This window comes from Trifolium pratense, linkage group LG2 (genome assembly GCF_020283565.1).
Source record: "Trifolium pratense cultivar HEN17-A07 linkage group LG2, ARS_RC_1.1, whole genome shotgun sequence".
Taxonomy (NCBI): domain Eukaryota; kingdom Viridiplantae; phylum Streptophyta; class Magnoliopsida; order Fabales; family Fabaceae; genus Trifolium; species Trifolium pratense.
This window is the reverse complement of record NC_060060.1, coordinates 29,474,507-29,605,005: the sequence shown is the minus strand read 5'-3', so window position 1 is coordinate 29,605,005 and position 130,499 is coordinate 29,474,507. Positions and strand designations below refer to the sequence as shown.

The window sequence follows — 130,499 nt, the reverse complement described above, 5'->3', positions numbered from 1 at the left end:
ATTCTCGTATTTAAACGCTGCTTGTATGCTCGCACGACGGAGGCTTAAGCGTTGTTTGTGTTACGGAGAAAGGACAAAAACGTCACCCGTTTTGTGAAAAGGGTTTTACTTTTACTGCGCGCGTGGGCAGAGAAAAGGTTTGAGTGTGTTGTGTTGATTTTAGGAGTTTTAATGAAAACGTCCGAGAATGAGGATAATCCGAGTCACGAGCCATACGTCAGGGCCTCGAATTATCCGGGGAAGAAAGGCATACGTCAGACTAACCCCTTTTCACTCTAATTATGATTAAGTTCTTTTATTTGATTTAAGAAAATCAAAAGGAAAGATAAAGCGGATGATGAAGTGTTTTAATGTTTTTTAGCGTTGGGGAATGAGAATGATTCAAGTCACGAGCCATACGTCAGGGTCTCGAATCATTCGGGGAGAGAAAGCCATACGTCAGACTAACCCTTTTTCATTCCATTTATTTTAATTGTGGGGTTTTTCAAGAGATAAGCAGTTATTTAAATAGGCACTTATTTAAATAAGCACTTAAAAATGGACAAAAACGTCACTGGGGGTGCAAGAATAAGTTCTGGGGGTGAAGCAATAGCAATCTGCAACACCAGGCCCAGCCCAATCTCTAATTAGTCCAAACAAAAAATAAGCAGAAAAAATAATCCAGTGTGGCATGAGAACAGAGGCGCACAGTAGGCGTCATGGATCTGAGCCTTTTGATTAAATCAGGCGGCCAGGAGTTAAAAATCCTATAACATATCTCGGCCCTTGGATTATTTAAATGAAATCTGACGGACACGTTTTAAACTTGGGAGGGAGCCAATGACGCGTCGCCACGTCATCGTCTTCAACCTCCCTTCATCTTCTTCACGCATGGTGAAGAAAAAGAAGCCATGGATGAGCTTTGGGAGCTCACGGCCTCTAACAACAACAACCACAAATCTCGCTCAAAAATTAAAAATGAATATATGATTTTACTCGAAATCTTGCGTAGATAATGAATATGAACTTAGATTTTTCAAAAGGTGTTTGTATCTCAAAAAAAGTTCGAAACTTGAAAACCCAAAAAAACTTTAAAATTCACATTTGTACGAATTAAACAAAATCAAGGGTTGGAAAAGCTTCAGATGATGTTCAGGATTAAAAAGTGTTTAGAATCTTACTGGTTTCGAGCTTTGTTTCGGTGGGTTAACACCTACTCTTTTCTTTGCTATTTTGGAACCTTGTGTAAGCTTTTGTTGATGGTTTTTCTTCGTTTTTCTTGTGTGTTTCGCTACTGGCATGTGTTAGAAGGGATTAGCGAAAGAAAATTGAAGTTTGAGGGTGGTTTGAATGGATTTCGAAAAATGGAAGAAAGTGATGAAAATGTGAGATTTTTTATCGTTTTTTCTTCTCTCTCCCTCTGATTTTTCACCTCTTATCCGTCCTCCCCTCCTGCATGTGTCTTGGCTCTATTTATAGAGCTCTCAAGATCAAAGTTGACCTTTGATCTAGAGTGTGTGAGTGAACAAAGTTTATGGAAAATTACAAAAGCAAAATGTTTTGGTAATCTACTGTTTGAACTTGTTGATTAAAGTGGGATTTTTGCAGGAAAGGGATGGGTTGTTGCTTGTTGTGGTTAAAGTTGCAGCAAAAGGTGAAGAGAAAGAAGAGGCAAGGAGGCGCAGCAGTGTGTTGCTTGCTGTTGCTGCTTTTCTCTTTTCTTTTTTTCTTTTTTTTTTTATTTGTTAATTAATAATAATAATAATAATAATAATAATAATAATAATAATAATAATAAAATAAGTGAAAAATAGAAAATAAGTGAGAAATAAAAAAAATTATTGTAAAAAGAGGGTAGGACAAAATTAGGGTATGACAATATGATGGTATTCATTCCATCATTTTCTCTCGTTTTTCTTCCCCTCGAATTTGGGGTGTATGGAATGGAATACAATCACTTTATAAAATTGTCCAAACAATGGAATGAAGTTTATGTTCCATTCTGTCCCGCTCCATTCCATTCCATTTTATTCCATTCTATTCCGTTTCATTATGTACCATCAATCCAAACATATAGTAAATTAAAGGAGAAAACTTAGGTAAAATATCATACATCATTTTGGTCCTGTTCTCCACTTAAAATTTGACACATCAACAATTTTTTTACCACGCATCCTATGTTTCCATTTTTAGTGTTAATTTATTAAAAACTAACATGGAAACAATTGTTGATGTGTCAATTTTAAGTGGAAAACAAACAAAAAGAATGTATGGTATTTTACCTAAATTTTCTCCTAAACATGTTTAATATGTTTCTAATCTTTGGTCATTTTATTTTTTGTTTGTTTTTTCCTAAAACTTTAATGCACAATTGAGGTATTTAAGGAAGTTTTATAGACTAATGATTCATATCTTTTTTTTTTTTCATTGGAGCAACCACGACATGACAGAGTGAGTATCAAAAACCGAATAAAGTGCAATATTTAAGATATTGTATCATCAATTTAATATTTGACTTTTTTTTAGGTACATGTTGCCTTATTTAATATGATGGATCAATTTAAATAATTTTTATAAAAAAATAGAAGTATGAGTTGCTTATTTTTGTACCATTGTGAGTTGCATAAGCATTGTAGAGACCATTTGTTAGTAATGTATGAAACTCAAAGTGGTATTACTATTGAAGATGTTCTAAAAGCAAACTCAAAACATAGCCGGAAAATTTCATCACTATTCTCTCTTAGGCTCTGTTTGGCAAAATTAACGGATGACTGATAAGCTAGCTAATAGCTTATAGCTTATGGTTGATGGCTCTTTTTAAAAAGACCGTTACCAAACATGTTTTTAACTATAAGACATAAGCTATAAGCTTACTTTTTTGTCTTGTGAAATAGACTCTTAGCCTTCCGTGTTCCTTCAACTGTCTCGCATTCTATTGTTAAACTTATGCAATAAGTGGGAAAAAAAATAAGAAAAGGAGTACTCCGAACATTGAAGAACTCAATAAATTGATTAAAACATGCCTAGAAATATGATAGCTTTATTAGGAGAAAAAAGTAAGTGCATATTCTTAACTTAAAAAAATAAATATAGATGTCGATCCATGAATGTTGTTGTGGATTTAGATGGATATGCATGCACATAAATTAGCATAATTATAATAAAAACACAAACAGTTGTGGGAGACTCGTATGAGCTTATCAAGATAGAAGCAGTTGATCAATATCTACTGGTTCACCTCTCTTGTTGTTGCTGTTGAAAAAAGGTATAAATAAGTACTATACTTATTGGTTAAAGAAAATGTCATATGACAAAAGGAAAATTTTGTTGTGAAACAAAAACAGGAGTGCTACTGCAACGCAATTCCCACCCCAAGAGACTTATAGTGAAAGAAACTAATACTTTTTTTTTTTTACTTAAAAAGAAACTAATACTATGCATTGGAACAATCCAATTAAGAGGCTTGTGAATGAAATTAAATTGCATTGGAACCTAAGAGAAGCTTGGATTCAATCTGAACATTATAAATATATATATAAATCATCAAAATATGAAATCATTGATGGCCTATTTTGTCATGCAAGATTTTCCGCTAGCTACTCCAAATCTTTCTAGCATAAATAACTCACTTGCTCATGCAAATAGGCTTATTTTACTAAAGATTTCTGGCTAAGTCAGAGGAAGCAGCAAACTTTCATTTCCAATGTAAGCAAATCTCAGCACCATGTCCATCCAAATTAAACATAAGCACTTCCCGTGTCAACAATGATGGAAATTCCATTTTAAATTTTGGTCATGCAAATAGATTAATTACTTCAGAAAGTGACACATAAATCAGTTTTGATAATTAAAATCATCACAATTAGAATAGATCATACCTATTAAACCTCAAGTCCAAAACAATATGTATATATATGTTGTTCCATACATATATAGACCCAACCAGCTGCAACAAAAAGAATAAAGAACGTGAATATCAAACAAAACAGTTAGGAAATAAAAGGAAGAATAAGGAATATCAACACTTGTAAAGAATAAGATGACATAATCATTTACACATGAAGATGATGTTGAGCAAAATTGAGGAAGCTTTCAAAGCGAGGGATTTGCAAAGAAAAGGCAATACTTAAGTGAAAAAGAAAAATTGAAACTTATCTTTGCTGAGACGTTGCGGCAGCAAATGCAGAGTTTGGGAAAATTTTCTGATTAGGAGAAGGTGAGATGAGTGAAAGATTGCTGGAATTTGAAAAAAGGAAGGTGAAGGTTCTTTATTTTTTTTGTTTTATTTGTTAGAAGAAAAAACTGGAAACTGAAGAGTTAGATGGTTTAAACGGATAATAGACAATTATTAGGCTCTTAAATCTGTATCTAAATTAATACTACATACTATAATAATAATAATAATAATAATAATAATAATAATAATAATAATAATAATAATAATAATAATATAAAAAAAAAAAAAAAAAAGGAATATCAAAGGGTTAGAAAGTTTAAGCAGCAGCTGTAGTTAGGCGGGATAATTATCAAGTTTAGGTGCTTAAACTTGTTGGCACAGTATCTTGTTTTAATATATTAAAGATATGAGCTTATTAGCTTATAACTTTTTACATTTTATTTCATTTTTACCCTTATTATTTTTATTTGTTATTTTTTAAATATAATAACTACTCACTAACCATGTACTTTTTATGTCATTTTGTACTTACAACAGTTAAATTTGCTAAACACTTTAATTTTATTATACTAGTTTTTCAACTATAAGCTATCAACCATCAGCTATAAGCTAATTTTTCAACTATCAGCTAACTTATGACTTATTTTTACCGAAGAGAGCCTAAATGTATCACTAGTGAAAAGAATATTTACTGAATATAACTGACTATTGATCAAGCAAAATGCAAGCAAACTATAACTGTTAATTTGAATACCCGGTAGAACCATAGACATAAAATTAGACCCTGCCATAACAGTTTGAGCTAAAGACCTGTCAATCATGTTAGATGCATCGCTATATTGAACAGTGAGAATACTTTTCCATTAGTGAATTAAGACACTCAGTTAAACATGAATCCATAACAAATGAAAGGTGGTGAAATATATCTTTCACGGTGACCTCCTCACTCCAACACCCATTATACTTTGGCAATTATCATGCACAGATTGATGAGCAAAAACAGTATGTAAGTTGACATTAAAAAAGAAAAATAAGTACATATGAAAACAAAAACATCTTACATTTCAGAGTTCAATTTTCAGTAAACAAAATGCATCCTTGAAGCAAGAAGAGATTCTTCTCGCTTTCACTGATACAAAAATCAGGAGGAGCTGTTATCTTTCTTAATGATGGCCTTAAAGATAGCATTGAGGCAACGACATTGGTATGCACATTACTACAACGACTCAAATCGATTTCTTTCAGTTGTGTACAGTTTTCTAGTACATATTTCACTCCCATCTCTGTGCATTTGTAACAATCACTTAGTAACAATTGCAAAAGCCCACGACAACTCTTTGAAATCGCAAAGAGTGCTTCATCCTCAACGTCTGTGAATGACAAGTTCAACATCTTCAGCTTGGGAACTTCAAAGTTCAGTCCAGGTATATTCTCAATTGAACAACCCCATACATTCAAATGACTAATCGTACTGCATCTCCTTAATACTTGAAGAATACCTTCGTCAGATAACTTTTCGCAAGAACTCAAATCAAGCAGCTGCAAATTGGGGAAAACAGAAGCAAACAATATGATGCCTTTGTCCCTTAACCATAGATTGAGAGACAAATCGAGAGACTTTAATTGAGGGTATACGCCGAAATCCGTCAAAAGATCATAATTCTTTACCCTCTTATGCTTGATATGTTGCATTTTGATCTCACTAAGGGAAGGACATTTCTTAACGAGTGCAAACAAGGTTGAATATGTGACCTTTGTACAATAACTAAGGTTTATTGACACCAAGCCAAGAAGAAATGAAGACAACTTGACAACACGGCGATCATTCAACACTGTTGAGTGTTCAAAATCCAAATGTTGGATAGATTGATACTTGGATAACAAACTAAATAATCCGGCATAACTATAGCCGGTGCAACGAGAGAGGTCAATCCTCCTCAAAGGAAGACCAGCATTTCCAATATAGGAGAGCTGATCATCCGAGATACGCCTAAACCGGCTAAACGACAAATCAATGCAAGTTAAACGCTTCAAACTCACCAAGGAGTCAATGACTTGGGGAGTAATAATGTAACCCGGAAGACATAAAGTCTTCAACATTGTTTGTTTTTTCTCGATGAGAGCGGAAGCAACGCCGGCTGCGGTAAGTTGAAAACATTCAGTTATAATGACCTCTTCAAGAAACTTGCAATTCTTGAACAAGTGAAAAATAGATTTGTCGGTAACATAGGAGTGACTAGAGAGATTAAGCTTGCGGAGTTGGGAAAGTGACAAGGAAAGAGCCTCAATCCCATCGAGGAAGTTAGTGTCGTTTTTGTCATCGGTGAATATAACATGACCGAGGTTAAGTTCTTGTAGTAAAGGGAAACAATCCGCGATGAGGAACAAGTGAGTGCTGGTGAAAGAGAATAAGTTGGAACAAGTGAGAGAGGTCAAAGTTGTAATCTTTTTGGAGAAATATCGCAACCCATCTGAAGGAATGGTTTTTTTGTGGGAGAGATTGAGTGATGTGAGGTTGTTCAATGGTGGGATTTGGCAGAGAAGTGCGTCGAGGTCACCGTGGAAGTGAGTGAAATCGAGGGAAGTAAGGTTTGTGAACCTATGCAAGATGCGGGAGAGGAAAGGGGCTGTTGGATCATGTATGGTGAGAGATGATCGGAGACGGTTGGTGATGGAGAAGAACTCCTTAGAGACGGCGGAGATAGACTTCAGGTAATCGTTGTCTCCGTCGTTGAGAAATTTGAAGATATGTTTCCAACAATCATCCGGTAGATACAAATATTTTGCAGATTCTGACATTGTTTTACTTCTCTTTCTTGCCGACGCTGCTCGCTTGTCCATAGATCTGATGGGTTAGGTTAAGATTTGGTTTGGTTTGGTTTTATCATAGGATAGGATGTGTGGGCGGATGTGTGAGGTTAGGGATATTGGTTTTTTATTTTTATTTTTTTTAAGAAAAGATTGGTTTTTTATTTGTTTTTTTAAAATAAAAAAATTGGTTTTTTATTTGTTAAAAAAACAATAATGATTTTGTAAAAAAAAAATAATGATTTTTAAAATTTTAAATACTGTAAAAAATAAAATTATAAACTGTTTTTTTAGACATAGATAGAATCCTCTTCTAAATTAGTTTATTTTTTATTATTTTTTTATGAGAAAAAAAAAACCTTTATTTTTAGTCAAAGAGAAAAAAATTTAATAAAAAATATTAATACATTTTTTAAAATTTTAAAACAAATTTATTTTTTATTGTCAAAAAAAGAAAAACTAATCTAAATTTTTTCATTTGATAATGACATATAAACAATTTTTAGTCAACAAAATTAATTGGACTAGTAAAATGCAAAACGGGTAAACTTGTCAAGAGGTTGAAATCTCATCAATTTTCAATTTGTCATTTAAATTTTCAATCTCATCAACATTCTCTCTAACTCCACCTTCAATTTTATCTGTTTTTTTTTTTAAAAAAAATTCTGGTATTTTCAGCACCAATCTGTTTTGCGTGATGTAGAGAGACATTTCTCCAACCTTGAGTATATTGTATGCTTGTTATTGTAGAATTCTTGTTTCTTAAAGATAATTTTGAGATATTGAAAAATTTAGAAGAGGAGTTTTTTGTTATACTTGTTTTAGTGTGGCAAGCTCTCTGGTAGTTGCAGAGGAATTGGTGATTGTGTTAGAAGAGAAATAAAGGGGAATGGTGATTTGATTGTGTATATATATATCGCTCTGTTTTACAACTTTGTTGGCCAGAGTTGATGTGCTCTTTGGTCTTGAAGGATATGCTCTTTTTACTCTCTTTTTTTTTTTTTTGAATAAACACTTATTTTTTGTTTGAACTTTGAATAACAGAGAATTTGATTCCACCCGTGAATGCCTTAATTCTATTGTCGGGTACCAATAATATAAGCTCCCTAGTCCCTACAGTGAGCTGAACAATAGTCAAAAGAATAAAATATAAGCTCCCTACAATAAATTCATGGCCAAAATAAGCTGAACAACAACAAAGAGTCACGAGATCAATTTCTTTTACATCAATCAAAACCATATTCCCCCATTTTTATACTTAGGGGTGGACAGAAAAACCTTGGTCCGGTCCAATCCGAAAAAATCGAAAAAAAAAATTTAAAAAATGGGTGGTTTGGATTGGGATATGATCATATGAGTCAGCAGGTTTGAGAATTTGGTTTATACATAGTTGACATGGGTGGGTCCAGGTTAAGGGAACTAGACAGTTGGGACCCAAAACCCACCCGCATAGAGGAGAAATTAAACGCAGCGTCTTCAACTATCGGAGTAATCAGTTAATTTAGTCCCTAAACTATCACTCTCTCATCAACTTAGTCCCTAAAATATTAAAAACAACTAAAAAGTCCCTAATCTATTTTCCATCCGTCAATTTAGTCCCTAAATTATCACTTTCTCACCAACTTAGTCCCTAAACTATTAAAAACAACTAAAGGTCCCTAAACTATATTCACATCCTTCAATTTAGTCCCTCATAAACATCATTTTATGATTCCTAACAAACCTGTTATAATATCTCAAGGCACTTCTTAACACACTAGCATGGATGAAAAAAGCTAGCTCCTTACTAATATTACCAATAACACAACCAGCCTGCAAAGATAATTCACCATACAAATACTTGGAATTTAATAAGACTTTGTTAGCATACTACATATAATGACACTTTTGTACCCTTTATGTCAACATTATACACACTAACACACCCCAAAACATTCCATACAATAACAGAAGAAAATGAATAGAAGGATAAAAAACTCTCAGACCCGCAATAAACAAGAGATCACAGCATAAACTTCAAAGGGATAAAACAAAATCACAAACTCTTACAAATTTACAAAAGTGAGAACAAAAAACAGACTTGATTTTAGCGTAGTCTCTAACAAAAAAAATAAATGCTTGAGCTTGAGAAGCTTCCGGTCCAGTGGGACTATAAAACTCACTAGGATAAGCAGTATTATTAAACCAGACAAAACAACAAGCTATAAAACCAAAAACGGTTGAATCATATCATTTTTTTTTTAATCTTTCAGTCAAAAAGTTGAATAAAAAAAATATTCTGTGTTAAAAAAAAACGACAATTGCCACTTTTTTCATACTAAAGATCTCTTTCGTTCTAAATGATTATTCTGAAAGAATGAATTGAGTCCGACGACTAGAGGTTATATTTGCGTTGCGAGCAAAACGGTTGTTGCCGGAGAGTGGAGTGGTTGGCGGCGAGCAGGGTGGTTGTTTTCGTCGAAGCACGTGGAAAAAAAAAGGGTGATAATATTTTAGGGTTTTATAGACAAGTTAACCGAGGACTAAATTGACGGATGGAAAATAGATTAGGGACCTTTTAGTTATTTTTAATAGTTTAAGGACTAAGTTGGTGAGAGAGTGATTTTAGGGACTAAATTAACGGATGAAAAATAGATTAGGGACCTTTTAGTTGTTTTTAATAGTTTAGGGACTAAGTTGGTGAGAGATTGATAGTTTAGGGACTAAATTGACGGATGAAAAATAGATTAGGGGTCTTCTAGTTATTTTTAATAGTTTAGGGATTAAGTTGGTGAGAGAGTGATAGTTTAGGGACTAAATTGACTGATTACTCGAACTATTGGGTTTGGCATACACACTAACACACATATATAAGAAATAAATAAAATGATACAAATGTTACTGGACAAAAGCAAATTATATTTAATGATTTTAACGTGACTTTTATTTTTTGGTGGATGAGTGTATGTATTAACTTCTAATCTTTACAATGGTTGGTTATGCAACTTTTGTCCAACATATTATGTTACTTAATATTTATTTTAGTACAATTTTATTTTAAAAAATATGTTAAAAATTATCGACTGTTAGTTGATGAGTGGTGAATGGCGCCAAACTTGGTAGGGAGGACCATGGTTCGATCCCCCACAACTGCGATCGGGAGGGGGTTGGAACCACTTGATGTCAGAACTGACCCCCGACCAGATTAAAATGGTGGCGAAAACAAAAAAAAAATTGTTAAAAATTGCAATTGGGTTGTCAGTTAAATTGGGCCAGGAATTGTCTAAATTGTACCAGTTTTTTTTTTCTACCCCAACAATTATACCTTTACCCCAACATTTTGATTGAACTACCCATTTTACCCTTATATATAAACTAAAACATAATTTTTTAAATTTTTTTATAAAAAGTAGGTTTAATTAGTTAAATGGTCTCTTAAAGACATTTTAGGTTTCACAATGGTCCCTTAAAGAAAAAAAAGTTTGTTTTGGTCCCTTAAAGACATCTCTGTTAGTCACTTTAGTCATTTCCGTTAATTTTTAACCCAAAATTATAAGGTGGACCAACATTATAAGTGGTCTACCAAAAGCCTCTTTCATTTTTTAATCTTAACCATCTATTTATTTTTGTTAAAAAGAGAACCATTAGATCTCGTAGGACTATTGTATCTTATGATAAACCATCAACACTTAATGTTGTTTTATTTTTCTTCATCTTCTTTATTCGAATCTCTTCATGTTCATCAGCATAACCTAGAAAAACCTAAATTTCAAACTAACTCTCAAAAAAAGCATAATTAAATTAGAAAAAAATCATAATCTCTTCATGTATCTCTTCATGTGTTCACACTTATTGTCTCCGTCTACAATATTTCCCCATCTTTAGTCTGTGATTGTGGCATTCTCGGCCGTCAACAACGCTTCCTCCGAATCTCATCTTCAAATTCTTCTCTACTCCTTTCGTGTTCGATCTTCCTCCTCGTCACTAGTCTTATGCTCTACCCTGTCATTCAGATCCAGCATCGAGAATTCGAGATCATGTTATGCTCCTCCACCGTCAACACTGTAACCGTTCAGAATTTATTGGAATTCAATTGTTAGATAATAAAGTATTGGGCTTAAGCTATTGGGTCTTTATACTAGTAAGTTAGAGTCCATTAAGTTATGTTATAAATATTCTCTTATCACTTTTGTAATGTTAAGCCATTGTAATGTAATCCTAATGAAACCCTAGTAGCCCTTTTGTCTTTTTCTACTTTGTATCTTTGATTCTAACATGGTATACAGAGCAAGGTTCGATCCGCCTTGAATTGTGTCGTCGTTCCGCTGTCGAGTTCCCAAAAGAGGGAATTTTTAGTCTCCAGTTTGGTTTGTTAAAGATTTGTGTGTTGTGGCTTCTATGTTGGCGGTAACATCGTTGGGTTCCAATTATTTCTGCCGCTGCGGTTTTAATTATGGGTTTGTTGAAAGCATTATTGTGTTTGAAGAGCTTGGTTGGGAATTAATAAACTTGATTTCTATTGAGATTGATGAGTAGCAGCTTTTGTCGTATGTTCGTTTTCCGTCACCATTTTGCAAAGGTCTCTTGTGTTTGTTATGTTGCACCAGGTTTCATTTTGTTTGATTTGGCTAAATTTTGGTTCTATTTGGTTTTGGTTTGATTGGTTCAGTTCCATTTGGGTTGATGACTTGATGATATTTTTTGGATTTGTTTGTTTAGAGGAATAGACACCGTTTGGTGTTTTGAGTTGGTAAAATAAATAAATAAATAAATATCAGTTTGGTTTGTTTGTCTTGATTTGAGTTTGTTCGGTTTGATCTAGTTTTGTTGGTTTGGTTCCACTAATTTGGAGATTTGTTTGAATGAATCAGTTTGGTGAGGTAATACTCACAATTTGATGGTTTAGTTTTGTTTGGTGAGTCGAGTGCTCACAATTTGGTTTCTTATGGTCTCTCTGGTTTGATTGTCTCTCCCCTTTTGATTTCTTCTTTGTTTGATTGGTATTCTCCCTCATTGGCTTCTTTTGTTTAATTGGTTCTCTATTTGGTTCTTCTCTTTGATTGTCTCTCTATTGATTTCTTATGTTTGATTGACCTTCTCTCTGTCAATTCTTCTGATTGATTGTCTCTCTATTGATTTCTTCTATTTGATTGCACTTCAATCTATTGTTTTCTTCTGATCAATTGGACTTCTCCCTCTATTTGTTCTGATCTCCCCCATTTGGTTTCTTCTGTTTGATTGCCTCTGTTATGTCTGATTGCTTCTCTATGTTGATTGTCTTATTGCATCTCCCTCCCTATTGATTCTTCTTCTGTTTGAATGCTTCTCTTTCTCTCTACTTTGGATTGGTTTGATTTGGTTCAATTTGGATTGGAACAATTTGGTTTGGTTTGCTGTTCGGTTTGGTTTCGTTGCTGCTCCTTTGTACGATGGTTCGTCTCATTGGTTGTTGGGTTGCTCTCTAATTGGATATGAATTGTGATATTAGTTTGATTAGATTGATAAGTTATTGGGATAATTTTGTAACAAGCTTAAAGCTTAGTAAGCTTTAGCTTGAGGGGTAGTATTAAGATAAAATGTTTTGAGTTTATATTATTATGTTTTTCGTTTTGTTTGACAAACTCTCAATGCTTATTGTTGCATCGTGAGTTTGAGGGCATGTGTTAGATAATAAAGTATTGGGCTTAAGCTATTGGGTCTTTATACTAGTAAGTTAGAGTCCATTACGTTATGTTATAAATATTCTCTTATCACTTTTGTAATGTTAAGCCATTGTAATGTAATCCTAATGAAACCCTAGTAGCCCTTTTGTCTTTTTCTACTTTGTATCTTTGATTCTAACATCAATGTCATTCTCTTCATTTGATTTATGGGGGAAATCAAAATTGGATTAATGTGGTTGCTTAAAAATCAAAGCTTGCTTTTTGGGCTTTGATTTCATTGTTCTTTTAATGTGTTTTATAGTGTTTTGTATTTTAATTTTAGGGTTTGAGAGAGGATTTGTGAAACTTTTAAGTTGAAATGTTTTAATTTCTGGGTTTTTGAAATTACTATTCTCTTGGTTGTGATTTGGAGATTTTAGTTTTCAATTTGGAGATATGAATTTTTGTTGGGTTTGTTTGATGAAGATTGGTGAAGTTGGTGTGAAGATTAAGAATAAAAGGGATAAGAAGATGAAGAACAAGAGACATATTTATTCAATGATGATGGTTCCCCATTATATTCAGTAGACATGCAAATTCTACCATTACAATTTTAATAAAAAGATCAAGCGGTTCAGAATAAAACAAGTTAACGGAAAAGACCATTGTGACTAACGGTTAAATAGTTAAGGGATCAAAATGAAACTTTTTTTCTTTAAGGGATCAATATAAAACCAAAAATATCTTTAAGGGACAAAAATACTAATTAAGCCTAAAAAGTATTCTGGTATTCCTTAAAATAATGGTATAATAAAATTTAAGAAAACAAACCAGAAACATTAATTAAGTTTTCCGGTGTACACTTGCTGGAGCCTGATGTCAGTGTTGTTCGGGATGGAAGGCGACTGTGTTGGTGTCTATTAATCTCATACCTCTTTAATGAAGTTTTTTTCCTTTTGCCTCTGCAAAAAAAAACACTTGTGTGAAAATTTTCATGTTTGGTTGCATTCTCCATATCCATCTTTTATTGCTTAATTAATTCTCTTCCGTTAAGCCAATTTCTCCAATAACCCCAATTTATTCTTCCATTATGATGTTAGGTGACAAACATTGGAAGGTTAGCTTAAGCAAATTGAAGGCTAATCAAAAGCAAATAACAACACCAGACCTCCCAAACCATGAAAAAACAAAAGCCAAAAAACGGAGAACAAGCAAAAAAACTAAAAAACCAAGACTACAACACACACAGGAAGCATGAAAATCCATTGTTTAAAAAAGGTTTCAAATTCATTGAGTTCTCAACCTTTTTATCCTGGTGAACAAAAACAAGCAAAGCTTGAACTTGATGCAGCGGAAAAAAAAATCCAGAAGACTATTTTTTTGGGAAAGAAATTAACAAACCGGAACACTTTTGGAAAAGTGTTCTGATAACAAAAAAAATAAAATTAAGTGTTCCGGTAAAACAAAGTTATACATCGGAACACTTTTTTCAAGTGTCCCTTAAATCAACATCCACAACAACCTCCGACGACATTATTTCCTGCATTGCCGCATCGGAGACTTGCTTTGACCTAGCAGCAGAAGGAGAGATCCACTTAGCAAGCATGGAATCACGCTTCCTCCATGGCGGAACATGCATCCATATCTTCTTCAAACTCTGTTTCGCCGCTGCTGCCATAAACTCTAGTGATTGAAGATTTTCAGAAACGAACTTAATCAAATCTTCTTTCCTTTTGTAAACCTTGCTATTCTTTTCAACAATCTTCGCCGCATCTGCTAATAAATTCCTCTCTTCAACACTTTCACAAGGAATCAAACTCTACAAAAATCCACAAAATCAAAATAGAGTTCAAATTGAAACTTAAAACTAAAATTGAAATTCTGAAACTGAATTTTAATTTTACTAGCGAGTCAGTACAATCTGTGGCTGATTCATGTGTGTTACAGTTGAGATTGAAATCGTCCTCATCGGAGATATTAGCATTAAAGCTGTTACCGCGGTTACGACCGCATCTAAGAGGTTGTTGAGGCGCTCTAGTGTTAACCAGAACACTTTAATACAAACCGGTAAAAACGAGAACGATTCCAAATATTTTTTGCATATCAGAACACTTTGAAAAAATGTACAGGTAAAATTAACATACCGGAAAAGAAAAAACTTACCGGAACAGTGTTCGAAGAGGCATAGTAAAAAAAAATATACTTAGGATATAATGAGAATATTTTAAAATATATTGAGGTAAAAGAACAAATGTTGGGGTAGAAAAAAAAATTCATTGTATCAAACCTCTCAATAACCTATTTAAACCGCAAACCGAACCCTCGCTCTCTATTTTTTGGGCTGACTAGGCTTTATTCTTTGACACTACAGTTTGACCGAATTCAGCCAGACCCGCTCACTGTCCACCCCCACTTCTCTATAATCCTATTCCTATCACAAAAAGAATCTCAATTTACTTAAAGTTAAAAAGAAAATGGTGTAATACTAATAGAGACGTTCACATTTCAATCTCAATAGTTAATTGACACATACAAATTTTTATTTGTATCCTTTTTAAAAAAAAAACATGTGAGTCATATAATCTCTATCCTTCAAATGCCACACGACATTATTATTTTCAAAGTTTTAAATTGTGGTTATGGTCACGCTACACTAACCAACTTTTATATTATGGTAAAATGTAAAATAAATATCAATAATCAATAATTAGTTGATCCAGTAGTAATTGGCGTTAGATTTAGTATGAAGGATTATGGTTCGATCCCACAACTGCAATTAGGAGGAAGCTGAAATTACTTGATATCAAAACTGATCCCAAAACATATTAGACGGTCCAGTGAGTCAGATATTGATGTTATAACATATATCCACATGGCATTAAACAATTTAATACATATTTTAAATATGATATAATTATAATTGCTTTGAATAATAATGATAATAATAATAATAATAATAATAATAATAATAAGATATGATAATTCCAATAATGTAAGGTATATGAAAAAAGTTGAGAAACATTAAATATTTTTTCAAAATTAATGTTGAACTATCGTCGATAGTTCAACAATAATTTTGGAAAAATATTCATACAAAGAAAATTATGTTATATTACGGAAGACTTCCTTATAGACCACATTCGAAGTCTTAGTCGTATCTTCACTGTCGTCATGGATGATCAATAATTTTAATTCTTTTCTAGAAGTAACTCTTGAAATTGCAACATACAACTGACTGTGTGAAAACACTGGCGACGGAAGATATATCTCAACATGCTTTAAAGATTGTCCCTGACTCTTATTAATAGTCATCGCAAAAGAAATCATTATAGGAAATTGTCTCCGTTAAAATTTAAAAGGAATTCTCACGTCAGATGGTGTCAGAGAAAATCTAGGTATGAAAACCTGATCACCAATATTACTTCCTGAAATAATTTTTCCTTCGAGAGCACGTTTTCTCAATCTCGTAATAATAAGTCTTGTTCCATTGCATAATCCTAATTTTTTATTCAAATTCCTTAATAGCATAACTGAAACTCCAACTTTGAGTCTCAACTTGTGATTTGGAAGTCCCGACGTAGAAATCGTGTTCAAAAATTCGGGAGTATGAACATCATCCACTGGTTGACCGTCTACATTTTGTGTGAGTGGAGTATCATAACTCAAATATGTTTTTTCTTCACCGGGAATTAAATCAAACATATAATCATTTATTGTGTCGGATATTGAATTTTTAGGAGGTAGCATAGCTCTATTTTGGAAATACGTTATATCGTTCATGTTTTGAAAAAGTTAGGGATAAGTGCTTTCAACGATAGAAGCAAGAAGATCACCTGAATTTGGAATCAATAAATCTGATGGAATGTCAAGTTCTAAATCATCGTCGTTGTCATCTCCAATTTCTCCATCGCCAACACCCAAAACTCATTCAGAAAACAATCTTCTTTGTTCAACGTCTGAACTTGAAGCACCACTGAGAAGCCTCATGTTTTTACTCAATGTTAAAACTTCACAAAAATTCCAAAGAACCGAAGAATTAATAGTAGTATGAACAACTTATGGCCTTGTACCTTTGTGTATTACTGGTAGAATTTGTCTAAAATCTCCGGCAAAAACAACAACTTTTCCACCGAAGGGAATGTGTTTATTTTTTTCATCAATAGACTTTAGAATATCTTTTTGTTCTGGGCCGAGCATAGATGCTCGAGCGTTAGAAGGTGTCGAACAAACATGATCCGAACGAGCCTGCCATGAAGAGCCCGCAAGACGTGCTCGACCCTCCAACGGTCTGATACTCTTACGTATCATAACGGCCGTAAACCGGAATGATGGGCATTTACTGCACATCAAGGCCTCCAAGCCGTTTTCCGGCAGCCACTTGATGGCCATTAATGCCATCAAGGGCCTTGGCCCTGCGCTGGGGGTTATATATATGTGACTCCACTTCATTCACAAGGTACGCATATTTTTAGCACAGAAAACCTACTTACACACAAACTGACTTGAGCGTCGGAGTGCCTGCAGGTACACAACCCCCCTCCGCTCCAACAGGGGTTTCAACCGTCTTCAACGCTCTCAACCACCTTCAACGCCGGTGCAGTCGCATTCTCCTGGTCTACACGATCACTTTTAAAGTTCGATCAACGGCTTCGAAACAGAGTTTGTGCATCATTGGTGCTTCATCCCATATAATGAGCTTTGCTTTTTGTATTAATAGCGCCAAAAGGCTTTTAGGAACTATGGTACATGTTGAAAACTCGTCAACATTTAGAGGAATACAAAACCTTGAATGTGTTGTTTTACCGCCAGGTATAAGCAATGCAGCGATCCCACTTGAGACAACTGTTAAAACTATCTCACATTTTGAGCGTAATGCGGCTGACATGACCCTTCAGATAAATGTCTTCCTTGTACCGCCATAACCATAAAGAAAAAACACACCAGGTTTGTTTTCGTTAACTCTTGTCATGATTGTGTCATATACTTTACGTTGCTCTGAAGTCATGGTTGACATCAATCTAACATGTTCCTCATCTAATGATTGTCTGTTATAATTCAATTCGTCGTGTATTAAACTATTTTGTATATCAGGAACTAATGATGTGTCTGCTCTAGGTATTGGAGGATAATCTTTTAAACTCTTCCCACAACTACGTAACATTATCTCAATATTTGCTAGTGCATATTGTATCAATTGATCATCGGTTAATATTAAATCCTAATATCAAAATTGTCACTAAATGCAAAATTGTGTCGTGTGTGAAAATCCTAATATCAATACTCGATATAATAATTTTAATAGAAATAGCATATAAAATAAAATAAAATATAAATAATAGAGAATTTTGGTGTAAAAAACAATCTATTAAAAAATTTGCAACTATACTAACTTCGGTTACGCAAAACTCAACGCAGTAGGTCTGATATCTAATTTGCAATGCATTAACCAACTTCTCCCGATCAGATAAAGGATTGGGATTCAAATGATCTGTTTATATATATATATATATATATATATATATAAAGAGTGATGCGGTGTGTATTTGTTAAGTGAAGCCCATTTAATCAAGACAGTTAGTTTTGATCGGATGGTTTATATTTGTTCCTCTCATCTCTCACAATAAATCACTCATCTCACTTGAAGTGCTCCCTATATATATATATATATATATATATATATATATATAAAGTTTTAAAACAATATCGATTTCAGGAATAAAGATAATAAATCACAAAACAGAATGAAAGTTTATACACACCTCTGAGTAAATTAAGTCGAATTGTGGTGAAGTTGTTAACACGAGACATTGAAATGTGAAAAACGTTTTTTTTAATAGATTTCAATATTGTTGAATGTGTTATAGTATGAGAATATATATATATATATATATATATATATATATATATATATATATATATATATATATATATATATATATATATATATATAACTTTCCAAATCACACGTGATAATAACTTTACAAATCTCACACGATAATTATTCTCTAAATTTATGATCCGGTAGAAAAAAAATCATTGATCAGAAAAGACATAAAAATATTTGGTGATGAATAATATAGTCAACAATAATTTTGATATGATATACTTTTAAACTTGATGGTGCTTATCAATTATTGCACATAATTTTAATCACAATTGGTATACTTGTCACAGTGGTTGAAAATATTGCCTTGCATTGAAGGGTTGCGGGTTTGAAACATAGTCAAGACAAAATTGTATTATTTTTTTAATAAAAATTGCAAGATAAAATGGAGGAAAAATAGGGAAAACAAATTAGGGTTTAGGGTTTGCTTGTATACAAGTTTATAATATAAAAGATATGATATCAAACTTTATTATGTTTATTAAAAAAAAAAAACACTTGTGAAGTAAAGAGGCAAGGGTAGTATGAAAAATTCCATAGTATCAAACTTTATTGTGTTTACTCGTGCATTGCACGGGTCTTATGCGTTGTTTTATACTATAACATCATAAATTTATTTGTATAGGTAGTCACTTTAAATCGAAACAATAGGTATTATCAAAATAATAATAACAATAGAAGTTATCTAAATGCGATATAGATATCAAATGTGTGTTTATATATTTGAAAAAACTTATTTATTCATCACATTTGAAGTTACCTTGGTTTGGTATATTCTTCATTAACATCTGTTAGCAATATCTTTAATTCATTCCTTAATATAACTCTTTAATATAACTTTTGACAACATATAATTGACCATGAGAAAAAATTGATGTTGAAACATAATAAGTTTTTTTGTATTATAAATCTTATTAGAGCATTATGAGTTGAATAAACTATTTCATTATCAAATTTGTCATTTATATTAATTTGAAACATATTGGGACAATTGACCAACTCCCCGTGTAAAGAAATATAAGACAAAAGATTGTTGGGAAAAACATTAATTATTTTGAACCAAAAATAATAAAATATACAAAATAATAAAATGAACAAAAATGATAATAATAATAATAATAATAATAATAATAATAATAGGTTTTCATTAAAAGAATATAAGTGGATGATGTGGCTAAATGAAAGGTTTTCATTGGTTTAAGTGGGTGATGTAGATTAGGTTTTAGATAGTCAATTGGACAACTATCTAGAATTTAAATATATAGATAAAAAAAAAACACTTGTCAAGTAAAGAGGCAAGGGGTAGTATGAAAAATTCCATAGTATCAAACTTTATTATGTTTATTTATATGATGTATATTGTATAAGCTAGAAATAAAAACGTCTTTTCCTAAAATATTGTCTAACTTGAACAATAATTTATTTATTTATTTATTTATTTTTGTAATGTTCCTCATGATAAAAAAATATATCAAATGTAAAAAGATACAAAATTGTTTTAGTTGTGTGTCTCGCTCAACAACAAAAAAATGTGCGTGCTATAGTTGCCTGTGGAATAAAAGACTAGCAGCTTATTTCATAAAATAAAAGGACTTGTAGATTGAAATTGAATAGGTTGTGTGCTATAGTTGTTTACGTAATTTTTATATATTATTATAAGTTTGTCAAAGTAGTTTATGATAAAATAGCTTATAAAATTATAATTTTCACTAATAGCATAAAACCTAATTTATATTACATAAATTGTTTGCATAAGCTCTAAAAAAAAGCGGGATCAAACGAGCCCTTAGAAGTTTGGTGGTACTACAGGTACAAAAATAGTAGATACTATTGTACTAGTAGTGTATACGTTGAAGTGCATTTCACCAAAAAAACAAAAAATGTTGAAGTGCAAAGGGGGAAATGTGCTGAGCAAGGTTAATGTGAGAGATGAGTAAAAAAAAGGTTAATGTGAGAGAAGAAGTTGCTTTGAAACATAAATTCTCTTGTGTTTTTGGTAATAGGAGAACATTAATGTAAGGGGTTGAATTGCAATTGCATAAAATAAATTGCCAATAATAGAAAATTATACACTTTTTTAATGAGAATAGAAAGTAAGATTTACTAGACCAATATGCTTTTGACAACTAAGTTGGGTAAATTTAGCCACTCACTTTGAATGAGTAGTTAAGAATTCACCAAAAAATTCAAGGCAGATTTCACCAAAAAATTCAAGGCATAATGTGTAGTGTAGTGTAGTGTGTACCAAATCCAAGAGTTTTTCAACACACAAAGACACGTGTGTATTAACTATTCATCAGTCCAAATCTTCCTAGCCGTGTATTAACCTAATGAGCAATCCATTTGTCCTCAATCTTTTTAGCCATGTCACCAATCTCTGTGTTGTCATGTTTCTTCAGAGCTATCAACTTATCTATTACTCCTCCATAATCGAGTACTGACTCATCAACCATCTCGAAAAAAATCTCCGCCATAGCACTGTTAGCCAATAAGTTGTCTAATCCTTTTAGACATGACTCCAAAATTTTTTGATCTGTGCTACTCAACAGCTCACAAAGCACCTCAATAGACTCCTTACCCGGTAATGACCTATTAAAATAATGTCAATCATTTAATTTTTCATCACAACATTGTCATACATACCAATTTAAAAACAATATATCGAAAAACAAAATATGATGTTTAAACTTACATCATCTGCTCACTACTTCCACGAGTGACATTATATATAACGCATGCAGCCACTTCCTTAATGTCAGACTCACTCTTCGTGAGATCAAGCAGAGGAGAAATAAGCTTCATATCAATCACAGCCTACAATGATCAAATATATGTTTTTGTTACAAAAGTAAAAGAAGGAAAAATAAAATTGTCAATTTCAGTTGTTCCTATGAGATTACTCTATTTTATCACATTCACTATACCACAAACTTAAGTACAAACTTTACAATAAGCACAAGTCAACAAAAAAATTTGGTCTTAAATATAAGCAAAAGTAACCAAATTTAACCCTATTTAATGTTATTGTTCCAAAAATACCTCTCATTAATTGTTCTACCCATATATATCACATAAAGGAAAATGGCGGGAATGAGAATTATTTAGAAGGTCCAAACGAAAATCAAATTGCCATGACAGTAAGTCAACAAATTGAAAGAGCAAGGGGCGAGTTAAGTGAGGGAGGAAAAAAATCCTAGATGAAGAACAAGATGGGGACATCAACAAGGAAACATGCAGTTGTGAGGAAGTTCAAAGACAAGAAACAAATAAGTCTCAAATTGAAATGGTCTTCTCATGTGGAGCAATAGGAACGGATTTCACGGAGAGAAGAAGGAGAAGAAAAAACATCCTTGATGACAAAAGAAAAATGTGGAGAAAAGTAAAGAAAGCTGAGAAAAGGTTGCAGAACAGAAAAGGAGTTGATAAAAATCAGGTATTACATACTTCAATTCAGTCCAATTTTATTAATGATTTAGAAAGAGATGCATGGAAGTTAGTTCATGGTGAAGCCAGAGAAATTTTGTCAAGGAGTATGGGACTTTGGGAAAGAGATTTGAGTGGTTAAGAATGGAGAGGAAGGGGAAATCTTGCAACAACTAATTATCCAAGAAGAGAGGGGTAAGAAGGTAGCAGAGAAAAATAAGAAGGGAGGAGGAAAAGGGAGGTGAAGTTAGGGTTGAGTTGGGGGATAATTTCAACTATAATGAAGATAGTAAGCTATAATGTAAGAAAAGAAAGAAGTATCTCATTTGATTAGAAAAAATAACCTGGATATGATATGTATTCAAGAAACTAAAATGGAGAATGTGGAGAGGAATTTGTGGGGTTCAAGTGAAGTTGATTACTCTTTCAAGGCATCAGTAGGAAGATCAAGAGGGTTGTTATAGTTATGGAATCCAAAAATATGTAACAAGCAAAATGAAATTATTGGAGACCATTTCATCTGTATGGAAGGCCAGTGGGGACAAGAAGGGATAAATGTTCTCTTAGTGAATGTTTACGCGCCTTGTGACGCTAATGGGAAAAGAATGCTTTGGAGAATGACGCTAATGGGAAAAGAATGCTTTGGAGAAAATTGTCAGATTTGGTGGGATCAAAACCTAGAGCTAGATGGTGCGTGATGGGAGACTTTAATGCAATTAAGTCGGAATCAGAACGTAAAAGAGTGAGAGACTTAACAAGGGTCAAGATGGTTGAGTTTGAGAATTTCATGTCAGAAGCAGAACTGATTGACTTACCTTTAATTGGTAGGAGATTCACATGGTCAAATTTAGAAGGCTCGGCTATGAGTCATATCGACATGTTCTTATTTTCAGAGGGCTATCTCAATGGCCAGCATGTTCTCAATGGTGTTTGGACAAAGGGCTCTCAGATCATTGTCCAATCCTTGTCCGTGAGAAAGCGGCGAATTGGAGTGAATTGGAAGGGTATCATAATTTTGTGAAAGAAAAGTGGAAATCTCTTGAAGTTGCAGCACTGTCAGAACAGGAAATTAAGTCTAAAAGAGAAGCAGCAACACAACTATTTTCATTGTCAAAGTTGAACTGCAGTATATTGTGGCAAAAATCTCGGTTGAAATCGCGTGCATTTGGATTATTTGGAAAGGTCGGAACGAGAAGGTTTTTAGGAACAAGGATAATTTTACAGAAGATTGGTTAGAACATATTCAAATGATGTCTTGGAAATGTTAAAGTGTAAGGTGAAGGGATTTAATTATCCTCTAAATCAATGGATATCAAATCCTCTAACCTGTAATTGACCGCTTGTCCCAGCGGTAAAGTTTGCAATTGCTCTACAAACACCTTTGCGGATAAACTTGTCACCACCTCTTTTATTAAGGCCTTCAACTTCAATGAGATGTTTAAGGCCCAAGAGAACTTGATTGTCGATTAAAACCTGAAAAAACGGCGATACAATAAATCAAGAGAGATCAATATTTTTTTTTAATAAGGCAAAATTTATTAATCAAAGTAAGTACAAGAAGTACAAACAAGATACAAAGACAATAAACACATGGAGCAAGAGTTCCAAACCCCCTAAAACAAAGCCAAAATCTGATGCACACAAACAGGAACCTCACAGCAGCAAACACAGGCAACAGAACAGAAATAACAAAGTCCTAAAGGAAAAGGCACAAAACCGAGAAAAGCAGTGTCAAGAGGCAAAACAGTAAGATGCAAAACCGCAACACCCGCCTCTTGTGGAGACCGCAAAGTAACAGCCGCCGCAAAAAACACAGGGAGTAACATCGCACATTTATCTTCACAGTAAACATTTCTCGGGATCCCAACACCATTCATAGAACAAACAAATTGAAATCTTCCGCCTTCCGCCGTGCCAAACCCCATCGCCACGACAACATTTTGATGTCGTCCACTGCTTTCGCCGGATCTTTCACACCATTTGCAAACGTAATATCGTTCCTGGACCTCCAAATCACCCATAGCGTGGAGTGCCAAATTAACCAAAAACCTTTCCTAATTCTTTGATTACTCGCTGCCTCAGACAGACACTTGAATAGAGAAAAAAGATTTGGAGGAATAACAAAGATCACACCAAGCCAACGGAATATAGACCTCCACACACTATTGACGCAAAATCGCAGAAGAGAAACAGATGGAGGGAGGACTCCTCCGCCCCTAAGCAATGAACACAATTAGTTAACCCCCCATCTACCTGAATTCCTCGAGAAGCCAAACTCAACTTTGTCTGGATGCTAAATTATACTATTATTCATTACTGGGAAAAAGTAATTTCAATATTTATTTCTACCTGTTTGTTAGACTCATCCACATCCCTTATGATCAACAGTGCATAATTGGGAACTTCCTTCCATTTTGGATGATGCCTGTAATAAATAAAATCAGTCGGTTCAACATGCAAAAGAAACCATGAAAAAAGACAAAAAAGATAGCAATACTTACACAAGAAATTTTGGAATTTGGGCATACATGTTTGCTTTGTCCACGTCTTTTTTATAAAGACCGCTTGCCAAAAAACAAGCAAACATATGAAGAGCTATTAGTACAAGTTCTTCTCTTGTGTTTTCCATAGACAAAATATCCACAAGAGTAGGCGAAACTAAAACGCTGATAGGAGGTTGCAGTTGGAAGTAAAGCTTTGACGGAATCCTTTCACGAAAAAAGTTTAGCAAAGCAAACATAATAACCGAGGAGAGTGATTTGTCTGTAGTTGTATCCTTCAGCATACATACTAAAGGGTAGAGAGTGGTGGCACCCAATTCCAAAATTTGATGCTTTGTTTTTTGGGAATAAACTGCAATATTACCCAAGGCCCATATTGCCTGCATTTTAACAATGAGACTCTCTTTGCTGATGCAGAGCTTCAGAAGCTTTGGAATACCACCACTTGCAACTACAACTCTCGTATGCTGACACCATCCCGCGGCTATATTGTTGAGAGCCCATAGCGCCATCTCCTACATATATAATAATGTAAAATATGTTATACAATATAATAAATATTGTTCAGCAAAGAGTCTTCATGAACCAACATCATCAAGCTTTAGAACTACATATCCGTGAATCCACAGTAAGTTCATAACTAGTTTTCGGTACTGTGTAGTTGAAAGTGTGAAAACTGAAGATAAACTCCATAGCTATAAGCTTGGAACTGACTTATGCAGAGAAAAGAAGAAAAAATCATAAGCAGAGAAGAAAGTAAATTTTCCATATTCACAAATCTAATGAGTTTATGATAAATCATCTCTTATATACAAACTATGATTACGCATATGCTCTAACAACTAACTAACTATATCCTAACAAACTTAGTTAGTTACAAGCAGTTGTTGACAGTTAGAATCTAACAGACTTGTGATGCAAGCAACTGACTTTCCTTCTATGTCCTTATCATTAACAGAAAGCTCAAAGATGGAAAGTGAAGGCTCAAAGATTTGAATTTACTACACAGTACCTGAAATTGAAAACGAAAATTTGAAATGGTTCGGTTGTAATTAAGTATACCAGATGCAGCTTCTACCTTTCATTTCTATGTTGTGATTTGTTGGCAAAAGCATCAATAGCTATAAGCAGTGAAAAGTGAAACAGATAGTGGATCTTTCATATATTCCTATGCTTCCAAATATAAATTGAGGTACCTGATCTAAATTTATAGAACTGTTGTGAGTCTTATGACAGTTCGACTCCTATGCTTCCAAAAATAATGCGGATCTTTTCAATTTTCCACTATTTTCGGTTTCCCAGTTTTCCACAGTCAACATAACATTAGTTCAATTTTTCAGTTTTGGTTCGGTTCGGAAGTAGTTAACCGGCTAACTAAAATGTTATAACAGTTCTGTTTGGTTCATGACAACTTATTGACAGTTCAGTTCAGTTATATAGAACTGTCGCGACAGTTCAGTTCGGTTCAGTTTTCTCTGAAAACCGAACCATGAACAGTCATACCAAAAAGTATGCAATGCTGCCAATGAGGGTTGCAATAAGTAACGACACAGAATCTTATTTCTTTCGTTTCAGGGTAATTTCTTGAACAGAGCAGACATGAAGGAAAAATGTCATACCTTCAGTTCAGGGTAATCATTCTGTGCCGAGAACTTCCACAATTGTTCGACAATATTTGGTACTTTCAGGACTTCATCGATAAAATCATGCGATCCCATTGACAATACCGTAGCAAACTTGGTCACAGCGTCTAGCTGTGCAACAGGGTCATCATCAAAAAATAACGGTTTAGCCGATGAGTGGATGATTTTCACCTGTTAAAAAAATCACACACATTAATTCAATGAAGACTGCTTACTTCTTAATGTTTTTTATTTTGGGAAAATACTACTCCTTAAATTAAGAGACAACAAAATCAAAATCAGAGGGTATATAATTCAATTAAGATTACTTACTACCTTCAACAAAATCAAAACGAAGAGACATAGCAATTCAATGAAGATTACTTACCACTACCATATTATGTACCACACACTTCTTATTTTTTATTTTTTTTAATAATACACACTTATTATTTATTCTTTTATAATAATACACACTTCTTATTTAATTATAGTAGTATTTAGTAACAACTTCGGTAAAATCATTATAATATTTATTAACAACTTCATTTAACAATTTCATTTAAAAGCAAAATCGATCATATAGTGGAAACAACAACAAAAAAAAAATAATAAAATTCAATAATAATAATAATAATAATAATAATAAAAGAAAGAATGGATGAAGTTGGTTACTGCATCGAAATCAGGAGGAGGAGGTAGTGGTTGCGCATGAGGATTACGAAGATCGTAACAGAATTTCTGGTACGTTCTGGTTACGTAACCATCACCGGAATCCTCATCGGAATCATCAGTATCATCATCATCACTGGAATCCTCATCGGAATCATCAGTATCATCATCATCACCGGAATTAACGGCATCAAGCTCGGTGGAAGTAGCGGAAGTACAGACGGTGGTGAGAGTAGGGTCGGAAGTGGCAGCGGAAGTACTGACGGTGGTGAGAGTAGGGTCGGAAGTGGCAGCGGAAGTTCCGACTGTGGTGAGAGTAGAGTTGGAAAGAGGTTCAGACATGTTGATTTCGTTACAGAAAGAAACGGAGAATAGAAATGGAAAGAATATGAGTAAACTGAAGTTTTTTTTCTAAATTCTCTAATTTTTCAACATTTAACCATAGTTCTAACTAACAATTTCTATAGTTGTTTCCAAACTTTTAACTATGGTTACCCTTTTCTAACCCATTCTCTAACTCGGGTTCTAACAAACTTAATTTAAAGCAAAATAAAATGAGCCAAAATGATGGGGATTTGGGTAGTGGTGTGTGTAGTGTAGTGGAGTCATTGTTTGATTTGAGAGAGAAGAGTGGTGAGGGGTGAAATGGTTTGCATTTCATGTGTCTCAAAGTGAAAGAAAGAGAGATCACGTGTTGATTTCCATTTTTCTAATTTCTTAAACATTCAATTTTGATTTTTTTTTTTTTAACCAAACAAAATTAATTCATATCATTAGTTAATAAATATTCGATAACGGAATAAATTTCAAATATAAGGAAACTAACTCAAACATTGGTCGCTTTAGCAAGAGTATGAGCAACCAAATTTATTTGTCTTCTAACAAACTTAACATCAAAGTTTACATAAGAAAATGACATAAGAAAAATAATGTCGTTAACAATTAAACTAAATTTTGAATTGTTCTGTCTTCTCGAATGGATAGCGTCAACCAACAACTTTGAGTCTCTTTCAAATTGAACTCACTCAAATTAACAATGGATAGCCTCTTTCATAGCATGTAATTTTGATTACTTTTTATGAAATAATTAATAATGTTTAATTGATATGTAGTGACGGTGTAAAATAGTTTTACACGATCGTCCAATAAATAATCAACATTTTGCCATCATGTCAAGAAAGTGGGGAAGTGAGGTGATGTGGCGAAAAACATAGTTGATATTGATTGATAGTGTAACGTCGGTACATATCAATTAAATCCTAATTAAAATCTTATCTTTAATGTTGATAATTTTTTGGATAATTTTTTTTTTTAACTTTTGCAACAAAAACAATAAATTGGGAGGAGAGAGTGCAAATATAATTTTTTTTTTTTACTTTTGAAGCACGATAACTAACTGCCAAATCTGGAAACGTAAACACTCTGCCATCAGAAAAAAATTTAGAGTTTAACATTTGAGACATAAACACACTTCATTAAAATTCCAAATAACTCAAAAAAAAAGTTACGGTTTTGGCTTGACGACACTAGTAGAGAGCCCCAGGACTCAGCGGTCTCAAAAGATTATTTGTCATCATTAGTCTCAATAAAAAGATGCTTAGATTAGCGATTTTGAATCCTTAGCAGTCCATATATGTCTAAAACAGACCTACCGCTTTAATCACAGTCCTTGGATACTTTTTTTTTTGAATCAGCACAAATTATACACACACGCGTGAGCGCACAAAAAAAAAAATCCTCAATTTTAATAACTAAATTGGGTGAGAGTGTGAGACATTGTTCCTCCCTGTCTCAATAAAAAGCCATTTTTATTCCTTACAGTGCCTAACTATTTTGTACCCAATATCATTACCTTCCATATGACAAATTCAAATGTCTCACTAATTAATAGCAAAAGGCTTGCATGGTGTAGCTACTAATCCATGCCAAGAAAACGTGTGAAAGGCTTTTGAACAAACAAGAATAAAATTCCGTGTTTGATGTATGTATCATATAATGCATTGAGAATTTGAAGACACACTTTCTCATTCGGAAACATGGATTGCTTAGGAGCTCTCATTCTGGTTTAACTTGGGTTATCGTTGAAACTAGAATTAGAAAGGCAGAAGTTTTTGGTTACATTATGACTAACTTATAAGCTTGTTTTATAAAAATTGACGTGTTTGCTAACAAGTTTATCTAATTAGCATGTAACGCTTTATGAGATGCTATTTTAAGTAGCACTAGTTCTTTTACTCGTGCGATGCACGGGCGAATTTTGGAGGAGTTATATATTACAATAATTTTCTTAAAAAAATGACTGAAGAAGAATAAAATATTTTTTAAGTAAATAATTATGTAAATATTTAAATATATATTGTATAAGACTTAAAATTGAGTGGAATGGAGTGGTATATGATGGTATTCATTCCATCATTTTCTCTCGTTTTTCTTCCCCTCGAATTTGGGGTGTATGGAATGGAATACAATCATTTTATAAAATTGTCCAAACAATGGAATGAAGTTTATGTTCCATTCTGTCCCGCTCCATTCCATTCCATTTTATTCCATTCTATTCCGTTTCATTATGTACCATCAATCCAAACATATAGTAAATTAAAGGAGAAAACTTAGGTAAAATATCATACATCATTTTGGTCCTGTTCTCCACTTAAAATTTGACACATCAACAATTTTTTTACCACGCATCCTATGTTTCCATTTTTAGTGTTAATTTATTAAAAACTAACATGGAAACAATTGTTGATGTGTCAATTTTAAGTGGAAAACAAACAAAAAGAATGTATGGTATTTTACCTAAATTTTCTCCTAAACATGTTTAATATGTTTCTAATCTTTGGTCATTTTATTTTTTGTTTGTTTTTTCCTAAAACTTTAATGCACAATTGAGGTATTTAAGGAAGTTTTATAGACTAATGATTCATATCTTTTTTTTTTTTCATTGGAGCAACCACGACATGACAGAGTGAGTATCAAAAACCGAATAAAGTGCAATATTTAAGATATTGTATCATCAATTTAATATTTGACTTTTTTTTAGGTACATGTTGCCTTATTTAATATGATGGATCAATTTAAATAATTTTTATAAAAAAATAGAAGTATGAGTTGCTTATTTTTGTACCATTGTGAGTTGCATAAGCATTGTAGAGACCATTTGTTAGTAATGTATGAAACTCAAAGTGGTATTACTATTGAAGATGTTCTAAAAGCAAACTCAAAACATAGCCGGAAAATTTCATCACTATTCTCTCTTAGGCTCTGTTTGGCAAAATTAACGGATGACTGATAAGCTAGCTAATAGCTTATAGCTTATGGTTGATGGCTCTTTTTAAAAAGACCGTTACCAAACATGTTTTTAACTATAAGACATAAGCTATAAGCTTACTTTTTTGTCTTGTGAAATAGACTCTTAGCCTTCCGTGTTCCTTCAACTGTCTCGCATTCTATTGTTAAACTTATGCAATAAGTGGGAAAAAAAATAAGAAAAGGAGTACTCCGAACATTGAAGAACTCAATAAATTGATTAAAACATGCCTAGAAATATGATAGCTTTATTAGGAGAAAAAAGTAAGTGCAGATTCTTAACTTAAAAAAATAAATATAGATGTCGATCCATGAATGTTGTTGTGGATTTAGATGGATATGCATGCACATAAATTAGCATAATTATAATAAAAACACAAACAGTTGTGGGAGACTCGTATGAGCTTATCAAGATAGAAGCAGTTGATCAATATCTACTGGTTCACCTCTCTTGTTGTTGCTGTTGAAAAAAGGTATAAATAAGTACTATACTTATTGGTTAAAGAAAATGTCATATGACAAAAGGAAAATTTTGTTGTGAAACAAAAACAGGAGTGCTACTGCAACGCAATTCCCACCCCAAGAGACTTATAGTGAAAGAAACTAATACTTTTTTTTTTTTACTTAAAAAGAAACTAATACTATGCATTGGAACAATCCAATTAAGAGGCTTGTGAATGAAATTAAATTGCATTGGAACCTAAGAGAAGCTTGGATTCAATCTGAACATTATAAATATAGGCTTAAATGCAGTTTTGCCCCCCCTGTTTTGATTAAATCGGAATTTTACCCCCCCCCTGTTTTAAAACGCGGACTTTTACCCCCCCTGTTTTATAATTTGTTGGATTTTGCCCCCCCTAAAATTCTGCTTTCGAGTCACAACTTTAAAGCTTCGCACACAACTCAATTTTGATCAATAATTTACCAAAAGGATACCGAAATGACCGTAATCGAGTTATCTTTCCACATAATCAAACCCCACTGAATTTGGAGTTACAAAGAGACATTAATTATCGTTTTAGTGAAGGTATGTCCCCCAAAATTCTGCAAAAAATCTGCTTTCAAGTCACAACTTCAAAGCTTCGCATACAACTCAATTTGGATCCATAATTCACCAAACGGCTACCTAAATGACCGTAATCGAGTTATCTTTCCACATAATCAAACCCCACTGAATTTGGAGTTACAAAGAGAGATTAATTACCGTTTTAGTGAAGGTATGTCCCCAAAATTCTGCAAAAAATCTGCTTTCGAGTCACAACTTCAAAGCTTCGCATACAACTCAATTTGGATCCATAATTCACCAAATGGCTACCGAAATGACCGTAATCGAGTTAGCTTTCCACAGAATCAAACCCCACTAAATTTGGAGTTACAGAGAGAGATTAATTACCGTTTTAGTGAAGGTCTGTCCAATTACTAATTCTACAGAAATCTACTTGTGATCTTCAAATTCAACATCGTCTACCGAACACATCGTAACTCCAAATTCGACGAAATTGAAATGCCAACAAGGGTAATTTCGTTAGATTTACATACATGTAAATAGTATTAAAAAATGAGCTACAGGGTGAGAGGAATGACGAGAATACCAGTAGTAGTTTCATACGATAATTAATTTGAACAGACCTTCACTAAAACAATAATTAATCTCTCTCTGTAACTCCAAATTTAGTGGAGTTTGATTCTGTGGAAAACTAACTCGATTGCGGTCGTTTCGGTACCAGTTTGGTGAATTATTGATCCAAATTGAGTTCTGTGCGTAGCTTTGAACTTGAGGCTCAGAAGCAAATTTTGTGCAAAATTTTGGTGGGGGGGCAAAATCCAACAAATTATAAAATAGGGGGGGTAAAATTCCACATTTTAAAATAGGGGGGGTAAAATTCCGTATTTTTCAAAATAGGGGGGGTAAAACTGCATTTAAGCCATAAATATATATATAAATCATCAAAATATGAAATCATTGATGGCCTATTTTGTCATGCAAGATTTTCCGCTAGCTACTCCAAATCTTTCTAGCATAAATAACTCACTTGCTCATGCAAATAGGCTTATTTTACTAAAGATTTCTGGCTAAGTCAGAGGAAGCAGCAAACTTTCATTTCCAATGTAAGCAAATCTCAGCACCATGTCCATCCAAATTAAACATAAGCACTTCCCGTGTCAACAATGATGGAAATTCCATTTTAAATTTTGGTCATGCAAATAGATTAATTACTTCAGAAAGTGACACATAAATCAGTTTTGATAATTAAAATCATCACAATTAGAATAGATCATACCTATTAAACCTCAAGTCCAAAACAATATGTATATATATGTTGTTCCATACATATATAGACCCAACCAGCTGCAACAAAAAGAATAAAGAACGTGAATATCAAACAAAACAGTTAGGAAATAAAAGGAAGAATAAGGAATATCAACACTTGTAAAGAATAAGATGACATAATCATTTACACATGAAGATGATGTTGAGCAAAATTGAGGAAGCTTTCAAAGCGAGGGATTTGCAAAGAAAAGGCAATACTTAAGTGAAAAAGAAAAATTGAAACTTATCTTTGCTGAGACGTTGCGGCAGCAAATGCAGAGTTTGGGAAAATTTTCTGATTAGGAGAAGGTGAGATGAGTGAAAGATTGCTGGAATTTGAAAAAAGGAAGGTGAAGGTTCTTTATTTTTTTTGTTTTATTTGTTAGAAGAAAAAACTGGAAACTGAAGAGTTAGATGGTTTAAACGGATAATAGACAATTATTAGGCTCTTAAATCTGTATCTAAATTAATACTACATACTATAATAATAATAATAATAATAATAATAATAATAATAATAATAATAATAATAATAATAATAATAATAATATAAAAAAAAAAAAAAAAAAGGAATATCAAAGGGTTAGAAAGTTTAAGCAGCAGCTGTAGTTAGGCGGGATAATTATCAAGTTTAGGTGCTTAAACTTGTTGGCACAGTATCTTGTTTTAATATATTAAAGATATGAGCTTATTAGCTTATAACTTTTTACATTTTATTTCATTTTTACCCTTATTATTTTTATTTGTTATTTTTTAAATATAATAACTACTCACTAACCATGTACTTTTTATGTCATTTTGTACTTACAACAGTTAAATTTGCTAAACACTTTAATTTTATTATACTAGTTTTTCAACTATAAGCTATCAACCATCAGCTATAAGCTAATTTTTCAACTATCAGCTAACTTATGACTTATTTTTACCGAAGAGAGCCTAAATGTATCACTAGTGAAAAGAATATTTACTGAATATAACTGACTATTGATCAAGCAAAATGCAAGCAAACTATAACTGTTAATTTGAATACCCGGTAGAACCATAGACATAAAATTAGACCCTGCCATAACAGTTTGAGCTAAAGACCTGTCAATCATGTTAGATGCATCGCTATATTGAACAGTGAGAATACTTTTCCATTAGTGAATTAAGACACTCAGTTAAACATGAATCCATAACAAATGAAAGGTGGTGAAATATATCTTTCACGGTGACCTCCTCACTCCAACACCCATTATACTTTGGCAATTATCATGCACAGATTGATGAGCAAAAACAGTATGTAAGTTGACATTAAAAAAGAAAAATAAGTACATATGAAAACAAAAACATCTTACATTTCAGAGTTCAATTTTCAGTAAACAAAATGCATCCTTGAAGCAAGAAGAGATTCTTCTCGCTTTCACTGATACAAAAATCAGGAGGAGCTGTTATCTTTCTTAATGATGGCCTTAAAGATAGCATTGAGGCAACGACATTGGTATGCACATTACTACAACGACTCAAATCGATTTCTTTCAGTTGTGTACAGTTTTCTAGTACATATTTCACTCCCATCTCTGTGCATTTGTAACAATCACTTAGTAACAATTGCAAAAGCCCACGACAACTCTTTGAAATCGCAAAGAGTGCTTCATCCTCAACGTCTGTGAATGACAAGTTCAACATCTTCAGCTTGGGAACTTCAAAGTTCAGTCCAGGTATATTCTCAATTGAACAACCCCATACATTCAAATGACTAATCGTACTGCATCTCCTTAATACTTGAAGAATACCTTCGTCAGATAACTTTTCGCAAGAACTCAAATCAAGCAGCTGCAAATTGGGGAAAACAGAAGCAAACAATATGATGCCTTTGTCCCTTAACCATAGATTGAGAGACAAATCGAGAGACTTTAATTGAGGGTATACGCCGAAATCCGTCAAAAGATCATAATTCTTTACCCTCTTATGCTTGATATGTTGCATTTTGATCTCACTAAGGGAAGGACATTTCTTAACGAGTGCAAACAAGGTTGAATATGTGACCTTTGTACAATAACTAAGGTTTATTGACACCAAGCCAAGAAGAAATGAAGACAACTTGACAACACGGCGATCATTCAACACTGTTGAGTGTTCAAAATCCAAATGTTGGATAGATTGATACTTGGATAACAAACTAAATAATCCGGCATAACTATAGCCGGTGCAACGAGAGAGGTCAATCCTCCTCAAAGGAAGACCAGCATTTCCAATATAGGAGAGCTGATCATCCGAGATACGCCTAAACCGGCTAAACGACAAATCAATGCAAGTTAAACGCTTCAAACTCACCAAGGAGTCAATGACTTGGGGAGTAATAATGTAACCCGGAAGACATAAAGTCTTCAACATTGTTTGTTTTTTCTCGATGAGAGCGGAAGCAACGCCGGCTGCGGTAAGTTGAAAACATTCAGTTATAATGACCTCTTCAAGAAACTTGCAATTCTTGAACAAGTGAAAAATAGATTTGTCGGTAACATAGGAGTGACTAGAGAGATTAAGCTTGCGGAGTTGGGAAAGTGACAAGGAAAGAGCCTCAATCCCATCGAGGAAGTTAGTGTCGTTTTTGTCATCGGTGAATATAACATGACCGAGGTTAAGTTCTTGTAGTAAAGGGAAACAATCCGCGATGAGGAACAAGTGAGTGCTGGTGAAAGAGAATAAGTTGGAACAAGTGAGAGAGGTCAAAGTTGTAATCTTTTTGGAGAAATATCGCAACCCATCTGAAGGAATGGTTTTTTTGTGGGAGAGATTGAGTGATGTGAGGTTGTTCAATGGTGGGATTTGGCAGAGAAGTGCGTCGAGGTCACCGTGGAAGTGAGTGAAATCGAGGGAAGTAAGGTTTGTGAACCTATGCAAGATGCGGGAGAGGAAAGGGGCTGTTGGATCATGTATGGTGAGAGATGATCGGAGACGGTTGGTGATGGAGAAGAACTCCTTAGAGACGGCGGAGATAGACTTCAGGTAATCGTTGTCTCCGTCGTTGAGAAATTTGAAGATATGTTTCCAACAATCATCCGGTAGATACAAATATTTTGCAGATTCTGACATTGTTTTACTTCTCTTTCTTGCCGACGCTGCTCGCTTGTCCATAGATCTGATGGGTTAGGTTAAGATTTGGTTTGGTTTGGTTTTATCATAGGATAGGATGTGTGGGCGGATGTGTGAGGTTAGGGATATTGGTTTTTTATTTTTATTTTTTTTAAGAAAAGATTGGTTTTTTATTTGTTTTTTTAAAATAAAAAAATTGGTTTTTTATTTGTTAAAAAAACAATAATGATTTTGTAAAAAAAAAATAATGATTTTTAAAATTTTAAATACTGTAAAAAATAAAATTATAAACTGTTTTTTTAGACATAGATAGAATCCTCTTCTAAATTAGTTTATTTTTTATTATTTTTTTATGAGAAAAAAAAAACCTTTATTTTTAGTCAAAGAGAAAAAAATTTAATAAAAAATATTAATACATTTTTTAAAATTTTAAAACAAATTTATTTTTTATTGTCAAAAAAAGAAAAACTAATCTAAATTTTTTCATTTGATAATGACATATAAACAATTTTTAGTCAACAAAATTAATTGGACTAGTAAAATGCAAAACGGGTAAACTTGTCAAGAGGTTGAAATCTCATCAATTTTCAATTTGTCATTTAAATTTTCAATCTCATCAACATTCTCTCTAACTCCACCTTCAATTTTATCTGTTTTTTTTTTTAAAAAAAATTCTGGTATTTTCAGCACCAATCTGTTTTGCGTGATGTAGAGAGACATTTCTCCAACCTTGAGTATATTGTATGCTTGTTATTGTAGAATTCTTGTTTCTTAAAGATAATTTTGAGATATTGAAAAATTTAGAAGAGGAGTTTTTTGTTATACTTGTTTTAGTGTGGCAAGCTCTCTGGTAGTTGCAGAGGAATTGGTGATTGTGTTAGAAGAGAAATAAAGGGGAATGGTGATTTGATTGTGTATATATATATCGCTCTGTTTTACAACTTTGTTGGCCAGAGTTGATGTGCTCTTTGGTCTTGAAGGATATGCTCTTTTTACTCTCTTTTTTTTTTTTTTGAATAAACACTTATTTTTTGTTTGAACTTTGAATAACAGAGAATTTGATTCCACCCGTGAATGCCTTAATTCTATTGTCGGGTACCAATAATATAAGCTCCCTAGTCCCTACAGTGAGCTGAACAATAGTCAAAAGAATAAAATATAAGCTCCCTACAATAAATTCATGGCCAAAATAAGCTGAACAACAACAAAGAGTCACGAGATCAATTTCTTTTACATCAATCAAAACCATATTCCCCCATTTTTATACTTAGGGGTGGACAGAAAAACCTTGGTCCGGTCCAATCCGAAAAAATCGAAAAAAAAAATTTAAAAAATGGGTGGTTTGGATTGGGATATGATCATATGAGTCAGCAGGTTTGAGAATTTGGTTTATACATAGTTGACATGGGTGGGTCCAGGTTAAGGGAACTAGACAGTTGGGACCCAAAACCCACCCGCATAGAGGAGAAATTAAACGCAGCGTCTTCAACTATCGGAGTAATCAGTTAATTTAGTCCCTAAACTATCACTCTCTCATCAACTTAGTCCCTAAAATATTAAAAACAACTAAAAAGTCCCTAATCTATTTTCCATCCGTCAATTTAGTCCCTAAATTATCACTTTCTCACCAACTTAGTCCCTAAACTATTAAAAACAACTAAAGGTCCCTAAACTATATTCACATCCTTCAATTTAGTCCCTCATAAACATCATTTTATGATTCCTAACAAACCTGTTATAATATCTCAAGGCACTTCTTAACACACTAGCATGGATGAAAAAAGCTAGCTCCTTACTAATATTACCAATAACACAACCAGCCTGCAAAGATAATTCACCATACAAATACTTGGAATTTAATAAGACTTTGTTAGCATACTACATATAATGACACTTTTGTACCCTTTATGTCAACATTATACACACTAACACACCCCAAAACATTCCATACAATAACAGAAGAAAATGAATAGAAGGATAAAAAACTCTCAGACCCGCAATAAACAAGAGATCACAGCATAAACTTCAAAGGGATAAAACAAAATCACAAACTCTTACAAATTTACAAAAGTGAGAACAAAAAACAGACTTGATTTTAGCGTAGTCTCTAACAAAAAAAATAAATGCTTGAGCTTGAGAAGCTTCCGGTCCAGTGGGACTATAAAACTCACTAGGATAAGCAGTATTATTAAACCAGACAAAACAACAAGCTATAAAACCAAAAACGGTTGAATCATATCATTTTTTTTTAATCTTTCAGTCAAAAAGTTGAATAAAAAAAATATTCTGTGTTAAAAAAAACGACAATTGCCACTTTTTTCATACTAAAGATCTCTTTCGTTCTAAATGATTATTCTGAAAGAATGAATTGAGTCCGACGACTAGAGGTTATATTTGCGTTGCGAGCAAAACGGTTGTTGCCGGAGAGTGGAGTGGTTGGCGGCGAGCAGGGTGGTTGTTTTCGTCGAAGCACGTGGAAAAAAAAAGGGTGATAATATTTTAGGGTTTTATAGACAAGTTAACCGAGGACTAAATTGACGGATGGAAAATAGATTAGGGACCTTTTAGTTATTTTTAATAGTTTAAGGACTAAGTTGGTGAGAGAGTGATTTTAGGGACTAAATTGACGGATGAAAAATAGATTAGGGACCTTTTAGTTGTTTTTAATAGTTTAGGGACTAAGTTGGTGAGAGATTGATAGTTTAGGGACTAAATTGACGGATGAAAAATAGATTAGGGGTCTTTTAGTTATTTTTAATAGTTTAGGGACTAAGTTGGTGAGAGAGTGATAGTTTAGGGATTAAATTTACTGATTACTCGAACTATTGGGTTTGGCATACACACTAACACACATATATAAGAAATAAATAAAATGATACAAATGTTACTGGACAAAAGCAAATTATATTTAATGATTTTAACGTGACTTTTATTTTTTGGTGGATGAGTGTATGTATTAACTTCTAATCTTTACAATGGTTGGTTATGCAACTTTTGTCCAACATATTATGTTACTTAATATTTATTTTAGTACAATTTTATTTAAAAAATATGTTAAAAATTATCGACTGTTAGTTGATCAGTGGTGAATGGCGCCAAACTTGGTAGGGAGGACCATGGTTCGATTCCCCACAACTGCGATCGGGAGGGGGTTGGAACCACTTGATGTCAGAACTGACCCCCGACCAGATTAAAATGGTGGCGAAAACAAAAAAAAAATTGTTAAAAATTGCAATTGGGTTGTCAGTTAAATTGGGCCAGGAATTGTCTAAATTGTACCAGATTTTTTTTTCTACCCCAACAATTATACCTTTACCCCAACATTTTGATTGAACTACCCATTTTACCCTTATATATAAACTAAAACATAATTTTTTAAATTTTTTTTATAAAAAGTAGGTTTAATTAGTTAAATGGTCCCTTAAAGACATTTTAGGTTTCACAATGGTCCCTTAAAGAAAAAAAAGTTTGTTTTGGTCCCTTAAAGACATCTCTGTTAGTCACTTTAGTCATTTTCGTTAATTTTTAACCCAAAATTATAAGGTGGACCAACATTATAAGTGGTCTACCAAAAGCCTCTTTCATTTTTTAATCTTAACCATCTATTTATTTTTGTTAAAAAGAGAACCATTAGATCTTGTAGGACTATTGTATCTTATGATAAACCATCAACACTTAATGTTGTTTTATTTTTCTTCATCTTCTTTATTCGAATCTCTTCATGTTCATCAGCATAACCTAGAAAAACCTAAATTTCAAACTAACTCTCAAAAAAAGCATAATTAAATTGGAAAAAAATCATAATCTCTTCATGTATCTCTTCATGTGTTCACACTTATTGTCTCCGTCTACAATATTTCCCCATCTTTAGTCTGTGATTGTGGCATTCTCGGCCGTCAACAACGCTTCCTCCGAATCTCATCTTCAAATTCTTCTCTACTCCTTTCGTGTTCGATCTTCCTCCTCGTCACTAGTCTTATGCTCTACCCTGTCATTCAGATCCAGCATCGAGAATTCGAGATCATGTTATGCTCCTCCACCGTCAACACTGTAACCGTTCAGAATTTATTGGAATTCAATTGTTAGATAATAAAGTATTGGACTTAAGCTATTGGGTCTTTATACTAGTAAGTTAGAGTCCATTAAGTTATGTTATAAATATTCTCTTATCACTTTTGTAATGTTAAGCCATTGTAATGTAATCCTAATGAAACCCTAGTAGCCCTTTTGTCTTTTTCTACTTTGTATCTTTGATTCTAACATGGTATACAGAGCAAGGTTCGATCCGCCTTGAACTGTGTCGTCGTTCCGCTGTCGAGTTCCCAAAAGAGGGAATTATTAGTCTCCAGTTTGGTTTGTAAAGATTTGTGTGTTGTGGCTTCTATGTTGGCGGTGACATCATTGGGTTCCAATTATTTCTGCCGCTGCGGTTTTAATTATGGGTTTGTTGAAAGCATTATTGTGTTTGAAGAGCTTGGTTGGGAATTAATAAACTTGATTTCTATTGAGATTGATGAGTCGCAGCTTTTGCCGTATGTTCATTTTCCGTCACCATTTTGCAAAGGTCTCTTGTGTTTGTTATGTTGCACCAGGTTTCATTTTGTTTGATTTGGCTAAATTTTGGTTCTATTTGGTTTTGGTTTGATTGGTTCAGTTCCATTTGGGTTGATGACTTGATGATATTTTTTGGATTTGTTTGTTTAGAGGAATAGACACCGTTTGGTGTTTTGAGTTGGTAAAATAAATAAATAAATAAATATCAGTTTGGTTTGTTTGTCTTGATTTGGGTTTGTTCGGTTTGATCTAGTTTTGTTGGTTTGGTTCCACTAATTTGGAGATTTGTTTGAATGAATCAGTTTGGTGAGGTAATACTCACAATTTGATGGTTTAGTTTTGTTTGGTGAGTCGAGTGCTCACAATTTGGTTTCTTATGGTCTCTCTGGTTTGATTGTCTCTCCCCTTTTGATTTCTTCTTTGTTTGATTGGTATTCTCCCTCATTGGCTTCTTTTGTTTAATTGGTTCTCTATTTGGTTATTCTCTTTGATTGTCTCTCTATTGATTTCTTATGGTTGATTGACCTTCTCTCTGTCAATTCTTCTGATTGATTGTCTCTCTATTGATTTTTCTATTTGATTGCACTTCAATCTATTGTTTTCTTTTGATCAATTGGACTTCTCCCTCTATTTGTTCTGATCTCCCCCATTTGGTTTCTTCTGTTTGATTGCCTCTGTTATGTCTGATTTCTTCTCTATGTTGATTGTCTTATTGCATCTCCCTCCCTATTGATTCTTCTTCTGTTTGAATGCTTCTCTTTCTCTCTACTTTGGATTGGTTTGATTTGGTTCAATTTGGATTGGAACAATTTGGTTTGGTTTGCTGTTCGGTTTGGTTTCGTTGCTGCTCCTTTGTACGATGGTTCGTCTCATTGGTTGTTGGGTTGCTCTCTAATTGGATATGAATTGTGATATTAGTTTGATTAGATTGATAAGTTATTGGGATAATTTTGTAACAAGCTTAAAGCTTAGTAAGCTTTAGCTTGAGGGGTAGTATTAAGATAAAATGTTTTGAGTTTATATTATTATGTTTTTCGTTTTGTTTGACAAACTCTCAATGCTTATTGTTGCATCGTGAGTTTGAGGGCAGGTGTTAGATAATAAAGTATTGGGCTTAAGCTATTGGGTCTTTATACTAGTAAGTTAGAGTCCATTAAGTTATGTTATAAATATTCTCTTATCACTTTTGTAATGTTAAGCCATTGTAATGTAATCCTAATGAAACCCTAGTAGCCCTTTTGTCTTTTTCTACTTTGTATCTTTGATTCTAACATCAATGTCATTCTCTTCATTTGATTTATGGGGGAAATCAAAATTGGATTAATGTGGTTGCTTAAAAATCAAAGCTTGCTTTTTGGGCTTTGATTTCATTGTTCTTTTAATGTGTTTTATAGTGTTTTGTATTTTAATTTTAGGGTTTGCGAGAGGATTTGTGAAACTTTTAAGTTGAAATGTTTTAATTTCTGGGTTTTTGAAATTACTATTCTCTTGGTTGTGATTTGGAGATTTTAGTTTTCAATTTGGAGATATGAATTTTTGTTGGGTTTGTTTGATGAAGATTGGTGAAGTTGGTGTGAAGATTAAGAATAAAAGGGATAAGAAGATGAAGAACAAGAGACATATTTATTCAATGATGATGGTTCCCCATTATATTCAGTAGACATGCAAATTCTACCATTACAATTTTAATAAAAAGATCAAACAGTTCAGAATAAAACAAGTTAACGGAAAAGACCATTGTGACTAACGGTTAAATAGTTAAGGGATCAAAATGAAACTTTTTTTCTTTAAGGGATCAATATAAAACCAAAAATATCTTTAAGGCACAAAAATACTAATTAAGCCTAAAAAGTATTCTGGTATTCCTTAAAATAATGGTATAATAAAATTTAAGAAAACAAACCAGAAACATTAATTAAGTTTTCCGGTGTACACTTGCTGGAGCCTGATGTCAGTGTTGTTCGGGATGGAAGGCGACTGTGTTGGTGTCTATTAATCTCATACCTCTTTAATGAAGTTTTTTTCCTTTTGCCTCTGCAAAAAAAAACACTTGTGTGAAAATTTTCATGTTTGGTTGCATTCTCCATATCCATCTTTTATTGCTTAATTAATTCTCTTCCGTTAAGCCAATTTCTCCAATAACCCCAATTTATTCTTCCATTATGATGTTGGGTGACAAACATTGGAAGGTTAGCTTAAGCAAATTGAAAGCTAATCAAAAGCAAATAACAACACCAGACCTCCCAAACCATGAAAAAACAAAAGCCAAAAAACGGAGAACAAGCAAAAAAACTAAAAAACCAAGACTACAACACACACAGGAAGCATGAAAATCCATTGTTTAAAAAAGGTTTCAAATTCATTGAGTTCTCAACCTTTTTATCCTGGTGAACAAAAACAAGCAAAGCTTGAACTTGATGCAGCTGAAAAAAAAATCCAGAAGACTATTTTTTTGGGAAAGAAATTAACAAACCGGAACACTTTTGGAAAAGTGTTCTGATAACAAAAAAATAAAATTAAGTGTTCCGGTAAAACAAAGTTATACATCGGAACACTTTTTTCAAGTGTCCCTTAAATCAACATCCACAACAACCTCCGACGACATTATTTCCTGCATTGCCGCATCGGAGACTTGCTTTGACCTAGCAGCAGAAGGAGAGATCCACTTAGCAAGCATGGAATCACGCTTCCTCCATGGCGGAACATGCATCCATATCTTCTTCAAACTCTGTTTTGCCGCTGCTGCCATAAACTCTAGATCAAGTGGGTTTCATTTTTGGGCTGCCTTTTCTCAGTTTAGGTTTATTATTCTTAAAAACCTCTCCGTTTTTTTTAAAAGAAGTTGATTTTTAGATATTTTAAGGGTCTGTTTTTAGATATATTAATGGTCTGTTTGTTACCGATTAAAAAAAATAGTGATTTTAATGTAAAATAATTTAGAGATTAATTTTTAGAGATTTTTAGAAAAGTTGAATTTACTTTGTGTTTGTTTATTATAATAAAAATCACTTTTTTTAAAATAAAATAATTTTTAGTTTGTTTGGATACAACTTATAAAAGTGATTTTTTTTAATTACAAACAACTTTCTTCTTTTAACATTTCTTTTCTCTCTCCTCTAAAAAAAATCTATTATTTTATAAGCTACTCTTAGTATCTTCTCATTTTTAACTATTTTCTGATTATTTTTAACTTCTGATTATTTTAAAAATCTGTAACAAACAGATGCAAAACCATCAAAAGTGATTATTTTTATAACAAAAGTGATTTTTTTTCTAAAATAAACTTTACGTATAAAAAAAATAAATATTATTCTATATTAAAAATGAGAGTTAACTGATTCAAAAAAAAAAAAAAATTAACCAAGTCATTGGACTTCACCAAAAAGACGGATTTCGGAATAACCCGGATTCGATTCCTAGGTGGAACAATTTTTTGATCAGACTTTACTTACCTCGCGACCGTAAATTTTTTTTTTTTTTTTTGACAAATGCCGTAGAATATTTTATACTAATATATAAGAGTTAAGATCAATTGATACCAAATTTAAACCGTTGATCTTATTTAATCTAAAGGCTCTTGTTCATTGAAGATTTGCTGAATTAAATTGACACAATGACACATGAGCAATCCTTTCTCTTTTAATTTCTTCTTTCTTTCGGCATACTAGTTTCTCTCCCTCTCTGTCTCTTTAATACACTCGGTTTTCTTCATCCCCAAGCAATAATAGATCTCATTATAGACAATCATTTTTCTGGAGAGGTACATATATATACACAATAATTTACATATGAAGTACAATTAATAGAAATTTAGAAGTAATGTAATATAAAAGCTGAAATAAATAATCACGAAGAACAATTTTTATTTCATGGCACTCCAAAGAATTAAACACTCTAAATATCTTTTCAGTTGTTTTTTTACTCAATTTTCTTAATTGCAAATTTACGGTTCTTGAAACAATATTGCAAGAATTTTTATTTAGATTTATTTATTTTAATTTTAATTTAGATTTATTTATTTTATGTAAAGCTAAAATGAATGGTTTTGATCTATGATATATGAGTCAGGATCCATTAACACCATAACTGCAAACCCCTTCGAAATTAAACACCGTCTAATAGTTCTGCATCAAATTCTACATTAGTTAACGAGAATCGTCGTATTTTTCTCCGGTGGAGGAAAAATCATATGAAGTAAAATTGACACGAAATAGCTCGAAAAAAACGTCGATGGTGGCAGAATGAGTGTAAAGGAAGGTGGTGGAGAGGGACGTCAAAGGAGGGAGGAACGAACTAGGCGTCTTTGTGGTAGACGATTAAGTGTGGAGGAGGTACTGAGAGGAGGAAAAGAGTGGCAGATTTTTTTCTCGCCCTAGGAAGATGAAGGGATGAAGCATAGGGGAGGCTCGAAATCAAGAGAGGTGGAGCCGCCTGTGTAGAAACGGCCGGAGTGTCAAATTGTGTTGGTTGACAGCTGAATAGTATCAGAGAATGAGTAAAGTTTGTTTAACATTTGAAGTAGGTCCCAAGTGAAGTGTTATTTCCTCAATAAAGAAAAGAAATAGAGGGAATAGTTTGTTTAATACTCGATATGAATATAATCTAAGAGTTTAAAGATTAAGTGGGTGGATTTGGGGTGGGTATCAATGTCCTAATTAGGTACCCCAAACCCATTTTTTGAAATCGGGTAAAACTCAAACCCGAACACAACTCAGTTAACTCGAATTTTCCCCATCAAAACGGGTAGGGTTTAGACGAATACCCATGAGTATGAGTTTTATTGTGATGCCTAGAATGAACTAATGAGAAGAAGAGCTTATCAAAAAAAAAAAAAAAAAAAAAAAAACTAATGAGAAGAAGAGCGAGTAAGCTAATTTATTTGACGGAAGAGAGAGAATTAAATTTGGAAAATTTAAGAGCATTTATTAGTGAGAATCAAGAGCTTTATTATCATGTGATCATTTAAGATAGTAGAATAAGAGCCTTTAGATTAAATGAGATTAACGGTTTAAATTTAATGTCAAATTTCATTTGACACAAAAAAAATTGACATTTGGTGTCGATTGATCCTAACCTATATAAAAGGAAAATTAATTTATTTAATAGAAGAATCGTTGAGAATCATTCACACCTAATTTGGTAAAAATAAATATTGTGAAGATTTTTTTTAAAATAAAGATTCTTTTTTTTCTAAATAAATTGAGATCTTGGCCATGGGAGTGAATTATAAAGGTCATATTCGTGTGCTCTGCCAACTCTCATTTGCAAAGGAAACTCGTAAGCACTTATATCAAAATCTGCTTAGTTACAAGAAAAGAGAAACCGGTTAGTATTCTTTGACACATCAATAGTAACTTTGTTTTTTTATTGTCGCATAGTAAAAAAATGTTTTCTTCTATTTTGTCTGCTCCATGAAAAATGTTTTGTCTTCTCTTCTTATCATGACAATAAAACCCATATTTTCCAAACCATATTCGTTTTGACTGGAAAATCGAGTTGAGGCGGGTAATGAGGATATTGATACCCACTACAAATCCGTCCCCAAATTCACCCGCTTATACTAAAATTAGATTTTACATTTTTTTTTTAAATTAAAAACCCTTAAACAATCTCTTAAATTACATTCATATATTTTTTTTTATTTAATTTGAGTATTAAATAAATCATTTTCTCTATTTCTAAAAAAATAATTTTGGATATTTAATTATTTTTTTTATAAAAAAAAAAATATAATTCAAATTCATGTGAAAAGAGACGTAACGAGAATACTTCAACCCCGTCGAGATACTCGATCCTCGATATAAATATAGGTTTAGGGTTATACTTTTTAATTTTATTCCGAAGTTTTAAAAATCCAAACTTTATGGATTTGAGTTTGGAGGGCAAAATCCGTCCTTTGCATAGATATCTTATTTGAGGCTTCCTCATGGCTTTATAACAAATTGTTAATTGATCAATTCACCCAATTTTTATGTACTACTAGCATTTAGTAATAAATAATAAATTATATAATAAAAAAAAGAAAAATGATTGTGCCGCAAACGGCACTGGAAATTGAAGAGTACGTCACATGTTAATGATGATAACAAAGTTGTTGTTGATAAGGAAAATATTTTGACGGTGATGATTAATCCATAAACCAGATCTCTGCACATGTTACTAGTACTAGAATGGTGCAGAACCAATAAGCACATTAAGGGGGTGTATTGAATTGGGATTTCAAAGGACTATTTTAACCAAAAAAAAAATTGAAGATTTTGTGGGATTGTATTGACTTTGTGAGATTTTAAATGACATTTTCAACAATCACGATTTTCAAATCAAGACTTTAAAGAATTGATTACACAGATTTTCTAGATTTTAGAGTACTTTATGGATTTTTATGATTTCAAATGATTCAGTAATTTTTTTTTAAAAAAAGAAACAAAGTTATTGATTTCCTAAAATAACATCCAATATTAATAATAACAATTAATCAATATAACAAAATAAAAATCAATGAATCAAGAAAACAAAACAAATAAAAACATAACAGATGGGAAAAAAAATTACACATTAAATTGATACAAAAACAAAAAAAAAAGTTATGTTAAAGAATTTTGAGAGTGGTATATGTGTGATGATTATTGAACAATATAGCAAATCGTTTTTTGTGAGTGATATAAGTTGAATAAATTTTTGATCTAACGCAAGTTATAATTGATTGAAAAGTATATATAATTCATTCCACTTGTAAGAGAAGAAACTCGGTAATATTATGTTAGAGGTTTATAATTATTTGTAGGGTCATGCTAACTAGTGCCCCCGGGGCACTAGTTAAGGATACCAAAAGTAGTAATTTTTTCATTGAAAAAATCATTTTTTATACTTATAAAAAGTAGAATACACAAGTTCCAATGAATTTATACCTTATTTAGCTTCTTAACTAGTGCCCCAGGGGCACTAGTTAGCATTTTCCTTATTTGTATGGATAATATACCAAGTTGTAAGAGAAGAACATATTTTGAACTGATGAGTTCCGACGGCAATAGAGAGGTATGGAGAAAATATTAGCGATTATAAAAAACATGAGATAATCAGGAAACATGAAATAGAAACATGAGGAAAGGTGAAAGAAATAAAAAAAAATGAGAATCCATCAAAATCTCATGATATGAGGAAAGACTTTTTGTAGCTCAAAATTCACTAAAAAGTCCATCAAAATCCATTAAAATCCTATTTTTTAAACAATCCATCGAAATTAGAATACTTTTGAATACCACAAGACTTTTTGTAAGTTGTAAAGAGTCTTGATTGAATACCACTAGACTTTTTTAAAGTCTTTTAAAATCCTAATTGAATACCACAGGATTTTCTCATCATAAAAAAGTCTTTTAAAATCCATTGAAATCCTAATTGAATACACCCCCCTAAGATTTTCAAATGAAACAACATTAAATCTCCAAAGTCCAAACCAAACTTGTCTTGTCTTCATTCCCTATGACTCTCATAATCTAGCTTAGGTGAATGTCAAAACTTCCCTTCTAATCTTGTTCTATGCATAGTAGTACCATACCATGATATATTGTTTCTTACTATTTTATTTTGTATTATGTTTTTATTCATTTTAGTTTTGTTTTTTTCTTTTAAAAATATCTACTTATGATTAGTCATTGATGAGGTTTTTACTTTTAGTCAAAGAATTGGGTTTGTCCAAATCCTTTTGGACGTATTTTGCTGACTTAGTGGTCATGTCATGAAAATTAATTTGGAATTTGGTGGTTTGAATTTGAAGTGATCTAAACTCAGTAGTGAAATTTGGTTGTTGCATTTTCCAGCTTCTTGACTTTGGTCAAAAATTGAAGAAATTATTGTTGCTTAATTATTGATTATTTTTTTTGTGTGGTAGAGTGAGTGATAATGGACACTATAGCTACTAGCAATGGCAGTGAAGAACCAAGAAAGCCAGGGGTAAGTGTATGATGTAAATATTTCTGAACAAAAGATTTAGTTTATCTATCTTGAATTTATTTTGATTTCTATTTTTTGGATTAATTGATGCAATCAGGGAAAATACAAAGCAATGATAGTTTGTTTCATTCTCGGACTTGGTTCACTTGTTGCTTGGAACAGCATGTTAACTATTGGAGATTACTATTACAAGTTATTCCCGGTAAGAAATTATTATACTCACCTTGGTTTTACATGATTCTACAAAGTTTCTGATTAACTAAGGCTTCCTAAAATGATAACTAATTATATGCTTTGTTTGAATGAATTCCGAAGAATTATCACCCTTCAAGGGTGCTAACATTGGTTTACCAACCATTTGCAATTGGAACACTCATAATATTGGCATACCATGGATCAAAATCAAATATCAATACTCGACTGCGAAATTTGGCTGGATTCATACTTTTCTTTGTCGCCACTCTCTTGATTCTTATCGTAAGTAAATCATTTTCCAATTTCACAATTTAATATGCTGCAGCATCATATTTGTGTATATATGACCAATTTTCCATAATCTTATGTGATAGTTGGACCTAGCAACATCGGGGAGAGGTGGAATCGGACCTTATATTGGTATCTGCTTGCTAACAGCTTGTTTTGGAATTGCCGATGCTCATATCGAAGGCGGCATGGTTGGAGATTTGTATTTGATGTGTCCTGAGTTTGTGCAGGTTGATCTTCCACATAACTTATTCAAGTTTTTATGCTTATTTTGCTGTTTAAAGTACATTTTTTTTCTCTAATTAAACTTATACTTAACGTATATTCTTAACATTATGCAGTCTTACTTTGCTGGTTTAGCAGCATCTGGTGCTCTAACTTCATTACTTAGAGTGCTGACCAAGTTAGCTTTCGAGAAATCTAATAACGGACTTCGCAAAGGAGCGAGTATGTTATTTTTATTGTGCAATCCTCTCACGCTTTCTTCTTTTCTATGCTATAAAAAGATTTTGACATTCTGCCAATTATTAGTACAATTATAGTTCTTACTTAGTGTTCTAAAAGTTGTTTTCGTTGATATATAAAGGTAAACTTTTTTCTTATTTTCTTTGCAGTTCTATTCTTCGCGATCTCCACATTCATCGAATTCCTTTGTATTATCCTATATGCAATCTTTGCCAAATTGCCTATAGTGAAATACTATCGTTCAAAAGCCGCCTCTGAGGGATCAAAAACTGTTGCAGCTGATCTAGCTGCCGCAGGCATTCAAACAAAGAAAATTGATCAAGTAACATAATTATTATCATTTTGCTAAAATATTAATACATTAATCTTGCGTAATCAATTTTTCAATTATGTCGTGGTTGGTTTTGGAACTTTTTGTAGGCCGGATATGATGACAAACAAGTGGAGCGGCTAAGCAACCGACAGTTATTTATGGAGAACATTGATTATGCAGCAGACATAATTCTGATATATGTGTTAACATTATCAATCTTCCCTGGATTTTTGTATGAAAATACAGGAACACATCAATTAGGCATATGGTATGTACCTATTTATTCTTAGTTTTCTGCTAATCCAATTGACTCTTGACATAGATGACAATGAAATTGATTTTTGGGTCAAAGTCTAATATTGGCACTGTTAATCTTTGTAGGTATCCAATTGTTTTGGTTACAATGTATAATGTGTTCGATTTAATATCAAGATATATCCCACTTGTGCCATGGTTGAAGTTAGAATCAAGGAAGGGTTTACTAATAGCAATCCTTTCTAGATTCTTATTGGTACCAGCATTTTACTTTACAGCAAAGTATGGTGATCAAGGATGGATGATCTTTCTTACCTCATTCTTGGGACTCACCAATGGATATCTCACTGTCTGTGTTATGACAGTGGCACCAAGAGGTTACAAGGCAAGTTTATACAATTCACATCTCTTTCTATGAAGATCTAACACAAACACTCAACACGAACACCGATAATAATTTAAAAAATATATAATTTATCTGTGTCGGTGTTGTGTTGTGGTCGGACACCAACACGTGTCAGAGAAACATCAAATACTATTTTACATGTAATGAATTAGTTCTGAGTTCAATACTAATTTTGGAGTTTGTATTGTTGCAGGGTCCTGAGCAAAATGCATTGGGTAATTTGCTCGTACTTTGTCTTTTAGTAGGAATATTTGTTGGAGCTGTTCTTGACTGGTTGTGGATTATAGGCAAAGATTCATTCTAAATTTATCTATTCCCTACTATTTTTACTTGTATGATTACAATGTCCTAGATTTAATTAGTTTGGAATTTCCTTGTAATCATGGTAGATTAATTCATATTATTAATCGGGTTTTGAGTTGAATTTTGCAAAGAGTTGCTTAATCGGAGCTAATGTCGCTCCGGAGTTCATGAGGTTGGCATCAACCGTCATTAATTGTAAGGTATCTTGGTCTTCCGGTGAGTGTTAATTCGTGTAGCTTGTCTACATGGGAGACTGTGTTGGACTCTTTAAGGAAGAGGTTAGGGTCGTGGGGTCATAAATATGTGAGTATAGGAGGCCGTATTGTACTTCTTAATTCGGTCCTTAATGCAATACAAGTGTTTTATCACTCATTCCTTAAAATGCCATTTAAGTTTGGAAGAAGGTGCGTCGAATACACAAGAATAAGATAATTTGTTGAATATTGATTATCTTCCAAATGAGGCTCATTGCCTTTAAATACAATCTTCAGGGCTAAAAAAGTAAAATGACATAAATAAACTATTAACCTATTACTTATTTCATGTTACATGATCTGAACATACATGATCTGAACATGAATTAGTAAGGAAGAAACAATTTTCATCTTATGAATCAATTTTTTAGGATTTAGTTACATCAAACAGCTAATTTTAAAAGTAACTTTATAACAAGAGAAAGAAACATAAGAATCTCTAAAACTACATGGAAACAATTCTGTATAGAAGAAATTGTAGGTTTTAAAAATGAAAGTTTATTGACACAAAACATGGGGAGTGTCCCATATGGATGCTGAAGGAATGAATTTCAAGTTATCTCAATCTATGGAAACAATTTTGTATAAAAGAAATTGTATGTTTTAAAAGTGGAAGTTGTTTGTTTGTTGGTTTATGTTCTAACTATAACAACAATTATATTATTATGTTGATATGTATTTTTTATATGGTTGTGTTATATTAACAACCAGTTGTCTAAGTGATGTATTTAATCAGATAATACAATCATCCTCGCTACGGGTTCCTAATTTTTAATTTTTTATCTCTAAAAAATGCACGGGGATTATAATATTTTATGCAGGCTTTATTATACGCTCTATGTTTTGTGTATCTATTTTGTTTATCCATTAAATTTAATATTAATTTTCAAATTTTATATCCCTAAAAAACGCACGGGGACTGTAAGATTTTATGTAGCCTTTATTATACGCTCTATGTTTTGTGTATCCATTTTGTTTATCCATTAAATTTAATAGTAATTTTCAAATTTTATATCTCTAAAAAATGCATGGGGGCTGTAAGATTTTATGTAGCCTTTTATTATACGCTCTATGTTTTGTGTATCCATTTTTTTATCCATTAAATTTAATATTAATTTTTAAATTTTATATCTCTAAAACATGCACGGAAGTTGTATGATTTTATGTTACCTTTATTATATTTTCCTTATTATATGGTTCTATTATGTTAATAATTAAATTTTGTCTAATTGTTATATTTAAAAAATCTTATGTCATTATTTAATCATATAATCTTAAGTGCTGTGTTTAATCAGATAAAGATTATCCCTCTAATCTAATGACAATGTTGTATTATATTTAGTTTAATTTATAATGATATCGGGATATTATATGAAATTATTTATTGATTGTACTAACAAACGAAATATAAAATCATATCATATAAACAAATTCTTTTTCGTGCGTCGCACGGGTGGGAAATCTAGTAAACAACACAAGCATTAGAGTTAGACCGCACGATACAGCTAAATCCAACGTTTGTCAACGTATGGAGCCAAACGGATCTTGAAAGTCAAGTGAGAGCCCAACATGCTTTTCCCTTTCAGATAGCCCAATTTGTTTGTTAGCCCAATTATTGTCTACTTTACTTTAATCCATTTTATGAAAAATAATCACCTTAGTTGTATTTCTAAAAAAAAAAAATATCTCTTTTAAATTAGTTAAGTACAGAATTAACCATGCATCTTTAAATTTTAATAAGCTAAAAATTAATTTTGAAGTTATTTGTATGGTCGATGATGGTCGTGCATTTAAATATAGCCATTTTTTTATTCCCTTATTTGGTCAAGTATTTTAAGTTTTTACTATAAAATTTTCATGGGTTTGGTTCATATAAATATAGCCATATTTTGATACCCTTATTTGGTTAATTACATTTTTAAGTTTTAACTATACAATTTTCATTGGTTAACGTTATGAGAAACGATGAACATTCTTTTTTATGGTATAGTTCATACTAATTATGCACGTAAACTTAGGGAACGTTTAAAGAATATGCTTAAGTTGATAGTTTCTGAAGAAATCTCTCTGGCCATTTTCCATTATTCCAGCATATAAAAAATGTTGTGTAAAATTCTGAATCTCTTTTGCTTTTAATCCACTCCAACTTCATAAATTAAAATTGATAAAAATGAAAACTTCATAACTTAAATGTGAACTTCCGTGAAGCATGTTCCATTGCTTCCATAATAAGTACTATTAACACACCCTAATTTCTTCAACAACCCTTATCCATAACATTCCTTAATTTCAAGTTTTGAAGGTTTCTGTTTCTGCTTCAATACCAACCTTTTAAGTCTACATTGTTTTTGAATTTCAAAACTTATATTGTCAAAATTGGTATGTATCTAACCTTCTTTATAAATAATTATTTATTTTTGTCTTTATAATGGAAATAAAAAGACATGTTTTACCACAAAATGAGATGGTGCTATTGAAATTTTAGTTCCACAAAATATTTTCTTTATTTTGTTATGTAAAAACTAATTAAAATATTATTTTCTGACTTTTGATTGGTTTCTTGAAAAGATTTTTTTATTGGAAAAATTAACAATATATATTAATTAGGAGTCTCTATATACAAAATGTTAGAAGTTATAAATATTTTGAGGTGCCAAAAACTAGTACAAAGTCCATTTTGTAAGTTAGTTAGTAGATATTTTCATAAGGAGCCAATTCCAGTTTTGTGGAAAAAACCAAAAATTGGATGGACAAAATTAAATTTTGATGGGTCATGCAAGGGTATAAGTGGAAAAGCAAGTATTGGAGGAGTTGTTAGAAATCACAATGCAGATTTTTTACTTGGCTATGCTGAATCAATTGGTCAAGCTAATAGTACAATTGCTGAACTCACTGCCCTTAGAAGAGGCCTTGAATTAGTCCTTGAAAATGATTGGAAAGATATTTGGCTTGAAGGAGATACAAAATTAGTTGAAATTATTATGAAAAAGATATTTGGCTTGAATTAGTACAATTTCTCAGATATCCTTGCAACTTCATTACCAAATTCTCCTACCTACACAAAAAAAAATGCAATTAGCTAGAGTTAACTATACATATTAAACAAAATTAAGATCAATTAAGTTTAGAATTTTTTTCATTTTATGATTTAATTACCTGGCAATGTATTGAATGGAAAACAGAATCTTCATTGACTTTATAACTAGCATTAACAATATCAACTCCTTCTTCTTGAAGAACACGAATAGTTTCATTGAACAAAAAGTGAGAATCCAAACATGTTATTAGAACAACCTCTAAGACTAAATCAAATTGTTGGATCTCAATTTTTGGAGATTTGAATCCCAAGTTCTTGCTTCTATCCATATCCACATTTGTTGACCTTTGAATTCCTAGTAGAAAATTCTTCTTCTCCTTCATTTTCTCTAAGTTGATCTGTAATTTCTTTATGTATTTTGTTGCTTCCTCTACCTTATCCAGCGTTGAAATAGCTTCCTACCGCAAATAAATTAAATTATCGACAGAATACTAACAATATTAACATTTGTCGTTTTAAAGAAAAATAGTGACATAAAATTTAAGCGGAGAAAAGTATATCTAATTATTTTTCTTCGCTAAATTTTGTTTTCAATTTTTTTTTTCAGTTGCTAATTTTATTTTGTTTCTAGTATAATTCATATGATAAAAAAAACTTTGAGAGTCGTCTGTCTTAAAAAAAATAAAAATAAAAATGATTAAATAAAATAAAATTAAGCATCATAGATTAGGAAATAAACCTTTGAAGTTTGATGAGGCAGAAGTGAGTAGACCTTGTTGCAGAGATCTTTCATTTGAATTCTTCTAATCTTCTCAATGGTTTTTCTGTCAACTCTTGATGAACTAGGGTTGTCCTCCATCTTTTTCCAATCCAAAGACAATAACAGGAAAATGGAATGCTTCACTTATAATATTGGTTGTCGTTATTTGTCATCTTTTAGAAAAGGGATAGAGTGTGTATATCATTAGATGCTACTGACAAAAGTTGTGTGATTTGAATTGTGGGGTGGGGTACTATGTTAGACCATATTTGGATGTTCTCGCGTCGTACACGATGCAACAATTTCAAAATCGTTAGATTAACTGAGATTTTTTCTCTTTTGATCTAACGGTCTTGCTGTTACAACGTGTCAAGTGCAATTTTTTTTATAGATTTGATTAAAAATACTTTTTTAAGAAAATTATTTAGACATAAAAGTTATGCTAAATATTTACATTCCATCTAACATATATATTATTTGTTAAAGAAAAAAAATGTTAACCATACTCTTGACATAATTAGTTAAAGAAACACTTAAAAACATATATATATATATATATATATATATATCAAGTCAGCTCGCAAAAAGATTTTTTAATGCATCCCTTCTCACTCGCTTAGTACAACTATATTAGGCTTGAAGCATAGATATAAATGGTAGATGATCTTATTTGAAATCTGATAGCAGACGTCTCAACGGAATCGTGGAAAGATTATAATATTATCTTAGAATTAAAAGTTAGGCTTAATCCATCTTAAAATTGAGAGTTGGGCATAAACTAATTCCCTTAAAATGTCATCCTTGAGCCAGCTAACAGATATGCTAATTCCCTTAAAATGGCTGTCAGATATTTGTCGGTTCCAAAGAATGAGTCCAGAAACTTCAAATGTGTAGTACAATTGGGAAATTGGGAACATGATTTCCTGCTATAATATTTTCACACAGTTTCACGCTGTGTTAAATCAGGACCGTCCGATCTAATCTGAATGGTTCAGATTGATTTGGACTGATTTTGTATATATATACAATATGAACTGACCGATCTGAAATAGACATATGAGATCTAAAACAGCGTGTAACTTTGTGATTTACAACTACAGGGCATCTTGATCCGTACAATTGTATCATTCATTGTCGACAAGAAAAAGACTGGTCTTTATAAAGCTGCTTTGAGCCTTCAAAAAAACTTATTTATTCATCACATTTGAAGTTACCTTGGTTTGGTATATTCTTCATTAACATCTGTTAGCAATATCTTTAATTCATTCTTTAATATAACTCTTTAATATAACTTTTGACAACATATAATTGACCATGAGAAAAAATTGATGTTGAAACATAATAAGTTTTTTTGTATTATAAATCTTATTAGAGCATTATGAGTTGAATAAACTATTTCATTATCAAATTTGTCATTTATATTAATTTGAAACATATTGGGACAATTGACCAACTCCCCGTGTAAAGAAATATAAGACAAAAGATTGTTGGGAAAAACATTAATTATTTTGAACCAAAAATAATAAAATATACAAAATAATAAAATGAACAAAAATGATAATAATAATAATAATAATAATAATAATAATAATAATAGGTTTTCATTAAAAGAATATAAGTGGATGATGTGGCTAAATGAAAGGTTTTCATTGGTTTAAGTAGGTGATGTAGATTAGGTTTTAGATAGTCAATTGGACAACTATCTAGGATTTAAATATATAGATAAAAAAAAAAACACTTGTCAAGTAAAGAGGCAAGGGGTAGTATGAAAAATTCCATAGTATCAAACTTTATTATGTTTATTTATATGATGTATATTGTATAAGCTAGAAATAAAAACGTCTTTTCCTAAAATATTGTCTAACTTGAACAATAATTTATTTATTTATTTATTTATTTTTGTAATGTTCCTCATGATAAAAAAATATATCAAATGTAAAAAGATACAAAATTGTTTTAGTTGTGTGTCTCGCTCAACAACAAAAAAATGTGCGTGCTATAGTTGCCTGTGGAATAAAAGACTAGCAGCTTATTTCATAAAATAAAAGGACTTGTAGATTGAAATTGAATAGGTTGTGTGCTATAGTTGTTTACGTAATTTTTATATATTATTATAAGCTTGTCAAAGTAGTTTATGATAAAATAGCTTATAAAATTATAATTTTCACTAATAGCATAAAACCTAATTTATATTACATAAATTGTTTGCATAAGCTCTAAAAAAAAGCGGGATCAAACGAGCCCTTAGAAGTTTGGTGGTACTACAGGTACAAAAATAGTAGATACTATTGTACTAGTAGTGTATACGTTGAAGTGCATTTCACCAAAAAAACAAAAAATGTTGAAGTGCAAAGGGGGAAATGTGCTGAGCAAGGTTAATGTGAGAGATGAGTAAAAAAAAGGTTAATGTGAGAGAAGAAGTTGCTTTGAAACATAAATTCTCTTGTGTTTTTGGTAATAGGAGAACATTAATGTAAGGGGTTGAATTGCAATTGCATAAAATAAATTGCCAATAATAGAAAATTATACACTTTTTTAATGAGAATAGAAAGTAAGATTTACTAGACCAATATGCTTTTGACAACTAAGTTGGGTAAATTTAGCCACTCACTTTGAATGAGTAGTTAAGAATTCACCAAAAAATTCAAGGCAGATTTCACCAAAAAATTCAAGGCATAGTGTGTAGTGTAGTGTAGTGTAGTGTGTACCAAATCCAAGAGTTTTTCAACACACAAAGACACGTGTGTATTAACTATTCATCAGTCCAAATCTTCCTAGCCGTGTATTAACCTAATGAGCAATCCATTTGTCCTCAATCTTTTTAGCCATGTCACCAATCTCTGTGTTGTCATGTTTCTTCAGAGCTATCAACTTATCTATTACTCCTCCATAATCGAGTACTGACTCATCAACCATCTCGAAAAAAATCTCCGCCATAGCACTGTTAGCCAATAAGTTGTCTAATCCTTTTAGACATGACTCCAAAATTTTTTGATCTGTGCTACTCAACAGCTCACAAAGCACCTCAATAGACTCCTTACCCGGTAATGACCTATTAAAATAATGTCAATCATTTAATTTTTCATCACAACATTGTCATACATACCAATTTAAAAACAATATATCGAAAAACAAAATATGATGTTTAAACTTACATCATCTGCTCACTACTTCCACGAGTGACATTATATATAACGCATGCAGCCACTTCCTTAATGTCAGACTCACTCTTCGTGAGATCAAGCAGAGGAGAAATAAGCTTCATATCAATCACAGCCTACAATGATCAAATATATGTTTTTGTTACAAAAGTAAAAGAAGGAAAAATAAAATTGTCAATTTCAGTTGTTCCTATGAGATTACTCTATTTTATCACATTCACTATACCACAAACTTAAGTACAAACTTTACAATAAGCACAAGTCAACAAAAAAATTTGGTCTTAAATATAAGCAAAAGTAACCAAATTTAACCCTATTTAATGTTATTGTTCCAAAAATACCTCTCATTAATTGTTCTACCCATATATATCACATAAAGGAAAATGGCGGGAATGAGAATTATTTAGAAGGTCCAAACGAAAATCAAATTGCCATGACAGTAAGTCAACAAATTGAAAGAGCAAGGGGCGAGTTAAGTGAGGGAGGAAAAAAATCCTAGATGAAGAACAAGATGGGGACATCAACAAGGAAACATGCAGTTGTGAGGAAGTTCAAAGACAAGAAACAAATAAGTCTCAAATTGAAATGGTCTTCTCATGTGGAGCAATAGGAACGGATTTCACGGAGAGAAGAAGGAGAAGAAAAAACATCCTTGATGACAAAAGAAAAATGTGGAGAAAAGTAAAGAAAGCTGAGAAAAGGTTGCAGAACAGAAAAGGAGTTGATAAAAATCAGGTATTACATACTTCAATTCAGTCCAATTTTATTAATGATTTAGAAAGAGATGCATGGAAGTTAGTTCATGGTGAAGCCAGAGAAATTTTGTCAAGGAGTATGGGACTTTGGGAAAGAGATTTGAGTGGTTAAGAATGGAGAGGAAGGGGAAATCTTGCAACAACTAATTATCCAAGAAGAGAGGGGTAAGAAGGTAGCAGAGAAAAATAAGAAGGGAGGAGGAAAAGGGAGGTGAAGTTAGGGTTGAGTTGGGGGATAATTTCAACTATAATGAAGATAGTAAGCTATAATGTAAGAAAAGAAAGAAGTATCTCATTTGATTAGAAAAAATAACCTGGATATGATATGTATTCAAGAAACTAAAATGGAGAATGTGGAGAGGAATTTGTGGGGTTCAAGTGAAGTTGATTACTCTTTCAAGGCATCAGTAGGAAGATCAAGAGGGTTGTTATAGTTATGGAATCCAAAAATATGTAACAAGCAAAATGAAATTATTGGAGACCATTTCATCTGTATGGAAGGCCAGTGGGGACAAGAAGGGATAAATGTTCTCTTAGTGAATGTTTACGCGCCTTGTGACGCTAATGGGAAAAGAATGCTTTGGAGAATGACGCTAATGGGAAAAGAATGCTTTGGAGAAAATTGTCAGATTTGGTGGGATCAAAACCTAGAGCTAGATGGTGCGTGATGGGAGACTTTAATGCAATTAAGTTGGAATCAGAACGTAAAAGAGTGAGAGACTTAACAAGGGTCAAGATGGTTGAGTTTGAGAATTTCATGTCAGAAGCAGAACTGATTGACTTACCTTTAATTGGTAGGAGATTCACATGGTCAAATTTAGAAGGCTCGGCTATGAGTCATATCGACATGTTCTTATTTTCAGAGGGCTATCTCAATGGCCAGCATGTTCTCAATGGTGTTTGGACAAAGGGCTCTCAGATCATTGTCCAATCCTTGTCCGTGAGAAAGCGGCGAATTGGAGTGAATTGGAAGGGTATCATAATTTTGTGAAAGAAAAGTGGAAATCTCTTGAAGTTGCAGCACTGTCAGAACAGGAAATTAAGTCTAAAAGAGAAGCAGCAACACAACTATTTTCATTGTCAAAGTTGAACTGCAGTATATTGTGGCAAAAATCTCGGTTGAAATCGCGTGCATTTGGATTATTTGGAAAGGTCGGAACGAGAAGGTTTTTAGGAACAAGGATAATTTTACAGAAGATTGGTTAGAACATATTCAAATGATGTCTTGGAAATGTTAAAGTGTAAGGTGAAGGGATTTAATTATCCTCTAAATCAATGGATATCAAATCCTCTAACCTGTAATTGACCGCTTGTCCCAGCGGTAAAGTTTGCAATTGCTCTACAAACACCTTTGCGGATAAACTTGTCACCACCTCTTTTATTAAGGCCTTCAACTTCAATGAGATGTTTAAGGCCCAAGAGAACTTGATTGTCGATTAAAACCTGAAAAAACGGCGATACAATAAATCAAGAGAGATCAATATTTTTTTTTAATAAGGCAAAATTTATTAATCAAAGTAAGTACAAGAAGTACAAACAAGATACAAAGACAATAAACACATGGAGCAAGAGTTCCAAACCCCCTAAAACAAAGCCAAAATCTGATGCACACAAACAGGAACCTCACAGCAGCAAACACAGGCAACAGAACAGAAATAACAAAGTCCTAAAGGAAAAGGCACAAAACCGAGAAAAGCAGTGTCAAGAGGCAAAACAGTAAGATGCAAAACCGCAACACCCGCCTCTTGCGGAGACCGCAAAGTAACAGCCGCCGCAAAAAACACAGGGAGTAACATCGCACATTTATCTTCACAGTAAACATTTCTCGGGATCCCAACACCATTCATAGAACAAACAAATTGAAATCTTCCGCCTTCCGCCGTGCCAAACCCCATCGCCACGACAACATTTTGATGTCGTCCACTGCTTTCGCCGGATCTTTCACACCATTTGCAAACGTAATATCGTTCCTGGACCTCCAAATCACCCATAGCGTGGAGTGCCAAATTAACCAAAAACCTTTCCTAATTCTTTTATTACTCGCTGCCTCAGACAGACACTCGAATAGAGAAAAAAGATTTGGAGGAATAACAATGATCACACGAAGCCAACGGAATATAGACCTCCACACACTATTGACGCAAAATCGCAGAAGAGAAACAGATGGAGGGAGGACTCCTCCGCCCCTAAGCAATGAACACAATTAGTTAACCCCCCATCTACCTGAATTCCTCGAGAAGCCAAACTCAACTTTGTCTGGATGCTAAATTATACTATTATTCATTACTGGGAAAAAGTAATTTCAATATTTATTTCTACCTGTTTGTTAGACTCATCCACATCCCTTATGATCAACAGTGCATAATTGGGAACTTCCTTCCATTTTGGATGATGCCTGTAATAAATAAAATCAGTCGGTTCAACATGCAAAAGAAACCATGAAAAAAGACAAAAAAGATAGTAATACTTACACAAGAAATTTTGGAATTTGGGCATACATGTTTGCTTTGTCCACGTCTTTTTTATAAAGACCGCTTGCCAAAAAACAAGCAAACATATGAAGAGCTATTAGCACAAGTTCTTCTCTTGTGTTTTCCATAGACAAAATATCCACAAGAGTAGGCGAAACTAAAACGCTGATAGGAGGTTGCAGTTGGAAGTAAAGCTTTGACGGAATCCTTTCACGAAAAAAGTTTAGCAAAGCAAACATAATAACCGAGGAGAGTGATTTGTCTGTAGTTGTATCCTTCAGCATACATACTAAAGGGTAGAGAGTGGTGGCACCCAATTCCAAAATTTGATGCTTTGTTTTTTGGGAATAAACTGCAATATTACCCAAGGCCCATATTGCCTGCATTTTAACAATGAGACTCTCTTTGCTGATGCAGAGCTTCAGAAGCTTTGGAATACCACCACTTGCAACTACAACTCTCGTATGCTGACACCATCCCGCGGCTATATTGTTGAGAGCCCATAGCGCCATCTCCTACATATATAATAATGTAAAATATGTTATACAATATAATAAATATTGTTCAGCAAAGAGTCTTCATGAACCAACATCATCAAGCTTTAGAACTACATATCCGTGAATCCACAGTAAGTTCATAACTAGTTTTCGGTACTGTGTAGTTGAAAGTGTGAAAACTGAAGATAAACTCCATAGCTATAAGCTTGGAACTGACTTATGCAGAGAAAAGAAGAAAAAATCATAAGCAGAGAAGAAAGTAAATTTTCCATATTCACAAATCTAATGAGTTTATGATAAATCATCTCTTATATACAAACTATGATTACACATATGCTCTAACAACTAACTAACTATATCCTAACAAACTTAGTTAGTTACAAGCAGTTGTTGACAGTTAGAATCTAACAGACTTGTGATGCAAGCAACTGAATTTCCTTCTATGTCCTTATCATTAACAGAAAGCTCAAAGATGGAAAGTGAAGGCTCAAAGATTTGAATTTACTACACAGTACCTGAAATTGAAAACGAAAATTTGAAATGGTTCGGTTGTAATTAAGTATACCAGATGCAGCTTCTACCTTTCATTTCTATGTTGTGATTTGTTGGCAAAAGCATCAATAGCTATAAGCAGTGAAAAGTGAAACAGATAGTGGATCTTTCATATATTCCTATGCTTCCAAATATAAATTGAGGTACCTGATCTAAATTTATAGAACTGTTGTGAGTCTTATGACAGTTCGACTCCTATGCTTCCAAAAATAATGCGGATCTTTTCAATTTTCCACTATTTTCGGTTTCCCAGTTTTCCACAGTCAACATAACATTAGTTCAATTTTTCAGTTTTGGTTCGGTTCGGAAGTAGTTAACCGGCTAACTAAAATGTTATAACAGTTCTGTTTGGTTCATGACAACTTATTGACAGTTCAGTTCAGTTATATAGAACTGTCGCGACAGTTCAGTTCGGTTCAGTTTTCTCTGAAAACCGAACCATGAACAGTCATACCAAAAAGTATGCAATGCTGCCAATGAGGGTTGCAATAAGTAACGACACAGAATCTTATTTCTTTCGTTTCAGGGTAATTTCTTGAACAGAGCAGACATGAAGGAAAAATGTCATACCTTCAGTTCAGGGTAATCATTCTGTGCCGAGAACTTCCACAATTGTTCGACAATATTTGGTACTTTCAGGACTTCATCGATAAAATCATGCGATCCCATTGACAATACCGTAGCAAACTTGGTCACAGCGTCTAGCTGTGCAACAGGGTCATCATCAAAAAATAACGGTTTAGCCGATGAGTGGATGATTTTCACCTGTTAAAAAAATCACACACATTAATTCAATGAAGACTGCTTACTTCTTAATGTTTTTTATTTTGGGAAAATACTACTCCTTAAATTAAGAGACAACAAAATCAAAATCAGAGGGTATATAATTCAATTAAGATTACTTACTACCTTCAACAAAATCAAAACGAAGAGACATAGCAATTCAATGAAGATTACTTACCACTACCATATTATGTACCACACACTTCTTATTTTTTATTTTTTTTAATAATACACACTTATTATTTATTCTTTTATAATAATACACACTTCTTATTTAATTATAGTAGTATTTAGTAACAACTTCAGTAAAATCATTATAATATTTATTAACAACTTCATTTAACAATTTCATTTAAAAGCAAAATCGATCATATAGTGGAAACAACAACAAAAAAAAAATAATAAAATTCAATAATAATAATAATAATAATAATAATAAAAGAAAGAATGGATGAAGTTGGTTACTGCATCGAAATCAGGAGGAGGAGGTAGTGGTTGCGCATGAGGATTACGAAGATCGTAACAGAATTTCTGGTACGTTCTGGTTACGTAACCATCACCGGAATCCTCATCGGAATCATCAGTATCATCATCACTGGAATCCTCATCGGAATCATCAGTATCATCATCATCACCGGAATTAACGGCATCAAGCTCGGTGGAAGTAGCGGAAGTACAGACGGTGGTGAGAGTAGGGTCGGAAGTGGCAGCGGAAGTACCGACAGTGGTGAGAGTAGGGTCGGAAGTGGAAGCGGAAGTACTGACGGTGGTGAGAGTAGGGTCGGAAGTGGCAGCGGAAGTTCCGACTGTGGTGAGAGTAGAGTTGGAAAGAGGTTCAGACATGTTGATTTCGTTACAGAAAGAAACGGAGAATAGAAATGGAAAGAATATGAGTAAACTGAAGTTTTTTTCCTAAATTCTCTAATTTTTCAACATTTAACTAACTAACAATTTCTATAGTTGTTTCCAAACTTTTAACTATGGTTACCCTTTTCTAACCCATTCTCTAACTCGGGTTCTAACAAACTTAATTTAAAGCAAAATAAAATGAGCCAAAATGATGGGGATTTGGGTAGTGGTGTGTGTAGTGTAGTGGAGTCATTGTTTGATTTGAGAGAGAAGAGTGGTGAGGGGTGAAATGGTTTGCATTTCATGTGTCTCAAAGTGAAAGAAAGAGAGATCACGTGTTGATTTCCATTTTTCTAATTTCTTAAACATTCAATTTTGATTTTTTTTTTAACCAAACAAAATTAATTCATATCATTAGTTAATAAATATTCGATAACGGAATAAATTTTAAATATTAGGAAACTAACTTAAGCATTGGCCGCTTTAGCAAGAGTATGAGCAACCAAATTTATTTGTCTTCTAACAAACTTAACATCAAAGTTTACATAAGAAGATGACATAAGAAAAATAATGTCGTTAACAATTAAACTAAATTTTGAATTGTTCTGTCTTCTCGAATGGATAGCGTCAACCAACAACTTTGAGTCTCTTTCAAATTGAACTCACTCAAATTAACAATGGATAGCCTCTTTCATAGCATGTAATTTTGATTACTTTTTATGAAATAATTAATAATGTTTAATTGATATGTAGTGACGGTGTAAAATAGTTTTACACGATCGTCCAATAAATAATCAACATTTTGCCATCATGTCAAGAAAGTGGGGAAGTGAGGTGATGTGGCGAAAAACATAGTTGATATTGATTGATAGAGTAACGTCGGTACATATCAATTAAATCCTAATTAAAATCTTATCTTTAATGTTGATAATTTTTTGGATAATTTTTTTTTTTTACTTTTGCAACAAAAACAATAAATTGGGAGGAGAGAGTGCAAATATAATTTTTTTTTTTTACTTTTGAAGCACGATAACTAACTGACAAATCTGGAAACGTAAACACTCTGCCATCAGAAAAAAATTTAGAGTTTAACATTTGAGACATAAACACACTTCATTAAAATTTCAAATAACTCAAAAAAAAAAGTTACGGTTTTGGCTTGACGACACTAGTAGAGAGCCCCAGGACTCAGCGGTCTCAAAAGATTATTTGTCATCATTAGTCTCAATAAAAAGATGCTTAGACTAGCGATTTTGAATCCTTAGCAGCCCATATATGTCTAAAACAGACCTACCGCTTTAATCACAGTCCTTGGATACTTTTTTTTTTTGAATCAGCACAAATTATACACACACGCGTGAGCGCACACAAAAAAAAAATTCCTCAATTTTAATAACTAAATTGGGTGAGACATTGTTCCTCCCTGTCTCAATAAAAAGCCATTTTTATTCCTTACAGTGCCTAACTATTTTGTACCCAATATCATTACCTTCCATATGACAAATTCAAATGTCTCACTAATTAATAGCAAAAGGCTTGCATGGTGTAGCTACTAATCCATGCCAAGAAAACGTGTGAAAGGCTTTTGAACAAACAAGAATAAAATTCCGTGTTTGATGTATGTATCATATAATGCATTGAGAATTTGAAGACACACTTTCTCATTTGGAAACATGGATTGCTTAGGAGCCCTCATTCTGGTTTAACTTGGGTTATCGTTGAAACTAGAATTAGAAAGGCAGAAGTTTTTGGTTACATTATGACTAACTTATAAGCTTGTTTTATAAAAATTGACGTGTTTGCTAACAAGTTTATCTAATTAGCATGTAACGTTTTATGAGATGCTATTTCAAGTAGCACTAGTTCTTTTACTCGTGCGATGCACGGGCGAATTTTGGAGGAGTTATATATTACAATAATTTTCTTAAAAAAATGACTGAAGAAGAATAAAATATTTTTTAAGTAAATAATTATGTAAATATTTAAATATATATTGTATAAGACTTAAAATTGAGTGGAATGGAGTGGTATATGATGGTATTCATTCCATCATTTTCTCTCGTTTTTCTTCCCCTCGAATTTGGGGTGTATGGAATGGAATACAATCACTTTATAAAATTGTCCAAACAATGGAATGAAGTTTATGTTCCATTCTGTCCCGCTCCATTCCATTCCATTTTATTCCATTCTATTCCGTTTCATTATGTACCATCAATCCAAACATATAGTAAACTAAAGGAGAAAACTTAGGTAAAATATCATACATCATTTTGGTCCTGTTCTCCACTTAAAATTTGACACATCAACAATTTTTTTACCACGCATCCTATGTTTTCATTTTTAGTGTTAATTTATTAAAAACTAACATGGAAACAATTGTTGATGTGTCAATTTTAAGTGGAAAACAGACAAAAAGAATGTATAGTATTTTACCTAAATTTTCTCCTAAACATGTTTAATATGTTTCTAATCTTTGGTCATTTTATTTTTTGTTAGTTTTTTCCTAAAACTTTAATGCACAATTGAGGTATTTAAGGAAGTTTTATAGACTAATGATTCGTATCTTTTTTTCCTCGATACGGGATTCCCTGACCGCTTACAAATCTGTTGAGATTTGCAAGACTCGTTTTTTAGTCTCTGATGGTTTCCAAATCTGTTGAGATTTGCAGGTTTCTTTGTATTTGGTCGACCTTTTTCGCATTAGTGTTGACTGTATGGAGCGGACTGTGAGCTGGGGATTTAGCTGCTAGGTTTTCATTCTACCATTGCCCCATTAATTTTTGGCTCTCAAAGCTGCTTTTTGTATTGTGATGGGCCGATCACTTTTGATTCCAGATCGGAGTTAGAGTCTTAGGGCATCTGTTTGGGTCGGGTTAATGGTCTCCTTTGGTGGTCTGGTGATTGTGGTGTGTGCACTAGGTGGTATGGTGACTGTGAAGTGTGTACTAGGTGGTGTCCGTTCTTTAGCTTTGTCATTGGTGTTCCGCTTATATACGGCGTCTTTATTTTGTATTTCTGTTTATCTCGATCTCTGTTCATCTTGTGCAGAGACGGTTATTATTAATAATATTTTTTCGTTAAAAAAAATGAACACCATCAAAATTTTACTTTGGACTCACCCTGTTGTGGTTTTTTTTTTTTGGAAAGGCAAAAGCTAATATATTAATAAACCCAAGCATAAGGAATACTAAGGTAAAGAAATAACAGTACAAGAATTTATTGTCTAATACATGATATACACCTCCCATAACACTACAGGAAAATATGAAAATTCCCACGTTGATGCCCCAAAGCAGAGAATGAGGAACATCACCACTACATAGAATTAAGCTGAATCACCGATACTGAGATTAGAAAACAGAGATTTACTCATCCAGACATAGAATCAAATTAAGGATAGAACAGAGAATCTAAATATGGATCGAGAAATTTGGATCTCTTGGGATCTCGCTCCAAGTCACTAGTAAGCATCCAGACGGTTGAAGAACATGCGATGATGCAAGAACTTCAAATCTAGAGCCAAATCCGGACAAGGATTTTGAGATTCAACAAAAAGATACCGAAAACTCAATCACCTTTCCTTTACAAGATTCTACACAACATATTAAAAGTATGAGCACAATCCACATCCGGTACCAATTTGATTCTCTTAAAAATCGCAGCCGCAGCAGATTTAATAGTCCACAAAGCCAAGACATGCTTTAGGATTCAAATACCAAAGAGTGAAATTATAGTCTATGCTGCTTGATTTGACTTTTAACCAATTCCAAGACCACCTTTTCACATATTCAACCATATTGATCAAATTAATTTCCTTATTTTTGAACAGCTTCTCATTTCTAGACCTCCATATGCACCAGATGCAAGCGAACCATATCACCCTAACTCTCTCGGTGAAAGCTCTTCCACTTCCGATAAGACCTTCGAATTGCTCTAGATGATTCATCCCTTCTTTATGCAATGTTGTTGAGATACCCATCCATTTCAAAACATCGTACCAGATACCTGCAAAAATCGGACATTCAAAAAATAGATGGAAGACCGATTCCTCGGTCCCACACCCACTACAACACATCAAAGCATTATAAATTTGAAATGTCAAATGCAACATTTATTATTTTTTTACTACTATTATATTTTTATTTATTAATTTCCACTCCACTTAACTTAACTCTTCCGTTAACTACAATCAATCAAATAGTACAATATAAAAACTTGTAATACTTAGAAAAGAATAAAATATCCTTACTTAAAAAAAGTTGCCACTTGTCGTAAATAAGGATAAATGATGTCTAAAAATTATTTAACTGAACTAAATGAACACAACAAAACACATTTTCCCATCTCTTTACAAACTTCTACCTTTTCATTCAAAATTCACACCATAAACAAAAAGTGAATGATTTTTGTTTTCTCTCACCGTAGTGCAGTTTAATATTAAAACAAATTTAATTAGAGCATCTCCAATAGTAATACTACTTTGAGTATCATACATTATAAACAAGTGGTTTCTACAATGCCATGTAATATTTATACAACTCATACATATTTTACTTCAATGGTGATATCGCTTTTTGAGTATCATATATTAATGACAAACAGTAATGTTTTGACATATATAGAAGCTATTAAATTGGATTTATATACAAAAAATAAAAATAATAATAACATTAAATTGATGATATGGTACCTTATTTAAGGTATCGGTATCATCAATTTTGATATTCTCTGTGCCACATCATAGAACTCCGATGATAAAAAAGTTAAGGTACCGTATCATCAGTCTATAAAACTCTCTTAAATATCCTATTTGGAGATGCTCTTAATCATTTTCTTAAAATTTGCACATAACTCAACTACAACACTTCTATTATTTATATGTTTGAGAGTTTCTCTCTCATGATCAATTTATTAGGTGGCATCCTCTCAAGAAATTTAATCTCACGTGGCATTCTCTCAAAGCATTTTGTTGACGTGTCATCATTCTGTGCTTTCTTCTTTAGTCATTAATCCTCAATAATAAATATAGAAATTTTCTATGCTCAATTTTTTTTTTACGTAATTAAATCAATCTTAATTAATATTAGAAGATTTCATGAAAATTGAATAGCAAAGCAATTAGAAAAAAATTAAAAAGAAACAAATTCTTTTGTTCGTAATTAAAAGGAAATAATTTAATACAAGATTACAAGACTATTGTTCGAAAAATTACTGTTTCAGTATTAATTATTGATATTGATTCATGAAAAGAATCGGTTTATTTTACACATTATTAGCATTCAATATATTCCAATTTTACGAGATTCTTAGCTTATTTAAAAAAATTAATTATTTATTATTGTCTTACTATATAAGTTTTTGCATTAGCTAGATCAAAATGGTTAAAATAAAAAAAAAGTAATTATAGATTATAATATAAAATAAAAAAAAAATATCAATTTTTTATGAATTTCGAAAAATTACTAATTTCTATATTTTTTTTCTTTTCACCACCAATTTAATCTGGTTCGGGTCAAGTTCAACGTCAATCACCACTGACCAACTAACTATTAGTCTAATTTCTATATTAATTAGTTATGCAAATTTAATATTTTTTTTATTCATGTACGTCCAAATAATTCATTTGTGTGAAATTTTTATTTTTATTTTGTGTAAAACATTGATATATTCCAAAAAAGGAATCAATATATTTTTAATTAATTTTTAGTAATGGTTTTAACTACACATTTTGGGCAAATTACTTATATACCCATGTTTATTATTCTATATAAGAGGTCTTTTGATGAACATTACAATCACATTTCAGGTATGTCTCTTTGTTATTCTATAAGAGGTCTTTGGATGAACATTACACATGTTTATAATTTTCGTGACTCTTCATTGTTTTATTTGTAGTAGTGAAGTCGACGATCCAAATTGCAATGTGTTGGTATATATCTTTAATTTACATTTTTCTACTACATTTTTTTGTTGATATAAGTTTTGTACTTAAATGATGTTTATAAATAATTATAATCGTACTAATTTTGAGATATAATTTTTTATTTGCAGATCCATGTAGAAGAATGACAATATTCCTTATACAAATTAGAATTTAGCAGTATCAACTATTGTTATTGTTCTATTAATATAAGCAAAATAAATCTGTCTATTTTATTTTTATATGCAAAATAAACCTGTTTATTATTCACATAGAAAAAACTTGATAAAAAAGAACATCGAAAAATGGCATGCTATGAGTCATCTATGGTTCTGAATTATTGTTTATTTTGACTTTATGGTTCTGAAATTTTAAATTCAAAGTTAATGGAAAGAATGTTTTTTTGTTACAAGAATGAAAATTTTCAATTAATTAGAAAACATATTAATACCAATTTTGAAACACATACACTTAAATGAATTCAAATTAAATACCATAATGATTAAATATATTAATTATAAAACGTATCAATCTAATATTAACAGGGTCCATAATTTATTTCCTATTAGGTTTTTTCTTGGGTACAATGGCTATAAAAAATAAAATACGTTGAAGACATAACCAAAATGAATCATGATTATATGTGATGTGATAATAATAATATTCTATGATTTTGAAATTTAATTTTAAATTCAAAATAAATTGAGAGAATATTTTATTTTAATAAAAAATATATTAGAGAATATTTTATTTTAATAAAAAATATATTAATGGCAATTTTGAAATATTTCTACTTAAATGAATTCAATTCTTTAGAAAATATAACATAATTTTTATTATATAAAAAATACGATAAATATCAATTGAAAGTAAGGAAAGTAACAATGATTTTATATATAAAAAAAGAAAGAATTAAAAGTAATAATACCATGTATTACTTTGTTTTTATTTTCCAAATATTACTGTAAGATAAACAAATAGATAAATTTTTTAAAATTTGCACCATTAACAAATGAGATATGCATAAAAAAAATGATATAAATTTTTTTTGTGTCAAGCAAATGACAAATAATTCTACTGTTCATTACACTTACACAAATGTGAAATTTTTTCACACGGGGACATGGGCTAAAATACTCCAGAAGAAAACAAATGTCTAAAGGAGTGAGATGACGATTAAGAACTAATATATATTAACCGTTAGATTAGTTTTTGCTTAATGACCTTTTTTATGAAAATAAAAGAACAAATATACAAACACGTGGGTTGGGAACGGGGAGTGGAGTATCACTCTCCGTTATACCATTTCTCATTAAAATCTCCAAAATTTGGATCATTTATCATATTTAAATAAATTATTACATTAAATATAAAATTAATTTTACAAATAATTAAAAAAACCCACAAAATATTGAAAATTTAATAATTCATATTTTTCATATGTCAAAAAAATATTTATATTTTTCATTGAACATTAACCCGTGCATTTGCACGGGTAAGTTATACTAGTATTATTAGATGGAGAGAGTAATTATATCTATATATATAATTCCTAGATAGTTCTCCTACTATCCATCTTAACCCTAATTCACATCACTCATTTACATCCAATTAAATCACACAATAATGTCACATCACTTCCTTATATTATATCATTTTCATCTCTATTTTTTTTGTTTTCACATCACTTCCTTATATTATATCATTTTCATCTCTATTTTTTTTTGTTTTCACATCACTTCCTTATATTATATCATTCTCATCTCTATTTTTTTTTATATATTATATCAATCTCATAATAAATAATAAAGAATTATGCTTCTCCAATTATCCAAAAATTGATGTCACAAGATGTTACAATTTTCTACATTATTATTGAATTATACCTCTCCAATTATCCAAAAATTGATGTCACAAGATGTTACACTTTTCTACATTATTATAACATTTCTTAGTGACAATGAAGATGAACATAGTTAGATTCTCTTTCAACATTTATCTCATTTAAATGTCAACCGTTTTCATAGAAACAACAAAGAGTTTATAATTTAGTCACACAAAAAAATACGAAGATATACATTATTGACTTAATTACATTATAATTTTAGAGAAGAGTGAAGGTTATGCAAAAAGTTAGGTTATGGGATTGAAATATATAATAACCATTATCATTATCATATTTCATTCAATTTTAGTGTGTCGCTTATGCGTTGCACTATTGCATTGGCTGACACACCCCACCAAAAAAAAAAAAAATCATTCAATTTTTATGGTCCGTACTCATTCTCTATACATATATGTGTATATATTGGTTGGAGGAAGTGATAAGTACATCACTTTTATATTATTATTATTATTATTATTATTATTATTATTATTATTATTATTATAATTTTCATTTTATAATACTTATTGTTACAATTTATACGAATAATTTTTCAACATTATAATATAAAATACCACATAACACCTGTGCATCGCACGGGTGTGGGACTAGTGTAATGAATGATTATATCATCTGCATAAATAAAAAAATTACTAATGCACCCTCTAATCATTTTTGTATTTTTATATATACACCCTCTTATTATAATTAAAAAATTACTTCTTAAATTTATCGAATAACTAATATATCTGATATATTGTTATAAATCAGATATATCAGTAATTCAATAAATTTAAAAAAATAATTTTTGTTTTATAATAGTTACAAGTAAATGTACATATATATTTTATAATAAAAAGACAAAATTACACTACAAGTCATTTATCTTATTTTTTGGTAATATTTTGGTCCTTTATCTTATTTTTTGGTAATATTTTGGTCCTTTATCTTTTTTTTTTAACAATTTGGTCCTTTATTTTTTTTTTTTGTAACACTTTTGTCCTTATTTTATTTATTTATAAAAAATAAAGGATCAAAGTGTTACAAATAAAAAAAGATAAAGGATCAAACTGTTACAAAAAAAAAGGGACTAAAATGTTACAGATAAAAAAAAATAAAGGACTAAAGTGTTACAAATAAAAGATAAAGGACCAAAATGTTACAGAAAAAAAATAAAGGACCAAAGTGTTAAAAAAAATAAGATAAAAGACTTGTAGTATAATTTTGCCTAATAAAAAATACACATAATATCTACCAGTACCAACAAACACTTCATGCCAACAAAAAATCAACCAATTACAACTCACACGTGCATAACAAGTAGTAGAAATTTTCAATCTTCAAGTTCAATCTTGATGTTTCCAATTTTGACAAGTCCTTTCACATACCTTGGAACCAAAGTAACCACAACACTATCATCATCTTTGATGACGAATTGTCACACTCTCTAATCCAGGCCTATTTTAGCAACATTGGATGCATTTTAGTAGGTTTTTAGCAATAAATATAAGAGAAATCTAACCATAAGCTTGATTACTTGTTTTGCAAGAAAACAGGAAAAATTGCAGGAAATGGATGTTTTTCACTACGCTGGGGGCGTAGCCCATCACGCGCCGCGTGATGGAGCTCACAGGGAGCCAAGATTTTCACTCTGATCACGCGCGGCGGGATACCTGACCATGCGCGGCGTGAAGCCTTGTTCAAGAAGAAGATTGCTCTCTGACTTGATCACGCGCCGCGTGATACCGTTATCACGCGCGGCGTAGTTGATGGATCTGCAACCACGCGCGGCGTGATAGATCTGGCGCGCGGCGTGGTTGCGTTCAGTATATATGGTTTCTGCATAATTCTGTTACAGGGTTGGAAAATTCTGCAAATTTGATCTACATTCTGGGTTTGGAAACTTCAAGATTGGGATTCAAGACTCCAGAGGATAGCTCCAAGCACATCGATAGCATGGATTCACAAGCCATGACGTTGAAGCTAGGACGCGAACGAAGGGAGATGAGGAGCTAAGCTTCTTTGGAGGTAGGATCTAGGATAGTCTAGGATGTAGATGGATCAGTTGTAATCTGCTATATGTGTAAGAATCTACTCTGTTCATAGTGTTGATTTAATGCAATTCGATGCTTAATGCTTTATAATCCTTCATTAGTGTTGTAATGATTTCGAGTTAAGTCACGTGCGAGAGTATTGATTTAATTTCTGAACTGAATTGCATTGAGCGCTCGAGTGTTTCCGGTCGAGAGATTGAGACATAGAGTGTAGCGAACGATTGACGCGCGTTAATATCATTCGTTGTAGGTAGCTTCCGCCCGAGAGATCGGGGGAGTATCGACAACGAATAGAGTGGATTTTGACAAGAGATTGCGATTCACTAATTTGTCGATCTAGTTGTGAACACTTGAGTAGATTCCTATGATATAGTAGATTGCATGTGGTTTAGCTATAGACTAGGCGATTCCGATGATTCTACCTCGCTTTTCCATTATATCAAAGCACGTTTTCTAACAATTCATCACTCAACATACCCCCAATTTATGTGTATTTCTTGCATAATGTTTATGAGCACTATTCGACTAGTTTAATCACACAATCTCTGTGGATCGATATTTTTATTACTACGTGGTAATTCGTTCACTTGCGAAAATTATCCATCAAGTTTTTGGCGCCGTTGCCGGGGATTGTGATTGATTCGACAAGGCAATAGTGTTCATATTTTCTGTATTTTCTTTAATTTTCTGTTTGATATTTTTTCTACCGGAGCGTTCTACTTGTGTGTTTCCTTGTGCATGCGGAGGACAGGTCCCGTTGAGCTTTATTTCGATCCTGAAATTGAGAAAGCAGCACGAGCAAATCGTAAAGGGGAAGGAAGGCATGTTTGAATCATACAATCAAGAGGCACTTTTAACTAGTTGCAAGCTCAATAATGTGTTTCTACAAATCATTACCAAACAACTAGAAGCACAATGTATGGTGCAAGCAACCTTTCAAAATACTCCTCAATTCAACACCTTCAATCTTGGAGTGAAGAATCACATGAATTGTTCTTATGGAGCTAATCTGAATCAAGCAGTTCCTCAAGATCAACATTTTGAAGGTCACCTTGAATCTTTTGAAGACACTCTTATCTTAGCCATGAAGATGACTCAAGGCAATTTTGAGGTGATGAAGGCAAACCAAGAAGTGTCAAGCGAACGTCATGAAGCCTCCATCAAAAATCTCGAAAACCAAATGGGTCAACTAGCAAGGCAAGTATCTTCTCTACAAACTCAAAGTGGTTTTTGTGGAAACACCACGGATCCTCGTAATGAAAGTTGTAGTTCCATTAATTTGAGGAGTAGAGAAGTTTCATCACAAAAAGTAGTGGAAAATCCTAAGAAGGATGAGAGTAAAAATGGTGTAGTTGAAAAGATGAGGGATGGTGTAGTTGAAAATAGAAGAGAAAATAAGAAAGAAGAAAAGAATAAGGAAGAAAAAGCTTATGAGGGTGAAGTTGAAAAGAGAGTGGAGAATGAGTCTAGTGCCAAGAAAGGCAAGAAACCTCTTGTGAAGGACCCCAAGTTTCAAGTTCCTTCACCATATGCTAGAATGCCTTATCCTAGGATGAAGAGGGTCAAGAATCAAGACCTTGAATTTTGTGGAGTGGTATCCACATGTTTCAAAGTGGATGTGCTTGAGGAAGTGGTAAAAGATGACAAAGACGAAGAGTGGGATCATGAGATTGAAATTTTTCTTCAAAACTTGGATAACCCCCTAGAAGAGGAGAAAGAGCCAAAGGCGATAAAAAAGCCACCAGAATTGAAAGAACTTCCTCCTAAATGGAAGTATGTGTTTTTGGGTGGCGACTCTAGGAAACCCGTGATCATAAGTGATTTGCTCACTCCACTAGAAGAGAATGACTTGTTAAAAGAAGCGGAGAAAGTGAATGACGACCTAGGATGGGACTTGGATGGTGTGGTTCCTATCTATTGTTTGTACAAGGTGGCCAAAGATGAAGAGCCCAATCCGGTTGTTAATCCTCAAAAGTCTTCCACTTCATCATTGAAAGCTTCGGTGAAGAAAGACTCTAAGAAATCTCCATCACGGTCTAGTAAGAAGGAAAGAACCAATTTGAAGACCAAAGGGGAAGATCTCAAGAGTGATGCGGGAAGTGTGAAATCATTACTTATTGATATTAATATTGCTCCTTTGAATGAAGAGAACAAGAGGAGCCGGGTTGAATCAAAGTTGAAGTATCCTCCCTAACTTGTGATGATGAAGCGTCAAGCTAATGACGAGAAAGAAGCGCTTCATGGGAGGCAACCCATGAGTTTACGGTCCTTTCTTCCCTTTCACTCTTATGCTACTTTATGAATAATTGTTTGATGTTCCTTTGAATTGGCTGGATGAATGTACTTTAAACTCTGAATTTGAATCTTTTTATGTTTGATTGTGGAATTTCTTTTACCTTTGGAATTTGTTTCGATACGTTGGCATGTTCCTTCTTGTTACTTGAGTATCAATTGCATGATTTTCTCCGTGTGTGATTTGTGAAACCTGCAGTGCAATAGCTTGTTGCACTCATGTGATCAAGAGGCAAAGGAAGGGAACGCACACTTTTTGACCGGTTCTTTGATTCGACCCAACCGAGAGGTATTGAGCCAAACACTCCTTTTCCTTCTATGTGTGATATCCACTCATGTATTGTCTCTCGATTTTGCTTGTCGTCTTTTTATTTTGATTGGTACTTTTGTAGCACACACGAGGCATGTTCCTTGGTACCTTTGAGCCTTTCTATCCACCCTTACATATAATTATCCTTTGCTTAACCAATTTGAGCTGAAAAAGAAAATGTTAATTTGCACAACCTTAAGAACATTTTGAATAAAAAAAAAAAAAAAAAGGAATGACTTTCTTGGAGGTTAGGCACCTAATTAGTGGTTGATGCGCATTGCTCACCGCTAAGTTTGGGGTTGCTCTTTGGAATTAGCAACAAATAAAGTTTGGGGTGAGGGTACTAGAGATCTTATAAAAGTTTTGAGTGAAATATTTCAAAAATTGCAAGGCAAAAAAAAAAAAAAACAAGAAAATGAAAAAAAAAAAAAAAAACAAACAAGATGAATGAATGTGAAAAAAAATATGGAAAAGAAGTGATAGCCTTGAATTCAAAAGAATTGAAAAACTTTGTTTGATGATTTGAAAAATTTCTCTAGTCCACTATATTTCAAAAGGGGTTTGGTTTATGAAAATGTTCTTTGACTAATAGGGGGATCTAACTCCAAGTTTTTCTACTACTTAGCCAAAATGTCACCATCCACCCTAGCCAAGCCACGTTATAACCCTAAAAGACCTCTAATGTGTGTGCACAAAGTGAACCGAATGAATTCTTAGATTACTTGCAAAATTATTGTTGACTTGCATTGATGTGTTGATTTGAGTGAATTACCATAAACTGAAGAGTGCATGTGAGTAGTGTGATGAAATCATAGAGCCTTGGTCGAAAAGTGTGAACTACTTGAAAATGTCTTGCGGGAACGATTGTGCAATTGAGCATTGTTTGCAGGTGGATCATTGATCATCAGGTGATTCTCACGTATGTATGATTCGAGTGAATTTAAGGAAAATGCCAAGGTCTTGACACAAAAGCTTGAGGTAAAAGTTGTTTCCTTGAGGACAAGGAAAGGTTTAAGTTTGGGGTTGTGATGACGAATTGTCACACTCTCTAATCCAGGCCTATTTTAGCAACATTGGATGCATTTTAGTAGGTTTTTAGCAATAAATATAAGAGAAATCTAACCATAAGCTTGATTACTTGTTTTGCAAGAAAACAGGAAAAATTGCAGGAAATGGATGTTTTTCACTACGCTGGGGGCGTAGCCCATCACGCGCCGCGTGATGGAGCTCACAGGGAGCCAAGATTTTCACTCTAATCACGCGTGGCGGGATACCTGACCACGCGCGGCGTGAAGCCTTGTTCAAGAAGAAGATTGCTCTCTGACTTGATCACGCGCCGCGTGATACCGTTATCACGCGCGACGTAGTTGATGGATCTGCAACCACGCGCGGCGTGATAGATCTGGCGCGCGGCGTGGTTGCGTTCAGTATATATGGTTTCTGCATAATTCTGTTACAGGGTTGGAAAATTCTGCAAATTTGATCTACATTCTGGGTTTGGAAACTTCAAGATTGGGATTCAAGACTCCAGAGGATAGCTCCAAGCACATCGATAGCATGGATTCACAAGCCATGACGTTGAAGCTAGGACGCGAACGAAGGGAGATGAGGAGCTAAGCTTCTTTGGAGGTAGGATCTAGGATAGTCTAGGATGTAGATGGATCAGTTGTAATCTGCTATATGTGTAAGAATCTACTCTGTTCATAGTGTTGATTTAATGCAATTCGATGCTTAATGCTTTATAATCCTTCATTAGTGTTGTAATGATTTCGAGTTAAGTCACGTGCGAGAGTATTGATTTAATTTCTGAACTGAATTGCATTGAGCGCTCGAGTGTTTCCGGTCGAGAGATTGAGACATAGAGTGTAGCGAACGATTGACGCGCGTTAATATCATTCGTTGTAGGTAGCTTCCGCCCGAGAGATCGGGGGAGTATCGACAACGAATAGAGTGGATTTTGACAAGAGATTGCGATTCACTAATTTGTCGATCTAGTTGTGAACACTTGAGTAGATTCCTATGATATAGTAGATTGCATGTGGTTTAGCTATAGACTAGGCGATTCCGATGATTCTACCTCGCTTTTCCATTATATCAAAGCACGTTTTCTAACAATTCATCACTCAACATACCCCCAATTTATGTGTATTTCTTGCATAATGTTTATGAGCACTATTCGACTAGTTTAATCACACAATCTCTGTGGATCGATATTTTTATTACTACGTGGTAATTCGTTCACTTGCGAAAATTATCCATCAATCTTCAACACCCAAATCTTCCAACAAATCTGTTAATCCAACTCTTAAACAGCTATTAGTCTTCATTTTGTGTTTATGAGAAGAATGAGGGACATTCACAAAACTTCCAGCAAACTCAGTATTAACCGGCCTAATCACTGTATCATCTTCATCATTAATAAACACATCAAACTTAATAGCTAAATTCTTATCAAATTCAATCCCTTCAATCACTAAAACCTCTTCCTCTTCCTCCTTCTCTTTCTTGCTCCTTGATTTATTTGGCCTCTTCACAATAGCACTCACAACATTATCCAAAACCAATGGAAAATTAACATAACTTCTTGAATTAATCTCACTTGCATGTGCTTCACCAACACCAAAAAAATTTCCTTGAGCAACATTCACATTTTTTTGTATTCTTTTTGGTGTAGGTTTAGCATTTAGCCATGGAATATCCACATCTTGGTAAACATAACCTAAGTTTTTTGTGTCAAGACAATCCTTAACCTTTACCCTAACAAGATTCTTATTCTCATCATAGAATAAAAACGCAGATTCTAACCAATCTTGGTCATTGAAATCCTTTCTTTTCCCACCAAGTGTTTTCCATATAGACCAAAACCTATCAATATTTGAATGGTGAGAGAAAAAAATAGGATCTCTTGCGGCTGAATAGAAAATCCCCATGTTTTCAAAGTTAGGTTGAGTGGAATCTCCACTCCATATATGAACAATTCCATGTGGAACATTCTCTAAAGATCCAGGACCGGGATCCGGTTCATCGCCGGCATGGTAAGGGCTTCCAAGAAAAAGTCTTGAAGTTTTTCCACTAGACACAACTTGTCTATAGATTATAGTAAGGTTTGTGGAAATTCTATCATTTCCATCATCGTTGTCATCGACGCCGTCATAGTTTAAGTCTATGATAGTTGGAGGTTGATGATTCGCATCACGGAGTTCATCATAAAGAGGAGACGTACTGTCAGTGTAAATCAAAGGAAATTGCATGCCATCAGGAGCGTCGTAGTTCCAAAATGGTAAAGCAAAGGTTGGATCATTTATCAAACTACCTAAAATTCTTTCATAGAAATAAAGATACCATCTATGAAAAGGAAAAAATAGCCAAGAATTATGAACTTGAAGATCTAGGTTAGGAAAACCAACTTGAGAATATGCACCATCACAATAAGCACAATGAATATTTGCTTGTTGTGTGAAACTACGTGGATCATTGGATGGTAAGGCTTTCATGAGTTCAATGGCTTTTTTGTATTTTGCTAAATATTCCTCGTTGACTAAATGTGCTGCTTGTCTTACCCTTAAGGGTTGATTTGAAGAAGGGATTTTGAAGTCAATGATTTTTGTGGAATTTGGTGGACAACAATTAATATCATTGGGTGATGCTCCTAAGGGTAGATCTGGTGGGCCACATGTGGAAAGATCCGGTGGGGATATTGGAGAAGCTAAGGCAAAAGGGTTAGTGGCAAAAGTACCATAAAGTCCTCCAAGACCAATTAGGACATTTCTCCTATGTCCTACAATGTTTGGTTGTTCTTGTTCTTCATTAGGGTTGTTTTGGTTGCTATTATTGTCACTACACGTGATCTTCACTTGGTGGTAATTTGGTGATTTTCTATGTTTAGAATATTTGTGTTGTTTTTGAGAAAATGGATACAAGGAAGAAGTGGTAATAATATTCTTTGAGTTGGAAGATACATTGATTGTGGAAATGAAAGAAAGAGGTGAGATAGATGCCATGGTTTTAATTAGCTTATATTTTTTTATAAGGCTTTCCCATAGCCCTTTTATAATGAAATAAGGAAGATTTTTCTTAACCTTTGTACGTGTGTAATATGGCTAACGTGGACATTTAATTTTGTTTTTTTTCACACTTAATTAGCTAGCAAATCAAATTATAGCATCGGAATTTTTTGTTGTTTTTTATGTATATATAGTTAGAAATTTGAAACAATAGCGTATCCATTTTGAGTACTACAAAATTCCAATACATAGTGGGGGTAGGCTATGAAAATGTGGTTTGAAAGTGGAGAAGAAAATGAAAACTACTAAAGTCGTGAGGGTAGGCTATGAATGTAAAATGTACTTGAAATGACAAAATATCTTTCGCATGCCTATATGATTTTCTCTCAATATATAGTGGAAAGTTATTACTTATTAGCGAATAGTATAGGTGTATAATTCTAGACTTCAACCTATGAGACATAAATAATTTCATCGTGATCAAAATTGGAAACATTAATTTAGAAATTGTAATTTAGTCGGTCAATACACCACTTAATGTATATGAGTTTAGTCATTAAATTACTTGATAAAAAAAAATAATTATTAATCTTCCAATTAGGAATGGCAAAACGGCTTGGGCCCGTTTGACCCGTCATTTTTGGGACGGGTCGGCCCACTTTACCACCCTACATCCAATTAGCCAATGAGATCAATCTTTCTGTGACGTCCTAGAATGGACGATATACATTAAGGGTGAAATGTTGGAATTGGAAAATATCATATTGATGTTGGATATGAGGTAATGTTGGAATTGGAAAATATCACCTATATAACTTAGGAGTATTTTTGTATCATGAAGATTTAAGACTTTCCTAGCATTTTTAATGAATTAATTTTTATTTTATTCTTGTGACTCATGAAACTAAGATCTTTCTTACATTTTGAATGTGAATATGACTGATGGGACATTGATCCTAAAAGAAAAGAATACCGTGAAGATAAACGTTTTAATATTTTGACATTTAGCAATTGGAATTTTTTGTTGTTGATGCAAATGGATGCATGATGGTTGAATATTTTAACAACCGTGTGCATTTTGAGTACTGCCATTATAGTGCTTGCCTGCTTGGTACCTTTAAGTCCAAATCCATACCAAAATAATGAAACTTTTACCCAAAAAAGTTGAATATAATTAGTACTACAATGTCATAGGTAGGCAATGTAAACAGAAAGCTAAATCTTTTGCATGCAGTAGATACGTATGTGCTTTTCTCTCCACAAAAAAAATTATGTAAAATTAAAATCAGATTTGAAAAAAATTAAGTTATACTCTTTTTTATTTAACATTAAAAAAAAGTGAACGGCGAAAGATAGGAGTATTTCTTTTTTTAGACAATCCAACTTAATTCATTTCATTCAAAATAGTAGTTTCAATATAAGATGGGCAATAAAAAACGTGCAACCTGGCCCAGTGGCTCGGTGATTTGTTTTACACATAGGGGACTTGTGTTCAACTCCCACCTCCCTCGGTTATTGGTATCCAAAAAAAAAAATACAAAGTAGGCAATAATTATAAACTTGGGGACTAGCTATAAAACGAGTCGCTTGAGCTAAATCATGAGTTATCCTATTTGCTTGTCTCATTACGGTAAAAAAAAAAAAAAAAAAAGTACAATTTTGTACTCGACTCAAATCGAAGGTTAAGTTATCAAAATACTCCCAAAAATGAAGGCGCAAAGAAAATACAGCACCTCACACCCAACCAAGATGACAAAAAGCTATCTAGGGAAACAATCCATTGAATCTACAGAGTGCCAATTCTGATGATACATATAACAGCTGAATTAACGGTTTATTCCACACCATACAATAGTCATGCAAACCCAAATTCCACACCATTTCTAATATTTTATGGGTCCTGGATAAAATGTGAGAAAAATCCAAATTTTCATCCGCATGTCTACTTTTTTTTAACCAAAAATGAAACTCTAGTTGTTAGTCGAGTTGCATTTTTTTTTTTTTTAACTAAAAGTTGAGTCACATATATAAGAAATTTTGAGTCCCCATAACAAAAAGTAACAAATTTTATAAGATGCATTAATGGCTTAAATCACTTTGATATTCTTCTACACTTATTAAAAATTAAAAATGCATTAATTCCTCATATAAATCAGGTGAAAATTACTTAATATGAAATTTAATTTATATTTGAAATACTTTGTTAAAATTATAATATAAAATTCATCATTTTAGTTTTGATAAACTTTTTTCTTATATGGAATGGAGTCACAATTAGAGATATATGCTAAGTACAATTGGCTAGGAAACAATCCCAATCAAGTGGTAAGTCTAGCTTACAACTAATTTGCTCCATGGACTTTACAACTAATTTGCATCAACTCCTTAACTAACCGTTTGATATACCGTAGACATAAATATAAGAAGAAAAAAAAACACTTCAAATTTTGGTCACTATTATAAATAAAAATTAAATATTTTTGAACTAATTAGTAATACTATTCCTAATATACCCTTATTTAATTCTATTTTATTTTAGGCAATTATTTCACTTTTACACTTTTCAAAATGGGTAATATGGTAAACTTAACTCATGTTTTGCATTAAATCAAGAAAATTAATTACACTTAACTAATTTTTTAAACACCAAATAAATAGTTTTTTTTGTTTATATTTGTGTCCGGAGGAAGTATAGGAAAATGGTCCTTAAAATCGACTAATAATATATAAAATCTAAACTACTAATATAATTGAATTTTTTTACTTACAATTGAGTAATAATGTAAAATTTTAGACTATTAAATTGTAAAAAGAGAATAAATTTATTTTTTAAAAGAAAAACTTGGTTAAAGGTTGAGATGTAAAAAAAAAAAATTAAAAAAAAAAAACTAAAAATGGAGAGTATCCATCTAGGGCAAAGGTTAATATGCATAAGCCTTTTCTTATGTATGGTGCATAAGTCATTCACAGCCATCAGATGATTTTACACATGTAATAATCATAACTGAAGAATTTTCTATTTTTGCTTGCTCAATTTCGGCCACATTTTACATGCGATTCGATCACCGATTTCGAAAACTAATACCGGAAACATTCATAAAATCGAACGACGATCAAAACGGTATAAAGAACGTCGAGTTTCGTTGATTATTGAGGGAGAACGAACCGGGTCAACGAACCGGGTCGTCGTGACCCGTTTCTGCAGAAAATGGGTGAGGAAGATGATGAACAGTGACGCGCGTCCACGCCCACTCTCACTGGCGGCGCGTGGGGGCGCGTGCGGTGCCAAGGAGACTCCAATTTTTTTTATTATTTTTACATAAAAATAGTAAATAATTTTCTGAGAATTTTGGGACCAGTTTGGTATTTTTCTGAGACCTGGAACTATTTTTAGCTAATTAAATGAGGTAAATATGCTTTTATAAATATAAGATATTAATAAAATTTTCCCAAAATTTTATTTAGGGTATTTTGAATTATTTGGAACGGTTGGGGATACCTCACTCTCTTCGGTTTTATATCGTCTTAAAATATTAAATTTATTTCACAATTTTTATTAAGGGTTAAATATGTTTTTGGAGAACAACTCTTTGAAACCATTCCACAGCAGAAATGGTTTCATACCGTTATACACTGAAACCATTAGTCTGGTTAAATGGTTTCATGGCGTTATACACCGAAACCATTATTATAGTTAAATGGTTTTATATGAGCATTAGTGTCAAGATGTTATACACTGAAACAATTAGTCTTGTTAATTGGTTTCAAGATGTTATACACTGAAACCATTTGTCTAGTTAAATGGTTTGATACTGTTATACACTGAAACCATCATTATAGTTAAATGGTTTTATATGAGCATTAGTGTCAAGATGTTATACATTGAAACCATTAGTCCTTTTAATTGGTTTCAAAATGTTATACACTGAAACCATTTGTCTACTTAAATGGTTTCATACTGTTATACACTGAAACCATTATTCTAGTTAAATGGTTTCATAGCGTTATACACTGAAACCATTAGTCTTGTTATTTGGTTTCAAGATGTTATACACTGAAACCATTAGTCTAGTTAAATGGTTTCATAGCGTTATACACTGAAACCATTATTTTAGTTAAATGGTTTCATATGGGCATTAGTGCCAAGATGTTATACACTGAAACCATTGTTATTAAGTAAATCATCACATAACCATTTTACAAAACCATGCTACATAAAGCAAAAAATCATATAAAGCAATTAGGGTTAGTTTAGGTGAATATTTTTTGGATAGTATGCATGAGATATTGGATTCGATCATTTTTTTATTGTAAAGAAAAATCGATATATATATATATATATGTAATTAATGTATGAAATTTTATTTATATTGTGATTATGATTGATAAAACTTAAAATTAAATTGTATGTTTGACAAGTATGCTTTATATATAAATGAACCATTCGTTATTATGTTGGGCTTCGATGGGGTGTATGACGAAAATTAATTAAAAATAGATTTTTATAATATATACTTCAAAGGAACAAAAATTATTATTTAATTGGAAACGAGGGGCGTGCTAGAAATTTGGGGGAGGGGTGCGCTAGAAGTTTGGAGGAGGGAAAAAAATTGGGGGCGCGCTAGAAATCTATGGGAGGAAAAAATAATTGGGGGACTCACAAAAAATCTAGGAGAAAAAGGAAAAAAAAAAACTGGAGGGTGCGCTAAGCAAAAGGGGGGGCGCAAGTAATTGAGTAGTATATGGGGGGCGCGCGAGTAATGGATTGCCTAATTTTGGGCTTGGACTGACCTTTGGTTGACTTTTGGTGTAGGAAGCAAATATGGTAGGTGTAGGAAGCAAGTTTATGCATGGTGCATAAGTTTAGGCTTATGCACCATAACCACACCCTTTGAATTCCTAGTAGAAAATTCTTCTTCTCCTTCATTTTCTCTAAGTTGATCTGTAATTTCTTTATGTATTTTGTTGCTTCCTCTACTTTATCCGGCGTTGAAATAGCTTCCTACCGCAAATAAATTAAATTATCGACAGAATACTAACAATATTAACATTTGTCGTTTTAAAGAAAAATAGTGACATAAAATTTAAGCGGAGAAAAGTATATCTAATTATTTACTTCGCTAAATTTTGTTTTCAATTTTTTTTTTCAGTTGCTAATTTTATTTTGTTTCTAGTATAATTCATATGATAAAAAAAACTTTGAGAGTCGTCTGTCTTAAAAAAAATTAAAATAAAAAATGATTAAATAAAATAAAATTAAGCATCATAGATTAGGAAATAAACCTTTGAAGTTTGATGAGGCAGAAGTGAGTAGACCTTGTTGCAGAGATCTTTCATTTGAATTCTTCTAATCTTCTCAATGGTTTTTCTGTCAACTCTTGATGAACTAGGGTTGTCCTCCATCTTTTTCCAATCCAAAGACAATAACAGGAAAATGGAATGCTTCACTTATAATATTGGTTGTCGTTATTTGTCATCTTTTAGAAAAGGGATATAGTGTGTATATCATTAGATGCTACTGACAAAAGCTGTGTGATTTGAATTGTGGGGTGGGGTACTATGTTAGACCATATATGGATGTTCTCGCGTCATACACGATGCAACAATTTCAAAATCGTTAGATTAACTGAGATTTTTTCTCTTTTGATCTAACGGTCTTGTTGTACAACGTGTTAAGTGCAATTTTTTTTTTATAGATTTGATTAAAAATACTTTTTTAAGAAAATTATTTAGACATAAAAGTGATGCTAAATATTTACATTCCATCTACCATATATATTATTTGTTAAAGAAAAAACTGTTAACCATACTCTTGACATAATTAGTTAAAGAAACTCTTAGAAACGTATATATCAAGTCATCTCGCAAAGAGATTTTTTAATACATCCCTTCTCACTCGCTTAGTACTACTATATTAGGCTTGAAGCGTATTCTATTTGAAATCTGATAGCAGACGTCTCAACGGAATCATGGAAAGAATATAATTTTATCTTAGAATTGAAAGTTAGGCTTAATTCATTATTTTTTTTGAAACAAGGCTTAAGACCATCTCCAATGGTGTAGTACCTATTAGGTACTTATGGTACTTATTAGGTACTACCATTGGAGCACAACACACTTTAGTACCAAATAGGTATCACTTCTCAAATAAGCACCCTCTCTCTCATAGTACCTAACAGAATTTGTGGGACCCATTTATAAAGATGTAGAGTTAGAGCATCCACAATGGAACTACTCATTTTTTAGTACTTAAGTGGCCCCACATGTACACATAATTTATTTATAATTTTTTTAATAATAGTACATAATAAGGACTCATTCCCTCCAACCCAAAACTTCTTCAAAAGTTCTAAATTGGTCCCACTAGTAGCACATCTATCCAATAACTCAACATCATTTTAAATGAGTCCCATAAAAATTATTTAGGTACTATGTCTTATTGTAGAACTAGTACCTATTAGGTACAATTTTGTTTTTGCTCCAATGGGAGTACCTATTAGGTACTAGTAGGGATGACAATGGGCGCCCATGGGTGCGGGTTTGACAATTACCAAACTCACACCCGAAATCATCACCCAAACCCAACGGTTGTTCGGGTGGCAAAACAACACCCACGCCCACACCCATTGGGTTCGGGTTTTTTCCACCCAAACCCGCAGCACATTTGAAAATAATTTGCAAATTTAAGAAAATTAAATTCCAACATAGACTTTGAATTAAATTACAACTAAAATTAAAGTCTTCCAAGGAAATTCAAACATAGACTTTCAAGAAATTATAACATAGACTTTCAAGAAATTACAACATAGACTTTCAAGAAATTAAATTACAACTAAAATTTAAGGTCTTTCAAGGAAATTGAGGGGGACTATGGGGGTAATTAGGTAATTATAAAATATTTCGGGTGGGTGTATGGGTTTCGGGTGTGGGTTTGACCGATACCAAACCCACACCCATATTATCGGGTGTCACCCGAACCCAAACCCAAACCCAAACCCAGACAAATCGGGTTTCGCCCGTTGACTTGGGTTTGGGTTCGGGTGGGTCTCTCGGGTTTGAGTTTTTTTGCCATCCCTAGGTACTAGTACTTAAAAATATAAGTACCACCATTGGAGATGATCTTATTGATGAGATGTGAAGTTATTTGTGGGACATGTTTAGAATTTTTTAAGAGGTGCTGGGTTGGAGAGATTGAATACTTATTAAGTACTACTATTAAAAAATTATAAATGAGTGATATGTATACGCGGGACCCACTTAGGTACTCAAAATTGGATTTCTCCATTGTGAATGCTCTAATTCATCTTAGAATCGGTTAAAATGTCATCCTTGAGCCAGCTAACAGATATGCTAATTCCCTTAAAATGGCTGTCAGATATTTGTCGGTTCCAAAGAATGAGTCCAGAAACTTCAAATGTGTAGTACAATTGTATCATTCATCGTCGACAAGAAAAAGACTGGTCTTTATAAAGCTGATTTGAGCCTTCAAAAAATAGCCACAAACTTGGAAATAAGACGTTAGCGTTATCAGTATGTTTAGTTGTAAAAAGCAAACAAATCAATAGATTATTAGTATTACAGTACATTTTTTCCCAAAACATTATATTTTCCGATTAAAAAAAAGAACTATCATTTTCTCATCATTTGCATATATTTATCCATCCTTTGACCATTTGCAAATTTTGCTTCTACAATTGCATTAACACTCAACTTTTTTTTTGAAGAAACTAAATTAGCCCACCTAAGTTGACGTCAGAGAGAATCGAACCTCAGACCTCAAGAGGAGCACACTCTCAGGTCCCAAGCCAATACCAATGCACCAACCCAAGTGGGTTCATTAACATTCAACTTAATCATGGAGATCGTTGTTCATACTATTTATTTGTACAATCAAGTTTCAGCTTATTCAGAATCTACTTTGAAGAAAGTTATAATCCATTACTGTGTTTCCCCCTCCAAGTTTCCAACAACTTCATTTCTTCTACAATGAAGCACTTGCTCTCTTGTATCAAGTTTTCTACCTCTATTTCCTCTTCTTCTCAGTCTAGTCTCCCTCTATATTACAACCATTTTTTCCCTCTACAAATCTTCTAATTCTATACGTGAAAATTGATTCTCAGACTGGATCTAGGTTTTCTTGATGCCAACCAACTATGAAACCAAAACAATGTTGCATCATCCGTGCTCATGAACCACCCACCCACCCACTACTACAACCTATGGAACATGTGAATTTCTTGTAGCGCAAAGATTTTTTCAATCTTAGCAATCCAACCAATAGGTCGGACCACTAAATTTTGGCAGTGTTGCCGTATTGGCCGACATGTCCTACATCTCCAACATTAATGGCTCTCTTCAAAGATCCGTTAGGCCAGACCAATTGTTATGAACAAAAATAAAAAATTGAATGGAAAGGACACTTTTATTAAGAAAATAAGAAAAGACTATGAGAGAAAACTTCTCCAAGGATTTTCTCTTCTACAAATCTCAATGAATCATATCTATCCTTGTACTTTCCTATTCATATAAAATTTCTCTGATAACTAACTAAATTTGCCAACAAATCTCAATGAATCATATTTCTCCAACTTTTCATACAAGTATTTATTCTATATCCCAACAAAGTATCACAACTTCATGAATACACACATGTTAAGGGAAACATATGTTAAGCAAAAACAAGAGACCTAGGTGAGATGAACAAGTAAATGGAACCAACAATTTTTTTGGGCTCACATCAGAAATAAACATCTAGAAACAATTTGTATCGTTTGGACGTGTACTTTCAAACAAAAACTCCGAAAGTACACTTCTAAAATAATGTGTAGTATTTTAGAAACATGAGGCAGGGAAAATTGCGCTCTAAAAACTGAGCACCTCACGAGTCGTGTAACCAAAGGGTAAACTCACCCTTTGGCCAAACCCACCAAGAAAAACTCCTTTTCACCTGTTTGAAGAAGCAGTCATACCGGAATTTCAAACATTTTGTAATGGAGGGTTTACTATCCGATGTCAAGTACATACACATGAAACAGTACCAGAAGTTGATTATAAATTATAATTAGTGTATGTGCACAAAAAGCGAACAAAATATGGTTTCAACCTAATGCGCATGCCTAAATATCAATTTACAATCTCATATGAAAGTCATAAAGTTGACATAACCAGAACCACAAAAACAAAGCTTCCAGTTATAATTACAAAGAACCTGGTTTACTAGAAATGCCAGGACACTTTTAAAGATTCATGTGAACTTTGGTTTAGGCTTAGGGCCACTATTTTGAACAGGACCAAGCTTTTGAATCCAATGAAGAAGTCCTTTCTTTTGATCTTGGCAACAACGAGGGTTCTGCACCAGACTCAGAGTTCCGTCACGGGCAATAGAAGATTCAAATTGCTCCAACACCTTTACGATTTGCCAGAAATCAGGTCTCTTATCTGGTTGCAACGACCAACATTGCTCGATTAAAGCTCGCATTGCAGGTGGGCAGTCTGGAGGAATAATTGGCCTTAATTTCTGAAGAAATACAATACCACACAACAGAAATATCAGAAAGCATTAGTAAACTCAGCAAAAATTATTGCGATTTCTCAGCGTGGAAAATCCGAGAAAATCATTGATGGAGCATGTATCATGTATGCATTGTCTAATAACTTCAAGTCAATCAAATCATTAATTGTATCAATTCCAGTTTGCAATACTATTCCATGTTGGCCATTCAAAAATATCTTAAATAGCCTAAAGTTTCAGTAACAAAGAAGAGATGATTGACGAAAAAGGAGGTTTCGGACTGGAAGAAGGAGGCGGTAAATCTATTCGAAGCATTTGAAAATTCAAAGGCAGGGTGCACGAAGAATAATTCCTTGAAGCCGGGAAAATACAGATCCTATACAAAGAGTACTATAATGAAGTAACTACGTTGCATCAAATACGAGTCCGGTACTAGCACTACGTACGTATATAGTATGACGTTTTTAAAGAATTTAATGTACAAGTATGTACATTAATTGTTAAAATAAATTCTATGTACAACAAATCAGAATATTATCAAGAAATATACATACATGGCAAAAAATAATGAAAAAAATATTTGAATATTAGAAAATAGGGAAAGAATCAACAAGCTAATAGGAAAAGTATCAACATTATTGGTAAAAGTAACGGAAAAAACCGATTCTCTTTTCACATTATTACTAAACGACAATTGTTGGACCGGAAAGTACGGACTAGTAGGAACCAAAATAGTACCCCACGTGTATCCAAATTGAGTATCAGACATTTTTGTTTGACGTAAATACAAGCACCCAATGAGTACCAGATATAGGTATGTAACTGGGACGCCTACAACATTTTTGTTTGACGTACATACAAGCACCCAATGAGTACCAGATATAGGCACGTAACTGGGACGCTTACGACATTTTGTTTGACATACATACAAGCACCCAATGAGTACCAGATATAGGCACGTAACTGGGACGCTTACGACATTTTTTGTTTGACGTACATACAAGCACCCAATGAGTACCAGATATAGGTACGTAACTGGGATGCTTACGACATTAGTTTAAAAGGTGTTGTAACGCACAAAGAACAATTCATTAAAGACCATAAAAATACTTGACCTACGCAAAGAGTACTATAATGATGTTACAATCCTAGATGATATGAATACAAAGGGAACATACCTTATTAACAACTGCAAAAGCAGCCTGGATTGGATTCATATCCTCATATGGAATTGTTCCCGTCAACATTTCCCATAAGATAAGCCCAAAACTGTAGACATCAACCTTTCTCCCGTAGGATTTTCGTTTGATCATTTCAGGTGCCATCCAACGGTAGGTGCCGGGATCATCCGCCAATAAGTCACAGATTGACTCCTCACAAGCAATGCCGAAATCGGCAAGTTTAAGGTGAAAGTCTTCATCAATAAGGACATTCTCTGGTTTAAGATCTCTATGAATGACACCTTGAGAGTGTATATATGCCATTCCACGAGCAATATCGAGAGCAAAAGCTATTAGCTTCTCGAGAGAAATAGTTTTGTGCTCCAACTTATGCAAAAATGCCCTCAAGGAACCTTCAGATAGATATTCTGTGATAATACAATGAACAGGCGGGTTTCTGCTTGCAGCTATGAACTGTAATCAGATAAAAATATATAAAGATGTGTATAAATTAGCAACCTCGCGAATTATCTCAACGTGATATGAACTGCACAATCAGACAATAAATAAGAAAGGATCTCTTGAAACTAATTATTTCAACAATTGAAGGATTGAATCCAGTAATTAGTACAAAACAACAGATACCGTAACCTTATTTAGTAGGAAATAAGAGATAGTTATCCATGCAAGATAGCATTGCATGGCGGTCAACCTAAAAACAACTATTCCAAATTTTTTCATACATATTAAATGATTAATAGTACATATAACGTATAAATGCTAAAAAATTAAAACAATATAAAAATTCATGAAATATTCTTACATAACAATAATAAGTCACAAATCTTTAGCAAAACATGGAAGTAAATGCTGGAAAAAAAATCATGAATACAAATTTAAGCATCTAAGGTTAACAGCTTTGATTTTTGCTACAATAGCGGACTCCACAGTGACTACGGATAACCGGTCTGCTACAGACTTACAATAACGGGCACCACCCGCTCCGCAATGCCGCTATAGCTAGCTATTGATAGCATAAGATAATGTTCCAAAAAAGCATATATACATTACAAAAGAAGAGAAAATATGTGATCATCACCTTTATAACATTTCGATGGTGGAGGCGGGATAAAAGGGTGACCTCTCTAATGAACTGATTCTCTAATTTAGCAGTCAAGTCTCCATTTTCATCTTCGTCGGGTGCCCTAATGATTTTAACAGCTACAGACTCTTCCTTATATACACCATGATACAGCCTACTATGAGCGCCATGAGCGAACTTATGGCCAAGAAACAGCTTAGACATGTCAATAGTCCATTCCTCGGCTGTTTCCAAAGCAGTAACCTTTCTACCACCGCCACTACCATTTTCAAGATACTTACTCCATGAACCATCCTTGCTATTGTTCTTGGACACCACCCTTTGCTGATTCTGACTGTTCAAAAGTGAATTTGCACTCGATACCTTGGGTAATGATTCCCGAGTATCCTTATTCGACACCTTTCCCATAATCCTCTTGTTATCCCTCCTAGGACCTGGTGTCGAGAACCTCTTCGCTTCATGTCTGGCTTCCCTAAAGACATCATTAACAGAAGTTCTAGGCAATGGCGACAAAGATCTCTGCTTGTTGGTTAAAAGGTTTTTCTTAACATTTGAAGAAGGTTTCGAAATTTCTTCCAATTGAACGCGGATCGGAGTAGCATTCAAACTAGATGCATCCAAACGATGACACACTGTTTGAGAGTATTTCGCTCGCCTTAACCATGAACTAGTAGTATTTTCCTCCATCATTACCTTATTCACAAATTATTATTTTTCCTAAAACAAAATTGAAGCTGCAAATAAGGTCACAAAAAAACTAGATTGATTTTTTTCAGACCCATCAACAACAATTACCAGAATAATCACAAAAAAACTGACTTTTCCATCATGAACAAAAAAGAGAGCAATATGGTTCAATAATAGAGACACTAATCAACCAAAGACTTAAACTTTCGTAATCAAAATTATTACCACCACCCCCTTTCTAGTCAAAATCCCACCTTCCGTAAAAGCCTGAAAAATCAAACACAGATACCTTAATAAATTAATCAAACCAACAAAATGAACATAAACATAAACAAAAACATGTTAAAAACATGTTATAAACAAGACACAATCACCTATGAATATGATTATGCCTCAAAATGGCTACAGATTGAAAGGGACATAAATCATTGTATTAGAAGGATTAAAACACATTAACCAGATCAATATGATGCTTATAAAAAAACCCAGAAAGCAAAAAAATTAAATAAATTTTAATTATTAAAAAAAAAAACAATTTTTATTATAAGATATTTGTACCTGAAGGGTTTCAAGGCTTTCACCGAAGGGGAGAGAAATCAAGAAATCAAATTGGTATGGTAGAAAGTGGAGGAAAGGGTGTTTGTTTTTGTGTATAAAGGGCTTTTACATTGACAAGGCCATGGAAATGATGATGCACCTAATTCCATTTTTTTCACAAAAGAATGAAAAGAGAAAGACAGGTGTTGAGACTCTATTTTATTTTTCCTTCTTTTTTCCTATTTTTTCATATAAAAATTATCTTTAATAATTAACTATATTTATTTTTTGACTCAAAATTAATTAATAAATTCATATTATTATAAACAAAAAAAATCAATTTTTAGAGAAGTAACACGGCTTGATCCGCCACAATTGCTATTGAGATGAGTTGAACCCACTTAATGACATAATTGATCTCTGAACTAGATTAAATGGTGCAGTGGACCGAATAAGTGAAAACAAAAAAGAAAATCAATTTTTATAGTTCATGGAATGACCGATGTATTTAATATGTTATAAACAAAAATTACATTTATTTTATAAGATGATGTTTAGTGAGTTGAAAGATACCAATAGATGCGCATGATGTTGGGAGGAAAATAGAGAGCATATGTTTGATGAGAAGTGACCTGGGTTGGTAGTGTGTTAGGTTTGGAATGGTGTATGATGAATGATGATGAGGTATGTTCCTTTGGATTGTTTGTGGGTTAGGGATATGTTGTGTAGGTTTATATGTGTGGAGTATATGAAATTAATAAATGAAATTCAAATATTAATAAATGAAATTCAAATGTGACATTGATGATAATTGTGATCCATGTGCAAAGGGACACGGTGGTGAATGGTGATGGGTTAGGTTAAACTGTCATGGTGGAATGTGGGGACCATTCAGGGAAAGTCAGAGCAGTGTTTTAAAAACCGGACCGGACCGGACGGTCGGACCGGTTCAACCGTGAACCGGGTAGGTCACCGAGTTGGTTCGACAAATGGACCGGACATGTAATCGAACCGGTGTGAACCGGTCAAAACCGGAAAAACCGGAAAAATCGGTGACTCGGCGGTTTTGGAAACCGGCCGGTCTAAATGCGTGATTCAAAAAACAAAAAAAAATTGGGAATAAAACTAAACTACAGAACAGTAGATGAAAGATGAAACGAAACAGATTTAGAAGAAGTCAATTAGAAACAAAGGAAGTGAAGATTGTAACCATAACATAGATTTAATTTTGCAAATTTAGAGTTAAAATTCTATGTGTTTCATGATTATCTCTTAAGTATTAAAGATGTATGTTTATATATGGGAATAAAAGAAGTAAACAAGGGAGAAGTGAAGAAAAAATTGTGAAGAAAGTAGAAACAGAGAAGGGAAAAGTGGTGGAAAAAATTATGAAGAAGTAGAAGAAGAAAGAAGGAGCGGCTGACTGACATGAAAGAGAGAGAGATTAGGGTTGTAACAATTGGATAATCTTATTTTATGAGATGGGTATTGGGTTGTATAAGCCCATATTTTATTTTTGAAGCAAAGTCCATATATTATTACTTCTCACAATTTTTGCTACTAATAATAATAATACTGTATTTTGCTTAAAAAAAATAATAATACTGTATAATAATATTAATTACCTATCTGTGCCAAAAAAAAATTAATTACTATCAATTTTTTTTATAATTACTATATAGTTTCAAAATTTTCACATTTTCAGGTGTCATGATTTTATTAGAGACAGATTCATCTAGTTCGATACCTATATAGTTTTATTATAGAGACCGATTCATTCTACCGGTTTAATCCGGTTTGTCGTGCGGTTCGACCAGTGACTCAGTGGTTCGACCAATGAACCAGTGAACCAGTGCCCTCTCCGGTTCGATGTCCGGTCCGGTTTTTAAAACACTGAGTCAGAGAAAACGGAAACATCTATTTTCAATTTTCATTTTAATTTTTAGTTTTTTTTTCTTTCAGTTTGTTTAATTTTTTAAAAACTAAAGGTAACATCCGCGTGCAACTGTAGAGACTAATCTTCAATTGAGATCAATTCAAAGGGGTTGATATTTCCCAACAAATGATTCTACATACGCACCGACTTTGATTTTTGGTAGATAGATGAAATGACAAAACTATAATAAACTCAAACACATAAGTGAATGGGGTGAGATTCGAACCGTGATCATGACGACGTAAGATTTTCAATATTTCTTACTAGTTGATGTAGAAATTGTGGACATATTCTTTTCGATTTTTAGATTTATATTAAAAATTAGTGTATTTGATCAATATTATAGACTAAATACATCAATTATTTAATAAAATTAAAAATATTTTGTTTTTATGATAAAAATCTAAAAGATCATTTGTTTCTTAAAATAAGAATCAAATAAAGTCATTAATTTTGTGATGTTTGAATAACATCTTTTTTATGAGAAATGTTTTTTTGAATATAGACAACATATATTTGTATAAAATTTTGAGTTTCATTTTTTTTTTGACTTTCGCCAACGGTTTAATCTGATTTGGGATCAATTCTGACATTAAGTGGTTCAAGTCCGATGCCGATCGCAATTTTTTTTTTCTCTTTAGATGTTTGTGTTTCTCACTATGTTTATACTTTATACTCAAAATATACAATGTTTAAATGCAATGTAAGAAATTGTATGTCTAATTAGCTCAACTATTTTTTGTCAAATAGTTTAATAATTAGAAATTTCACTCTTAAGATGGATAAGTGAGATGACCGAAGTTCAAATTCCGACTTCCTACATATATAATGTAATGTAACTGTCAACTTCATACAATGAATTTTTTTTTGACTAAATACAATGGATGATATATATTTTTTGAAGGATGATATATTATAAAAAATAGTCCTAAAATAAATACTATTTTAGTTTTTAATATAAGATTTCTTTAATTAATATTATTATATGGTTAATCAACTTTAATTTTACATGCTTCAAGGGTTCGATCTCATGCTTGGGCATACAACGGGTCTCTTTTAGATTAACCAAGGTCCTGAGTTCGATCTCAAGTTTGGGCATACAGCAGTGTTAAAAGTTAAAACTTTTAGGGAGAGTTTGCCATCCATTTGAGTTCCACAAAGCTCGATGAATTAGTATCTGCAGTTACGCACAGAGGATACCCGGTTTACACCAAAAAAACTTTAATTTTACATTCAACATAATAATAAATACATCATATTAAAAAGTGGGTCAAAAACCTTGACAAAAAAAAAGTGAGTCAAAAACCAATAATAAATTGGTACAAGTGGTAAGAGTCTTTGTCCTCTTAAGCATATGGTAGTTAGGGGTTCGATTTTCGACTAATGCGTATGGAAAAAATTCAGTTGGAATGAGAGAACTCACTTTATGTATCCTACAGGTTCTCCGAAAAAGATTAATCATCGTTAATGACGGTGGAAACTTGTACAAATATCATGGTAAATAAAATGAGTCAAAAAATTTAATATTAATAAAGTTTAATTTGATAAAAAAATATTATTTTGGTCAAATGTAGTATAATTTGATTTGATTTGATTTTTGTGAATAATTAAAGATGGAGAGAGAGAAAGAATGAAAATGGTGAGTCCGTGAGTGGAGTGGATGAATCCAATTAGTGTCGCTTTCGTAGGGAATGAGGTACGGATGAGATATGTTAATGTGTGTTATGCCATTTTTTGAGGGATAAAGACAAAAAAGGTTAAATAATTTAATTGGAATTGTTGTTGCTGTTGTTGTTATTATGTGTTTCTTTGCTTTTATGGGATTGAAGAGGGTACGGTTCGCACGGATGCGTGTGCATCTTTAAACCATGTACTACACTACACTTGCTTTCTTTCTTCTTTGGTTGGTGCAAAACTATGGATTTGGATTCTGTGCAGTTGACTGCACTGCAGTCACTAAATCTAGACCGTCCGATCAAGATCAGACGGCTCAGATTTTAAGATTAGATTTTAATTATAAAATCTGATCTTAAACTTTGGACTGTCTGATCTTAATCAGACGGTCTGGACGTGGCCGACTGCACTGCAGTCACTAAATTGCTGACCGCACTGAACCCAAATCCGCAAAACTATGCAACTTCTTGTGTTGTCATCTACAACTATTGAGCAAAGATTTTTTTGTAGTATATTTGGGCCAAGCTTAACAATACTCACATATTTGTTTTATAGGACTACATTAATTTGGTCACAATTAGTATAAGCTACCTACACCATCTTTTTTGCTATCAATATCTTTTTCTATTTTGTTTTGCTTTGAAAATACCGTTTTCTACAAACATAGTGTATCTCGAATTTTTAGTTGAGTCTAATTCAATCTTATAAAGTAAATATATATTTTAAAAAATAAAATAACTTTATAAAGTAAACAAGGCCTTTAATTTTTCTAGAAAAATGTTAATTACATTATATAAACTTTTTTTTCTTTTTGAGAAAGATTACATTATATAAACTTAGTTATCAGACATCGCGTTGTCGATTATAATTTCTGAAAACCAAATTTTTTGGAAAATATTTCATTTTCCTTGCCAAAATTAATTAAAAAAATTTGTGTTTATTATTATTATTATTTTTATTTTTACTTCTAGATTATTGCTTGAGCCCAAGAGATGGTAAAGAGACTGGGCTGAGATGAAATTAGTTTGGTTTGAATAATGGACTGGTACATTTACCATGAGATATATTAACCGATGTTTTCTCTCCCCACCCCCGTGATTCTTTTATACCCCCTGAGTTTCCAATTTTACCCTTGCAAAAAACTTCGGTTTATAGAAACCGAAGTTTTTTTTGCCTTGAAAACCGAAATTTACTTTGAATTTGCACTAGAAAAAATTCGGTTTCTGCGAACCGAAGTTTTTTACAAGGGCAAAATCGGAATATTGGGGGGTATAAAAGAATCATGGGGGGTGGGGAGAGAAAACATCATATTAACCTCCACTATGCTAGAAGCAAGACAAATAAAATTTTCTCTTTCATGATTCTCTTATGGTCCGTTTGGTTTTATGAAAAAAATATGGGAGGAGAGAAAATTATGCAAACCAATTAATGAACCTAGACTACAAACAAATAGTCCAAGTTCATTCATTGCTTTCTATAATTTTTTTTCTCCCACTTTCTTTCCATCATACCAAATGAACCCTTATTCTCCTGAAATTCTGTTTTTGTCTCTGAAAATAAAGTTCGGAACGTAGATTCCAGGGAAATAAGAGAACCACATGGGAAGGAAGAGAAACATTCAAGACAAACTCTATTCATAAGGCTAATATGACAAACTTTGCATGTTTTATCAATTATGCTTGGCCAATATGACAATTTTTGCATAGGTTCTATTTTTTTGACCTATATTTTTTTTGGAAAAGAAGAATATATTAAAAATTGGCATAAGGCATGCAAGAACCAAATATTATTTTGCATAGATTCTGATCTTAACTGTTGATCTATATTAAAAATTCTATTTTTTTGACCTATATTATTTCTTGTTTAGTCAATTTTGTTTAGGACATCGAAGCATTCATGCTTGTTTGTTCATGTTGTTGTTTTGGTTTCTAGTTTGGTTTTTGTTTCTAGTTTGTTGGCATCCAAATCGTGTTTTTCTTGTAGTTTGTTGTTCTGTTAGGTGTCTCTTGTGTTGTATTTACTTCATTCTATTCTTAGTTAGCAAAATTAGGATTGGATAGATCTATAAGTTAGTAACAATTTAGGAGCTTATAATTCTATTTATTTGAATGTGCATTGATCATGTACTTTACTCCATTAGTGGGTATGCTTACATTTGATGTATTTTATGTGGATTTTTAGTCTTGTTGAATGATGACCATAAAAAAAAACAAATTGGTGGTTGCCACCAACGAAACATTGAATTAACACATTGGATTTTTAGAAACATTGGATTAATATTTTGATAGGAATTAATATTTTGCAATATAGAAGTCTAAGATGGCACACATTTATAAGGAATATATCTTTCTGTCTCATACTCTCATAGTAAACATTGTACTTTTTTTTTAAATATTTTTTTAGGTAGATGTGTAAACATTGCATTTGTAGTATTTTCCAAAAATATATATTACAAGAACAAATAACACTGCATTTCTAGTAAGAACAAGAAAAGAATTTTTCATGATTTATTTTTTCATTCCAATTATTTTTTCTTAAGCAACAATAATATGGAAATTTTTTATAAATTAAGAGCTTCTAGATATCAAAGAATGAGTAGACATTCAAACTATGTTGGCACCCCTAAACATTCTGATCCCTTATCTATATTTCATATTATTGAAATAGAAAAGAAAAATAACTATGGCATATTTTGCTAGTATATATTTGGCTTAATTAATAAAATGGTCCATTAAAGACATTTTTGGTTTCATATTGGTCCCTTAAAGAAAAAAAGGTCTAAATAAGTCTCTTAAAGAAAAAAAGGTCCGAATAGGTCCCTTAAAGACATATCCGTTAATCAGTTTGGTCCTATTTAGACCTCTTTTTAGGGACCAAACTGATTAACGGAGATGTCTTTAAGGGACCTATTCGGACTTTTTTTTTTCTTTAAGGGACCTATTTGAACCTTTTTTTCTTTAAGGGACCAATCTGAAACCAAAAATGTCTTTAAGGGACCATTTTATTAATTAAGCCTATATATTTCTATGAATATAGTATCAATATCAATAAAAAAAAAATGTTTTGCCAAAACTTGTACTCCGCACATCCATCCATCTCTAAAATCATTGCTGATTTTTACATACAAGTGTGTGACATATGCGAATCACTCACTCCTATAGTTTTCACCAAAGAAAGAGGAAATTAAATATAACAAAAGTTTAAACCAACCGGCAAGGTAAAAAACTAATTAAATATCCATCCATTCCACATAAACAAAAGTAATTAAATTGATCTTCCTTTTACTAATTAGAGAACCTTAACAGTTGTGCAATGCAATGTTGGAAGTTTCTCCAATAAATCAATAGTCAACATGGATGCCCTTGATTTTGGCTTTGTTATGATCCTTTCAGCATATCCTATTGGAAGAGAAGTTATTGAAGTGTTCCTTTCACATGGACCTAACCATTTAGCTTCCATGTACTTTTGCTTCCTCCATGGCCCCATATGCATTTTTTTATCCTTCATGCATTTTTTGGCTGCCATGCATAAAATTTTGATTAAGTTGCTCAATCTTTCTTCTTTTCCAACAAACACTTCTGGCAGCTTCTTTATTAGTTTCTTGTATTCATCACTTCCCTTTGCCATCTCAAACTCAGCTTTGAAATTCACCTCTATCATCACCCTTACTTCACCTTTCTTTGGATTTGTATTGTCTCTCACATCCAAAAATGTGTGTTCTCCTACATAGATAATTTTAATACTATATAATTATATTATGCTATTAAATTCTAAACTTAGTTTCCCATTGGAAACATATTTATTTCCTTTTCCAAGCGGAAAAATATCTTTTCCGAGTGGAAAAAGATCAAGGAAAGAAAAGTAGTAGTAAAAAATTGAAAGTACCTTTTTTTGTTGTTGTTACATATTTGAAAGTACTTCATTAATTTGAAAAGTAGGCACAAATGATCATTGGATGGATAAAAATTAAATGTCCAATACATAAACTAGAAAAATTCAATGAAATAGTTTTTTGGGTTTAACTTTTTTCATGAAATTATATCCACCCGAGTCAGTGTTAATAGAGTGAAAGATGTCGGTGTTATATAACGAAAGCTACCATGGAGACAGACCTTTAGGTAACAATGTTAGGAGTCAACATATGGTACTTAAGGGATTGGCGCAGACACAATAATCTATCTCAGCAATTAAATTCAAATCAGACGATTTTGATACATCAGGAAATCAATTTTCGTACTTAAGCTATAAAACACATACACAACACAAATAGTGACACATCAACATTGATAAAAATTGAGAAAACAACACAATTTAATGTAATTATATATGTTGGTATTGGACGCCGACACATATCCGATATCAGGACACACTTAATTTGAAGAATAATATCGTGCTTCACAATACTTAAAGTCATTAAACTCTCCTATTTAATAGGCTAATCTTTTAAATTTGGCTCTTCTATAGGTGGATGAAAGAGGATAATGTGTAGTTTATAGCGTATACTCTTTGAAACTTATTAGACCTACCACAAAATTGATTTTCACACACACTAAAATAAAGAAAACAAACTGTGAAAGATACAATTGTTCATAATTGGAAAAAGATTTGTTATGTACCAGGTGGAATATCCGATGAACTTTTCCATTTAGTTTTGCAAATAGCACTATTGAAACCAGCTTTTTGAAGCCTCTTAGAAACTTCTCTCAATAAGCAGATTCTGCAACTGGTGCCACCCATCTTTCTGCTGCAGACACACAATGTTCCACTTTCAGCTGAGCTTTCTATTTCATTAATTGCTTCTTTGGTGGCATTCCTTATCTTTGTCTCCAAAGAACTTGTTTTGTATACATTTGTCTGCACCAATTTAAACCACACTAATTAAATCATCAAAACAAAAATCTTCAAAATCTAATGTTTTTGGAACAAAACCAAAGGAAAATCATATTGATTAATTAACCAAAGGAGTATAGCATTATGACTTTCTTAGATCACATATGCATTGAAAATTATTTTAAAAATAAAAAAAAATTAATATTTCTTATATTAGTACATTATATTAATATTATATTTATCATTAAAAAAATAAAAAATATAATAGGATACCCAAAGGGGCCAATCCCAAAAGAGAGATTGCAAAGTTACAAGGTGGGGGAATGAGACAACCCTAACATCATTGGTTCACACTAACATATGCACTAACTCCGAGGGTGGTTTGTGATAAATCAAGGTCCCAACATTATGCAAATACTCCTTAATATTAGTCGACAAATCCGCACATCAATTAGCTTCTCAGTAATATGAATTTGCAAAAAAAATCATTTTGTAAAGATAACACTCTTCTTATTCAGATTCAAAATAACTTTGAAAGCAAAATTGAGCCAAAAGCCGTTATTCACAATTAGATATATTATAGTTATAGATCACATTATCACAATTAGAACTATGATTAGACCCATCAAAAGATCAAATAACTATTTTGTCTAGTTAAAAGAAAATCATTAAATCATACTACTATGAACAATATATCAAATTGAAAAAAACATGATCATATATAAATTAAATACCTCCAATCCTTGATGCTGGGTGGCCCAAAAGCATCGATTTTTTTGTTCAAGATCACCATCAACATCATCATCCAAATCAAAAAGTGAATGACAATGATTATCAATAGACATCACAAGACCATGATTAATACCATCAAATCCAAACTCAAAACTAGTATCTAAGGATTGGTCTTCCATTTCAACTTGTAACCAGCTAGTAACATTTTTGGTCAATGTTGAAACACTAGTAGTGATTCTTCTCATTGTTCTCTCTCTCTCTCTCTCTCTCTCTCTCTCTCTCTCTCTCTCTCTCTCTCTCTCTCTCTCTCTCTCTCTCTCTCTCTCTCTCTCTCTCTCTCTCTCTCTCTCTCTCTCTCTCTCTCACTCACGTTGTTTGTTTGTTTGGCCGTTTTGTTATGTTACACTCAACTCACCACCACACCACGCTGTTCTTGCTCAAAACATGGAATCATGAGTTTCGGTTCCTTCTTATAACGTGAGAGAAATGTTTTTAAGGTCCTTTTTTGGACTCTACTACACGCCGCTCATTTTGAGGTACATTGTGGAATTTGATGAAAAATGTTTGCAAAACCCTCTGGCAAATAAATAGATATATAGTAAAAATATTTTAAAATTACACCCAAAAAAGAAGGAAAAAAATTAAAATTCGCGTAAATATACTTTTTTAATATAAAATTTACTTTTTTTAACTCGGGGTGGCGGGTGCTATGAATTTTTTGAGTCTCGTTGTCTAGTAGTTAGAGTCATACATTATAAATATATGAATTCTAATATCCAAAAAAGACCGTTTCATAACGTAAATTGCGAAATGACAATTTATGAATAAAATGTAAGAACTCTCTCACACAGAATTTGGGGTTGAAACTCCGCTCTTTTTAATAATATATTATTCGTAAAAAAAATACTAATAACTTCCGACTGAACTACTTTTACGGGACTTTTAGAGTTTTTTTAAACGGTCAAAATTAACACTTAGTTTTTTTTTACTGCATTAACAATTAGTTATTACTCCAATAATTAGTATTTTTTTATCTTAAACTCCTTAAACTATTAGCCCAAACAAATTGAGTATTCTAACCAACCTAATAATTTTAGAATATTGGTAAAGAAAATGCGAAGATTTGGGTATCCATAGTTTAAGTTTAGTTAAGTATTCCTCTGATTATATTTATAAGTAAATTTGACTTTGTTTATATATTGAAAACTAAATGTATGTGACATAAATTGATAAGAATAATGGTGATTAGCTAGTAGTTTTCATTAGTTAGTTAGAGTTTGTTATTAGGTGGTTAGTTAGTTAACACCTAAATTGCTCTATATAAGAGCCACCATTGTACTATTTTCACTATCTTTTATCAAATATGAATCCTTATGATTTTTACTATCTTGAAGACTTTCTAAAGTTTTCTCCATTTTCTCCAAACCATGGAAATCTTAACATGGTATCAGAGCTTGGTTTCGATCACCGAGAATCCGTCCCGCTTCCGCCATTGTACCGATACCGGAGAATCCCTCCATTGCTTACCACAAAGAAATTTACACTGTACTTTTTGATCCACCTTCATTTCTAATGGTTCACTCCATTTTTTGTCACTTGTGGAAGAAATCGAAGATGGAGAAGAAATTCTTGCCACTTCCACCACTTCGAAAATCACCACAAGAATCTTCGATTCATGTGCAAGAACTTTTGAGTGTTTCAATTCCAGAGGCAGAGGGGGAGATTTCATCACCATCTACCTCTGTTCTTGTTTCATCTACAGCAAAGGATCACTACAATTTCAGGTTTGGTAATTTTCATTCGGAAATTGTTTCGATCAAATCGATTGAGTTTGTGAAACCAGAGATCAAAGACCGCACTGTCAAGATCGGGGAAATAACATGCATTCTCGTTGATTCAAGCTGCAGCATCGAATCTGCGTTTTCCGCTTCAGAAGAAAATGAGAAATTGAAGAATCTTGATCTGTTGAATCAAGAGGCAAAGGTAGAAGAAAAATTGCATAAATTCAAGACACAAACATCGAATCATAACGTGTTATCTGAAAATTCTTTTTCTGCAATTGATCGTTTCGTTGACGTCTTCATCGAACAAGATTCGATTTCGTCAAGATTGGAATCAATCGAACAAAGTCTTGCCATCATTGTAGAGGTATTAGAATCTCACAATTCAATTTTTTCTGTTTCTGCTGCAAATCACTTTGAGCATCTCGATCTCTATGGTATTCTCGACACTGTTTTTGATCCCGGCGGTGTAGTTACGCCTTTCTTTGTAACGCTACTTTATGGCACGATGATATTCGTCTCACTGTCAACCTTTGGTTTGCTCAATGTGTTAGTTGTTGAATTTTCCGGTGAATTCGCCGTCCTTGTTTTCGATCCCGGCGGGAATCGTCACCGATCGCAGTTAAAGTCTCTAACTACTATCCTCACTTCAGAAGAAAAGCACACACAAGTCAGTGATTCAGAATCTCCATCGTTCTTCATTGACACTGAACTCAATCTGGATTCTGAACTCAAGTTTGCTTCAGAACTCAATCTGGCCTCTGGTATACCTTCTGATACAACTTCAAACTTTTGTATCCATCATCTGTTATTGGATTTTATTACAGTCTTGAGTTTGCAATTTCATCCTTGTTTTGGAATTTTGTTTTGGAGCAACTCTAAGAATTGAAATAGTTGATGATATTTGTTGAAGTTGATTGATCCGTTTTGGTTCTGTTTGGTCTTTGTTTTCCAAACTCATACTGAGAATTCTCTTACTATGAGTTTGAGGGAGGCTATTACAATATAGAAGTTAGTTCTACAACATTGTTCAAGTTTTGTTCTGAAGGTTTATAGAGTTGAAGCGTTATCAGGTTCTGAATGTTTTTGGTCAATCAAATGGTTGTTGAAGGTTTGGCTTTTGTATCACTGTTATTGATACTTTTGGTTGCATACAAGTGGCAGCACCAATTGTAGAGTAAAATTTGTTTGAATTTACTACTTTCCAATGTGGATTTTAGCTTACTGGTGTTGGATTGTTAGATGTGTTTGAGAGGAATTCAATTTGGAGCAGCAGATTTTAGTGATTGGCAATTTAATTTGAAGCCTCAAACTCTCTGTTTCATTGCTTGAGGACATTAGAGATATTATTGGAATGAAGGGCTCTTGGTTAGAGTTTGTTGATTATTTTGTAATGATCTCAAGCTTGTTCTAGAGGCAAATTCATATTATGATGGAATGCCCCTACTACTTCTTTGGTTTATTTTGATGGCTAAGAATTGTGCACAAGCTGCCATGAATTAATCTTTGGATGCTACTGTTGCAGTTCATTTTGTGAGGTTACTGAGATATGCCAAAACCTTGTTACTGCTATTAAGGTTTAGGAGAATGAGGAAGCTTGGATTCTTTTCATGTTTTAGCCCTGGATCGCATGGTTGGATTCCTATTTGACGTGGGTCTCATGTTGTTTGCTGCAATAGAATTTTAGTTTGTATTTTCATTGTGATTCAAACTCAAATTGGAAAATTTTCCAATGTTGAGTTTGAGGGAGGATGATAAGAATAATGGTGATTAGCTAGTAGTTTTCATTAGTTAGTTAGAGTTTGTTATTAGGTGGTTAGTTAGTTAACACCTAAATTGCTCTATATAAGAGCCACCATTGTACTATTTTCACTATCTTTTATCAAATATGAATCCTTATGATTTTTACTATCTTGAAGACTTTCTAAAGTTTTCTCCATTTTCTCCAAACCATGGAAATCTTAACATAAATTATAGATCACATGCATTCATTATTCATATATCAAAAAAGTCAAATTTACTAGTAAATGTGATCCGAGGAAGTATACGGTATTTGATAGACAAAAATTCAAAGTCATAATATAATTTTATATTAATTTAAATTTTAGATTAATTTTGTTTATAGGCATCGGTAGTCAACTAAATTTAAAGATACCTAAAAATATATAATAATTACGGTATTGCTTTATTAATTGCAGTCCAATTATTTTTCAACCTACGCTTTGCACAATTCATACTCGAATACTCATATTTCAATTTTTTATCCATTTTTTAATATATTTTTACGCTTCTTTCTAAGAATATTTTTTTACAGCAGCTTCTTTCCAAGATAAATCTTTGGACAAAATAATTTAAAAAAACGTCTCATATAAGAAAAACAACAAAAACCACAACTAGAGAGATTACTGCGTATAAGAGCTTTGTAAATATTGTTCTCACTTTTTTTTTGAACAATATTGTTCTCACTTTATATCTATAAGTAGTAATCTTTCCATCATTGTGAAAATTTTAACACTACATATAATCATCAAAGTACATTTTAACTTGAATATTGAGGTTATACTTTTTCCTATTATTTTTTCTATTTTTTTACAATACTTTTAAGAAGTTAATATATAGTACTATATCCATGTTAATTTGACCGACTTTTCTATGGTGGAAATTATATAATGTATTTTATTTTTACTTTGACTCATAATGTATATTTTATATATGGCATTTAATTATGTGGAAATGACCTTTTTTTCTTCTTATATTTATAATAACTATATATGACTTGTCACAATTTGAGCCTATGCATTATTCACATAATCAACTTTAACTATTTTTTTTGGTCAAAATTTAACTATATTCTTTATTAATATATAAAGAGTCTTGCTAACGGGACACTTTGTAAGCATTCTATTTAAAGACATTTTTTATTCAAAAAATTAAATATTACAATTTTCAATGTGTTAACTTTACACATTTTCATAAAATTCTATAAAAAAACTTACTATTATGTGAGTTTATTTTCAGTGAATTTACCACTCCATCTAAGACAAAAAAGAGTAACAAATGAAGTTATCTATTATATTATTCCCAAAATTATTTATCTTGAAAAATTGAAGTTAAATTCTCTCAAACAATTCATATTAAAAAACTGGTTACTTGACTGTCCACCAAACTGGCTAGCCTTCTCCCAATATACCACTAATTTCATTTGAAGCAAAGGGCAGGGCATGTGACATACATATGGACAAATTTAAAGGGCCTCTTTGACATTTGGTTGCATTAATAATTGTATCCCCGTATGATATGATGTTGTGCAAAAATGGATCACATATATTGGAAAATTGTGATCACTTGAAGATTGAAAAACAACTATGATCTATAAAGATTTAAAAATTTGTCTCAAATGTTAATGAAACAAAATAGGAGAGTAATATATACTTGGTAAATTTTTCTTACCATGAGTGACATCACACCAATCTTAATACCAGCACCAAATATATTTTCTCTTTCTTCCATACTCATTCAACTTTTACCCTCTCCAATAGTTTTTCATTTAACACTCTACCCCACCACTTTTTATTTCATATTTTTTATTTAGATTTATATTTTTGTTTTTATGATTACATAAAATTACAATTATTGACTAAAATTAAATTAAAATAATAAACACTTAACAAATTATAGGATACAAATCATAATTAATTTAAAATACAACACACAAGTAACGTAATTAGTACGATACAAATAATTTAAAATGCAATGCAACACACAAACAACATAATTAGTACGATACAAATCATCTTCAATCACGTCTCATTCCAAACTTTGTCCATTTCACTGAAAAAAGACTAAAAGTTCAAAATAAACACTGATGGAAAGATAATAATAAGATTAAGATAGTGAAAAACTTGGTTTTTTTTCTTCTGTGTCCAAATCAAATGAATCAAGTCTCTATTTATAGACAAAAAAAAATCTTGAATTTTGGTAAAATATATATATATATATATATATATATATATATATATATATATATATATATATATATATATATATATATATATATATATATATTGCAATGAAATAACTGAGTTCAAAGATAAAATGTGATAAAAATCTAGGCAGTCAATCATTTGCTGCCACATGTCCCTCCTTTTTTTCATTCAATTATGTTGAACCCTTTCAACACTTCTCTCCTCCACATCTTTCAACACCCACTTTCAACTCTCCCCTCCAATAATTTTCAACACTCAACACCCTTCTTTCAACACCATTGCTGATAGTCTTAACAAATGATGGATTCACACCCTTTATAGGTTTCGATCGCCCATAATTAATAGCATAATACTTTTGAGCCTTAAAACATTGCTTCATTTTGTTTGAAATTACATTCAAGCACGAGAGAATATACAAGTTCGATTTCTGATAAAAATAATTCTTGGTCAAATTATCTTGTGACCGAACTTTAAATTACTCAATATCTTTTCCTAATACGGAAACACTGATTATACTTACTCCTTTCGTGTCTGCCCCTGTAATGTGAACAATATTTGAATAAGCATAAGGAAGACTCTAAAATACATTTATACAAAAGGCAAGAGGTATTGAATAAATTCACTACTCGCTTAAGACACAAAACCTTAATATCTAGAAGGATATACTTTTACAAAATATATCGAGAAATATGGCAAGTGATAAAAAGGAGAAAAGAAAATGAAGAATTATTGTGCTAATCATTTTATTAGCTTTTTCTTAATGTTGAAGAAATTATAAAAATTTAAATGTGAAATATGCTTTTAAGGCATGTTTAGCCTATTTAAAATGACTATATAGAAACATTTATGTAACACATACTTTTAAATAGGCTACAAGGTCAGACCAGGCTTTAAAAAGACTCAGGCCAAGTCAAAATAAATAGCATTTCATAGGCCGTAGGCCAGGCTCAGGCCTGAAGAAAAATCGTAGGCCAGACTCAGGCCTATCAAGACCTGGCCAGACCTGTTCCCAACCCTAACGGCAAGTGATAAAAAGGAGAAAAGAAAATGAAGAATTATAAGAAGAGAGAGTGAGCACTTGTGAGAGTGATGATCATATATATACTCTTTGAACAATATGTCTAAGTATGCACACTTTCGAGCACACGATAGTCTAGTACTTAGATGCTGAGTTTGGACTTCTTTGATATAATTGCTACTTATCGATAGAAAAAAAATGATGGTCCACATTGAAAAATTACATATAAACTTCAACATAAGCTCGTTCCACATTAATCTATCTCTAAAAAATATTTGGCAACTTTTACATACAAGTATGGAGTGTGACATGACATTGGGAGTCACACATTCCTTTAGTATTTTTCACCAAAGAAAATGTAAAATGAAATTTACCATAACACAAGTTCAAAAAGGTGAGGCAAAAAATCTAATTAAATGTCAACCAAAATTAAATTAAACTAATTAAATTGATCTTCTTATTCACAATCACAAAACCTTAACAGCTGTGCAATGCAATGTAGGAAGCTTCTCCAATAAATCAACAGTCAACAATGATGCTTTGAATTTTGGTTTTGTTATGATCCTTTCAGCATATCCTATTGAATTAGAAGTTGTTGAAGTGTTCCTTTCACATGGACCTAACCATTTAGCTTCCATGTACTTTTGCTTCCTCCATGGCCCCATATGCATTTTTTTATCCTTCATGCATTTTTTGGCTGCAATGCATAAGATTTTTATTAAGTTGCTTAATCTCTCTTCTTTTCCAACAAATATTTCTGGTAGCTTCTTGATTAGTTTCTTGTATTCATCACTTCCCTTTGCCATCTCAAATTCAGCTTTGAAATTCACCTCTATCATCACTCTTACTTCACCTTTCTTTGTATTTGTGTTTTCTCTTACATCCAAAAATGTGTGTTCCCCTGCATAGATAATTTTGATCATATATTAGATTATGAAAATTATGATATTAAATTCTAAATTTAGTTTCCCCGTTTGAAAAATATTTTTCCTTTTCCAAGTGCAAAATAATCATTGGATGGAATGATGGATACATAGAGCAAGACATCTTCAAGACAATATAATGATAGTAATGTGTTATGAGTCTCCCGTTAAGTAGATAAAAATCAAATGTCAAATAGAGTGTCTATTCAAGAAAAGAAAGAGTCAAATAGAGTGTTTAAACTACGAAACTCCCTCACTTTTCTGACAAAATCCACCAAGCCAACCTAACCGGTCACGACATGTTGTTGTGATTTGTGATTGAGTTTGAGGGACTTTCGCCGACCCTCTATGAGATCTCGGTGCTACTGCCCAGCCCCACCTTCATTTGAACTAGCTATTTAGTCTTTTTGATTTGACTCTTCTCGTTAATTTAAGTCCGTGCAAGTCAGAGTTAATAGAGTGAAATATCGTGGTGCTATAGACTGAAAGACACCTTCGACGAGATAGACCGCCTTTATAGAAGGTAGTAATGTTAGAAGTCTCATGTGCTTTGCTTAATATGATATATTTAAGTTATGAAACACGAACACCAACATCAGACATAATACAAACAGTGACACATCGACAACGATAAATATTAAGAAAATAACATAATTTAGTGTAATTATATGTGTCAATGTCATGTCGATATCAGATACCAACATGTGTTCGATATCAAAAACACGTTTAATCCGAACACACCCAGCAAAACTAGCTAGTATCTGGGCTACGCCAATTATTGGCCACTCTTATAGTTTATACTCTTTGAATTTTATTGACCCAACATTGCTTTTCATACACAAACATATGATATTAAAATTAAAATAAAGTTATTCCCCAAAAAAAAAATTAAAATAAAGAAAACAAATAGTAAAAGCCATAATTGAAAAGAGATTTGTTATATACCAGATGGAATATCCAATGAACTTCTCCATTTAGTTTTGCAAATAGCACTATTGAACCCAACTTTTTGAAGCCTCTTAGAAACCTCCCTCAATAAGCAGATTCTGCAACTAGTGCCACTAATCTTTGTGCTGCAAACACACACTCTTTCAGCTGAACTTTCTATTTCCTTAATCGCTTCTTTGGTGGCATTCCTTATCTTTGTCTCCAAAGAACTTGTTCTATATACATTTGTCTGCACCAATTTAAACCACACTAATTAATTTCATCAAAACAAAAATGTCAAAAATCTAATGCTTTTGGAACAAAAGTTACAAAACCAAATTCAAATCATATTAATTAATTAATTAATAAATATAGCATTATGTCTTCCTTAAATCACGTTTGCATTAAAAATCACACTTGACCAAAAATAAAACATTTTACAAAGGCAAACGCTCCTCTTATTCCGATTCAAAAATCAAAATTGAGCCAAAACCCATGTCACAATCAGATCCATTGTCACAAATTGCAATCATGATTATTATGTACAAATATTTATATAGTGATTAAAGACAAATACATCCCATTAAAATATTGTTACATAGATCTTTAAAATCTTTATACTATTACGTATCACAATTTAGAACTATGGTCGGACAGAGCAACTAAGTTTGGTTTAGTAATGAGGGGTTTGAATATTATGTATGAGGTTTTGGATCCGATGTTCTGCTCCAATGTAAACCAAAGAACTATGATCATATCCAACATAAAATCAAATGATTTTTTCTAGTTACTATTAGAACAATAGAATCAATTAAGCAAACAAAGAAATCACACTACTATGAACAATATATCAATTTAAAAAAAAATAAAAAATTATCATATATGAGTAAATACCTGCAAGCCTTGATGTTGGGTGTCCCAAAAGCATCGATCTTTCTCGTTAACATCAGTCTCATCTTTGTCTTCATGATCATCATCATCCAAATCCAATTCAAGTGAATTATGACATTGATCATGATCATTAATACCACGAGCATTTGCTATAGTTTCACCAACGTCAAGAAAATTAAACTCGATATCATCAACACTAGTATCGTAAGATTGTTCTTCGGATTCGACACTATCAATCGACAGAAACCTAGTGGTTTTTCTGGTCAAAAAAGAAACACTGGTGATTTTCATTTTTCTAACAATCACTTAGGCTGTTCTTGCTCAACTTGGAATTATGAGTTTCTGTGCCTTTTTTATAAGCAAAGAGAAATGTTTTTAAGGTGAGCCCACATTAGGATTAGGACTCTACTACTCTATACTATATGCCGCGGCGCACATGATGGTAATTTGGAAGCTTATATGGCATTGTTTTATTGGTTGATTCATATCTGTCTATATACAGCATCTAATAATTCAAGAATAATGATAAAAAAAAATAAAAATTAAACAACAAGTGGTAAACAAATACCCCCTCCGTTTTTTTATATTTTACAATGAGCTGAGGATCGAACCCAAGATTTATAACGTATTATTCAAACCCTTCATCACTAGATCAATCCTAGTGGCTTACTCCCTCCGGCCTTATTTATAAGCAAAAGTTACTTTTTAGATTCATTGAACAACTGATGTATCTAGTCTATATCTAAGTTATATATATTAATAGTTCAATGAATCTAAAAAGTAATTTTTGCTTATAAATAAGGTCGGAGGGAGTATTTAAATGCTTATAACATTTCATTTTATTTACTTTGTTCCACAGAGTTTGACTCTTATGTTGGACCGTGATGGAGGAGTTTCACTAGATTGGATGGACACATTGGGCATTGAGCAACCTTTTAAGTGACTCTATAACACCACATTTTCACCCAAAACTTTAATGTATTGGGTTTATGGATCTCTCACTTATAAAGTTTTCAACCTCAACTTTTTCAACCAACGTGGGACAATTTTTTTCCAACATTTTTTTTTCCTAAATTTTTTTCTAAAAAAAGGATCCACGTTAGTCAAGTCCAATTATTTTTTTTTTTTTTGATAATAAGTCCAATTATTTTCAATAACAATTCCATTAAAGCTATTGCTCGGGACATACAACAAGGATCCACGTCAGTCAAGTCCAATTATTTTCAACCTACCATTTACTCCAATCATATATATGGATATACTCGAATATTCATATTTCAATTTTTTGTTCTATTTTTTTTTTAGTATATTTTTTTAATACTTGTTTTAAAGAAAAAATAATCATAAAAGGACATTTTAATTTTACTATTGAAATTACACATTTTCCAAATATTTTACTAAATACTAAATTAATATTACTATATTCTAGTAAATTTGACTGACTTTTCTATGGTGGTACACATTTTAACTTGACTATTGGGAATTTTGTTCATTAAATTATGCATTTTGTATAAATTTAAAATATTGTTCGATGAACTCAGGGTCTGTTTGATTCGCTAAAAATAAGGGACTGGACAGGACAACTGTAGTTGTACTGTGTTTGATTGTAAAACTGTTTCAGGAACTGGACAAACTGGGAAGCAATGGACAGGACAAAAACAGAATTTTTTGTACCTCACTAAACCACAGCACAACTTTTTGTCCGCAGTACAAGTTGTCTAAAATGCCAAAATACCATTTTATTAACAAAAAATGTTTAATATCCCAAAAGTTTGTTCTGTGCTGTTCTGTCATGTGTTGTGCTGTTCTGTCTTATACTATTCTGTCCAGTACTTACCCTTTAACAAATCAAACACACCCTCAGTTTATTTTTCTCATTTGTGTGAATTCTTCACTAACTATAGGAAAATAAAAAGGAAAATTAGTGAAAGTAAAATAATAAAAGAGGCTGAAGAAGGTGTATATATATGATATACACCCCTATCCTAATCATGTGATGGAGACGATAGGGACCACCATGATGTGAATGAAGGTGCCAATGCCATGCATGTTGCGAGATCAGGGTCGTTGGTTTATGATATCTTATCCAATGAGGGAGTTAGGTGGGTCCATCATGTCCTTCATCATAAGTATCACATTTTATATGAGAATGGATTACAAGATTTTAGTGATGGATAATGGTGAAATACGCGGCGTCTTGTGTATGGTTTTGTTCATTCAAATATATAATCACTCATCATATAATCAAATAAAAAATATATACTATATATCATTATTCATTTGAAGGCAAGGGTGGGGCATGTGACATATATACGGGGACAAATTTAAGGGCTTCTATGTCATTTGGCTATGATGTAATAATTGTATGCCACATTATATGTTGTTGTGTAAAAGGGACATGTATAGGAAGAGTATGAGTTGAAGCTTGAAACAACTATGATATGCATTTGTTTTATAGGGAAAAAAAAACAGTTGGCACATTTATTACTCCTCGTAGCATTATTCTTTCTTTTATTCATCGAGGGATTTCTTCATGTGAAATATTAATTAATCTGACCATAAAAAAAATTAGTATTAGTAATAATAGAGCAATGAAAGGTATGAGATTAGAAAATTGTGTGCCTTCTCTTTTGAGTGAAGAACATAATCCAATATGAACTATGCAAGTAGACTAAAGTGAGTCCCTCCTTAAAAAAAACATAATTCAATTTCAATACGATATTTAATATAGACCAATCTGCCCGCATGTCAAAATAACACCCAATCTAATATAGACTTCCTAACCAACGAGCAATTTTATACCAAACAGGTGAGATGACGTCACATGTAATGCGCAAATGGTCAGCCGACTCCACCAAATTCGCACAAAAGACACAAAAGGAATCACTCTCATACCTAATAAATGTACGTTTGAGGAGGTTTTGTTTGCTGGACATCCTATCCTGAAGTAATTGTCAAGAGAATACAATCACATTTGAGAGTGCCCAAGACTTCGATCCACACCCGCGACAAACGAAAATTAGGCTCATTTACGGTATATGCACCTATAAGTGCCAAATATGCCGAGTAGCTACCACTCATGTAACTTTCATTAGATAAGTAACCAACTTCTATTTTCTTTTTTTGTGAGTGAAAATATATTAATGAGAGTATAGGGGTACTCAAACTCTTACAAGAGTAGTCCGAATCCAAAATCATAGTAGGAGAATTCTAGTTATCTTCTATGAAGGATTGCAGAACTCCCACAAATTATGTACTTAAATGTCTTACGCAAAATAAAATGAATACATCGAAGTCATACAAAATTAACCTTAAACTTCTAAATACTTACTGACACCGGCAAGATTACTTAGATACTATAGCATGCTCTCAACCAACTTCTAATCTAATTTGAATTAACCTTAAGCCTTTATTCAAATCACACTCTACATTCAAATCACACTATTTTTTTTTTCTTTTTTTGACTTCAACAAATCACACTATCTTGAAACTAAAGAAATACTAATTTTAATTAAGGCACATTCTTCATATCATTTGTCTACTTTTCTGATCCATGTAAATATAGCTAGGTTGGCAGCTATCAAGATGGCATTGAACTTGTGGTTTAGGAGATACCAGTATATGTACTATAGCATATGCAATCAATGAATCCAATAGATAAGATATAAATATATATACAGAATGGGCAAAACCTTTCAGTTTGGTGAATATAATTTATCTATTTATATTGTTAGAGACAGCGAGAGATCCACCAGGGAAGTGTAAAATGTTGTGTTACTATTAATTTCTGTGGTTCAGATATGAAATAAAAAACAAACAAGATGTAGGTAGTGAATAAATAACTATTTTTCACCGATCGTTAGTTGGTTCAGTGGTGATTGGCGCTGAACTTGGTAGGGACGACCACGGTTTGATCCCCGTAACTGCGATCGAGAGGGGGCTGAAACCACTTGATGCCATAACTGACCTCGAACCAGATTAAACTGATGGTGAAAAAAAAATTGAATAAAAAAATAGTGAATAACTATTTATAAATCATCCTAAAGTGAGACCTATTATTGTTATTGTTTCGGTGGTGATCGATATTGAGCTTGGTAGGAACCATAATTCAATTTCTCATAACTGCGATTGGAAGATTGGAACCACTTATGGAATTGGCCCTGGACCAGATTAGAAGATCCATTGGACCGGATACTAATAGTGAAACCAAAAGAGCTATTATTTTTCATAAATTATAATAAATATTATCTAATTTATATATTTTATTAAAAAATGTAATAAGAGTTCATTTTATTTTATTCTTGACTCAGAGTTCATTTTTTTTAGAGATCCTACATACACTCATTTTATATATATTATTATATTTGATATTTGATTGATTGAAGATTTGGATAGCAACGGGGTGTGTGTGCTACCTACGTGTTTCTGCATGTGCCTTGTTGGTTTATATATCCATCTTAATTACATTACACTATGAATATATATATATATATATATATATATATATATATATATATATATATATATATATATATATATATATATATATTGATTTGATTATTGAAACTTAAATAAACAGGACAACACCTAACAGATGCATGAGAAATAAATTCTAGTTAATTTTCAGAGTTTTACACAAAGGTGTTCAAATTTTATTCTATATTAGGTTGACAATTTTGAAAATATTCATTGGACCAGATTTGATGCGAGGAGGGTATATATTATTTTTGTTTGGTTATTGGGGCATAAGTTATGGTGCATAAGCCTTGGTTATGCACATCATCCATAAATATCCCAGATTGCTTAGCGCGTCTCCCAGTTTGCTTAATGCACCTCATATTGCTTAGCGCACCCCCAGATTGCTTATCACCGTCAGTTTACTTAGCGCGCCCCCACCCCCAAATAAATAACACACAAAACCATTACTCAAGCATAATGGTTTTGAATTACAACCCTCTAAAATCATTCGATAGTAAAAATGGTTTTGACATTATAAGTACATTTAATGTGAAACCATTCCACAACAAAAATGGTTTTGGGGGCATGCGAGAAAATTTTGGGGGTGCGTGAAAAAAAAATTGAGGGCGCGCAAGAAAATCTGGGGGTGCTCTAAAAGCAATTTGGGGGGGTGCGTTAAGCAATTTTCATTATTTATGCATGGTGCATAAGGAAAAAGCTTATGCACCATAACCACTCCCGATTGTTGGTTTGTTTATCTCATACATTTGAACATGATACGGATTTGTGGCCAAAGTTCATATAAATTATTAGATTTATATAATGTTTGCCGTTTATGTGCTTTATTGATAAATTAATTTTCCGTTTATGTTTACATATTTTTTTTCCGTCAAAAACAAAATTAATATTTTATTTTGAGTTTAATTGATATGCATCGACGGTTTAAAATAATTTTGCACAATCGTCCAATAAACAACCATTATTTTGCCATGTCATATCAAGAAAGTGGGGTGGAGTGAGGTGATGTGGAGGAAAACATGGTTGGTATTGGTTGACAGTGTAAAATTATTTTACACCGTCGGTGCATATCAATTAAATCCTTTTATTTTTAATTTATGACTTATAAGAATAGAAGAAACTAACAATAAAAAAATTTCTTACTTACTTGACCAAAAAAATAATATTCTTACGGTTATATCTGTCTAAAAAAATTTCTTCTATTCTTTTCAAACAAAAAATGTAGTGAATAACTGTAAGAAATATTTTAATTATATTGCCTACTTTAATATTTTTTTTCGTCAAAAACAAAATCAATCTAAAATTTTATTTTTAATTTAGAAAAATGCTAATATTTCGTAAGAAATTTTTTACAAGAAAGAGAAGAACCATATGTGACAACATTTAACAATTTAACAATAAGATAGTACAGGTACGATCGATTTCACCAGATAGTACTAGTAATACATAAATGTTTTGTCTTTTGAAAAGAAAAAAATTTAATCAACAAATAACTCAATATGAATATACAAGTAACCTTGTGATTTTTTGGCAAAGAATTCAAGTTATAGTGTATAGATGGGAGATTTTAAAAAAAAAGTGAAACTAAGCAATTGCACACAATTCATAATGTATACATATGAAAATTATGGGGATATATGCTCTAATATTGAAATTTATTATTTGAATGATAAGCAAATTGACAATTTAATCTTTAAATTGTAACATATGAAAATTTGAAAAGGGGATATATATGGTTTTTTAGTGTTAGTTTCTTCTATTCTTATATTGAAATAGATTTCAAGTTATAGGCACTAGACTTAGTTTCTTCTTAATATTTATTTAATTTGTGACTTTGCAATTTTTCCATTGCTCATCATAATATGAACACATTGTATAATGTTCTTTGATATACCCTTCAAGCAAGTAAAGCTATAACTACTCTTTAATCTTCAATTTTCATCCTCAATCCAAGGACTTTGTTTAGGTTTACCAACATTCCTAAGTGCTTTCCAAACAACACTATTACACATGAATCCAGACCCAAAAGCTATTTGACAAACTCTATCACCTTTTTTTATCCTTTTGTTGAACTCAAGATAAGCAAGTTCATACCAATTACTACTACTAGAAGTGTTACCAAATCTCTCCAATGTTTTCCTTGATGCTTCCATGTACTCTTCTGTAAGCTCCAAATTCTTTTGAATTTCATCCAACACTTTCTTGCTTGTTGCCAATGCACATACATGCTCAAAAGCTAGCTTGAAATCAGGAATATATGGCTTTGATTTCTTCTTCTTGAAAAGTAAATTTGTGAAGAAATGAAGTTGTTCAGAAACAGGTAGTACTAGTGGTCCAAGTGTTGTAATGTTGGCTTTTAATGCATGTCCTCCAATTTCTATGACATCTTTGCTTATTGAAAGTCCTTTCTTTCCTTCTTTATCTTCTCTTTGATGTATGCTTTTGTAACTTTTGTTGTCGATTCCTTTATGAGTTCTAACCAGCTGCAAAATGCATTTGCCAAAGTTCAAACTAATAAGACATCCATGTGGATTTTAGGAGTCACGCAATTAGCAAGTGTGAACCGAACTATCCGATCAAGATCAGACGACTTATATTTTAAGTTTATTTATGAAATCTCTTTAAATTTGATTTAATGAGTTTAAAATATAAGTTATTTGGTCTTGATCACGCGGTCTAGACTTGATGATTGTGTGATTCATTGCACATATTCTAGCAATCACACAGTCAGCAAGTCTGAATCATCTGATCAAGATCGGACAACTTATATTTAAAGTTAATTTTTAAATCTCGATAATTTACCAAATTTAAATCGTACAGATTCAAATTTAATGAGACACACGAAATTTTATAACTGTGTGATTGCACAGATTCCTTGACAGTAACCCTAAAATCGACCTTTTACAAATTAAACAAAAGAAAAGATGCCATATGGAGATAATACCTGTTTGAGTTCATACTTGGCGCGCCATCTATCAAGGCGAAAATTCGAGAGCATGATGGCTGCAGCTCCCATTCTAAAGAAGCAATTAGGAATAAGCATGTCAGAGTCATTGCCACTATACCATGAATAGCTAACAGCTTCTGTGCTAACTACTAATGCATAAGATCTTGGATAAGCATCAAGAAGGTCTTTAGCTAAATCAATGGCTGTGATTCCAGCAGCACAACCCATTCCACCAAGGTTAAAGCTATGTATATCAGATCTAAGCTTGAAATGGTTTATAACCATTGATGAGATTGATGGTGTTGTGTTTAGTATTCCACAGTTTACTATTAGAATTTTGATATCTTTTGGTTTTACTTTTGTGGTTACAAGAAGATCCTTAATTGCACCAAACATCACTAGGGATAACTCTTCTCTGCCATCTTTCAATGATGATGTGTAGCCGGGGCGAAAAACTCCTTTTGGCAAGTAGGTTTCATCTCCTATACCAGATTTCTTAAGAACCTGTTCTTGAAATTTGATGGCAGTGTCATTGAAATTCCCTGATCTTTTTGCCAACTCAATGAACTCTGCTTTAGAAACCTGCACAAGTAGTCCCATCAGATATATGCAAACTTATACACCACGGCACCGACACTTCATATTGAATGTGTGTTCAGTGTTTGACACGTATCAGTGTGTGACACCAACGTATGGTTATAATCAATGATTTCCATTTTCTCAAATGTGTATCGACCAGTGTTGTCGTGTCTATGTGCGTGCTTGCAAACATTGAATTGAATATCCTCTCTTCCTTTGTTCATTATCATTTTTAATTGTTGTTTTAAGCTTATTTACATATATAAAAAAACCAATAAATTGTGTTACTCATTATATGTCACTTTTCTAAATACTTTTTAACTATTTATTACTTCATTCCATCTATTTCTCACACTATAATAAATATTTAAAAACAACAAATAAATAAAAATAAAAAACGACATTTGTAGAATCCATACTTCTAATCAAATGTGTGTTCGGTGTTCGACTTAGTGTATGAGACAGATACATGTGATTACATTCAATTATGTCAATTTTTTCAAATAACTATCGATGTCAATGTATCAATGTCATGTGTGCAGTATCCATGTTTGTGTCGGTGCTCTTCATACGAAGCTACTACAAAACTAGTCTAGTCATATGCTACATTTAATCTTACCTTGTACTCATTTGAAGGGCGAAAACACGAGAAATCAAGCAAGTAGGTAGAGCGGGGTGTAGAATCAATATATAAATAGAGCATAAGGAACACAAGTCCAGAGATAAATACAGCTTCAGTGATGTTATATTTGACAAAGAGATCTTCCCAAGTGAACTTTCCAATATGATTAATCAAGATAGCAAGCAAAGGGGGTGCGAACAGTAAATACAAGCGATGGTTAATGAGATAACCATAACCCAATTTCACATATTTTAGATTAACAGAACTAAGGAAATCTGGCATTCTAGGCCTTACTCTAACAGAGAATGAAATTGGGCCATCATTTGGGCCAGTGTTTTCAACACCCCTTTGTAAAATTTCAGTAGAAAATTCTTCATTTTCATTTGACATGAGTGGAAAAAAATGGTTATATATTAGAACAAACAAAGAAGGAAATATATTGATGGATTTAATAAGCTAATGTAACTTGATGGGCATTATTGAATTGAGATGAGAAAATGTGAAAATCAAATGTAAATATTTGAAGAATATAGGAAGTGAAAGAAGTTTAATGGGGTATACATATATATAGGAATTTAATATGTAGCATTATTATTATTATATATTAGCAACTAAGTTGGAGAAATGATGCAAGCAGAGTAGGTATCTTGTGCATGAATGCGTATGAGCAGCAGATTTGTAGCAAAATTGAAATTGTATGCATGAGGAATGAGTAAAATATCAAGATTCATCCAATTGTTTAATAATTTAATGATATTTGGGGTACTAGCTTAGGAAGAAAAATTGCAACGTGACAAAAAAAAAAGTATTTTGTTATTAAAAAAATGTTCAACTGAAAATGTGTTATTAGCAAATTTGGTAAGGCAAATTTTGTGTGTGAAAGATAGACACACATAAAGGATGAAAAGTAATTAAAATAAATTTAGAATATTATATGATGAATGAAAAAAAAAAAAAACCTAACTTCAAACTCATCTTCAAAATTCTTAATTTAATATGATTTGTATTCAATTTCATTTTTATTTTTTATTTTTTTTATAAATTGGATATCAAACCATAGAGTGTGTGGGCCACATGAACAACAAAGTTCTTCATCAAGAACTTAATAGTGTTGGCCCCTGAAGGTATAAACAAGTGATTAGAGAGTTTGGACATCAATTGAGAGTTTGAAAAAGAGGTTTAAGATTTAATCTTTGTTGTTAATCATTTTCCCTCCTCTCTAATGATATATTAACAATTAACATCTGTCTATAATTTTTTTTTAATAAGTTGCATTTCTAAAAGGTTTGGATTCGAGATTTTTTATTAAGTTGAAAAGTATTAATTATTTCATTTCATTCAAGTGTTATTGAGTGAAAAGTTTAGATATTAAAGAAAACAAAAATTATTAAGTTTTTTGAAATATTGAACCTAACTTTTCCTTACAAAATTTGTTTATAAAGTGAGAGGTGTCACTTATTCAAAAAAAGAAAGAAAGAGTAAGATAAGATGTGTTACTCTCTAAAAACTCATTTTAGGTCTTCTCTTTAAATTATGTGAGACTTAGAGTGTATCAACCCCTCACAATCACAATCAACAAACATTATTGAACTCGATGAATTAGAGAAATTAATTTCTCAACCATTGTATGATCTAAAGTTTTAGAATTGTTATATATATATATATATATATATATATATATATATATATATATATATATATATATATATATATATATATATATATATATATCTAAACTCATTTAAATTTGAGAAAGAGATTCGTGTCATTCCACCTTATTCTTTTTATAAAAGAAAGTTTATGCGACAGATTGAAAAGGTTCACTATGATTAAACATGTCTACAAGCTTATAGAATGGTCAATGGTGACATAAATAAAGGTATTTACAAATTTTCCGCCAACAAGATCGTTACATAAGACAGTAACACAATCATCAGACAGTTTGTCCATAAGCAAAAAGGATTATCCCTCGCTCAGTGATGAAGGAGTGAGGGCTGCGGCGCATATATTGGAGAAAGGGAGTAAATGGTGGTTTGTCAATATATACAAAGGAAAATTAGGGTTACAACTTTTACATAAATTTTTTGGGCCCAACTTATTATACTATAAACCCGACCCACTAGGCCATTACCCTTTATTATTACTTCGATAACCCTACCAGTTTATCGTACTCCCAATATTTTTTCCATTTTCTCGTTCCGCTAGTTAAGTTGTGACATTATAAAATTGAGAAATTTTAGACAAATGTTGTCTGCTACTTAGCGGACGTTATAAAAAAATTAATTGATAGGATGTTCCGATATCTAAGTAACGGACGGGGTATTTTCGTAATTTCGTAGGGCGCGCGAGAAAATCAGTAGGGTGGCATAAAAAATCGCATATTATTTCTTTGATGAAAAAATACGCTTATTTTTTAGCGCAATGTTTTGTTTTAAGAATAGTGTATTTCCATTTAGTGACAACAGATAGTAAGTTTTAATTTGTTTTTTGGGTCATTGTTCACTCACCGGAGATTATTCTCTTCACATAGATCTCGGGATACGAGAACTGTCTTCAACTACGAACTAAACGAGTAAAGATCCTCTCCATTTCTTTAAAGTAAATGGACAATACAATTACTAAAGTTTTTATATAAGAAAGTTTAATCCACAAAGTTTATAGAACATTGGCAAAAGCTTCTTAACAGCAGAAATGTAACATGTACTCTTGCATAATATAAGTCAACTCTTAATCAACTGGACCGATTTTCGATTGCTTAGCCACCCTACTATTATTTATACATACCCAATGCAGGTTTTGAAATTTGACAATTTGCCACAAAATTAAAGCACTAGCTAGCAAAGCAACTAACTAGATAATAGATATTGATGGTATGGCAAGTGGCAAGTCCAAAGAAGTATAATGTAACTCACCTATTGCTGCCCAACTTCCCACCAATATGTTTCTGTGATTTAAGTTTTCAGCTTATAATTATAAATTCCAACCAATATGTGAATGCGTATGTAACTCACCTATTGCTGCCCAACTTCCCACCTAATAACTATCAATATGATATTAAAACTGTTAGACTGGAAGAGAGAGAGAGAGAGTAGTTTCATCGATGAAGATTGATTATTATTGATCATACGAATACAATTTATAGAGATACAAATTGTAGTGTATTGCTTGGTTAACAAGCGAACTAGAGTAACTAACTCAAGTTAGTTACTAACTAACCAACAAACCAAAAGTAGTTACAACAACCTGTTATAACTAACAAACTAACAACTATCTTGCAAAGCAAGTAACTAACAAAACAGAGGGACAGATGCTACATCATCTGGTACAACATCTTGTGCAACTGATTGAATTGTTCTTCAACAAAAACATCTAATAGAGTTTGGTTCTCTTAAGTGTTGTTTTGGATTTGAATCTTATGAATAGAAAAATATAAATGTTAGAATAGCTTTATCATATAAATCTAACCAGCTTGACTTGGATTAGAAGACAGTCCAATCCAACAGAAATGTCTAGAACAAAAAACAATAATTTTTTGTTTATAATTTTTTTATACAATCTTGATATTATTTTAAATTTTCTGAAAACTGTTGGTTTTGCAAACCAAATATCATGGTAGAAAACCAATCTGCTAAATATGCTTCCTTTTAACCAAAGAGCTACAAAGTAAAGTGTCATTATGGCATTTGAAAATTCAACAGGTAGATTTCTTATGCAATACTAGTACAAGTAGTAACTGGATTACAAGATTATGATAGAGTCTAGAGTTGTGTCAAAGTAGAAGAGGAATTCTTCATAAAAAAAGAGAGTAGAAAAGTCAATTATATCACATAAAAATCAATATGAGTATTAACATTGAATTTTTTTTTTACTCTTAACATTCACACTATGGTATACTGTACAAACAAAAATTCAAAACTATAAAGTTGAAACTTCATAGTTCATAATCATAGTACAAAACAATTCTTCTACAAACCAATCAGATAACTTGATAAATAAATTTGCAAAGGGAAGCACAAAAAAGCTTCTTTGCTGTTTTTTATGGAAAAGATAATACAAGCACTTTGGCCTCAAATGATCCAAGCTATGAACGCAGACACCAAACACTAACATATGTGTCGGACACCTGACACACCTTCAATCTAAAATCTCGTACTATATACGCTCCAAGTAGCTCCAACAAATTCCATTTTTTTTCATTCATGACAAAGATTCACCTCCCCTTAACTAAAGATCCGGACCAAGTGAAAGATGTTGGTGATAATTGACGAATATCTTGAAAAGTTGGGTGTGATGCATAGCTAAAATAATGAGAATATTCAGCCAATATATCCCTTGATTTTAACTGTTTAAGCAAATAACTATCCATATTCTCAATCTCTGACTCTTCAACTCCCTCATTCTTCCCTTCTAAAATATTCAAAACTTGTCTAATTGTTGGCCTAGATTTTGGTTCAGGATATGCACACAACAAACCTAAGTGTAACACTCTCTCCATTTCTTGCAAACTAAATTCACCTTTAGCCCTTAACCTCTGATCAAGTGCACAAACAAGTTCCCCTTGTACCATAAGTTTCCAAACAAACTCCACCAAAGGTTCCTTACCTTCTTCTAATGGTCTCCTTCCACACATAACCTCTAAAATCAAGATACCGAACATGTAAACATCGGTTTGAGTCGAAGCTCTACCGGTTTTGATCACTTCAGGAGCCATGTAACCGACCGTTCCAACTAACTTTGTTGTGCTAGCAATTTGACCATGATTTTGCATTCTAGCTAAACCAAAATCACCTAACTTTGCATTCATATCTTTATCAAGTAAAACATTGCTAGCCTTAATGTCCCTATGCACCACTTTTACTTCCCACCCTTCATGCAAATACAAGATAGCATAAGCAACATCCTTAATAATCCTTATTCTATCTTCATAGTTTAACATCTTGCTCTCATCACAATCAAAAACCCTTTTGTCTAAACTTCCATTTTCCATATAATCATAAACTAATAAGAAATTTCCAGCATTTTTCTTACACCAACCTCTTAACCCTACTAAATTCCTTTGCTTTAACCTTCCAAGAGTTGAAATTTCTGCAAGAAATTCTCTCAAACCATCATTCTCATGAGAAATGTTTTTCACAGCAATCATAACACCTCCTCTTAAAACACCCATGTAGACTTTTCCATTCCCACCAACTCCAATCACATTTTCCTCAGAGAACTTCTTTGTGGAAGATTCTATTTCTTCATAAGACATTCTATGTGGCCAATACTCTAACTCCCAATCTTCCATTTCACTTCTCTTCTTTTCTCTCTTTCTCTTCTTTTGAATCAAAAACAGTACCAACAAAACCAAAACACAAACAATAAAGAAAACTAGTACACTAAATCCGGCAACAAACCCTTTGGACTTAAAAATTGAATCTTTTGGAAGAACAAAAGAGGGTAGTCCAATAGTAATAAGTTCATCACTCAATGAAAAATTTGTATTGCTAAAACTCCAAGCTAAAATCTTATGACTTTCAACTAATTGACCTGTTGAGCTAGTAAAACCAACAAACATTTCATCTTCAAAAACATCAGATAAATTAAGAGAAACATTCAACAATGGTCTAATAGGTTTTTTCATACCCAATTTTGCTAATGTAACATTAATTAGAGAATCTTCATAATCAATCCAAACTTGATAATTTTCACCATTATTCAACTTCAATTTCTTAAAAAACTTATCTTTTTCACTTTTTCCATCATCAGGCCAAAACCCAACATCATGAGAAACATAAGACTTGAGAGAATTTATGTCAATTCCAACATGGTTGTTATTAATGTCATCAAATTCTTGATTCATGAAAACATCAAATTCAACACCAAAAACATGGTTGTTGGAATTTCCATTGTTAGTTAGATTAAAAAGACCAAGATGTTGAGCTGAACTTGTACCTTGGATTCCTTTAACAGGTGTGAAGATGAAAACTAAACCATGACCAGGAAGAGTGTCTTCAAAAGGTGCCATTGAAAAGATGAAGGAAGTGGAAAAAGGGTATACAAAAGAAGAGTTTTTTGTGGGAATTTTTTGTGGGTAAAGAGCACGACCAATAGAGAAAGATTGATGATGGGTAAGTGTTAGAATTTGAGAATCGATTGTTGCATTGCCAAAGAGAAGAACGTTTGAAGAATTGAAGCCGTTGAAGATGAAATCAATGGTGGAGATTGAGTTGAAATGAAGGAAGAAAATTGTTGAGAGAAGATGAAGAAGAAGATGTTGAGAGTTTTTGTGTCTGGTCATTGTTGACAGCAGAGAAAGAAACAGAGTTTGTGACACTATGTGTGGTTATGTTTTATTTGTGAAACAAACACCAAAAGATGAATAGATTAGACACAAACACAAGCAACTAAGGAGTTAGGTTGATAGAATATTTCTTTTGTCAACCATTTCAAGCTCATAGATTAGATTTTGTATTGTAATTTATGATTCGTTATTTTGTGTGTGGACTGTGGACAATGACAATGGAGATATAATTAATAAATGTGTTGACATTTGTTTTATGAGGAGGATATATATAGTACTCCTATTAACAACAATTAAATTTTTTTTGTTTCACCACCGGATTTAATCTGGTTCGATGGTCAGTTATGGCATAAGTAGTTTCAGCCCCTCCGATCACAGTTACGGGGATTGAATCGTGGTCTTCCTTTGACAAAATGTAGATTGATTAAGTATGACTAATTAACTTATTACATTGAGTTAGTTAGTTAAACTTGTAAGTTGTAAGACAAGTTAGTTAGAGTTAGTTAGACAAGTTGGTTATTCAGTTTTGTAACTAACTATTTTATATAAACTCTACACACTTGTAATTGATCATTAATTCAATATTCAATACAATTTACTTCTCCACATTTTATCTTCTTCTTCCTTCTCTTTGTTCTTCAAGCTCTATCAATGGAGTTTGTTCTTGTTAGTTTGGTATCAGTTTATTATTTTGTTATCCTTACCAAGCTTAGCACTAATCATCACTGAACCAACTAACAATTGGTACAATTAAAATTAATTTTAGTTATCAAGATTATGTGATAAGAGTTGTGAGAGTTCCTTAAATAGGTATATGATGTGAGATTTCAGAATCCGGATGGCATCCGCTCAAAACTACATGTAGTTATGTAGTCAAGGAAGATTTGATCGTTGGATTAAAATCAGACGGTCCAAATATAAAGAAGATTAAATTAGACTATATAACTACTTTATATTTAGACCGTCTAATTTTAATCTGACGGTTAGATTTTTTGTGACGCATGCAGTTTTAACCGCATGCAATCCAAATATGAGATTTTATTATTGACTTCGGCGAAAAGAATTTGATTGTAAGAAGAGAATTCAGATCATATTGAATGGAGAAAAATAAAAAATTAAAATTGGAGTAGCGGTCAAGCTTTCTTGCTTAGAAAAATCAAAGCAAAGACTTCTGATTACTTTTTAATTTTAATAATAACTATTTATAAATATGAAATTTCTTTTTTGTTGACTATATCTCCGCATGAAGAAGTGAAAAATATCAAATTGAAATTCACATGTATATCAACGGTTCCATATAAAGTTTTACATGGTATCACAATTTCGTGAAATTGGTTGACCATACATGATTTTTTGAATTGACAAGTAATATTTTTTGAACGATAGAAGAAAACTCAAGAAGCATGGCATGTTTGAATTAATTTTGCTTTTTAGTTTTTAAAACGGATACACATAAAACAGTTTTTAAAAACATTAATTAATAAAATGTTTTAGTTTTTAAGTTAAGTAAAGTATGACAATAGGCTTACTATTTGGAATGATGTACCTCTTGTGATTAAAGATAGTTTTGAGGCGAATAGACTTGGTAAACCTTTTTTTAAGGTGGTGCATATTTAGGGAGGTTTTGGCCTAGTCTCTCTTCTTTTTTTTGTAATCTCTTTTTGTTACTTCTATATTTTAAGTTTTGAGTTGCTTCTCCTCTTTTTGTTTAAAAAAAAAAAAGTAAAGTGATCTTAACTGTTGATCAGAACAGGTGGAAGGCCAGCTGGAAGTCCGTTGAGCAGGTGGTAGGCAACAAGTCCGAGCAGATGATCCACGGAGGGGGGGTTGTACCTGCAGGTGCTCCGATGCCTAAGTCAGTAAGGGTAGAGAGCAAAAGAGATACTAGAGAGAAGTCAGAGAGAGAGAGTAATTGCAATAATGAATAGTGTCTACCTTGCTCTCCCATGAGGGAGAGTATTTATAGCCCCCAGCTCTGGGCCAAAGGTCCTCTTAGTGGGCTGGACTAGCCAAGGCCCATTAAGAGGGACTGCCAAGATATCACCCTTAGATGGTGGGTAGAGTAGTAATTTTACCCTATCTTGGTGGAGAGGTTGTGCTATGCTGACATGGAGGTGGTTGGGCAAGCCATGTGGACTTTGTGAGGGTCTAGGTGGACTAGCATTAGTCTAGTCCAGAACAGGAGCCCCCCAAGTCGTTGCTCCTAGGCATAGGAGTGATGACTTTAGATGTGTGCCCAAGTGCAGAAGGAAATCTCCTTGCAACCTCTCTTGAACAAAAGTGGACGAGGAAGTTGCTCGTCAAAGCCTTGCTTGTAGCAAGTATCTGCAATGTTTTGCTCGAATTGATTTTTCGAGGGTGTTTAATATCCTGCTCGTAATTATGGTTACGAGGAAGTATGTGTTGCTCGTATCTCCTGCGAGGAGATATTGCACAAGATGGAACAGTTGCTCGTTGCTATAGCGAAGAGATAACAACGAGAAGTATTGTTGCTCGCAATGATGACGAGGAGATGATTTTTCAAGAAAGAATTGTTGCTCGTCGCTGTGACGAGGAAGTTAGCAACGAGGGGGTTTTATTGCTCGTTACTGTGACGAGGAGGTTAGTAACGAGGAGGTTTTGTTACTGGGAATGCGAAAGGGCGCATTTACTGCTTTGATTTTTACGAGGGAGTGTAAGGACCATTGGATCAAATCGTCTCTTCACTTTCCTGGCTTGGTCTATATAATAGAGGAGAGTGAATTTCATTTTTACTTTTCACTCTCTCTCTTCAATTGTGAATCTCTCTGAAGTTTCAACTTACTAGTCAAATCGTTCTTCAGATCTCCTTCATATTCAAGGTAATTCTTTCAAATTTTGCTCTTTAGATCCATTTTTTGTTGTTCCTGCCCAGTTTTGGGCGTTTTTACATGAAGATTGCATGAATTTATGAACATTAAGATGAATGTGCCGGGCACCATATGAATTTAGTGCCGAGGAGCTTTCCTCCCCTTTAAAACTTTAGGTTAGATGACTAGCGACGGGGAGCCTATCTCCCCGTTTTAAACTTTAGATAGTTTATTTGAGTGACGGGGAGCCTATCTCCCCGTTTCAAACTTTAGATAATTTATTTGGGTGACGGGGAGCCTATCTCCCCGTTTCAAAATTTAGATAGTTTGAATATGCCGGAGAGCTTGTCTCCCCTTCTTTCAACTTAGAACATTTTTTTCATGAAATTTGTTGTTTAAATTTCATGCCGGGGAGCTTACCTCCCCGTCTTTAACTTAGAAGTTTTGAGGAAATTTCGTTATACAGTCTTAGTGCCGGGGAGCCTACCTCCCCGTTTTTGCCTGGCTTATCCTCCTCGGTTTGATTTTGATTGCCATTTGAAAAGGGCTTTGGTCGGGGACAGCGTCCTCGTCCTATCTTGCGCCCTTTCACTTGAATTGCGGTGAAAGGGTGGATTTGGTCATCGAATTCACTTTGTTTTTACTGCATTTCAGGTTTTAAAATGTCAGAATCCGAGGAGGTTGTGGAAAGCCAGGGTGCGGAGAAGTATACGCTGGTCGACTGTATAACTGATCCTGCATTGGATTGGGTTGCTCCTGAGCCCCGGGGAATAGCTTCGGCGCTTACTCCCAAGGATCCTAGATTATATACCACGGTCGAGCAGAGGAGAGCGAACGAGCCCCAACACTGGTCGATCCGTTTACCCGGGGAGAATGAACGGGTGTGCTCGTCTTTTGCCGGGCATGATTTCGCTATGTATGAGTTCGTCTTCAAGGAGATGGGGCTTAGGTTGCCGTTCAGCCCTTTTGCGGCCAGTGTTCTTAAAGCCTTGCAAGTGGCTCCGTCGCAGCTGCACCCGAACTCTTGGTCATTTATAATGGCGTTCGAGCACCTCTGCGTATATAAAGGTGTTCGTCCCAGCCTTCCCCTCTTTTTTAGGATCTTCAAGATTCAGCGCAAGCCGATGAAGGAAGTAGGACGAGCACCTCGTCAAAATTGGGTTTCGTTGAAGCATCACGAGGATGTTAAACTTTTCAAAATGTTTGTGGACTCCGTTAAGGATTTCAAGGAGAGGTACTACGTCGTCCGGCCAGAGTCTCCATCTGCCCGGGAGAGTTTACTGGAGCTGGAGGAAGATAGGGACGAGCAAGGTGTTGCTCGTAAAGATGCCAGCGGGCAAGTTATAGTTCGGGCAGTTCCTAAGTTCCCGTTAAGCT

The 130,499-nt window shown here is 32.6% G+C and overlaps 13 protein-coding genes and 1 pseudogene across 16 annotated transcripts; 1 reads left to right on the top strand and 13 right to left on the bottom strand.

Annotated features, from left to right (window-relative positions):
- Nucleotides 1–3,194: 3,194 nt before the first annotated feature.
- LOC123907808 (F-box/LRR-repeat protein 2-like) lies at nt 3,195–7,063 on the bottom strand. Its single transcript, XM_045958182.1, has 2 exons — nt 5,218–7,063; nt 3,195–3,925 (listed from the first exon to the last, which is right to left on the bottom strand). The coding sequence occupies exon 1, from the start codon at nt 6,995–6,997 to the stop codon at nt 5,228–5,230; it is 1,770 nt and encodes a 589-aa protein (XP_045814138.1). The 5' UTR covers nt 6,998–7,063; the 3' UTR covers nt 3,195–3,925; nt 5,218–5,227.
- A 6,772-nt stretch (nt 7,064–13,835) lies between these two features.
- LOC123907811 lies at nt 13,836–14,591 on the bottom strand. The gene is made up of 2 exons (XM_045958186.1): nt 14,504–14,591; nt 13,836–14,404 (listed from the first exon to the last, which is right to left on the bottom strand). Exons 1-2 carry the CDS (start codon nt 14,567–14,569, stop codon nt 14,075–14,077), a joined length of 396 nt encoding a protein of 131 aa, XP_045814142.1. The 5' UTR covers nt 14,570–14,591; the 3' UTR covers nt 13,836–14,074.
- A 419-nt stretch (nt 14,592–15,010) lies between these two features.
- On the bottom strand, nt 15,011–16,572 carry LOC123904510 (annotated as a pseudogene).
- Nucleotides 16,573–20,517: 3,945 nt separating this feature from the next.
- Nucleotides 20,518–27,380, bottom strand: LOC123907809 (importin subunit alpha-1b-like). The gene is made up of 7 exons (XM_045958183.1): nt 26,691–27,380; nt 26,013–26,207; nt 24,394–24,908; nt 24,242–24,317; nt 23,219–23,365; nt 21,162–21,283; nt 20,518–21,058 (listed from the first exon to the last, which is right to left on the bottom strand). Exons 1-7 carry the CDS (start codon nt 27,027–27,029, stop codon nt 20,797–20,799), a joined length of 1,656 nt encoding a protein of 551 aa, XP_045814139.1. The 5' UTR covers nt 27,030–27,380; the 3' UTR covers nt 20,518–20,796.
- Nucleotides 27,381–31,909: 4,529 nt separating this feature from the next.
- Nucleotides 31,910–35,487, bottom strand: LOC123911341 (F-box/LRR-repeat protein 2-like). Its single transcript, XM_045962746.1, has 2 exons — nt 33,642–35,487; nt 31,910–32,343 (listed from the first exon to the last, which is right to left on the bottom strand). Exon 1 carries the CDS (start codon nt 35,419–35,421, stop codon nt 33,652–33,654), a length of 1,770 nt encoding a protein of 589 aa, XP_045818702.1. The 5' UTR covers nt 35,422–35,487; the 3' UTR covers nt 31,910–32,343; nt 33,642–33,651.
- Nucleotides 35,488–45,982: 10,495 nt separating this feature from the next.
- On the top strand, nt 45,983–50,480 carry LOC123909803 (equilibrative nucleotide transporter 3-like). 3 transcript variants are annotated; one of them, XM_045960713.1, is made up of 11 exons: nt 45,983–46,131; nt 47,348–47,435; nt 47,826–47,883; nt 47,981–48,085; nt 48,199–48,360; nt 48,453–48,596; nt 48,708–48,813; nt 48,981–49,153; nt 49,252–49,412; nt 49,526–49,784; nt 49,999–50,480. In XM_045960713.1, exons 3-11 carry the CDS (start codon nt 47,833–47,835, stop codon nt 50,107–50,109), a joined length of 1,272 nt encoding a protein of 423 aa, XP_045816669.1. In that variant the 5' UTR covers nt 45,983–46,131; nt 47,348–47,435; nt 47,826–47,832; the 3' UTR covers nt 50,110–50,480. The 3 variants fall into 3 exon arrangements, with proteins under 3 accessions (XP_045816669.1, XP_045816670.1, XP_045816667.1); XM_045960714.1 differs by lacking the exons at nt 45,983–46,131; nt 47,348–47,435 and adding an exon at nt 47,462–47,476 and having other exon boundaries at nt 47,822–47,883; XM_045960711.1 differs by lacking the exons at nt 45,983–46,131; nt 47,348–47,435 and adding an exon at nt 47,464–47,742 and having other exon boundaries at nt 47,807–47,883.
- A 2,733-nt stretch (nt 50,481–53,213) lies between these two features.
- LOC123909139 (transcription factor bHLH162-like) lies at nt 53,214–54,331 on the bottom strand. The gene is made up of 3 exons (XM_045959909.1): nt 54,139–54,331; nt 53,519–53,857; nt 53,214–53,417 (listed from the first exon to the last, which is right to left on the bottom strand). Exons 1-3 carry the CDS (start codon nt 54,256–54,258, stop codon nt 53,367–53,369), a joined length of 510 nt encoding a protein of 169 aa, XP_045815865.1. The 5' UTR covers nt 54,259–54,331; the 3' UTR covers nt 53,214–53,366.
- Nucleotides 54,332–56,665: 2,334 nt separating this feature from the next.
- Nucleotides 56,666–63,560, bottom strand: LOC123910206 (importin subunit alpha-1b-like). Its single transcript, XM_045961290.1, has 7 exons — nt 62,844–63,560; nt 62,166–62,360; nt 60,547–61,061; nt 60,395–60,470; nt 59,372–59,518; nt 57,315–57,436; nt 56,666–57,211 (listed from the first exon to the last, which is right to left on the bottom strand). The coding sequence occupies exons 1-7, from the start codon at nt 63,219–63,221 to the stop codon at nt 56,950–56,952; spliced, it is 1,695 nt and encodes a 564-aa protein (XP_045817246.1). The 5' UTR covers nt 63,222–63,560; the 3' UTR covers nt 56,666–56,949.
- Nucleotides 63,561–72,356: 8,796 nt separating this feature from the next.
- Nucleotides 72,357–79,758, bottom strand: LOC123910309 (polyphenol oxidase A1, chloroplastic-like). The gene is made up of 2 exons (XM_045961407.1): nt 77,952–79,758; nt 72,357–72,454 (listed from the first exon to the last, which is right to left on the bottom strand). The coding sequence occupies exons 1-2, from the start codon at nt 79,687–79,689 to the stop codon at nt 72,366–72,368; spliced, it is 1,827 nt and encodes a 608-aa protein (XP_045817363.1). The 5' UTR covers nt 79,690–79,758; the 3' UTR covers nt 72,357–72,365.
- Nucleotides 79,759–88,727: 8,969 nt separating this feature from the next.
- Nucleotides 88,728–93,437, bottom strand: LOC123908135 (serine/threonine/tyrosine-protein kinase HT1-like). Of its 2 annotated transcripts, none has more exons than XM_045958674.1 (4): nt 93,263–93,437; nt 91,463–92,182; nt 90,382–90,837; nt 88,728–89,209 (listed from the first exon to the last, which is right to left on the bottom strand). In XM_045958674.1, the coding sequence occupies exons 2-4, from the start codon at nt 92,153–92,155 to the stop codon at nt 88,937–88,939; spliced, it is 1,422 nt and encodes a 473-aa protein (XP_045814630.1). In that variant the 5' UTR covers nt 92,156–92,182; nt 93,263–93,437; the 3' UTR covers nt 88,728–88,936. The 2 variants fall into 2 exon arrangements, with proteins under 2 accessions (XP_045814630.1, XP_045814629.1); XM_045958673.1 differs by having other exon boundaries at nt 91,463–92,419; nt 92,711–93,392.
- Nucleotides 93,438–99,536: 6,099 nt separating this feature from the next.
- On the bottom strand, nt 99,537–102,106 carry LOC123904509. Its single transcript, XM_045954167.1, has 3 exons — nt 101,864–102,106; nt 100,916–101,153; nt 99,537–100,021 (listed from the first exon to the last, which is right to left on the bottom strand). The coding sequence occupies exons 1-3, from the start codon at nt 102,104–102,106 to the stop codon at nt 99,588–99,590; spliced, it is 915 nt and encodes a 304-aa protein (XP_045810123.1). The 3' UTR covers nt 99,537–99,587.
- A 6,766-nt stretch (nt 102,107–108,872) lies between these two features.
- LOC123908502 lies at nt 108,873–111,775 on the bottom strand. Its single transcript, XM_045959159.1, has 3 exons — nt 111,391–111,775; nt 110,515–110,746; nt 108,873–109,547 (listed from the first exon to the last, which is right to left on the bottom strand). The coding sequence occupies exons 1-3, from the start codon at nt 111,676–111,678 to the stop codon at nt 109,114–109,116; spliced, it is 954 nt and encodes a 317-aa protein (XP_045815115.1). The 5' UTR covers nt 111,679–111,775; the 3' UTR covers nt 108,873–109,113.
- Nucleotides 111,776–117,604: 5,829 nt separating this feature from the next.
- LOC123909098 (3-ketoacyl-CoA synthase 15-like) lies at nt 117,605–120,528 on the bottom strand. Its single transcript, XM_045959874.1, has 3 exons — nt 120,009–120,528; nt 118,808–119,392; nt 117,605–118,346 (listed from the first exon to the last, which is right to left on the bottom strand). The coding sequence occupies exons 1-3, from the start codon at nt 120,399–120,401 to the stop codon at nt 117,795–117,797; spliced, it is 1,530 nt and encodes a 509-aa protein (XP_045815830.1). The 5' UTR covers nt 120,402–120,528; the 3' UTR covers nt 117,605–117,794.
- A 3,284-nt stretch (nt 120,529–123,812) lies between these two features.
- LOC123910045 (L-type lectin-domain containing receptor kinase VII.1) lies at nt 123,813–126,577 on the bottom strand. The gene has a single exon (XM_045961071.1). It carries the CDS (start codon nt 126,289–126,291, stop codon nt 124,222–124,224), a length of 2,070 nt encoding a protein of 689 aa, XP_045817027.1. The 5' UTR covers nt 126,292–126,577; the 3' UTR covers nt 123,813–124,221.
- Between the last annotated feature and the right edge of the window lie 3,922 nt (nt 126,578–130,499).

Bases quoted from the DNA above. Each gene is read 5' to 3' on its own strand.
- LOC123908135 (XM_045958674.1), bottom strand. From the start codon at position 92,155: ATGATGGAGGAAAATACTACTAGTTCATGGTTAAGGCGAGCGAAATAC. The intron at 90,838-91,462 runs GTGATGATCACA...ATCTGATTACAG, and splicing joins ACCATCGAAATGTTATAAAG to TTCATAGCTGCAAGCAGAAA. The intron at 89,210-90,381 runs GTATGTTCCCTT...GTATTTCTTCAG, and splicing joins CTTTTGCAGTTGTTAATAAG to AAATTAAGGCCAATTATTCC.
- LOC123910206 (XM_045961290.1), bottom strand. From the start codon at position 63,221: ATGTCTGAACCTCTTTCCAACTCTACTCTCACCACAGTCGGAACTTCC. The intron at 62,361-62,843 runs GTAACCAACTTC...TTTTTTTAACAG, and splicing joins CTCCTCCTGATTTCGATGCA to GTGAAAATCATCCACTCATC. The intron at 59,519-60,394 runs GTAGAAATAAAT...CCGTTTTTTCAG, and splicing joins TGGATGAGTCTAACAAACAG to GTTTTAATCGACAATCAAGT.
- LOC123907809 (XM_045958183.1), bottom strand. From the start codon at position 27,029: ATGTCTGAACCTCTTTCCAACTCTACTCTCACCACAGTCGGAACTTCC. The intron at 26,208-26,690 runs GTAACCAACTTC...TTTTTTTAACAG, and splicing joins CTCCTCCTGATTTCGATGCA to GTGAAAATCATCCACTCATC. The intron at 24,909-26,012 runs GTATGACATTTT...TTATATATGTAG, and splicing joins ATGATTACCCTGAACTGAAG to GAGATGGCGCTATGGGCTCT.
- LOC123907811 (XM_045958186.1), bottom strand. From the start codon at position 14,569: ATGCTAATATCTCCGATGAGGACGATTTCAATCTCAACTGTAACACAC. The intron at 14,405-14,503 runs GTACTGACTCGC...GGATTTTTGTAG, and splicing joins ACATGAATCAGCCACAGATT to AGTTTGATTCCTTGTGAAAG.
- LOC123911341 (XM_045962746.1), bottom strand. From the start codon at position 35,421: ATGGACAAGCGAGCAGCGTCGGCAAGAAAGAGAAGTAAAACAATGTCA.
- LOC123909139 (XM_045959909.1), bottom strand. From the start codon at position 54,258: ATGGAGGACAACCCTAGTTCATCAAGAGTTGACAGAAAAACCATTGAG. The intron at 53,858-54,138 runs GTTTATTTCCTA...TATTTGCGGTAG, and splicing joins TGCCTCATCAAACTTCAAAG to GAAGCTATTTCAACGCTGGA. The intron at 53,418-53,518 runs GTAATTAAATCA...TTTTTTGTGTAG, and splicing joins TCCATTCAATACATTGCCAG to GTAGGAGAATTTGGTAATGA.
- LOC123910309 (XM_045961407.1), bottom strand. From the start codon at position 79,689: ATGGCATCTATCTCACCTCTTTCTTTCATTTCCACAATCAATGTATCT. The intron at 72,455-77,951 runs ATTGATGGATAA...TCGTCATCAAAG, and splicing joins GGAAGATTTGGGTGTTGAAG to ATGATGATAGTGTTGTGGTT.
- LOC123904509 (XM_045954167.1), bottom strand. From the start codon at position 102,106: ATGAGAAGAATCACTACTAGTGTTTCAACATTGACCAAAAATGTTACT. The intron at 101,154-101,863 runs GTATTTAATTTA...AAATTGGTGCAG, and splicing joins CCCAGCATCAAGGATTGGAG to ACAAATGTATACAAAACAAG. The intron at 100,022-100,915 runs GTACATAACAAA...TTATCTATGTAG, and splicing joins TTCATCGGATATTCCACCTG to GAGAACACACATTTTTGGAT.
- LOC123909803 (XM_045960713.1), top strand. From the start codon at position 47,833: ATGGACACTATAGCTACTAGCAATGGCAGTGAAGAACCAAGAAAGCCA. The intron at 48,361-48,452 runs GTAAGTAAATCA...CTTATGTGATAG, and splicing joins CCACTCTCTTGATTCTTATC to TTGGACCTAGCAACATCGGG. The intron at 49,785-49,998 runs GCAAGTTTATAC...GTATTGTTGCAG, and splicing joins TGGCACCAAGAGGTTACAAG to GGTCCTGAGCAAAATGCATT.
- LOC123910045 (XM_045961071.1), bottom strand. From the start codon at position 126,291: ATGACCAGACACAAAAACTCTCAACATCTTCTTCTTCATCTTCTCTCA.
- LOC123907808 (XM_045958182.1), bottom strand. From the start codon at position 6,997: ATGGACAAGCGAGCAGCGTCGGCAAGAAAGAGAAGTAAAACAATGTCA.
- LOC123908502 (XM_045959159.1), bottom strand. From the start codon at position 111,678: ATGAAAATCACCAGTGTTTCTTTTTTGACCAGAAAAACCACTAGGTTT. The intron at 110,747-111,390 runs GTATTTACTCAT...AAATTGGTGCAG, and splicing joins CCCAACATCAAGGCTTGCAG to ACAAATGTATATAGAACAAG. The intron at 109,548-110,514 runs GTATATAACAAA...TTATCTATGCAG, and splicing joins TTCATTGGATATTCCATCTG to GGGAACACACATTTTTGGAT.
- LOC123909098 (XM_045959874.1), bottom strand. From the start codon at position 120,401: ATGTCAAATGAAAATGAAGAATTTTCTACTGAAATTTTACAAAGGGGT. The intron at 119,393-120,008 runs GTAAGATTAAAT...CTACTTGTGCAG, and splicing joins GCCCTTCAAATGAGTACAAG to GTTTCTAAAGCAGAGTTCAT. The intron at 118,347-118,807 runs GTATTATCTCCA...TGCATTTTGCAG, and splicing joins CCAAGTATGAACTCAAACAG to CTGGTTAGAACTCATAAAGG.